Source organism: Bacillus rossius, chromosome 2, assembly GCF_032445375.1.
Source record: "Bacillus rossius redtenbacheri isolate Brsri chromosome 2, Brsri_v3, whole genome shotgun sequence".
NCBI lineage: Eukaryota > Metazoa > Arthropoda > Insecta > Phasmatodea > Bacillidae > Bacillus > Bacillus rossius.
The window spans coordinates 12,685,665-12,829,843 of NC_086331.1; the positions used below are offsets into that span (position 1 = coordinate 12,685,665).

Here is a 144,179-nt window from a genome sequence, read left to right on the forward strand (position 1 = left end):
TGGCTTGACATCTTGCCGAAACTAATAGGTGAGTATAATTCTACAGTGCATTCTACCACGAAAATGAAGCCAAAGGATGTAACGAACAATCGTCTGCTTCGAACAGTGTTTTCCAACACAAAGACGAAAGATCCAAGAAAGCGTAAAGCTTACGTCGGTGATATTGTGCGAATCTCCAAGCAGAAAGGCATCTTTGAGAATGGTTTCACTGCGAATTGGAGTCCCGAACATTTCCATGTGACGCACGTTCGTGAATCGGAGCCTAGGACCTACTACCTCGAAGATTTGGACCACAAACCTATTCGTGGCAGCTTCTATGCCGAAGAGATTCAGCCTACATTGTACCCCGATACGTACTTGATGGAGAAAATTATAAAACGTAGAAATAAACGATCCTACGTCAAGTGGTGGGGCTTTCCACCTCGCTTTAATTCGTAGGTAGCAGATGCAGAAATCTAAAATTGCTCAAGACTTTAGTAAATTGCCTGTGTTTGTTTGTACTTGTCGTAGTGTAGAATTTATGTAATAAAATTTATGTTTGTTAAGGAACTTGTGTTTTATATCACAAACCTATCACTTTTGTGGTATTTTAAATTAAATTACTTCATTTTTTGCATTGCCCAACCATCGATTCAATCACTTAATTAATGAGTGATTTCTTCGATGAATATTATAATTTTTTCCAAATGTATGGGTCAACAAATACAAATTTCCAAGATGGTGGTCATAACAGCTTACTGAAGTCTGGCAGTAGAGGATTTTAAGTCTCTTTAAGAATTTTGAACATGATTTATAGAAATTAATATTTTTTTACATAAAATTAAACATTATTGCATCGATCAAATATCGATACAATAACAGGAACTGATCGAATCAATTTGTAAATTGATTGTAAATTTTTTTGGTGAATTTTGGAATTTTCCCCGAATTTCTAGCTTAATAATTACACAATTCCAAGATGGGGCCAAAATGACAAGATGGCAGGTGTCACAGTAATAATAAATGATTAATGCACTCTAGCAGGTAAGAATTAAACTAACATGGCATCAGTGCACTCTAGCAGACGAAGACTTGATGGCGGATGTGATGTCATACTAGCTGGTGGCATATATACCTTGGTATTAGTGGTGGGTGGTTAGTCTGCCCAAGGCTGGGGGGGGGGGGGGGGACACTTCATAGGGCCAAGCAATCGCATTTTTCTAGTTGCTATACAGTTTTATCCAACATCTGAGCATAAAAATTATAATCAAAATACCACGTTGATTAAATAATTATTACATTTGTTTTAACATTTTATTAAATTTATGGCATAAATTGGTATTGTTGAAATGAAAATAATATATTTACTTAAAAGAAAATAAACAAGTTTTCGTTGGCATGTTGAACCACTTGTTTATCCAACAACACCATAATTAATGGCGTCGGCGTTGAATTAAGCAATATTAGGTTTAATAATAAAAATTCTAAGGAAATTTTGTTTCAGTCATGTTGAAATAGTAATCTCGTTAAATAATATCATTTCATGAACTACTTTATAAATCACTGTTATGAAACATGCCTGATTCGGCTACGTGTTGTGTTAATTACTGCTACAAGAGAAGAGATGATAATAATAATTAACTTTACTTTAAGTTTCCGCTTGACGAAACTAGGTACGTATGTGTAAATTATTAAAACGAAACAAAATAAAAGTTTTGTGTAATTAAAATAGTGATGAGCATTTTGTTTTCATGCCCTGCAGAATTTCCTCTTTTTAGGTAGTGTTAACTTTAGTCGCACATTGAGGACAAGCACACAATACATTAATACTTAGGTACTGTTCTAAATGTAAATGAGTCTCAAATTCTGCTCAAACTTGCTGCTTATGTACCTACTTTAATTAGTCTAAATGTTTTGTATGAATTTTATTTTTAGGTCGAGAGGTCGGTGTGGGTAAAAATTTTGTATTGCGTATACTGTATACGGTATATTGATACTAATGGCATGATCCTAGAGGTGGGTTGTGACAGCAATTTTCGGTATATGTTCCAACCTGATACTGATACAGCATTGTACCATGTTACAAGTCTCTGATACTTCTGTATCAGACGGTCCCAGGAGGCAACAAAGCTCCGCGTACGCAGACCGTGCGACCGGAAGGAGAATCTGATACATTATTTATCACGCCTGGTAATTCTCTAACTCTGATACTCTCATGCCCGCCTGATACAACCAGTATCAATCAGTTCAACATTCACTGCAGTTCGTCCTGGCCGTGTATCACCATGTTGCGGGCTGTCATGCTTTGTAGATAGTATCTTTATAGTGAAATAAGGAATGGATAAGTGCACGAAAAAGACTTCATTTTTGTGGAATTTTTTCACGGAAAATAATGAGTTTGCTAATTGTAATTTGTGTAAACAAAAACTTAGTTATAAATCATCGACTAATCTGAAGAAACATTTGAAAAAACATTGATATAGTATGCTCACTAATGTACCTATCTGTTTTTTTTATTTTTTATTTTTGATAAAATCGTGAATTTTTAATGTATAAAAACACTAGTTGCTAATTGTTTTCGAAAAAAGAAAGTCCATATGTTGATTACATCTGTTATTAGTGTCAACTGAGAATTTATTTGCATTTTCATAGCTGTTAGGTGCACAAATATAAATATGATATCTTGTATTAATGTACTTTTTAATATTAAAATTTCATTAGTTTTATTATTGAACGAGACGGTGCACGCACTGCGCACTGAGCATACTTTGAAGTAGGACAATAAACAAAACGACTTGTAACCAGGGCTGCCACTCTGATATTCATGAAAAACCTAGATAACCTACAAAAAACCCAGACACATGGGTAAAAAACCCAGATGCGTCTAAAATGCTATCGTTGAAAATGTTTGCGTACTAATTCAAAAATATAAACATAACTGGTTTTAATATAAAACAATTAATTACCTTACAAGACTGAAAACGGTTAAATACAACCAATACAAGAAAATTACACTGCAGCAAAATGGCTGTATAAGTAATTCTTGGACCAGCACATATCATAAAAAAACCTACAAATATATACATGACAAAACAAACACCATCACTGCATTCTTTAAACCGGTAATTGTTTTTATTAAACTGCATCATGTACGTTAGTCTTTATTCAGAGTCTGATTCTACAAGATTGGTTTGAAGGTTAATTGTTGCATTGGTTTTGTGTTCTGCAAGCCTCTTTGAAGAATGTGTCTAATTTAATATTCGACTTAGCTTCTTGAAAACTAGTTTTGTGTTTATATGTATTTTTGTGTGTGAAACATAGACTTGTTTGCATTTATCAAACAGATATTGCAACAGATACAGTAGCTACTACCTTTATTATTGTTTTAGGTATAAAAATAATTAAAATTATAAAAAACCTAGAATTGTTGGAATTCATTATTTAAAAACCCAGAAACCCAAACACCATTGGAAAAACCCAGATCTGGGTGGAAAAACCCATGAGTGGCAGCTCTGCTTGTAACAATATCGCTTTGCGCCTCTCCTTCAAGGCTTCAACGCCTTCCCCTGCGCTTCCTCCCCTACATTCTTTCCCTTCTTTATCCCTTATTCGTCGTTCCTGCTCCCATCCCTTTCACAAGCTCCGCCCAAGTGACCGTCATCTGCGATCGGGTACTGCGATCATTGGCCGTGGTGTTGTTCCAAGTGAATTCTGAACTGATACTAAAGTCTCTGATACTTTTCAAGTGTACTCGTTTGCCGTTCCTGATACAGGCGCGTATCAGTGCCAAAGTATCAGGTTGATACTTTTCGACCCACCTCTACATGATCCTGAATACATTGATCCTGTGGTAATGATGCTTGCTGTTTTAACATTAATTAAAACAGCAAGCATCATGTGCCACCGGATATATCAAACATGATCATGCCAACAGGATCAAGGGATAAACTTGGATACGTGATAGGGAACAATTACCGAGGTGAGGGTTGCGATAAAATGAAGTATCTTTTAAATTTTTATTTTGAAATGATTTTTATTCCCCTTAACAATTGCTATACGCCTGTCTTCAAGAAGTGAAGATACGAGAAAGATTTGTACTTTCACTTAATCCATAAAGAATTAGATGCCATTGGTAACAGCTTCATTTCAGTTTTTGTGGGAAAATTGTACATCTTGGGCAGTTAAATTTGCCATTAATACACATTGCCTGTGTTAATGATTAAATAATTCTGCACGTTTTTTTATGCATTAGTTTTGTTTGCGATTTGTAATGCAATTCGGTAGGTACCTACGAAAATCCTAACCTTAACTTCAATCAACGTGATTCTACTAGAACAGAAATTATTTCTTGGACATAAAAAAGGGCAGCAATTTATTATAATCCGAAAATATGTTACATGATATGCATTTTAACAAATGTTATGATACGTAAACAAAACATTTTTAACCGAAATGAGGTTAAAGCAAACACTGTCCCGAAGGTAAGAAATTTACTTATTGTTTTAAAAATATTGCTCTCCTAAATCATTATATGTTACGTTTACCGATATTTAGTAAAATGATTTGCTTATAAGGGGAAAAAATAAAATCAATATTTTTAAAAATATTAATGCATGCACGAAACAAGTAACAAGCTCGCCAACATTCAGTTGAAGCTGCAAATTTCCCTACTATTTAAATGAGTGTATTAAGCATATTAACTGCAAATTGTACTTTCTAGAATGCATGTTGTATTTAAATTAAAATATACTTATAATTTGAAACGTAAGTCTTACTACAGAAGGTACTTTATCTCGGTTTTAAGCCATTGCAACTTCGTTTTAATGTTTGTCAAGTTTGCGTTTATGTATAGCAACTAGGGCATTTCTGAATAAAAAAACGTAGAACTGCAATAGCATTGAGTGTCCACTCTGTACTAGTACTTTATTTACTCTATGAGTCTGCCGATGGCTACGGTGGAGGAAGGATCTGTCGACGAATTTTTTTATTTTGGCTCTTACCGGGTTCGAACTGAGGACTTCAAGGCGTAAGTGCGTTTTAAAATATTATTTTATTATATTTTAATAAAAAAATTCTTATTATATTTTTAAAAAATTTTCCAAATATCTAACATAAAAATTAGCAACATTATAGAATCTAATATGGCGGATGTAATGTAAAGTGTAATGATGACATTATAGTCATCCAAGATGGCGGGTATGACAAAACATGACAAGTTTTTAGAATTATGATGGTGGACATAACAATATGTGCTATGGTTAGGGCCCCCTGAATGTGGTAAATAAAATTTTCAGATTTCGTCATTAAAAATTAGCAAAAGCGGTGTTAAAATTCACTTAAAAACACTAAAGCGGTGCTAAAATTCACTTAAAAACACATGAGCTGTGCTAAAAACTTGAAAAAACCGTGTGTGGGTCACTGTAAATATATCTGAAATTATTTAATTTAAATAATTTTACTTAAACCTACTCATTTCTGAATACCCTAAACAAATAGGTTACATATATTTATATGATAAAATTTTGATTTAGACACTGATTATTAGTTCGTTCCCATAAACTAATCTGGAAAACAATTATTCCCTTTAACAAAATCGGGGACGCACCACAACGCCGAAATGCCAAATTTACTAAACGCTGAAATGCCAAATTGACCACAATGCCGACAGCTAGAAAACTTCTGTGTACCATAATGCCGAATTACCACAACGCCGAAATACACTAACGCCGAAAAATGTCATTGCAGGACTGCCACAAAGGTTAGGTTAGGTTAGACAAGGTTAGGTAAAGTTAGGATAGGTTAAGCTGGACTCCCAATCATCCGTTTCATTTGTCCGTCACCCGTCCGTCCGTTAATCACGTGACCTGCAGCCAATCAGATGGCCCGAAAAATTCCGTCCGTCCGTCAAAACCTTGCCAAGCTTTAGCTTTTGACGGACCAACGGATGGTCCACCGCCTTGTTAAGTCGATCGTCTTCAATACGACTTTCCAAAAACAGTGTTACGATTTTTTTTAATTTGCAATATATAGAAGGCTGTGTCATATTGACCGATTATTATTGTCATAATAACGGTAAAGATTGCTTATGAGAATGAGCTTTTCGGAAGAACTGCTGATAAATTACGTCCGGGAAAGGGAGCATTTGTATAATATATATAGCAAAGTCTATCGGGATAAGCAACTGAGGGAAAAAGCCTGGATAGAAATAGCTTCTTTCTTTTTCCTCTGATGCAGTAATAAAATAAGCATAATTTTATTTATTGCTGGCATGACTAATGATATTTTTAAGACAGCACCTGTTTAATCCACTTGTCAAAACACGGTTCCCACCTGTCAACTTATTATCACATTCATAAAAACAAAAGTTAATTATCCCAAGGAAATTAATTTCACCAAAAGTTTACATACAATTGAGAAAGTATGTGGCGGAAAGTTGTAGCACTGATATTTTAGAATAGTGACGGACAGACAGATGGCGGATGGTTGAGAGTCGGTAATAATTGCCGAGAGAAATAACGGACCGAAATTGACGGATGGACGGGTGACGGACGGATGAAACGGATGATTGGGAGTCTAGCTTTATACTACGCTAGGTTAGGTTAGGTAAGGTTAGGTTTGATTGTGGTATTTCGGCGTTAAGGTACATTTAAGAAACACACACAAATTCATTCAGTTGTTATTTCGGTGTTGTGGTAATTCGGCGTTGTGGTACACAGCAGTTTTCTAGCTGTCGGCGTTGTGGTCAATTTTGATATTCGGCGTTATGGTATTTCGGCGTTGTGGTAACGACCCAACAAAATCTATAAAACACTATTGACCAACTAATCATCATCGTCACACCATTCGAAAATGAATGTTTGTTTACATTTTTCCGCTTTTTGGCGCGATTTAAAATGCTTGTGCTGCCCCGTACGGCTGTGTGACGAAGTATTTCCAGGGCCTAGTTCGCCCGATAATTTGCTTGATACTACGATGCTGTTCCAAATATATGCCAGCGCCCCCAGCTGACGTGGTATGGCCACTCACGTAAGGCTGTTCCAAACACCGTTCGCCAAATCATATGCTTGCTTTTGTATTTATCTGGTGTTGCTGTTCCAAGCTGATGTCAGTGCCCCGAGCGGTGTGTGTAGGCTTTAAAACTTCGCCTGTTTGTCTGTAGCCTCTCGTGTTAAACACTCGAGGGGAACAAGGAGTAGGAATGGAACAGAGTGTGGCGAAAAGTCATCTAAAGCTATTACAACTGTAGGGTAACAACACATTTATTATTGATTATACATAAAATTATTCATTACAACTTCATTAATGACAAAAACGTAAACAGTTGATATTTGCGGCGTGGCTCTGATTAAAAAGTCTGCGAACAGAAAGGATTAAGAATTATTGCAACATGAGACACGTGAATGCAGCTTAACAAATCCACTTCACAATTGCCCGTGCTCTCATACTTGGCACGCCTGGCGCTGGGTACACCGTCAAAAGAAAAGCTAAGTTACAAACAATTTACGTACATAAATTCCCACAGTGCAAATGAAAATAACTAACAAAACCCCTCGACTTATGGAGTATTATTGACCTCTGTCAATGCGCAAGTTAGCAAACATCATTAACTAAAATACTACTATTTATACACAAGATGACTAATGCATAAAGCATGTTTTTACGAGGGTACGCAAACCTCTAATAATTAATATAACAGCTCGTCGACTTCGATTACTCTTGTCGACACCTATTTCTGCGGGCAAGTTCTTATTCGTCGATGCAGGGGTTACCATTGACTATCTCCCCAAACTATCATAGCGGGAGAAATGCTCGTCGGTGTGGGCACTGGCATTATTCTTAATGTGTCACTGCCGGGTTTCGCACCTAAGTGTTGTATGTCCAGTCAGTTGTCAAGTCTTTCATCGGGACTCACAAGCTCACACCGCCGTCTCCAAGCCTTGCCTCCGTCACCACTGCCCCTCTTCTCACTCTAAGTTTTCTACCCACTCGGTCTATAAGTGTCTACGACGAAACAGTACTTTACCAAGTGGTAGCTTCTTCAAACGGGCAGCGTGACGGCAGGCCGGCGAGACGTGTTGACGGTGTAGCTTCCTTCGGCAGTGAAGGCCAGCAGGGCCTCCGGCTGGTGTCGCTGGTGGTCGCGACGAGTCTCCCCCTTCAGCCGCCGATCCATCATATTGCCATCCGGGGCAGTTAGTGTGTGCGAGACCAGAAACCGAAGTTTCTATAACTCGCTTAGTGCATTGTAAATCAGGTGCACCCCACACTTTTGTAGAATCACTTGGATCAACGGGCGGGGCGCGTGTCTTGTGGGATAAGTTTGGCACACGGGCCTGTGTGTGCGCTGGTAGGTTGTGTAATGCTAGAAAAAATTACGTGTACCTAATTCGGCGGGGGAGAGAAGCTCCCCACCAGCTAGATCGGCTAACTGGCGTGATGTAGTGTCGTGTTGGTGTGCAATAGAGGCTTGTCGGTGTGCTGTAATTTCAAGTGACCTAGTTAAATTCGGGTGTGGCGTGTAGTGTAAAGCTGTGCAAGCCGCTCCTACGAACCCCTGGGAACACAGAAACATGCTAGGGTAGTTAGCCCATTATTGCATGTAACAAGGTAGTTCAGGCCGTCACTTCACACAGGCATATCATCGTGTGGTCGTGTTGGTGATACGGTAAAAGAAATTACATAGATTAGTAAACACCTGGCCGCCTTAAGGACCGAACTATTGCGTTCCAATATAGTTCGGTCAAAGTTAGGCTAAACCAGTATTGCTGTAGCTAGCCCCCTGGCTGTTGTCTTCTAAACCTGAAAAATAGAAAGTGAAATTAATAAATGAAGGTCGTCCTATTCTATTATTGTTCGAGCAGAGAGATGCCCTCGTCCAGTATTTTTTTTTTATTTATTTAATTTTTTTTTGTTTTTAATTTTTATATATATTTTTTATTTTATTTTATTATTTTATAATTTTTTTTTATTTTTATTTTTTTTTTATTTTTAAATCTAGACTTAAAGCTACTGTACAAGCCCCCAGAGCCCTGCCCTGACAGGCATGCATGCCTCTCGGCCCGGATCCCCAGCGAGGGCTGGGGCAGCTCCCTCTGCCAGTTCACCTGCATGATTCTGCCTTGACAAGGTGCTACGACATGTGTGTGGATTGTCGCGCGTGTTGTAGTGGTGTGGCTGTAAAATGTTACGTACCCCGGGGAAGGGAAAATTAATTAGGTGATGATGGATTTACGGAACTAGCTTTTTTTAATTCAAAATCCCATGCCTTTCCGAAACGCGGCCGGCACTGGAGGTGAAGCCTGCCAGGCGGGTCTCGCCCTTCAGACATAGGGAGTCAGCCCTAACAACACAGGCAGTGAATCTCCCGGGAGCCAAAACCTACACCTGCGTGCTTCGGACCATTTTGAATTAGCTAGGAGAGAGAAAAATGCAGAGAATGTAAGAAATTTAATTTGCTATTATTAAGTGGTGAGCTATAAGTGTATTTTATTGTTATGATTCAAAATCCCCTGCCTTTCCGAAACGCGGCCGGCATTGGAGGTGAAACCTACCAGGCGGACCGCGCCCTTCAGACACAAGGAGTCAGCCCTAACATCACAGGCAGTGAACCCGAGGGGGCCGCACATACCTGCGTGCTTTGAACCATTTTGAATCGAAAGAAGTGGAGTTAATGATGCTGAAGTTATTTTGTAGCTTGTATTTATTTATTTTTATTGTTGTTATTATATATAGAAATTATAATTGTTTCACAATTCAAAATCCCATGCCTTTCCGAAACGCGGCCGGCACTGGAGGTGAAGCCTGCCAGGCGGGTCTCGCCCTTCAGGCATAGGGAGTCAGCCCTAACAACACAGGCAGTGAATCTCCCGGGAGCCAAAACCTACACCTGCGTGCTTCGGACCATTTTGAATTGTATAGGCCGTGTAAACTTTAAACTTTAAACTGTAGGCTCTGCGCGGTGTGAACACGCCCGGAGCTGGAATGCGACTGCCTTGGTGTCGGGAGAAAAAAAACAGTTTTGTTTGGGGGCCCCCAGCGCCCCGACCAATCAGAGAGCTTCTAGGCCTGTGATTGGCCGGGGCCCCGAAAGCCCCCGCACGAGGTGTTCGGAGAGCTATTTTATGTAATTTAAAATTTATTGAAGACTTTTTTTAAAAACTGAATCCATGTCGCTTTCGTTTTGTAATAATTATTGTTTTAATTTAATCGAGGTTTTTTATGTTTTCGTTGCTCGGACGGGTCGTAAATCGCTATTGAATTTATCAGTGCGTTTTCGTGCTGTGGTAAATCTAGGTACATTTTATTATTATTCTTTGATATTATTTCGCGGATGTACGGAATTTTAAGTGCGTTGTGAATAGTTTCGTTACTCGTAAATCTGTTACAGTCTAAAATGGCCCTTAGGAAATTATTCTGTTTAACTTGTAGCCGATTTATATGGTGATTTGCAGCATAGCCCCAGACCTCGCAACCATATAGCAACTGCGGGCGTACAATTTGAGTGTAAAGTTGGAGTTTTTTCCTGCGTGGTAAATTAGGTGCTTTTAACATTGGGTACAGGCTTCTTAAGGATCCTGTTGCAATGTTTGTTGCTCGAGTAATGTGTTTGCTCCATAGTAATGTCCTGTCTAGCGTGAGTCCTAGATATTTTGCCTGTGAAACATTAGGAATAGGTTGGTGAAAAATTTCTAGTTCCCTGTCTGGTCTGCCTCTACGTTTTGAAATTACAAGCGTGGTTGATTTAGCTGCATTAATTTTAATTCGCCACCGAGTGTAGTATTGCTCAAGTGCAGTTAGCTGCCTTTGGACGCATACCATGGCATATCTTAGGTTACCAGATTGTTTAATTATGGCTGTATCATCCGCATACATCTGTACGTAGGCGTTTGCATGCGGTATGTCGGCTGTGTAAATATTATAGAAGAAAGGAGAGAGTGGGGAGCCTTGTGGCACTCCAGCTGTAAGTTCGCGAGTAGTCGATTTAGCCCCGTCCAGAGCAACATAAAAGTTACGACGCCATAGATAGTGGGCCACCAGGTATATATATGTGTCTGGAAAATTGAAGTTTATTAATTTTTGAATAAGACCCGGAATCCAGACTTTGTCGAATGCTTTTTCTGCGTCGAGCATTGTCATTACTGTGTAGGCTTTAGATGGGTTATTAAATCCGTCGGTAGCATCTTCAACGATTTTAATTAAGGGGTGGATTGTTGAGTGACCTTTCCTGAAACCAAACTGAATGTCTGGAATCACGTCGTGTTCCTCTGCGTGTGTTTGAAGGCGCGAGAGTAAGGCTTTTTCAAAAATTTTACTCATACTGTTTAGAAGACTTATAGGTCGCCTGTTTTCTGGGATGGCTGGGTTTTTCCCTGGTTTAGGAATTGTGATTATTTTTGCAAGTTTCCAGGAATCGGGGTAAGTTTTGTGTGTTAGTATTGCGTTGAATATCGCCAGTAAATATTCGAGTGCCTCTAGAGGGAGTTTTTTAAGTGTTTCGTAATTTATTGCGTCCGTGCCGCCTGATTTGTTGTTCGGACTGGCTTTAATTAGCTTTAAAAGTTCCCTTAACGTTATGGGTTCAGGAACAGACTGCGTGCCTGTTTGTAAAAAGTTATTTACCGCCTGTGTTGTTGTTAAAGTGAAGTTTCTGTCATTTACGTCTGTGTTCGGGGAGAATTGTTTCTCCAGTAGGTCTGCGACTGCGTTGGCCTTGTCTTCTGCGATGTATTTAGCCCCGGTGGCTGTTATAATAGCTGGGGTTGAAATAAATTTTTTGTTGCCGCGGAGCCTGCGAGATAGTTTCCACATTTCCTGCGGTTTTGTGGCTACTTCGTTTATTAAGTTTCCGAATTGATTTATTTTTTCCTGTTTTAATTTGCGCTGTACGAGATTATTCAGTCTGTTGTATTCGTTTCTGGCTTCTGTTGTGCGGAGCCTCTGTGCTCTGTTTCTGGCTTGCCGCCTAAGAGAAATGTAATAATCCAGATCGGGGTAGTGTGTTCGAGTGAACTGCCTTTTTGTTTCAAAGCGAGAGTGTTTTTTAATGGCATTTTTTACTGTGTCCGTGAAAAGTTTTACGTGTGGATTTATTTCCTCGGGTGAATTTATTTCGGGGGGCTGATTTAGGGTGTCTATAAGTTCTATCTTAAACCCGTCCCAATCTGTAATCTTTAGTTTATTATTAAAGAGTTGTATGTTGGATGTAGCATTAAAAGTTATTCGTGTTAGCACCGGTAAATGATCGGAGTTTAGTTCATCTAAGGTTTCTGTATTTATCTGAGCGTTTGGAATGTTGGTTAGGGCTATGTCTAAAATTTCTGGGGTGCCACCATTTACTGGATAGCATGTCGGGGAGTCAGGCGCAATAATGATGTAGTTTCCTGCAACCGCGTGGCCGTGTAGAATGTTCCCGTTGGCGTTTGTTTGGGTGCAGCCCCAGTCAGTGTGTTTGCTGTTTAAGTCTCCTGCTATAAAAAATTGATCTTCGACTTCCATTAATTTATTGAGGTCCTGTGGTGTGAGTGGGTCTTGTGGCGTCTTGTATACCGCGGACATGCAAACATGCGAATTATTATTACGGACGTTTATGCTGGTGGCCTCAATGTGTTGTAGTCCATTTATTGTTATCGGGTGGTGGTGAATTCCGTGTTTTATTAGTATGGCTGTACCGCCGCCGTGGAGTGCGGGGCGGTCTGTTCTGTATATTGTGTAGCCGCATATGTACGCTCGCATGTGTGATTTTAGAAAAGTTTCAGAGATGAAAGCGACATCGATTCCGTATACAAAAAGTAACTGTTCCAGTTCATATATTTTATTTTGGAGGCCGTGTGCATTGAAAATTAGGACCTGTAAAAGCTTCCCCGGGTTCTGTGCCATTTTAAGGTGTAGCGAGATTCAGGATTGCGGATAGTAAGATCATCTGTCGCTTCGATGCGTCTGTTTCAGCTCGGATGGCGGCGTAGTGTGGCGAGAGTGTAGCAATGAGCTGTGAGAAATTGCAGAGTTTCAGAATCTCAGCCAGCTCGAATAGATCACCGACGGTGTTACCTTCTACTCTGTTCTGCGCTGGAGTGTGTGTGGTGCGTGGTTCCTTCACGGCTTGCGAATATTTACGCTCCGATCGTGTCAGCTCGGTGGTTGTTGTTTGCGGCTGTGTCTGTGGCTTGTTGACCACCTGGGCGCGCGGCTGTGCGTGAGCGGGGCGGGTGGGGGGGAACTCCACCTGGCTGTGCGTGGCTGGCGGTTGTTGTTTTGTCTGCGCCTGTGTCTGCACGGATTGTCGCTGTGACCTACTCGTGACCATTTTCAAAAATACTGGACACTGCTTCCATGCTGCAGTGTGTCCCCGCACTTTACAGTTAAAGCAGAATTTATCTGCGTCGTCAGCTTTCGGGCAGTCCTTTCGGGTGTGATTTTCGCCACACCTGACGCATCGCGGTGGCTTACTGCAGCGAGTGTGGGTGTGATCAAATTCACCACAGCGCTTGCACTGGGCGATGTCTTGTGGGCGGGCCTGGTATTTTTGAATAGTCACTGTCGTATAGTGAAGTGTACGAACGGCGAGAATGTTGACGTCAGAGGCCGCGACTGTCGCGCAGAAAGTTCCCGACCTAAATCGTTGTTGCTGCCCTGTGGCGTCTGACCGGGTGACTTCGAAATTACGCACGTCATGAACTACGAATCCCTTCTCCGTCAGTTCCGCGGCAATGTCGGCCTCGACGACCTCCGGGTACAATCCCTTAATAACGACCTTTGTGTTGCGCTCGTCGGGATGCGCAAACGTGTGGTGGTAGATGTTGTGGCCTTTCAGGTATGAGAGAGCTTGAGAGTAGCCCTCTCTGTTCTCAAATGTCAGTCGCAGCTCTCTCCTGCGCGTGATCGTGTTCCTGAACGCGATTCTGTGTGTGTTCAGGAAAGTTGCGATCTCCTTGAGCTTCGCAACTTCCCTGACCATTATCGGTACACCCCTGTACCGTGTGCCGGCCGCGGTTGTGGTCTGTGGTTGTGCACTTGTCTGTGGTTGTGTGTCGGCAGGCAAATTTGCCAGCACGCCGTAGCTGTTCTGCAGCGGGATTGCGGATGTCGCTGCTGTGTGTTGTTGTGCGGAGCCGCGCCTCGAAATCCGCGCGTCCTCACTGTTCGCCAGTACCGTCTCCCGACGCCTACCGAGTGATGTGCTCCGGTTTCCCCTCAAGGCCTTTTTACCCGAGACCTGTTGGAAGTCGATCTCATCGTCAGCGCGTTCGCGTTTGGCGTTAGCCTGTTGGGTTTCCATGGCCTGTTCGTGTGTTGTTGTACTCGTGCTCGCCATGAGCCCTGTCCCTGTCGCGGTTCCGATTCGCGGGCTCTCCGACCCGCCGGGTCGCCTAATACCTGAAGCAGTGGTGGCTGACAAACACTGATATGAACAGCGAAGCTAGGCCTTAGAGAGGCTGTCCTCTCTGCACCACTGCCTGGTGCGAAGTGCCCCCTTCAGCGCAAAATGGGCCCCCTTTTATACTCTGCGAACTGATAGTATCAAACATGGCAGATTGTTCTCGGTCGGGGCAACCGGAACCGGCGCCTTCGGCGATGTCCGGTTGGCAGTCCCCCAAAACGAGCTTCCCCGAGGGCTCCGAGCGGCTCCGAACGTCATGCGCGCAGCGCGCGAACACTTGGCTTGTGCTGGTTGCATCGGCGCGCGGTTAGGCGCCGTGCGACATATCTTGATGTGCGTATGCGGAGCACACGCAACATGTCTTATCTATCCAAACATTATGCAAGAGAGGAAAATAAATGCTGTAGTTTTGCCTATTTTTAAAGTAATTTTTGTGTTTAACATTATAACGTGAGCAAGTGTAAGCTTTGGTTTGCTTTAGTGCATTTATGATTAATGTTCACTGGCGGCCATGTTGCGGTATTTTTTTACCAGTGACGAGACAAGTATTTTACACAGTACTTAAATTTCGCGTAAAAACACTGCGATTTCGTGTTTTAATACTAAATTTCGTGTAAAAACGCTGTGTTATGGCGATTTCGCATAAAAACTGTATTTTACGGTGATTTCGTATTTATCGTCGTTTAATCGCGAACGCGAAACGAACAGGCCCCGAGCTATGGTGTATTTTAAAGTTTATTATTAAAAATTAATTAATTAATTTTTTATAAATTTTAAAAATTATTTATTAAAATCGGATAGTAAATAAATATTTTCAAGATGGCGGACATGACGTCATACTAGCTGTCGATATATATACCTTAACATAAGTGGTGGGAGGTTAGTCTGATTACGGCTTCCGGGGGGAAGGTCCTGTCGCCATTTTTTTAACCTCGCTGGGTTCGAACCGAGGACTCCGAGCTCCATGACATAAGTGTACGTTTTTCTATAATTTTTTTAAATTAATTTTTTATTAAATTTTTAATATTCAATTTAATTGATTAATTTGTTTATGATTTTTAAATTTTTTCCCGATATTCTAACATAAAAATTACGGGTTTTCAAGATGGCGGCCGTAACGGAAATTGCAATGGTGACATCATTAAAAATGGCGGAATGTTTGAGAAAACAAAATGGTGGTGATGATGTCATCCAAGATGGCCACCAAGGTTAATGTCAAAGGTCAAGGTCATCCAATATGGCCGCTGTGACTTCTCTATACAAGATGGCAGTTTGTACCATGGCACTACACTCTGAACCCTGTGGCAGTAGCCCCCAAAATATACTTCTCAGCACAGATGCCATCAGGACTTTCAATGCTCACATCCCCATCACTACCTGATCCGACATCATCACACATGTCACAAATGTCACACATGTCCAATGAACTTTCTCAAATGCATACCATAGAAATTTAAAATGCACTTTCACAAAGTGTTGACAATTCTCATATGTAAAATCTTAAGTTAAGATTATTAATTATTATTTGTTTACACATTTTTTATATTTAATGTAATTTTAAAATGTCAATAAATTATTGCCAACCTTACCTTAGAGTGTTCAGTACTTTTTCCCATGCAGAAACACATTCCTTCATATTTGTGTCCATCTTCTCTAAAAACGGCCAAACAACCTTGTCAATTCTAGATAAGATTATTTGGACATTCAGTAAAAATCCATAAACTTTCTATCCGACTTAGACATTTCTTCTGCTACTATGAATAACCTGGAGTTCACATTATTCCTTAATATGTGTCGTGTCCTGCATTTGGCCTCGGCCCCCTTGTGCGAGTGCTACATGTTCATCCCTGAAACAAACATGGCTACCCCGACTCCATAGGGTATTTTTTACCTAATCTTTATGCCTAAGCTAGTTATCCTGTAAGATGGTGATGCACCCGGCGCCAATAGATGGCACCTGCTGCAGCATGTAAATAAGTGGGATTCATTGTGTCATTACTCAGGGAAGGAGCGGGCTTCCGCTCGTGTTGGGAGCATCCCGAGAGTCAGAAATTAGCATATGACCAGGACATGCTGCAAAGGCTAAATCTGTAAATATTGACTGTAATGATAATGTAACCGACTTGAATATAAGCTTGGCTTGTGCTGTACCTGTCAGTCGCTCACTTGGTAGTTCTAGTGGTGGACACATTACTTGAAACAAGATGACTGTTCTGCCTGGAAACTCATTGCCTCTGACAGCACGGCAAGTGCGTGTATTATGTTGTGTGCATAGCGAGTGCCGAGAGGCAGCGACTAACTGCAATCGAGTGTCTCCTGTCGGTGGCGAGTACAGGGGTCCAACAGTGATGAGCAGCTGGATTTGTTTGAAATACTAGAGGTGGGTTGTTACAGTAATTTTCGGTATCAGTATTAACATGATACTGATACAGTAATGTACTAGTTACAAGTATCTGAAACTTTTGTATCAGATAGAGCAGTAGCGGTCCCAGGAAGCAACGAGGTATCAGCATTCTCGTTACAGGTTACACATCCTCCGTGCCATCATCACCAGCGTATAAAGGTATCGGTGTCTCTGATACATTATTTATCACGCCCGGTAATTCTCTACTTCTGTTACTCTCATGCCCGCCTGATACAGCCAGTATCAATCAGTTCAACATTCACTGCAGTTCATCCTGGCCGTGTATTACCATGTACATTGTTGCGGGCTGTCATTCTTTGTAGTTAGTATCTTTATAATGAAATAAGGAATGGATAAGTGCAGGAAAAAGACTTCATTTGTGTGGAATTTTTTCACGGAAAATAATGAGTTTGCTAAGTGTAATTTGTGTAAACAAAAACTGAGTTATAAAGCAATACTATTTGTTAAATAGTGACTGAACTTGCAAAGTGTTTGTTTTTTTATCGATATTGGCACTGCTATCTGCCTGATGTACCTAACTCAAATGTCTGTTGATATAGCATGCTCACTAATGTACCTATCTGTTTTTTTATTTTTTTATTTTTGATAAAATCGTAATCTTTTAATGTATGAAAACACTAGTTACTAATTGTTTTCGAAAAAAGAAAGTCCATATGTTTATTACATCTGTTATTAGTGTCAACTTAGAATTTATTTGCATTTTCATAGCTATTAGGTGCACAAATATAAATATTATATCTTGTATTAATGTACTTTTTAATATTAAAATTTCATTATTTTTATTATTGAACGAGACGGTGTACGCACTGCACACTGAGCATACTTTGATGTGGGACAATAAACAAAACGACTCGTAACAATTTCGTTCTGTGCCTCTCCTTCAATGCCTTCCCCTGCGCTTCCACCCCTACATTTTTTCCCTTTATCCCTTATTCGTCGTGCCGCTCCCTCCCCTTTCACAAGCACCGCCCAAGTGACCGTCATCTGCGATCGGGTTCTGCGCACGCGCACATTGGCCGTGGTGTTGTTCCAGGCGAATTCAAAAACTGATACTAAAGTCCTTGATACTTTTAAAGTGTACTCGGTTGCAGTACCTGATACAGACGTGTATCAGTTACAAAATATCAGGTTGATACTTTTAGACCCACCTCTAGGAAATACAGGATGTATCAAAATTCATGTTACAACGCTTGAGGGTAGAAAGCTCTTATTAATTGCAACCATTTTTGCCAGTAAACATATTGCCTCAGAAAGCGACAGCGCAGGCAACCCGTTGTACAGTGTTATGTTGTGGATGTGCGGGCGTTCGAGTAGATAAATAACCTTTTTAATCGTGGCACAGATTTTAATTTCACTCTGAAATCAATCACAGCTTCGGCTTTGTTTCACAACATTGAAATTGTTGCATATGTTTTAACAACGTGACAGCCTAAAGCAATGGCTCAAAAACACGCCCACCTTGAGCGACACAGAGGTGGCAACGGCGCATCATGTATTCACGGATATGCTGGAGCATGTGTGGAGTCGACCTTATGATTTCGAACGCTTCAATGATTCGCTGTGTAAGCTCTTCTACCGTTTCTACTGGCGTAGCGTAGATAAGCCCTTTTATGTAACCCCACAGAAAGAAATCTAACGGGGTAAGGTCCAGTGACCTTGGCGGCCATGCGACAGGGCCCGCTTGTCCAATCCAACAGTTTGGAAATGTTTGGTTTAAATACTCTCGCACTTGCAGGGAAAAATGAGGTGGTGCCTGGTCATGTTGGTACCACATCACACGTCGGACATGCAATGGAACCTCTTCAAGAAGAAATGGTAGTTCGTTCTGAAGGAAGTGGAGGTATCCGGCGCCGGTAAGTCGTGGCGGAAGAAAAAAAGGCCTAATGAGTACGCCGTCTACAATACCGGCCCACAAATTAACTGAAAAACGTTCCTGGTGAGCTGTAACACACGTTGCATGCGGATTGACATCATTCCAAACATGACTGTTGTGCGAATTGAGAATAGCATCTTGAGTGAACTTGGCTTCATCGCTGAATAAAACCACTAACTCGGGGTTCCTCAATACTCTTCGAATGTACCAACGAGAAAAGGTCATGCGAAGAGGATAGTCCGCCGTACCCATGTTGTGCCGGATATTAGGCATTTCGTCACCCTTTTTAATTTTTTTCTATATTTTTAAAATTTTTGGGGTTTCTTTGTTTTTAATTTATCTGGTTGTTAATGGGGGTGATTTACTTTTTGTTAGGCCGGTGTACGCCACGGATTTAAACTTTGTGCCAGTGGACCGAAGCCCCTTCCCAGGGGGCCAATCTGATATTTTGCTGTCTAATGTGGACATGGTCAGCCCGGTTGAAATTTCTCTCGCCTGCAGTCACGTCCCGAGTTTGTAATTTTAATTCCCTGCATGACCAAAACTGCACAGAGTAGCTCCTGGGCTGCAAGCTGCTACCTTGTAGAGACCTGCTGAGAATAGCATGTCTGGTCACGAATGGGGATCCAGTGGAGCTGCGTTCCCACCTTAGTGGCTATTTCTGCCCCCCCTTCCTCTCTCTCCACCTCACTTTAGTTCTGAGAAATCAAGCTAGGAGCAGTGACCGGACGGGATGATGACCTGATGCAAAAACTTTCTCCCTGGTCCGACAGACACATCCCCGACATCTAGCGGAGGAAAAAGTAACCGCGGGCCTGGTCGCCAGCGTGCAGAGCTTACCCTCATGACACCTGGTGGCAAGTCAGCTCACCGCCTCAAGTAGTTCCCCCTTACGCCGCTAGAAAGCAGCGTCGCGGTGCCATAAGGCACTGTGCTTTCTTCTCGCGGCCTGTAGAAGTCGATTGTTCGTTGCTTTCGTTTCGGTCCGGTAGAGAGTGCGCATGTCGTGTTGTTGTCACGCCCGCCTCGGGCTCCTTCGGAAATTTTCGGCTTAGAACCGAACCTTCCCCCTCCTTCCTAGGGCTTGAGCGCCCGTTTTAATTAGAAGTCTCATCCGCCACCGCGGGACTTAGGGCGGGATTCATAGTCGAAGGCTTGTTTGGCGAATAAGTAATACTTTATAAAGTAGTGCTTATTCTTCAAGTAGTACTTATTCCAGCAATGAATTCATAAACCTATACTTGACGAAGTAATACTTGAACAAGCACTACTTATATTGGCCATGCTGTACTTGATGAAGTATCTCAAAAAGTAAAGGACGAATTTGATGTCAAAGTAACGCAAGCAAATATACCGCTGTAAATACATAGTTTACCTGTTTGAAAATAAAAATGCCCAAGTTTCAAACCATATATGCGTTTAAAATAATGAAATTAATACGTAAGATGATATTTATACTTTATTTGATAGTGAACATGAATAACATAAATATGAACATGTATTAAAAACGAAACTTACAACTACTTAAATATGTTTTGAATCTTTGTGTTGTTAAATTATGTTGGCCATATTGTGTTTGTGATCTATAAGCAGGTGAAGTTAACCACGTGGTAGCGAAACAACTTTCATGATTCGTGATGGCTAGTGGGAAAGAAAAGAGAGGAAAACATTATACTGATTCGGAAAGAATTTTGTTTAAGCAGTTGGTCTTAAAATACAAAGCAGTAGTTTCTTTCCTCAGTGCAGGTTCAATTAACGGCATGATAATTTGGATTTCTGTGTTCTTGCTGAACCTGAAACGTCGCTTGAACTCAGAATCACTATACCATTCGAAAGGGTTTAATGCATCTTGTACGTAGCGCTTTGGTGTCCGTACATTGACATGTTTCTCGTAAACTTCATCCGCAAATTGTTCAAAATCGTCCCAATCACCAAAATCCATCACGCTAGCTGCAGAAGAGGTTATGTATGTAGCCTGTATTGTTTACAAAACTAAGCGGCAACGATTTGTTTCGTTTCTTTCCCCAAATTGAATTTGTTTACTCTCTCAATTTTAATTAAATATATGGAAAAATTAACGGGAATTAATAACTTACATAACCTATTCCTTACAACAAACAAATCCTTAAGCCCACCCCACACGATGCCCATTTTCTGCTATAACTTCTGTTATACCCATGGGTAATTTGTATAGCAGAACCGCAGAAAGATTTCTTAACTCCATACACACGATACCTAGAATGCTAACAGAAAACCAGCCAACGCAGTTGCCGACCAAAGCAAACATATCAGGGGAGGATAAACCTGTCGAAGTCAACTTATCAAAATACTGGAAAAAAAAGTGAAAGTTACACCTGTTTGTGTTAAAAATTATGTAACTTGCAGAAATATTATTTGATATTTTATCTTATATTTTTCATTTGCAAATAAATAACAAAATTGGTTTAGTATTTAAAAACAAATTAAGAGCAATTTTGGAATTACAAATATATTTTTAAGTTGTAGGTTAATTTCAAAATCTAAAAATATATAAATTTAAATGATACAAGGGACATTGGGTTTACTAAATGTAGTTTATGTACGGTTTAAATTCTAATATTAATTTAATTATACAGTTAATCAAGCTAATTTCATTATAATAGTAAAAAATGCTACCGATTCATATAACTTATGTTATATTATAAGATTTATTGATTACTTATATATTTAACTACATAATTAGAGGAATTGTAACTAATATTTTTTGTAACCCAGTGAGACAAATAAACACGCACATACCGCGTAATAAATTTAAATTTTAGGTGAAGAAAAACATTTTGCATGTTTTTTTACCCTCACAGGTGTGTCGCTATGAAGTATCAGTTTATTCATTATTAATTTATGGACACTCGTTTCTTAATAAACGGCGTTTTAATTATAAAATTAACTTTTGGTTTAAATTATTTGTGAACATGTGATTTTACTTTACTTTTTTAAAAGTAAAAATAAATCTAGGTACGTAGTACTATGAATAAAATCAATGGACTGAGACACCTAAATGTAGTTAATAATATTATATCATAAATTAATTATAACAAATTATATTTGCAGAAAGCACAGTATGTACAATTTAATTATCTGTTATTTAAAAAAAACTAAAAAAAAAATTGGACTGGTGAGGATTCGAACCACATTCAAAATTACCCTTCTACCGCAGCCATCGTGCCCTTCGCCACTACACTACCGCAACTTCTACGTACGAGGTAGGAGATAATGGGTAATATAGAATTCAACGTATTTTCATAACGTATTTTAAAATTTCCGATTACTTCTTTCTGTGGCAATTTCAGCTTAACAAATATATTCCATAGTAGTTTTACTATTATAAAGTTTCATTTGGCATACCATTACATTTGTTACGTCCCTTAATGTTGACAATACAGACTATATATGGGGTTATATTGCAACACGTGGGTCCGCCATCTTGACGGCTCCAGCTCGTGGGTATAGCAGAAAAATAGAACACATTCTATTACGGTTTTGGCTAAGACTTCGGTTATGAAAACTTTTATACCCAGAGCCAGACCCCTTGGAAGGGTGCTGAAATGTTACCCACACGGGAGCAGGCGCGCTAGCATAAAAATTACATGAAAACTGCTAAGGAAATGGGTGTCGTGTGGGGCAGGCTGTACCAGTACTTGAGTCACCTAGATAGCCGACTTCATGAAGTATTACTTATATCAATGAATAAGCACGGCTTATTTAATTATGAATACTTGCGAAACAAGGCAAACTTATTTCATGGCTGTGAATTCGTATTGAGCAGTACTTATTTGACGTAGTGCTTCGTGAAGTATTACTTGAAGTAGTCCTAATAAGCAGTGCTCTTTTTGTTCGCTATGAATTTAATGCCATACTTAAGCATGCATATAAGCAGTACTTTTTTCAAGTATTGCTTATATCACCACTATGAATTCCGCCCTTAGTTCTCTGAGCTCGGCTACTGACCACGTGTTCTCGGTTTCCTCTGCGCTAAGAGGCTTTTCGCGGGAACGGCGATTTTCGGTTGCACAAAAGATGTAGTCAGTTACTTAAGGGATGTGATCCCATTTGTACAGTAGCCAGGCAGAGGTAGTTTTCAGAAAAGTCATGCGTAGTTTAATTTTTTTTATTTTTATTTAATTCCAAAAATTCTGGTTTCCTTCGCGCATCCGCGGATTCTCGGTGCGCGTCATCCTGATGTCGGCGCGAGACACCTCGCGAGCCCTGTTTCCACACCCTGTTTGGTGAGTAATCCGTTTTTTTTCTTTCTCTCCCCAAATTCCCGTTGTTGGCTTTCGCGCCAACTGTGTATGACTGTCTGGACGCAGGTCTAATTCGTTTTGAATTTGGGCTGTGTTTCAGACTGGGTCGAAGTTACGGAGGGAGAAATTGCCCCCGCATGATCTTCGGGACCTCCAGCTGATCCCCCCCCCCCCCCCCTTGTTAGAAGAGTTCGGCCCGCAGTCCGAGGTCATCCTGGAAAGACCCGGGTGATATGAGATATATATTTCTTTTTTCACTTAAATAGAAGGAACTAAAACAAAGATACCAGCGAGCAGTGCTTTAAGGATGTCATCCTCAAGAATCTGTAAAATCGAGGAAACTCATAAATATATGTAATTGTTGGGACATTCAAATTTGGTGCAATTTTTAAATTTTTGATTATGTAATAATTTTTCGTTAAGGTGTAATATGTATTATTTTAAATAATCCTGGGGCGCCCCCCTTTAACTTTGTTAATTACTAAGATTTTTATTGTCAGGTTTGAATAATACGAACACAAAAGTCCTTAATAATAAACCAGGGAACCTATAGACCAAGCTACTTGTGTAGTGTTAATTTATTAATGATATACCTTCTTCCCTTAAAAGATCCACCAGCTCCCAAGTTGCTTGTGTCAGGGAGATCCAAATTATCTTGTTCTCCACCTCGTGCCACCTCTGGTCAATAACTTAATTTTTCTTATTTTTCTTACCCAGCAAGTTTCCAAGGCTCTTTTTAATTAATTTAAAATAATTTAATTTTGAGGCACGAGGGGCGTTACAATGTGTTGCCCTTTTTGATGGTGGTACGGGTACAAGAGTTGCTCATGAAGAACTCACCAAACAGCCATTTTGTCAGCGTCCATATCGGAACCTTCTGCCCTTGTACTTGTATCCGGACTCTCCTTAAATCTCTGAAGTACATCTTCAAAACTGGGAGTACGAACCATGCGTGGAGCACCAGCATTTGGTCTTGTGATGGCACATGTACCAGTATCACGCATTCGCTGAGTAAGTCTTGCAAACATGGTATGAGCTGGAATCCTACGACCCGGATATCGTTCTCCATACAGACGATGGGCGGATCGTCCATTTTGTCTAGCTTCCCCATAAACAAGCAGCATGTCCGTGTACTCACTAAACGTGTACTCCATTGAGATCCAATAAAACGTCGCCCTTTTCAGAACCACAGCAAAAGAAATGACACCACGAGTTTGCTTGTACGACAGAACAGTCAATGACCGACCACCGGTGATATCAAAACACACTTCGACACTGCGATGTCACGCTGTGCAGTGCTATGGCACGGCACGAACGGAAGAAATGAGGTGAGGGCGCCACTAACGGAAGTAAAAAGGGGCGGGGGTCATCATTCGACATCGTACAGTCCTCTCGAGCGCTGCCCGGCGTCGTAAACACGTAATTCACCACAGCATCGTCTGTCTCGCCCAAAGCCCAACGGATTGCCTACGATGACTCTTTCTGGGGCTACAGGGGCTTAACTACGCGTTTCCGGCAACATGTTTATTGGCAAAAATGGTTGCAAATAATCAGAGCTTTCTACCCTCAAGCATTGTAACATGAATTTTCATACATCCTGTAAATAAATACCAACTCGTGGACCATCTGGCGGGAGGGGCAGTTGCTTTCGTGGCTCGCCGAGGATCAAGTGACGGCGGAATTTCCAAGTTGGACGGCGCGCTGGACCTGGAGTGTTGGCACTGCCGGCGATGCAGCAGCAATCGACGAGAGCCTGGCGTTACACACACTTCTAAAGCTGCACATCGTCGGCAGGAGGGGAAGAGGAGTAGTGACCCTCGGAACCTCGCGCCGTGCATGAAAGGTCCCGGTGCGTCGGCTGATGGAGAGAGAAACCTGAACGAGTGAATCGGTAAGTGACTGGAGCAACAGTCTGCTTCGGGGGCGGCGCATTCGCGCGGGGCACTGGCGGTCTGCGGCAGAAAGCTGACAGAATCCCGCGCGGTTGCCTGCTAACTAACCTCTTTCCCACAGAGGAACTCCACACGCTTCACGATTATATGCCTCCTCGGTGACTGGCCGGGCACATACCTGTTGGGGGGTCACTGTGCTGTCGCGTGCGGCCTTGGAGCTTAACACTACACTCACACAACGAGATTAACTAGGCCACTTTTGACGCAATACTTTACAAGCCTCTAAATACAGACATAACGACACTTCCATACATCAGTTAGCCACCTAACTTAGGGGGAAACGGTGACCTTCCCCCCGCCTGACATCTACACTAAATAAATTAAAGCCAAGCACCACAGCGACAGCTACTCAACTACTTGCAGGACCGTGAGCCACTATTAATCTTAAAAACGCACACTTCGCGCCCCGCCGTCGTTTCTAATGATTCGAATAAAGTGATGAGGTCGCAATCTTGAATTGACTTCCCACATAGCGAGTTATGGGAACATAATAGTTCCTGGTATCGCTGTCACGCGCTCCCGGCCGAGCATATGAAGAAACGGCGTACCAGTCAGAGATCCTTACCCGAAAGAAATCTGGGGAAATACAACAGGAAACTACAATCTAGTGTTTTGCTTTCTGCTCTCCTCTCTCCCTCCCCCTCTCTCTCTCCTCTTCCTCCGGAGCGGCCTTCGGGATTACGCTCTTGAATCCTTCGCTGGAGCGGCCTCCGGGATTTCGCTCTAGCATCCCTCTTCCCCTGGAGCAGCCTTTCGAGGATATCTCTCTAGGACTTTCCTCCTGGAGCGACCTTTTGAGGATTACGCTCTAGGGCCTTCCCCTTCCTCCTCTTCCTTGATCCCTGCCCAGCAAGAGGACCAGCCACAGCCCCTCTCTGCATGGCGGACTGCCGACTACAGGAGCTGTTCAAGTGACGACTGAGGACGTCACACTCCACATCAAGCCACCCCAGCACTGGACGCTGTTGCCGGGACACGTCATATGGATGGACCTATTGCTTCCTCTGTACCCTGTGTATCCTGTGGTATTGATGATAATAAACAATTTATTTTAATCTGAATCTGAATTTGACATAGCAAACACTGAAAAACCAAATGCACTACTAGAATAAACACTAAATGATCCACAATCAGTTTTGTATTTGTGCAGACAGAAGTTTCATTCTGGTTGTAAACTGGTTGCTAACTCAACTCGGCCCTTTAAATAGACTATTAATACACATTCTGGCTGCCCCTTGGAAAATAGGAAATGATAAAAGTATTTTGTTTTTATTAATTTACCATCCTGCTGTTCCCTGCTATGATGTTGGAGTGTCGGAAGGTCGCTGAGGGTACCAACTAGCATAACCTCTGAGCCCAGTGGGCCAGTTCGCAGGCGATCTGAGACTCAACTCAGAGCGATATGTAACCACGTTGCTGACAATGAGCAGGGGTAATCGATGGAGTTCCCTTTGGCTGTTACAGCCACTGGAGACATTGGTTTAATGTTTGACACACCGCTTACGAAATCACTATGAGGCCATTTTTGGTATGACAGCTTTTAATGACATGGGGTCACTGTATATGGAGTTAGCTATGGCAGGGCTTATTCTATGCCTGATGCCGGGGCTTGACTCAGTATGTGGCTGGAGTTACACTTACATAAATTACCAGCAGTGAACAACTGAAAAGTTGATGTTTGAGGGGCCTCTGACCTTTGGTCAAATGTTATTGGTATGTGTGTCTGCGACATCCCACCTTGACTTGGAATAGTGCACGTCCCTACGTCGTTACGCAAAGACGTATCTACGTACTGTTTTCCGGCACACTTATGTTACACTACCAATATGCTAAAGCGATGGCGGTATCCTTGGCAACACATTTTTTTTAAAACAAACACCCTAATTTACACGAAGCTGAAACAATAACACAAAAGCCACTCCAGCATGGATGCCGATTCCGCAATAAACATGACTATCATAATGGCACACAGCCCTAAATTAGTATTAATGACATGTGAGCTTGAAAAGGGGGTCCCAAACGTACTCGGACCATTTTGATTGCAAATAAATGTTTATGTACTTATCTCCAAACAAGGGGGGCAGTGCGGGTGAAACTGAAGGCAGCTGCATGACATTAGTTTAAACACGAGACCTGAAATGTAACCCACGCCCAAGTTATGTTAACGAATTACATAGAAATCTGTAAAGTCCCTGGCAGGGGCACACACAATTAAATTGTGTGGTCAATGAGTTCGGGCCTGCTGTAGGGCTGCCGTGGAGCCTGAAGGAATGCGATACGGAAACTTACTCTATTACTGCTTCATTCTAGTTGAAGACAAAGGTTGAAGGACTCCACGGCGCGACATGCAGCTTTCCCTGTCGAGGGGTGATGACGAATTAATTCGAGGCTGTGGTTTACGAATGCGACCACTGGCCCGTTTCCTGTGTAAACGTGCCATGTGCAAATGATAGCCCAAGCCATGATTTCAGCCCTCGTCACGCTTATCCAGGGAGTTGTCACTATTTATTATAGAACAAAAGCGATGAAGAAAATGTCTACTTGTTTCTGATTATAAGAAATAATACAAATAAGTACTGTTATGCTCTGGTGGATTGCCACTCAAGCAACAATCGATATGCCGGCAGCATTGCACACGGCTACACTCACACTGCACTACCCTTTTTCGAGGCATAAAGGTGGGATAACTACCTGTGCGATAGAATGGAGCACTTTAGACAGCGTCAATATGATGTTTGAAAATATTTTCAAAATATCATTTAAAAGACAATGTGTGAATCCACGTGGCGTATGACTACTCCCATAGGCTCATATGTTAGGGTCAACAGTAATGTAAGAGTTTTTGAATGTGTGTGTTCGAATTTTATTTATTTATTTTTTCAAAATTCCCTTCCCCATGCTCTGAATTTTTTTTCTTTATCCACCACTTATATTAGGGGCAAATACATATTTTGCTATTTCTTTACAGCAAAAGAAGGCTAACAGATTTCATCTCATTTAATAGTGCTTGCTCTCTAGTAATAATTCAAGCATTTGTACTTGTCTGTACCTATATATATATTTTTTAATATAGTATATAGTACTACATACAATTTTTGAAAACATTAACACTTTGTAGTGTTTATAATTTAATTGACAATAATAACCCATAACTTTTTTAATTTCTGATTTATTTGTCGTCACATTCTCAAGCTTAGAATACTTTCGGAGAGCCACTTCGTGTATGTAAGCTAAATGCAATATAGACATACGTACGTGATTCCATTTTCGGGCTTTAGACTTCTGTGAATATTAGATTAACCTGTATCTTTATGTCAGACGGTTCTTTTTTTTTCTTTTTTTATCTTTGGGCTAGTAAATGTCAAAATGTTTGTTACATTTGTTACTATTTGGAAAATGTAAATTGTAATAGTTATTTAGTTTAATGGCAGCTCCAAGGATGCCAAGTACAGTAACAAGTGGTTATTCTCCTTTTGAAGATGAACCTGTGGAATTTAATGATACTTTTAAACCGGGAGAAGTTAGTAAGTAGGAGTTTAACAAGTTTAGAATTTAAAAAAAAATATATTTATCAGTAATTGATAATAAGATTGTTGTTTTCATCAAAAATACTTATGTTTTTTCGATGCAATTTTTAAGTGACTTGCTCTTATCTGTAAAAAAAACTTTTCGGTGAGTTACTTTTTTGGTGTATAAGGATTCCAAAATGTTTTCAATTATTTTCTATTATGTTTTTAATCATTTTCTAAGAGGGCTTTTAGATACTTCAGGTAGTTTACTATTTTAATAAGTTGTTTTACTTTTAGTGTGACATTGGTCAATAGGGTTAGGTTAGCTACATTTAAATACTTTTAAATTGTGTGGATGGTTAGGTTAGCTACATGTTGATTTTGCGTTAAAGACAACACAAAAAACTTGCACCAAAGTGTCTTGACAGTGCTAGATAAGTACATTAATTCAAAATAATACAATATTATCTTGATTAACGGCTTCTGCATAAATAAGCAGACATTTAAACTTTATTATATTTTACTTTTACAAAAAACTTAGTGGTGGATGGTTTGAGACAGGAGTGCAATGTTGTGAGTTTTTAGTATTTGCAAAGGGATTGTGAAAGAGTGGTATTTTATTAAATATTGGAAATAGTTGTGTGCATTATTTTACGAGTGTGTATGCAATAGCAACTATAAATACAATTGATATAAGTTTTTTGCATTTGAATTAGTTTAAAATTGTTGCAAGTTTTGTGTTACTGCGGATTTTTGAATGGATTTTAAGAATTCCACGACAAATCAGCATACACATTCTACCTAACCCTTTTAGATTTCAATGATTTTTTTTGTGGTAAATATGTAGGGTAACGGTATATGCGAAAAAAAATGCTAAAAATCCGAAAATACTTTTATTCTATGCTCTTTCACTTCCTCTTTTCAAATCAACTGGCGGAGATAAGAAATTCCAAATACTTTAGGAGATATGGAATTTTTTAATTTTGAACATGTAGAGTAGCGGTATTTGCGAAAAATAATTCTAAAAATCTGAAATTACTTTTATTATATGCTCTTTCACTTCCTCTTTACATTAAAACCGGCGGAGATAAGAAATTCCAAATACTTTAGGAGATATCGAATTTTTAAAATTTCATCACAATACCTGTGAATTCAGGCGGCCACCATTGTTTCTTGTTTACGAGACTAGTATGATTTGTTTTTTTTCCGCGACGTAGGTGAACGACTACATCGTTGCTTGTTTAGGAGTATCTATTAAAATCTGAAAATACTTTTATTTTAGTTATGTTATGTTAGCTACATTAAACCCTTTAAAACACTATGGACGGTTGGTTAGGTTAGTATAGCTACATTAAAATAAACAGAGAAATATAAAAAATTTTTTTTTTTTTTTTCCTAACCTAACTAAAACTAAGTGTATTTTGGAGGGGTCCGGGTTAGGGAGGGACCTAGGTGCATCTCAGGCCGAAGCCTATACGCCTAGTCATGCTGGGATTAGCCATGCAGGGAGAGGGTCGCATGCATCATGTGCTAGGAGGGGATTGGCCAGCCATGGCAGCGATTGGAGCCATGACTAACTCCCCTCACTCTTAAATCTAGACTATAACTAGAGATAGGTTGGGCCCAGGTAAAACCTGCATAGACACAGGGAAAACCCTGGGCACATTCATGCGGGATGCAAATTGGCATGCATTACGTGTAGGAGAATACAGGATACAGAGGATGGTCTGGATGAAGTGTTGGACAGAGTAGAAAAGAGTCTACCATGCAGGGGTTGGGCACTTGGACTCGTGGTCCGCTTTTCCAATTGTCCAGTACTGGATTTAGTGACCAGGGACGCAAGCGCCCCTGGTGGTGAGTGGTTGCACTGACCACTCACTCTGCCGCCAGTCAGCACGAGATATATAAATATTAATAAATAAACCCGAGGTTGGCCGAAGGTAAATGGTTCGGGTATCGGGTGTAATCGGGAATGGCAGAACTTTATGTGCGTCTTGATTTACCGTTCGTGAATGCCTAATTAATTAAAATGGTCGATTAGGTCAGGTCAGTTACATTATTAATACTTTCAAACTAAGCAGACATTAAAAATAATATAAATTAATTTTAATGGTTGTTTAGTTTTAAAGTATTTATAATGTAGCTGACCTGACCTAACAAACTGGGACAAAGGATGAACAGTAGGAACTCACGTAATTTTTTTTTTTACTTATTACTTGCGCAACAAATAAAACATTAAAATTTGAAACGTTAAAAACTCATACGTTAGAGGCGGGTACAATTCCTTTGCCAATAGTAGAAAATGATGTAGTTCTACCTACGTCGCGAAAATAAAAAAATCATAAACGTAAACAAGCAACAATGGTCGGTATTGTGATGGAAAATAAAAATTTGATATCTCCTAAAGTATTTGGAATTTCTTATCTCCGCCGGGTTTATTGAAAAGAGGAAGTGAAAGAGCATAGAATAAAAGAATTTTCGGATTTTTAGCATTTTTTTTTCGCATATACCGCGACTCTACATATTTACCTGCGTGAAGTAGATGAAGTATAATTTTTTATTTTTTTGTTTAAATGGACTTTTAAAAATTAATTTACAAAATAACCCAAATTTTGCATGTTTCCGATCTAGAAAAATATTTGTCTGTCAGGAATGGTTGATGTTAGAAAGCTAAAATCGGCCCCATTTGAAAGCTTTTTTAATGGGGTTTCATATGACATACAACTTGTAAAGGGTTGCTTCACTAAAAAATGCCAAAAAACATTATGGAAAATTCCAAATTTGGTTTTCACAAAACGTGACAATTTTAAAAATTAAATAAATATTTTTTTAAAAAATTGGTCACACTATTCTTATTTTACCTATTAAATATCATTTTGGTATCATTATGTGTTCATGAGATATGAAGCAAAAATTTGTGCTATACGTTAAGAGCAGGTATTTAACAGTACCAATTTTTGTTCATTTATTTACTTTTGAACACTCTAAAGTACTAATATTGATGTTTTAAGTACATATGTGCATACAAAGTCATTTATAATATTTTAAATTTATACTATTTATTAGGCTGCTAACCAAATGTAACAGGTAGCATTTCTCTTTCACTTGATGAAAGATTTGAGTGGCTTTCAGTGCATCGTTACAAATATTTTATGTTCGACCTGTTGTAGTGACTAGGAGAACTATGCAGAGGATGTCTGCTGATGAAATCCAGAGAATATCAGATGCTGTGGGATAAGAGAAAGATGGGAGATAGTTTGGCAGAGAGTAGAAATATCAGTTTGACTTAATTTGCATTTGCATTTTTGGCCAAAAATTAAGCCAACCACCATCTATCACTGTAAATGGCTACGATGTAATCATATGTGTCACTTAGAACCAGTATGTCCTTAAATGCTATAGAACACTCAACCCAGGTTTCAGCAAAAGAAAAATATATTGTTAAAACTTTCATTTTACCCTCTACTGGTATTTAAGTATGTAGTTTCATTGTATCAGGAATGGTACATGAAGAGCTGAATCTATTTTATTTGTCAAGAATTATTCTTTCACAATGTACTCTTTTTGTGTAGCAAGGGTAAAGTTAATACCCAAAATGTTTTCTTTGGCCCATTCATGGAGTCTTCCTTTGCCCAATCGTAGTCTTCTTGGAGTCACTATTGGGTCTTCATATGGCTTTTAAAAACTTGCACGTGCTGCCATCTCTTAATGGTGCCTCCAATACCATCACATGGACCTTTTACATGTGCTCTTGCTGAAAATGCCATACTGCATCAATAAGAAAGTCTTTATTGGGGTGGCACAAGTTCAGAAAGTTCTTGTATTTATATTGTGCACTAGACTTTCTGAAAATTAGAACATCTTTGTGGGAGTTCTCTTTGATCTCTGCTTCAAAGAGTTTAAAAGTTTCTTCTGAAACAGGTGGACAGCAACTGTGTTATGTGTTAAGACAGTCACAAATCACAATAAAACTCAGGTGTTTGGTTTTCCCTTGGGACAAATGCTAGCAGCAGACTGAGCCAAATTCAGAATTTTGGTGGAGGTGATGACATACACATCTAGTGAGGTGCTTTCTAGAGGGAGTGACTCATATACCCATGGATATACTTTTCACAGTGTTGTGAGTTTGTCGGGAGATATAGTTTTCTATATCTGTTAACTTCCCTTCAAGCTTAGGAATTTTTAACTATCTGCATCCAGTCAGCTTAGCTGAAAAACTACCCACTCTGCCTATAAAGTGCCTCACTTATGTCACTTTTGACCGGTGTTGTTCACTTCATAACACTTCACATACCTGATAGATAAGTAGTCACTTCATTTGTGCTTCTTTTCCTTCTTCCAGTTTAAAAACACAAATTATGCAGTCAGGCACAAAACTGCTCTAAAGATATGATGATACACATGTAGATGGTTGCAGGTATTATTATTTTTCTCTTTCTTTTATTGCCAAAATCTCTGCCATAGCCAGTCATGTCTTTTAGTGAAAATGAACCATAATAGAGGCTATACATAGACATGAGTGGTACTTCCGATAACCGGTATAAACAATGGTTATGAAACAACAACCGTTTCATTACGTTGCTGGGTCCCAGATAACCGGATATTAAGAACGAAAGAATCTAATTTTCAACTGCGCGGTAGTACACATTGCCTGATTTAGTGAGCAAATAAAATACCGTACACCAATCTCTCACTTAGCATGACTAATGTGTTCCTAATAAGTTTATGTTATTAGAAATCATGTATTCTGAAGCATTAGTCTCTATACAAATAAGGCTAATTTATTTATTGTGTTCCAAAATGTGTAAGGACATATTCTATACATAATGTAAATGCGTAGAATAACACTTGACAATGAAAGTGTCACACCATTAAACTTTTTAAGCATACCACCGAATACTTTATATGAATACGACACTGCGTAACGGGAGATAGGTGGTTAGATAACTTACCTAGTCAGCTGATTGGCTTGCCCCCTAGGTGTCTGCCACCCAGGCGTGGGCGGGCGTGACCTTGAACACACGCGTGTGTGTCTGCCTGCTGTCACAGTACATAGGTGTTATTACAAAATTTGAGAAAATAAAACCACTTTTATGAAACTACGAACCGGTTTTATCTAACTTTAGAACACATGGTCATTGTAAACATTTAACTTATAACTCTTATAAAAGTGTGCTAAACAAAGCAGTAACAGATAAGAAGATTTTGATATCCCCCACAGAACAAACATAAAATGAAAGTTCATGTGTAACCGTAAACAGAATATAAAATTGCTTAGATATTTTCTTGAGTGAAATTGTCGGTGCTATCGTGCTCATTCTTGAAAAACGTGTCCAATTTCATCTGTTTTGGTGTCTGTTCTGTCAAAAAGGTTTTGTAAACTTTACATTGTTGTTTGATTCCTTTTATCACAGCACTTTTGCACCCTTCATTTGGATCATTTTTTTAGGACAAAAAATGCTTCGTTTATCAAACTGAAAAATTTGGCCACATCTTTCTTATTCAGTTCTCTTTCGGGTTTGCCATTTTCTTCTTTATCTGGCGCAAAATACTTTCTCACCACGTTCAATTGTTTTTTCAGCTGTGAGATTCTGAGAATGCTATTCCAGCAGTTTGTTCTCATCGTGCGACTTGAGATCTGAAATCCTAGATGATGGCCCGGGTCCACAATATCAACTGTCGCGTCTTTCAAATGATCTTTGGTAGATTTGAATCCCCAGAATTCTTCTGTGAAAGAAGGGCACAACTTTTTCCATACACCTTGAAGGCAGGACAGCAATATTTCCTTCCAGCTCTCCGCAATGTTCTCAGTGGCATTTTTAATGTTGTAAGATTTCCAGAATTCTTTGGTGGTTTGTTTATTATCCCTGTCCGTTGCAGCTATTAGCTGGCGGAACGTATGTCAAAGATAATAAGCTTTTAAAGTTGCAATAACATCCTGATCCATAGGATGCAACAGCGTAATGCTCTTGCGTTAATTGTTACAGCTTTACCGTTCTTGTTTTCCTTTCTTTTAGTTTATCAATAACACATCTTCAAAGTAACTTTTTATACCAGAGTTCTCTGCTCGCGATAAACATTTCTGTACTCGCATTCAACATAAAAAGTTATGTTCTCGTGATTGACGGAACTAATTCTGTGCTCGCGATCGACGGAAACAATTCTATGCTCACGATCAACTGAAACAGTTCTCTGTTCGCAATCAACATTTTAAACAATTCTCAGTTATTTGACAACCATTAGGAAGTGCCACTTATTCATTATTTCGTAATTTTATGGTTTTAACAGATTAACAGTTTAAGGTTGTTTCATGTGTGCATCAATAGGCTATAGCATTTGTACGTAAAAGTTTATTGGAATATGAGCTAAATTACATAAATTGTTTCATTCATTCAGTCAGTAGAAATTGCTTCATAATCAAGCAAATAAACAAGGTGGGTGAATCTAAATTATATATAATTACATCTACAACTGTGAAAACATTTCTTTTCTTTTGAATGAAAAAAGAAAAATTATAATACAAATATTATTATTGTTGTAATGATTTTTTTTACTCGCTCTTTGCAATTGGAATAGTGTATGATGGAAAACAGACAGCCATCCCCAATGGTAACGATAACCATCTGATTATTCCCTCAGAACCATAACTGCCATAACCGGTATTGAAAAGTAACCATTTCACTCATCCCTAACTATACATAGTCTCAGGTTATTCTACTACCATTATATATGTAAATGCTGCCTGTTCAAATTAAGTAGCGTAGTAAACAGTGCATATATAAATTATTATCAATTACTTTGTATGCTTATACTTAAAACATCAATATTTGTACTTCAGGTTGGTTAATATTTAATAATTGAAAAAAGTTTATATTAAATTAGGGAGCGTTCAAGTATTACGTAACAAATTTGGGGGGAGGGGGGGGTCTTGTAAAACGTTTCAATGCGTTACAGGGGAGGGAGAGGGGGTTTGACCTACGCGCTACGTCACATTGTTTTTTTTTTTTTTTTAACCCTTTCACACATTTTTTAAAACTTTTTTTTCTCAAAATTTCAAATGGCATGATCTTAATTTTTTTTTACTTTCATATAATTGCTTCTGCTTGCTTTACAGGATTAGTGAATAATGTTTTTTTTTAACTCCAAATGTAAAGCTATATATATATTTATTTATCAACAGCTGTGATAGTTTTTCTCGTCACTCCAGTAAAGTAGTTAAAACAAAAAAATACCGCTATTCGGATGGCTTCGTTATACTTCGGTTGTCAACGTAGACTCCAATCGCCATATTAGAAATTATATAGGTATTGATATTCAAAATACACTGTTTTCTATGTGTGAGATTTTCTCTCATCACAACAGTAATGTTGTGGTACGAAAGACGATTGGTCTGAAGGGTTAATAAAAAAAAACTAGTGAATTAAAATCTCCCAAGTTGGCAACCCTTTTCGTTAATTTTTTACGGGGGATTCCCGATTGAATTGTTCGTATTTTGTTCTCCCAAGATGGCAACCATTTTCGTTTATGTGCTCCAAGCACTCGACCGACTGTATGAAAATTGACAACTACGATGTTTCGGCGTAATATAGAAACCCTGAAGATAGCTTGCAGGATCCAGCAGAACCTAATATGGCGTGGTATAGCGCTCACGTCCGTGAATCGCAATATTTCTTGCAAGTTAATAAATGCGCGGATGAATCCTGCTGTTCCCGCTTGAGGAGTGCATTAAAATCTGTCTTTCCAGAAACTTTCCTGCCGCCAACCTGCCCAATCCTTCAAACCGCAAACAAGCTCGTGGTACCTAGTCAGATAGACAAAGGATCATGAAGTTTTCGCCACTTCTTGTGAGGTTGTCTGTTGATCTGTCGCTGCCTCTAGAAGGGTTTAGCAGATGCCTTACGATTTATTTTGCCCATCAGTACAATCCGACCTAAAGAATCGAGTATGTTCAACCTGTGGGATTTATTTTACATCCCACAAGAGTGTGCAAATGCACAATCGTTTCATGCATAGCAAGACTGCCCAAGACCTTCGTGAAAGTCGAGTACGGCCACAGCGACTTGCTGCAAGAAGGGCAAATGAGCTTCTCTGCATTGTGCGTCGCTGTAAAACATCGTCTGAGGATGCCGATTAGCTGGACGAAGACGAAGTTGATGCAAGCGGGTTAACAATTCCGGAACCCTCTTCGTCTGCTCTCCGGATGCCAGTAATGAAAGAATCTGAGTGGCTGGCAAACCCACGGACAGAGGAGCAGTAAAACTCCAATTGAATTGTTTTTTTTACAATCTACTTATTTTAATTATGGCTAATTTTATTTTTTGATTTTAATAGCTTTATTAGTAAAACGCTAAAATAGGAGAATGCATGAGAAGAACAATGGCGGATAAAGCAAAACGTGTGTAAGGACAGGGCCAAGTCAGGAAAAGACATAATTAAATGTATGATTGCTAAATGTATGATTGAGTAGTAAAAATTTATTAGGACAAAAAAATCATTAGAAAGCTCTTGCTTTTAAAAACAAGACATTTCAAAAGTTAATAAATAACATTAATGCGATTAAAACAATAACAAAGGTATTTTAGTGACTTATTCCGGTACGTTACGCCACATAATTGTGACTTTTAGGTTTAAATGGTCACTTGGGGTTACGTAACGTTTTACTAAGGGGTTACAGAAAAACGTTACGACGCGTTACATGGGGGGGAGGGGGGTCAAAAATATAAAAAAATTGCGTTACGTAATACTTGAACGCTCCCTTAATTGCTTTGAACTTATTACACAGATTCATGTCTCATACCTCATGAACCCATAATGACCCCAAAATGATTTTTAATAGTAAAATAAGAATAGTACAACCAATTTTTGGGAATTTTTAAAAAAATTTAAAATTTCAGTAAACCAAATTTTGAATTTGCCATAATTTTTTGGTGTATTTTTTTTAATGATCAACCACTATCAAGTTGCCATATGAAAGCCCATTTAAAAAGCTTTAAAATGTAACTAATTGGAGTTTAGTTTCATTGATTTTAATAATTTTCCAATCAATATTTTTCTAGTTTTTAGTGGCTTTTACCCCACAATTAGCCTCAACTTCGTGGCCCTACCCACTTCCAAGTTAACTCAGAACTACGTAGCAATTTGTAAATGCTGTTTGGATAAAAATAATGGAACATCTGCAGTGCGCAAAAATGCCATTTTATGAAAAATTTTTCCCCCTAAGTAAAAGCTTCGAATCAATGTAATTATCAACAGTTAGGGTTACATAGTTTGCATATTTACCAAGAAGGTTATTTTGATTCCAACCAAAATATTTTAGAAAACTTAAAAATAGGACGGCATATAATTACCAGGAGAAATGTGGTATATAATAAACTAAAGAAGTCTAAGAAAATTACAAAAGGAAGTAAATGAAAAATGTTGTAGATTAAAGGGTGGCTTACACGGTCAGGTAAAGAAACCTTAAGTAAAAATTGGTTGTCTGTAAAGTCGGTTTACGGACGATAGTTTAACGTGACATCATAACAAAACATTAATGAAATAATTGCATATTTTTATTAATAAAATAGAATAATTTTTACTGAATTATCACTATTTTGTATGGATACAAAGGAGTGAAATGAAATCTAAAATTTAATTGATAAATTTACTTTTATTTGCACTCATTAATTCAAATACAGTAGAATCCCGCTAATCCGAACTAATTGGGACCGAACCCTGTTTGGATTAGCGAAAATTCGGATTAGGTGGGATTTTGTCATACAATGCCATATATTGTCGTTTTGAGGCGTATTTAGTGTCTGATATTTCAAATATGTACCAGGTTGCGAAAATGCAGCAGAGTGCGTTGAAAAGTGGACGGCCATTAACGACTGTGCCCAGATGAAGATATCGTAGCAGCTGTGCAGGAACGTCGACTTATCTCGATGCAGACGACAGTGAGGAGGAAGGGGACGCGCCGACTAATATAATGTTTCTCACACTGCCACAGCTACTGCCCTTGATCTGGCGTTGCGCTACGTCGAGCAACATGCCGATACAACCCCAACAGATGTTATGTTTATGCGGCGTTGGCGAAACATTGCATCTTCAAGCCGATTTAGTGCATTGCGTCAAAGGAAGATTACTGATTTTGCCTCTTAGATAATGGTTTGCCTTTTTACGTTTTGTTTTGTGTCAATCCTGTACAGAACATGAATTCTACATATAGTATGTAAGTAAATTAAAAAATTTTCAATACGTACATATGTATTGAAGTACTATGTACGTAATCCTATTTTTCTATTTCAGTTAGACAATGAAATAGATAAATTATAAATTTCTTATGTACATATTAATAAACGTACAACATTACATGGAAAAACTTGTTTTTCTTTAATTTCCCTAGTTCTTAAATGTTATAAAAAAAATTTTTTGTCCTAGCCCTGTTCGGATTAGGCAGATTTTCGGATTAGCGGGACTCTACTGTATGTTTATTACTTTAACGAAGAGATTATTTTAACTATAACTTTTATACATGTTTGCTATTTAACTTCTTCCAATCTGTGTTATTCTGTTAAGGATAGGACGATGATAGGAAAAGTAGGAAACGAATGGGAGTGTTTCAAGTTTAATGTGCCTCGAAAAAGTCAAATCAATAGTTGTTCCAATCGAGTGGAAGAGAGATAGATGCGGCGCAAGCGTACAATGAGCGTAACGGGACAATGCACGTTATGGGACACTTTTTCGTGTGTGCAGCCGGCGTTCATCGATTTATTAGACGTTGTCACGTCATAAACTTGCATGTAAATCAAGTGGAGTCAAACTTTCCTTGCCTCGTCAGGACTGCCGGCCAGCGTGAGAGTCTTGTTCAGGAGAGAGGGAATGTTTGTCAAATGGCTAAAGGTGTAAAATGTAATAATCACAGTTCTGGACTGTACCTAATAAGACTTTTAGGTAGTTGTAGTGCTAATCAAGTCCTCTTCACAAAGTTATATTGCATCGTTGGTTTCTATGTACAGAAAAATCGCCACAGCCAACTGAAGATTTCCCAAATGAACTAGGAAGTACATCAAGTCTGAATCGAAGCCAGGTCGACAATGTTTTGGAGCTTACAGAGACTGGTGATTATGCTGATGCTGACCAACATTGGGAGATGAACTACCACGAGGCATCTATATTTTTAGAGGTAGGTGTTATCTTTATCCTATCCCTTAACCTTTAGCACATGGTCTAAGAAAAAAGTCAACCTAGTTCCGTCCACTTTAAGAAAAAAATTTTTTATGCAGCTAAATGTGTCATTACTATTGTGTTCCATTTACAAAAAAAAAAAAAATTACTTTTAGGGCATGGTCTCTGCTGCTTCAGTACTGTAGCACTTTTAATAATTTCACTGTATTTGATGGTTGGCTTCTCAGGTGTACAGTAAAAAGTATAAGATTTTCTGAAATGCCAAGACAAATCAATGAATTTATTGTATTTTAGTGAATATTCAGTAATGTGAAACAATTTAAATTCATTTGTTGGTTAATATAACACTAAACACTTGTTTGCAAATTTAAGATGAAGTGATTGTTAATTTGTCTAAGTGGTTGTATCTGAAAATTATAACTGCGACGCAGATACTCTTACCCCTAAGGCCCTTCTAAGGCTGTTATTAGCAAGCCCTCATCAGCTGTCCGGCATGCAATTCATGCGAAGCAGTGCATGAAAACAGAGTGCATTTAGTGTTTTTTGTATGTTTTCGTCTCTATGGTTTTTGTAAGCAGTTTTTTTCTATTTAAATGGATAAGTTTTCATGTCATGTGTTATGTCGTGTTATTCACATAGTAAGAGTAGCTTCGCTGTTTCCCGCGCTGAACCTCTCGTCTAGTGCCATTTTCGGTGCCAAGAGTCAGTCTGACTCGAGAGCCTGTGTTCTTCCTTGCTTCCCTGAAACCACGTGCAAGCAGTTTGTGTGTATTTTCTAGTTTTGTCAGACCAAGTGGTGATCCCCGTACGAACTGGCTACCAGCGCTGAGGCTTCCCACGTGTGCAGAAGCACCGTGTGCCTGATTAAACATGCGGAGAACTGAAACAGTGTCCACGCACGTGTGTTCGTAGCCCAGCCACCTTCACTCAAGACCAAACGCGTGCCCGCGTGGCTCGACTCCCCTCCCCTTCCCATCTCTCTCGCTGTACCAACTGTGTAGATTGGTGCTTTCCAAGCTGTATGGTGACATCTGGCTCTTGACATGTTTGCTGATGTTACAGGAAGGAGAAAACAACGAGAAGTTTGACTCTCACCCCCACAACCCGGCTGCGTTGCCGGCATATCTGCTGGTGCACAACCGCTGGTACTACGGTCTGGACATGGCCACCTCCATTGTGTTGTTGGTGCTCGCCTTTGTTGAGGATCCTGCGATACCCTACTTCAAAGTGAGTGTGCCCTTCAGCAACACACACCACACTTAATCACGTTTTGGTTTAGCTGATGATTATGTCAATTTTAGTTCTCTGTCCATCTTAAAAAATAGACGTTTATTTGTATCCATTAACTATCACAACTCCTCTTCGTTTAAAGCTAGTTATGGAGTCCCTCAGGGAGGTACGTTGTCACCTCTACTTTTCAGTATGTTTATTGATGACTCTACTGGTGTACTATTTTCTGTTCTCACACCAAATGATTGCTGGTAATTCAAAATGATATAAATTAAATTAATAATTGGTAGAGACCTGCAAAATTCGCGGTTTCGATGGCCTTCAGGATAGACTGCATATACCCCTGTACACTCGGGCAAATAATGCAAGTTCATTGGCTGCCGACTTGTAAGTCGTCTCAGCTGGTTTGCCTGTGATTCGATCCTTCTTTGGTTGAGGGTTTATAACTGGTTGAGATTCGTCCAGATGAACAGTAAGCCAATAGCAAAATTATCTAAGGTATATGTGTTTGAATTCTAGCCTATCACCGAATGAATCCGCGAATATTGCAGGTCTCTAATAATTGGTGCAGAATAAATTTGGTTACTGTCAATAATAAAAAAAAGTGGGCATGTGAGAATTGCATGCCAATAATTAATTACAATAAAATAATAAATGGGCTGGAAAAAAAGTCAACACAGTCAATAAAGTTCAGTTTAAATTTGAAAAATTAAATAAATAAAATTTAGAGAATAATAAATATATATGACATAATTTGTACTAAATATTATAAGATTCTAAATTTTAAATATTTATTATTGATTATTTAATATTTTAAAAGAAAATAAATAAATTTAATAATAAATTCAAAAATTTATTTTAAGTTTATTCATTTTTTAAATATTTATTATTTTCATAATTTAATATTCACTTTTCATTTTTATCAAAAAGTTTTCATTAAATTTGTTCATTTATTTTTATAAATATTTATTATTTATTCAATTAATAATAAATATTAAAAATTAATATTTTAATTTGATGTTAAATTTTAATTTTTATCACAAATGTTTTATTAAATTTATTTCTTTATTTTGTAAATATTAAATAACCAATATTTAACATTAATAATTTAATAATATATAGTATTAATTATATTAAATAATAACAGGGTGGCCACTCAACCGGGAAATCGGGAAATCCGTGAAATAACCGTGAATTTTCGTGAGCACCGGGAATACCTTGAAAAAGCCAGGAATTTTCGTAGAGAGTCGGGAACGTGTATGTGCGGGATTTTTCATCATGAAATGTATACGCATCAGCAGTAAATAACCTTAGCTTTCCAATACATTTGTTGTATAAACTCTTTAAATAATAATTATCTTATTAAATGTAAGTTAAAATAACGCATTATGATGGCGAGTAACCACAGTTTTCGATGTCTATTAAAAAAAATGTGTCGAGTCTGCTTGCGCAGGTACGCACGCGCACAGTGATCGATCGATATTTCTCCCAGCATGCATTCTAGCAGTCAAGTCACATGACTTGTTTGCTTCCTCGTTCGCACGCGCGCTTCGCCATCTTTGTTGTACAGTTTTAGTGCTCGGACAAGGTTATACGATTTTCTACGCAAGTGAAGTGTGTTAGATGTTGGAATATTACGTTTAGAAGTCCATACGCGTAGCATTTGAGGATTTATCAATTGAAGTATTTTTGTGCGTGGCTCAAGTCCGTCTTATGTTTACAGTAATTGTTTAATATAAATCGCCGCATTTGAGTTTGATTTTGCATATATTTGTTTTATGATGAATATATCCTATTTACGTGAACAACAGAAAGAGTTTGATGTAACAAATATTTGTTTTATGATGTAAATATAACTATTTTCTGTACAGTAAGGTTATGTGATCTGCAACAGTGTGTAATTAATATGCCGAAGTGTTCCGTTACCACGTACAGTGATAAGTACAAAGATGAATTTGAGTGGGTGGAAAGGGACCCCAAGTGTAGTACAAATGCATTGTGCAAATTGTGTAATGGAAAAATCAATATTAGTAGTATGGGTAGAACCGCCCTTGTTAGTCATGCTAAAGGTTCAAAGCACACATTTGCGGCAGCAAATAAGGCAAGATCTTTACCTATGGATGTGTTTGTTAAGAAAAAACAAGATTTAAAGCCTACATCTTCGGTTGTAACACTTACACCATCTTTAGATTTGCCTTGCTCAAGCAGTGTAGTTCCGGCATTAAAAACTTTTCTTGTTAACGAAGAAACGTCCAAGGCAGAGATTTTATGGTGTTTAGCAAGTGTTATGTTTCATTTGTCATTTAGGAATGCTGCTGGTTTGGCATCTTTGCTACCCATCATGTTTGCTGACAGTACCATAGCTAGTAAATTGCAGATACAGAGAACAAAGTTAGCTTACACAGTAGTACATGGAATAGCTCCTTATTTCACTGAAAAACTAAAAAAATAAGTTAAATAGTTGTCCTCATGTTGTTTTGGCATTTGATGAAAGCTTGAATAAAATCTCCCAACGTCAGCAAATGGACATTCATGTCAAATTTTGGGACAATGATAACAATGAGGTAACTAGTAGATACTTCACTTCTGCTTTCCTTAATAAGGCCTGTGCCAGTGACCTTCTGGGAGCTATTCAAGAATTAGTCCCTCCTCAGCTTCTTGAGAAAACCATTCAAATTTCTATGGATGGGCCAAATGTAAATCTTAAAGTAGTTAAAGACCTTGAATATGTTTTACATGAAGGGAATGTTGATGCTCCTTACTTTCTTCAATTAGGAACATGTGGTCTGCACACTGTGCATAATGCTTTTAAGACAGGTGTTACATCTACAGGCTGGAAGTTGGTTCAGTTTTTAAGGGCATTGTACAATTTGTTCAAAAATTCACCTTCTAGGAGAGGAGATTTTATAAGTTACACAAACTCATCCAGATTCCCCCACAAGTTCTGTTCAGTTAGATGGGTGGAAAATGCTAAAGTGGCATCCAGGGCTCAGGCTATGCTACCTGACTTACTTTTGTACACTAGCAATGTTACCAAACAAAAGAAAGTTCCAGATTGTGAAAGCTACAGAATTGTTTCTGAATTTTTAAATGACAAACTTCTTGGGCCTAAATTAGCTTTTTTTAGTGCCATGGCAGCAGAAGTGGAGCCTTTCCTTAAGGAATTTCAGAATGAAGCTCCAATGGCTCCTTTTCTGTATAGTGCTCTTCATTTGATGGTCAAATCTGTAATGGAAAGGTTTGTGAAAGAAGATATAATTGAGAACAAAGATATCACGAAGATAGATCTAACACTCAGTGACAATCTTATATTTGCAAAGAATGTTGACTTGGGATTTTCCACAAAAGATGCATTAAAGAACTCTAAATTACATGTGAAAGAAGTAGATATTCTTCATTTCAAACATGATTGTGTCAAATTCTACAAATCATTTGTACAAAAGATTCTTTCTAAGTCACCTCTCTCATTTAGGTTATCAAAGAATGTATCCTGCTTGGATCCAGCAGTAATTGGTGCTAGTCCCACATTAGCTCAACACAGGATGCAAAAACTTCTAGAAGCACTTGTTGAGAAGAGGTGGATGGCTGGTTTGTTAGCAGACAAAATAAAAAGTGAATTTAGGGAGCTATGCAAGTTACCATATCTGCTGGAATCTGTAAAATCTTACAGAAGAAATGAAGTAAGGTTGGATAAATTTTGGATGCAAGTGGTTGATGTTGATAAGCTTTCACCAAATCTCACATTGTTGGTTAAAATGATGCTGATTATGTCCCATGGAAATGCATCGGTGGAAAGGGGCTTCTCAGTAAATGCAGAATGCCTTGTTGAAAATCAACATGAAGAGAGCCTGATAGCATTAAGACAGGTGTATGATTCTGTATCAATTTTAGGGGGCATAGGAAAAGTTCTAATTGATAAAAGTCTTATCCATTCGTGCCGGAATGCTCATGCGAAATATGTGGAACTCTCAGAAATCAAGCGAAAACAAAAGCATGAAGAGTCAGTTGCTATCCAAGAAAAGAAAAGGAAAGCCTTAGAAATTAAGGAATTGGAAGCCAAGAAGGCTAAACTGCTAGCAGATGCAGCAAAAGCAGCTGCATTAATTGAAGATGAGATTTCAATGAAAAGAAAGTAACAAGTAAGTTGTCCATTTCCTGTTATCTTCTAAGTGTATATACCTAATTGTAATAATTCCTATGTAGTTCAATAATTTTACGGCGTTAAAAATATTTTACAGCCATTGTTTGTTGTGATTTATAATTTTCAAGTTTGTTGCCATGCAATTTCAGTGAGTTGAGAAAACCTGGAAAAAACCAGGAATTTCAAAATGTCAAATGGGTGGCCACCCTGAATAATATTTTAATTTATATCAATAAATAATACATACAGATAGTTAACCTCAATTATATTGGAGCACTTGAAAAAGTCTATAAGCACAATTTTTTTTTACTAATATTTACAAATAGTAAATAATATTAATCAAAATATTCAATTTAAGTCGCTACTGAATATAATTTATTAGCACATATATAATTTGCACTTGTATGAAACTAAAACACGTGTTGTGAATGTAGAAACTAGAAACATGTGGATAAATATTATAAATATGAAAACAGTGATCAGAGGTTCTATTTCTATTTTGTTGGTAGCTTTTTTTTTGAGACTTAATGAGCGGTTCAGCGGGCAGCTTCAACCTGTTAATTTTGTGTTACAGTGATGCGCGCGCATCTTAAAATTTCACTCTCATCATTTTTTCATATCGCGCCTAAAGAAGTATAACTCCAAAAAAAGTAGTTTGCATGAAGGCCAGGGATTAGTCTGCATAGCACAAAATAGAGGCGTAGGGACCTTAATTCAGTTGCCGAAGGGACCGAGAGATGGCATGCAGGACATGAAAGTAGGCATGGGGCAGGGAAAAGTAATTCCAGCTTGGGCCGACAGAGGCCGCATGATGGTCGTACGGGGCGCACCACACTCACATGCACACACGCCTGCCCGCCCATTTTTTGTAAGGTTTGATTAAAAAAAGTGTGAACGTACTTGATTTGAAGGTAATATGAAATTCACAACTGGAGATAACGATACTTAGATTCTACAACCAGTATTATAGCAGTACTGTTTTCTTAATCTGTAGGATTGTGTTTGTTAACTAATAATTTTTGTTTGCTGTTTGCACAAAAATTGTTGTATATAAATAATGAAGTTAGTCATTCAAACTATGTGTTAGTGAAGTGGTAAATGTTTATGCATTTCAGGTTCCAGTTGCAGCTGCAAGTTCTGTTGAATTGCTTGCGTTGTCCGTTATTACTATTGAGTTGGCAATGAAGCTGCGATGGATTGGGTGGAGGACAATATTGAAACACAAGAGAACAATGTTGAAGGTAGGTTTATTGTAAAAATTATATATACTATATGTGTAATTGATTATTTTTAGAATGCTGACTAGGAAAATATTGACATTCTTGTGAAAGGTAGTTTTTTTTGTAGCTTACTGTAAAACCAAATGTACCATATTTTTTTTAAAGCTTGTTCAAAATAGCCATCTAGATGTTTTAAGTTTAACAATTGGAACCACTTTTGTTTGTTCTAAACCTTTTGAGAGATTTTTACTAGTTTTGCTTGTAGCCCCAAGTATTAATGTTTTGAAAGCTATTAGGACTTATATTTCAATAGCATGACATGATACTGCTGCAGTTAAAAGGAGCAAAGATAGGTTATTAGCTTATTACATTGTACAAAAGTGTTTGGCTGCTAACATTATATATTTAGTTTGTGATTTTATTCCATGCAAGAATTTGGACAGTGTTAGAAAATAGATTGTAAATATTTCATGTGTTCGTATTATAACTAAATGTTCATTTGGAAACATAGTCTAAGAAGTATTGTTATTCATCCCTTACTGTAGTGGGGCATAGGTAAGAACTGTTGGAAATGCATATTTATTAATGCCATGGAACCACCAAACAGTGCACAGAAGGGCTAATTGATGAGAAAGTTGCACAAATTAACAGTGTTCACCCAAATTTTAGACAAAGATTTTTTCAAGCTTAAGGAATAAAAAATTCCAATTTGTCTGACTTCCAGGTATCAGTGTCCGAGGATATATGGGTGATGCGTTCAGTGTTTGAGGAAGAGGGAGGTTTACCTCATGACTTGACATCACAGGCTCTTTAAATTGCTATCGCACTGGGTTGCTGAATTATAAAGATGTTATGTTGTGGGCGCCACCACGTGGTTCGTGGGCACGTGGACCCGGCGAGACTCTTTCTCCTGGTCGTGACGTCGCCCGTGTGGGGCGAGACACGCAACCCTATTCACCTACGGTGGCCCTAACACCCGCTCTCAGCGTCGTGTACGCTATCACCATGAAACAATTATCCCAAGTGGGCTCTAGGCGTCCCACACGCCATACACTCCTTAAGGACACACGTGGTTAGAATGAAAAGATGGAGACTTCAATGCGCCCGAGTTTTATTCACTCCTTCCTCTTACATATTTACTTATTAAGCGGTTAAAAAGCCAACGACATGAATCAGCTTAGAGGAGGGCCAGGTCACCTCGTGGCCTGACCTACGATTCGCAACGCAGTCGATTTCAAAAGTCCGTCTGAGCGGAAAAAAATATTTATGTTAAAGAGTCTTCCACCCGGAGTAGGCCTCGAAGCGGTTAAAAGCGATTCAGAAAAATTATTACACGGCCGGATGCTAAATGATCAGTTCTTACCAAGTATTGAAGGCGACGAGGTACAGCACGCGTCCTACTCCGGGCGGTTCCAAGATTAGACTACCTGGCTAGGGGATGTCATGGCGCCTCCTTCCGCTCCCGTTACCGTTAGCTGTTCAATTTACGTTTTTACTTACAATGAAATATGAATAAACATTTAGTAAACCAGTATTAATTAAGTTACTGCCTCTGCTCCTTCCACCTAATTAACAAAGCTAAATAAAAGAATTACAATAATGAAAAGTTAATTTGGTAGTTCTCTTAGCGGTCGCTTGTGGCGCTATAACGTCTGTTTAGAAAAATGGACCTGCCAACATACGACCCTTGGGAATTAAAAGATAAAATAAAGGTTGACAATTCTTATTTAATAATTAGGATTTACGGGGAAGCCGCACCGACTCTAATTACTGGCCTCTTGTATGGCCGCAACACACACACTCACCTACACACGCTCGCCGTCGGCGGGACGTTTGAAATAGAGGGTGCTGGTGGGGGGAGAGGGGTGCTGCCGTGGACGGGTCACATCGGGCTTAGGAGGGGCGTAGCCCTGGACGACGTCAAAATCATTCTCAGTCAACTTTGATAAACTTTACACAATATTTTCATTATCACTTAAAAACATTGTCACGTATAAACAGTAAAAGAAAGCAAGGTAATTTGCAAATATTCCGTGTAGCTATGTTAAAAATATAGTAACATGCTTTTGGCCTTACTCTTAAGGTGTGGATAGGGGGAAAGTTTTTTTAACAAAAAATAATATATCTGAATCCAGATTCCATAGCAACCTGAAATGTGATATGTGTGGCAATTATGGTACATTAAATACTAGTACATACCTGGTAGACCGAGCTTTGCATTTTTAATTAATTCTTGGTTTTTCAGAGAAGAAATTTATTTAGATAAATTTTAAAAGCAAAACGTTAACTAAATATAAATTTTCATTCAAATCGGTAGAGCTATTTCCGAGATACGAGAGATTTAGGTTTTTATACATTTATACCAAATATTTGTTATGTATGTATTTATTTATACAAGGAATTTAAAGTTTAATGTTTTATGCAGTGATCGGAATAGGTAGAGTTTACCTATAACTCTACCTTTTCTGATCACTGGATATAAGATTAGATAGATTACGTATATAGTCATATATATGAATATTTTTCAATCCTCACTATACTTCATACCTACCTACTAAGAACTGCAGTCGGTTAAATAAAAGTCACAAACGCTCATAGTTCAACACTTTATTTTAAATAATCAGCTTTATTATGGTTTTTATTCATTTTCACTTCACTGTTATCATTAATTATAAGTTTTTGAACTAATCTAATCCTTCCTTCCATACTACGTTGTGGGTATGTAGAGGATTTTTTTTGGTAGGAGTACTTTTAATGTACTTGGTCACTTTACTTGGGAAAATGTCACATACAACATGCCATGCATAAAAACAGATGATCTTATGTCCACTCCAAAAAATTTAAAAATTTTGCTTTGAGATTTGTGTACTGTCATGGCAAATGTAGATCTTACTGGAAATTGGTGTTGATGTATGGTACATCCCAGTTGACCTTTTGGTGAGTCAAGAGTGATTCTAGGTGTATGTACTTCTTTGCCGGATTGTTCACCAGTAATGATTTTTGCCTTTATTATGTTATTACGTAGACTTGTCACAATGAGTCTTACACCGTTACATAGACCTGCTGATACATCCAAATTACGCAACAGCATTATTAATGAATTTTTCTAAAAATTTCAATTTGTGTGATGGCAAGTCTGAAATTAATTAGGGAACTCTGTTGTAAATTTGAGTGCTCCTTCAGGTTGGAATTTCATAGAGTCATTACTATAATAGATTTTGTACTCGCTGGGAAGTTTGGCAACTATGTCATCGTTAATTCTGTCAACATCTTTATTGAGGGGTGCGTGTATTGCTCTGTCTTTCAGACTCTCGTAATTTTCTCTGGCAAAGTAGTTACCAAACACTTCATCAATTAGATTGTGGTTTGAAATGATATTTTGTGGCAATTCGATTTCTTCCATTATAATTAATGCCTAACTGTAGTAAATAATCAGCAAATTGCTGTTGCTCTATATCAACGTGCAAGTTTTCTTCTAGTGTAAATGTCTTATAAAAGGACCATTAGGAACATCACTTAATAGAAAAATCTAATAATTCAGTTTTATTAGCTCGTGGCTGTACAGACAGACATTGGCGAAAATCTATTCCAAGTACTATAACTTTTCCACTGAAAGGGAGATCAGCATTTCCAATGGATCGCAAAAGTTGATCAGTGTTCTGCAATCCTATTTTGAAACATTGGAGCTTCATCTACGAGAAAAATATTTATTTGAGCTAATTTTATGGCTTTTGAAGAGTCAGGTTTTGATACTTGAGACTGAGTCTTGTGTTAGTGGTACTTTGTCTGAAGGTTTTTTGAGAAGTATAACCATTAGGCAGCAATATAGAAGCAATACTGGTAAAAGCCATACATTTCACTTTCCTCTGTTTTCCAGTAAGCATGTAGTATAGAGTTTTATAGACGAAGGTCTTTCCAGCACCCCCTGGACCATGAATGAAAAAGCATTTTGTATCACCATTTGTATAATATACAGTTTAAAGAATGATTAAAACTTATTTTGTTGTAATGATACACCAAAATGGTTGTTGCACTGACAGCTCACTAAAGCTTCTGCATGAATCTGTCGTTATGCTTACTTTGGCAATGAGAAAAGTTGTAGATGTCCTTCAAAAGTTTCAATTTTTTTGTTTAGAAGTTGTCCTGTTTTCAATAAATTAATCTTTCTTTAACAAATTATCCGACTTTTTGTAAGATGTCAGTCACTGAACTATTGTAGTTAAAATAATACCAATGTGAGTTCAATGCATTATTAAGCCTAAATTAAGCTCATATACTTTAACTAGTGGATTATGACAATGCCCCGCATCTCCAATTAGCACAGATAGTCACAAGTTTACTGTATGAGAAGAATTGGTCAATTACATTTGATAGAAACTAATGTTTAAATTCTAGAATGCATTAAAGTAACACTGCACATGTTGCATTTTCATATAAAGTAGATTAGAGTAGTGCAAAAAAAAATTGAGCATTTTACTTTCAAGCTCAACTAACAGGTAATAGTGGCACTAAAGTACATTCTGTACATGTCTCAGGATGAGTTTTTGAATCACTATCATAGTGTCAATTACATAATAACCTAGAGTACCCATCTACGATAATTAGATTTACAAAAAATGTACAACTTTTCTAGCAGTCATGCTTCATGTAAATCAGTTATTTGAATTTTCCTTAAAAATATTTTTAAGGAACTAGTTTTAACAAAAAAAATATAATTAACTCTTTCAAATCTAACATGGAATACAAGGAAACAAAAATATATTTGTGCAAAAGCACTTTTAATTCTGGTTGTTAATTTGTTACATTTAAATGAAAACTTTTTGACACAGATGCTTATCATTTTGTTGCTAATGTTTTTCATTGTCCTATACCATTATTCTACAATTTATATTCCCAGTACGAGAATTGTCAAACTTTTTGTACATTAATATGGGCTCATGGTCAGTGTATCAAGTGGCAGTGCGTAACATTTAACTTGCCCAATATATATGTGACCATTTACAGTGATTGTGGCACTTTGTCAGAGTTTGTCACACGCTGTTCATTTCTCACTTTACATGTGCTATTATTTTTGATAGGTAGACAGTAAATAATATATGTGTTTTATTCATTTGTTACTTTCTAATAATGCACAGTACAAATAATGTTTATATGGAAAATAATTTTTAAGCCCATTAAAAAAAAATTACTGCAGTGAATTCTACAAAATTTGAGTATAGCTCTTTTAAAGGAGTTCAACTTTTGTGTCCGTAGTTAAACCAAATTATGGCGACAATAAGTCTGATTATTTCAGTTAGATTTTACCGAACTTCTAGAACTACTGGACTAAAAGCTCCCCACTTTATTAGTATGTTAAAAGCAGGTTTTTTTTTTTTCTGTCATAGCTCACCAGAAACTCATTCGGGTACATCTTTCATTAAAATTTTTTTTAATTATAAAACTTTCAGGTACTTGTCTATGATTGAGCTGTTTCAAGTCTTGCCCTCATCACGATTAAATGTTTTACAGCTCGCGTTCACTGGTGTTTTTCTCTCGGCTTGATGTCTGGTCGGATAGGCGTTAATTTTGTTTTCTTCCCCCCCCCCCCCCCCCCCCCCCCCCCCTCAAGAAATAAGCTATCTCTTGAAGTGGAAAAGTAAGGGTGACAACTCCTTTCCCAAAATGATTTTTTTTGTACATATTCCATAAAACTGACATTTTGCAGACCATGCATGTATATTTATCGCTGATAATTACTGTTGCATTGTGGGTCCTTGGTAGTCGTGGCCACTTAAGGGGCCCGCCTCGTCAGGGGTGTATGTGTGTTAGTGAGGCGGGATGATAGGCGCGACGCTCGCTGGTGCTTCTAGCGCGGTGTCTCCTCTGGACTGGCGCGCAGTCTTCTCGTCGTGCATATGAGCGGTGACCGTAACATTACATGGCCGAGAAATGAAGATAAAGGTGTAATGTAAGTCCCTTAAGTGTTTTCAAGAATCTGTACCGGTTGTTTTACGCCTAAAAATTACTGTGAAAACATGCGTTTTAGCCATTTTAACTCCTCTAAAAATACAATTTAAAAACTTCATCCACAATCAAAAGTACTTTTCGGCCCTCGGGGAACTCTTAAATGCTTTTCGTAAGAAGACCCCACTCTGATACCTTGAGTAGTTTTGAAATCGCGTTGTTTTTCCTGAAGCTCTGCGCACCGTATGTGTGCCCGGGTAGGCGGAGCCCTTAAGTCATGCTCATGTGGCAGTGCTTCGGTGCTGCAGAGTCAAGTATAATCTCGGCAGACCCATCATCTCAAGCTCGTGCCTACCTGTGCCTGATTGGTTTACAATTGCATTGTCCGTACCTACACACTTTCAGGTGATGATAATTGTGAATGTTTTATTAAAAAAATAATACATAGTGATAGAAATATCAGTTGTGCATTTTAAAATCATTTGAAATTGAGTATTCTGAGTATGGTAGTGGTTTATTTTCACCATAAAGAAATTTGCGATGCTGCTGGTGTGTTGCACCTTTCTTCTCGGAAAAAAAGTGTTGGACCACAGAGTTGATTACTGTATATATTTCTAAGGACAGTGTCAATGATATAACATTAAGGTTACATGACTAATTTTAACGGAGTTACTAATTGCAAGTTTGTAATTATTAATAAATTTGGTATGCAAATTGGTGTTTTCTTATACGTTTGTATGAACATACTAGCAAGATGAGATGCATTATATGCTTGGTGGATTGCACCGTTTGGTAGTTGGTAGTTTGCTGTGATAGTAGTAGTATTATTTAGCTGGTATTAGAAGAATGCATAATGCATTGTTTTTGTATATGTTTATTCTCTGTGGGTATGATTGGCTGAGATTCAGGAATCAAGGAAATTTATTATTGGCAGTTTAATTTCACTTTCTGATAAATTTTGTAGCTCTACTTTTTTATGTATAATGTTTTACTTAATTTGTATCTTTATGTGTATTGGCAGAATTGTGTCCCTCCTGTCCTTCGTTCTAGTATTATTTTGTTGTGTCTATAAAATTGTAATTATTAATATTTGTTATGTACAGTGTTGTTCAGTCTGGGTCCTAACTACTGTCCACTCAAATTGTATAACTCTGTGAATTTAAAAACACAAATTAATGTTGGCAGTATATGATACTCATTTCATGTTTTTTTTTTTTGTTGCTTATATGATGTAAAATATGTTGGTAAGTCTATTTTTTTTCCTTTGGTGTAGTTCTATGCAATTGCAAACTTGAGTATAACATGACAGTGAACCTAGGGTGTGACATTTGGAAAGAGGGAGTTGAAGTGGGCCAGCGACTGGCAAGTGTGCGAAAGAATCGAGGACATGGCACATGCACTTGTTCACTCGTTGGTCTGTAGTCGAGGAGTTGTCTGTGGTCGGCTGGGACAGAGGGAGCGTTGGAACAGCATCAGCGACTATATTACACTAAGCGTCATCTCCACTTTCTGTGTTTAAGCAGTTTAAAGTCGTGCCCTCATCACAGTTTACATGTTTTACAGTTCACTTTCACTGGTGTTTTCTCTTGGCTTGTCGTCTTGTAAAACCACACAAAAGGCAGCCTTTTTAGGGGCATTTTAAAGACAGACCTCTGTCAGTTGACTGTAACTCTAAGCCAATACAAAAAAATAAATTTAAAAAGTTTTATCAATCTTCAAAGCTTTTTTTTTTTAAATTGGAATTTGTTTGACTAATGCAATCAATTTGATTTTTTTAGTTATTTTAGTGTTTTAAAATGTAATAATGTGGTGAGATGAAAATTTTATGGTCATAATATGAAATATATATCTTGTAAACTACTTGTTATATAGCTCGTGATATTTCAAGCATACTATGCACAGTTAATTAGAAATTTTGCACTGTATTATTGCTTTTTTGTGTTTGTAATTTATAATTAACAATTTAACTGGGATGGAATGGGGAGGGGAGTATGTATTTTATATAATTTTTCTAAAATTATTTTTAAATGCAAAGCATTTTTTGAGAAATTTTAGATTATATATAATAAAAATTAGTTTGAAATATTATTGCACAATATTCACTCATATGAGTGTGAAGTATAAAGATATTGAATGTGTATGAGAATTAGTACAGTACTGATTTTATTTTGTGATTTAAGATAATAAACAAAATGTCAAAATAAAATATTTTCCAAGTACCTGTTGCATAGACTCTGTTCTCTCATGAATATTTGAACCACAAATAAGTATACTTTTTACATATTTAAAAATTTTGATTTGTGTGTGGTTGTTCTAGCATAAATACATTCATGAAGTAGTTGCGAAAAAGAAAAATTGAAAGACACCATGTGGAGCAGAAGCAAATGTTCGGTGGAGTTCAAAAGTATAAATGCCAGATGTACCATCTTTAACATTAGTGTGAAAAGGTATGTTATTGGTTTGGTTTTTGACTTTTAAAGAAAATTTTTTGAAAACAGATCAAAATTTGAACATATAGGAATATGTACCTTAATGAAGTATTTTTTTGTAATTTAGGAAGGTATTCAAAATAAATGTGGAAAAAAATTTTTTAACTGCATCTTGAACATAAAGCAGTGACAGTAAAAAATATAATTTGATTTACCACTATTGATTTTGCCATATCTGTTTTTTAAAGTTTTTTTTAATTTGATGTGAAAGTTTTTTAAAAATTTTTCTCTTTGCACCATCAATCATAGTTGTTTTTAGACTATACATACGTATATATATATGTATATATATATATGTATGTATATGTATATTGATAAAGTTAGCTGGGCTAATTTTAAAATAATCTGACTAAATCAAGCTACCTGAATTTTTGTGGTTGCCGGAAACAAAAGTTTAGCTTTAAATATTACACAGAATGAACTCATTCAGTATCATCATTCACGTGCATATCTACACAAATTCCTTTGAATTTTTCTATTTAAAGAATGAATGTATTGATAGTAGATGACACATGAAAAGTTTCTTGTTTTTTGTTTTCCTTAAATTGGCTTATAAAAATATTTTAGTGATACACACAACTGTACATTATCGTTAGATGTGAATCACATTGCAGGTTAGTAAATTTTATGTGGCAATGAGAAAATTTAAGACAATGCATTTCATGATACTATTTAGTTTTAATGTGAAATTTGTTACTGTAATTATGTTATGCTTATGGCAGTCAGTGACTGTAAAATTCATTCTAGTACAGAAAATTTTTCAAATATGCTTTGCATTTAAATGCATTATAGTAATTGGTTAATAATGTTAGTCATGTAGCTATCTGTAATTGTGAAATAATATAACACTTTAAATATTTATGTATATATAATAGATAAAGCAATTTATATTATTTCTTTATTGCTTGGTTTTATTTTCCTATTTCTTTTTGACTTGCTTGTTTAGAAATTTGCATGAAAGATGTATTTAAAAGTGAAGTAAAATATTTTGAGACGATGCTGGTAACAATTCTGAAAAATTGTGTAGCATAATGTTTTATGCACACATAAGCATGTGTACTTTTTATTGCCTGAAGTACATTACAGTTGTAATTGAATGCATGTGTGTGTTTTCATTGTTGGTTTGATTTTCGTAAAATAATGGCTGTGTTTGTTGTGTGATGGCTTTTTTTTTATCATTAGAGTTCAAACATGAGTAAAAATTAAAATTTTGGTCATGGAACTAACCTGGAGCCATTATGACTATCCTTGTGCAGGTTTAACTCCTGATAGGATGAAATGTGTAAACTATGGATGTGTGTCAGCATTTTCTCTTACAGATTATTCTCCAAAGGAAAAAAAAAATGTCATGATACATTGGATCCACATAAAACTTTACCATTGGTATAAAATAGTCAGGATGCATGGGAAACTTAATAGTTGGCTGTCTATGGTTTTAGAGGATATCATCTCTCATAAAATTGTCATCAATGGTTTATTTTGAGATTTATTATCTGAATGTAGTGTAGGATGTGCGTGGGAAACATCAGACTGGAATGCTGCTTCTAGTTTGTATAGACAGCATTGGAGACTACTTGCAGTAACTTTCATTGCATCACTTAGGCCATTAGAAAGACTATACGTATGGCATTTGTCAGCGCAGCAAATAAATCACTTTTGCGGCTGTTTGGAGCATATGTTGTGTAGGAACCAGACTTGCAAGAGCATGTGCGTTATTGCCAATGGCTTCAGGTTCTGAGTTCTGACAGTCGAGGCAACATTACACAACATGGCTTACGGACGAACCTTGGTCCCACCTCTCAGTTACATCAAAACAACCAATATTGAGCTGTTGAAAATTCCCAAATTCGTCTTAATAATGTTGGGGTCAGTTGTGCAGTGACTGCATCTAGAATTGTTACCCCTGTTTTCTTCAGCACAATAATGAACAACCAGAGTTACAATCGCATCTTCATTGCATTTGTGGAGTAACTGTAGGATATTGAGTAAACTGAAAACCTTTTTTCAAGAAGATGGCGTAACCTCTAATGTGTCCATGGCTCTCATTAACAGTTCTTGAAGGACAGGTTGCCTTTTCTATCGCCAGTCCTAACTTGCCAGATTCCCACCTGCGGGGCTACTTAAAGAATCGTGTGAAATGAATAAGTGCACAATTGCTCAATTTCAAGAGAAAAGCACAAAGGAAATTGAAAAAATTGTGAGAACCTGTTACAGAAAACTCACAGAATGTGACGTGATGGTTACAATTGTGTTTCTATTCTGTTGGAAGCTATTTCCAACAGTTACTGTGTCACACATGACTCTCCCACAGTCACTAATCAGTTTAAAAGTGTTTAGACCTATGTAGTTATTTTTGAGGCATGTGTGATGCCTTGTATCTTTGTCTTTAATGGAGTCTTATTTTGTCAATACAATTGTCTTAAATTTGCCTTAGTATGGTTTTCCGCAGTAAATTAGTTTCTTTCGTCCAAGTAATATGCTGGACTCTGTGTGTGCTGTGGTACTAGCTGCGAGAAGTGTTGCTGTGCTTGTATCGGTTGGACCGGTGATGTCCGACTTTGCATCTCAGCATGCAGGATGTGGAGACTTGAAGAGTCTTATGGGAGCGACGGCGCAAGATGGTTGTCACAAGTCTCAACATGCAGAATTGGCAGGCGACGTAGTGCCCAAGCCAACAGAATGAATACCACAGTGCAGTAGGAGCTAGCTGCCTTAAGTACTTGGGTTGGTTTGGAACCGTGCCTTAGCAGGACATTGAGGATTTGCCATTATTCCTCATTTTGCTAGATTGTTGTCGCATGACTTGGTGTGCAGAATTGGCAGTCGTCGTAGTGCCCAAGCCAACAGAATGAATACCACAGTGCAGCAGGAGCTAGCTGCCTCAAGTACTTGGTTTAGTTTAGAACCGTGCCTCAGCAGGACAGTGAGGATTTGCCATTATTCCTCAGTTTGCTAGATTGTTGTCGCATGACTTGGTGTGCAGAATTAGCAGTCGTCGTAGTGCCCAAGCCAACAGAATGAACACCACAGTGCAGCAGGAGCTAGCTGCCTCAAGTACTTGGATTGGTTTAGAACCGTGCCTTTAGCAGGACAGTGAGGATGTGCCACGACTCCTCAATGTGCTAGATGATTGTTGTGCACATGAGCCATTGGTGAGCTTACTTGGGTGGTATGGGCTCGGTTTGTATGGTCGTGGAACCCAAAGTTCGCAGTCGGGTGTTGGCTCGAAAATAACTTTAATATTTGGGTTGTAGGAGAATTTTATAGCTATGGTCCTGGCTATGCCAATCCATAAACTTTTTTTAGATATTTTATTTTGAACTCATTGACCACAGTCGTCAGCAAAAGCCCATAACAAGGCAAACGTGTTGTTGTCATCGTTCCAAGGACGTAGTCCATGTGTTGTACTGTGCGTCTTAAGTAACCACAGGATTTTAATGTCAGTGATAACCTTTTCATCAGACTTTTCAAAACCATTTACTAGTAAATTATGTGGTAGCTGCGAATTGTGTTTAGTAATTTGAATTTGTAATGTCAATAGTATGTGGATTTTGTGTTTTTTGTTAGTCAGAATATTACCGCCTTAGTGCTGTGTTAATTTTATGAAAAACTAATTTTAAAAAAATTAATCCAGTATATGTTTGGAGATACTATTTCATTCAAGCATCATTAATAGTAATAAATCATGGAACTAACAGTATTTTTCGGAGCCCAATTAAAAATTTCTTCAGATGTTTATGTAACAGTCAGACCAATTAGAGCTAGCTAGAGGTCTGAACTGTTGCAACCTCTTGCATACACCTATTTCTTAGTAAGTGGTATTTTTTGAAGTGTACTTCCACTAAGTTGCCATTATCCAATTTTGTCTGTGTGCTGCATCTTTCTTTGTGCCTTGAGCACCAGGATAGTTTGGGCCATCCAGTGGGAAGGAGGGAGAGTCACTTGCCACATTTTGAGAGGAGCGTGTTTATGAATGAAGAACTACTTTATCATCACTAGAATCTTCCCAGGGAAGCAACTGCCCATCAGCAAATAATTCTTAAACATCGAGCGGTTAGGTGAGGTTGACTAGCACCCCAAAGGAAGCTTAAATAAACGTCCCTACCTTTGGTTTGTTCAGCAGTTAGGAAGGTTACTTCAGAGGTATATTTTTGAAAAGTTAATTAAAATTTTTTTATAATTAAAAGTAATTTGATTTTGGATTTTCTTGATTTTAAACATTTGTTTTTAGCATTTCATGTAGATTTTAATTTTTAATGTGTTTACAGCCCATAAGACAAGTAATTAATTTTTTGAATTAAATATTTTTTGAGACTTTCATAGTTTGTTTACATGTTGTTGTGGGAAGGTAGATCATAGGTTGATGGTTTGGAGGGGTCGGATAAGTTATTGGGATGCATACCAATGCATTGTTGGCCATCCAGTCAACTCAAACTGTGGAATACTGACCAATTCATTTGTATAATTTGCCATTTTTTAATAGTCTCACATTTTTGTTTTACTCTGAATCATCTATATGTTTTTTTGTGTTGTGTATTTCAAATAATATTATTGGGTTTTGAAGACCATTGATATTTTAAGAGTTTTGGGAATTTGAAATTCTACTGGAGTTGTGTTGGTGAAATTAAATAAATTTTTTTTAAAATATAAATTTAGTTTAGGGGGTAAAATATTTTAAGTTATGGTAGCTTGTAGTAGCAACAGTTTTTAAAGTTACAGTCACAAAGTTTGAAATACAAAACTACCTACTCTGAGGTTCAAATGAACTTGATTAATTTACTCGAATATTGATTCATGGATAATAAGCATATTAATAACAGCGTTTACTTCTTGCTTTCTTACAGGCAACAGCCATGCTGTGGTTACTTGGCAGTGTTTTTGTGGAATCTGTCTTTTCATGAAGTCAGTTTTACTTCTATTTTTTTTTTGTTACATTATAACTGTGATCAGGGGCGCAAAAATGGGGGGGGGGGGCAAGGGTATTTTGGCCCCCCCCCCCCCTTCTGAAACCTATAAGTGGGGGCAAACGGGGGCAAAGAAAGTCCAGTGTAATCAATTTTTAGATAATAAAACTGCTTAAATAGCACCATTTCCCACCTTGAAATACAAATTTTCCCGGGGGAGGGGATTGATGATTCTTTATAAAAAAGTATATTGCCCCCCCCTTTGGAAATGTAGTTGTTGCGCCCGTGACTGTGATATTATTGTTTAATTTAATCATAACAGCCTTCATCATTTAATGACCACTTCCACTTCCACTTCATTTTACAATAACATGGCTTTGTATGTATTTCAGCTTACAAGTGTGATTCATGCTGCTAAGACTTGCGATGTTGTAACGGTGCATTCATGATTGCTTCTCTTGCCTTTGCAGGGCTTGACGCTCGGAATCATGTTCATGGAAGCGATCACGGTGCTGATACGCCAGTCGTCTCACTTCCGAGTCACCCGCGCCTTACGCCCCATTTTCCTGGTGGACACGCGTCACTGTGGCCCCGTGCGACGCTTTATACGCCAGATCTTCCAATCGCTGCCTCCGATCCTCGACATGATGGGGCTGCTGCTGTTCTTCATCTGCATCTATTCCCTGCTGGGCTTCTACTTGTTCAGCAGCTACAAGCACACGCATCATTTTGACACGCTGCAAGACAGCTTTGTGTCCATGTTTGTCCTGCTGACAACTGCCAAGTAAGTAGTTTTATCATCCTGTGTGTAGTGTCTGTAAGGCTGTGAGGTGGAACCATGCTCCTCGATTCATAGCTAGGCACTTGACTTACACTCTGCAAGGGGAAGGTGATTCATTCATGATCACAATTTTTTGACAGTCTAACTCCTTTTATACAGGTATTAAATGTTGAACACTGTTCATACAAAAGCCTTTAAGCTCTGAAGTCAGCTAGGGCAACTTGCTATTTGTACATTAAACGTCTGCCAGCTGCTCGTTATCTTGTCTGGCATTATGTCAAGAACTAACACGAGATCTCTGTAAAGAACTTTTTATTTCCACATCCTGCTACACACACTCACATACGGTTAAAAACATAGCTGTTACAAACTACGGCAAAAACCATGTGTTAGTTTCAAAGTCTCTGAAAAGAGTTTAATATTATTAATCAAAGCAGTATGCCTTCCGAGGCAAGCTCCAAGTATATTAAGAAAGAGTTATTGTAATTTAATGAGTGAAAACAGAAATCCTAGTCAGTGATGGCAAGTGATGAAGTCCTCGAGGTGCTGATGCTTCCTCCCAGGGGTGGTGATGACTCTTCAGACTGGGCCAGAAGAGCGCGCTCTCCGAGGCTTGCTAGCATCCCCACGCCAAGACAAAAAAAAACTGTTACACAAGTATTTGTGTACGTTCCACAGGTGTTAAAAAGTTACTACATTAAAACACTCGTACTATTACGGCACGCCATCTCACGCCGTCATTATTAATAAAAACACTCGCTGCTCAAAGATAATTAATTTAAAAACTGTCCGTTTCGGGTCCATTCGGGTCCGCTCGGCTCCGGACTCCTGTAAGTTGTAAATAAACATAAATTAATTACTTGGGCGTTTTGGCCAGTCTGCTGGGGGACAAAAGTATGAACAAAAACAATTATTTTCTTGGGTGTCATTAAGTGTGCACGGCACTGAAGTGACCGAGCGTCCGTCTGTCTTCTCGGGGTTGTAGTGCTCTACAGAAACTCATGGCTCACATCTTAACATACTGTGGTGGAAACAAATACCGGCGAAGAAAAGAAAGGGTCAGGTTCTAGTGGACGAAGCACCTGGTCAATATCAACGTTTTTAATTTTTTCTTTCCTTATGTATTTGTTGTGAGATGTGAAATTTTTTTTAATGTGATTCCAATTCTTATTCTTACTATTCAAATTAAATATTGGTATTTGAGAAAGATTTTTATTCACATTTAATACCAAGTTTGACTGAAAGGGTTGTTTTAAGATACCGTGTTTTCTCGCATAATCGTCGCACATTTTACTCTAAAATAAAGTTTGAAAAGTAGGGGTGCGACGATTATGTGGGGAAAAAAATTTTGTTAGGTAAAGTTATTCGTAAAAACAAAACCTATCATGGAAAGTGTGTTTATTTAAAAAAAGGTGGAGTATACAAGAGCACGCCAAACAATTTATCTTAATTCATTAAACAAAAACCGTCCTTCCAACTTTAAATAGATAAACCAAACTCTGACGCGAACACAAGCCACTTGAATCTGTGACGTGAACTAACGCGTAACTTGCCACAAAAGAGTGCGGGCCGTCAAATGTAGTTAACTCGGCACCTGACGGAGATCGCGCGATGCATGCAATCGGCGAGATATCAATATTCGACTATGTGCACGCGCTCTATAGGGGAAACAACATAACCAAACACAAATGATGCCAACTAGCGCTGGCTATATGTTTACAAAGCGGTACACCGCGGCGACGCAGACGATCAGAAAAAGGAAACAACTTTTAAAAACGTCTTTAAAAGAAAATTTACACGTCAGACAACTTTGTATTTCTGTTAATTATATAAGTGGTAATGTCCAAATAAATATTAGATTTTTACTTTAAAATACATCGTTTTATACGGAAAAGATATCTACACCGGTACACCGCGGCGACGCAGACGATCAGATAAAGATAATAACGTTTAAAAACGTCTTTAAAAGAAAACTTACACGTCAAACAACTTCGTATTTCCGTTAATTAAATAAGTGGTAATTTCCGAATAAATATTAGATTTCTACTTTAAAATACATAGTTTTATATGGAAAAGATACCTTCACTAAGCGCTCAGCATCTAATAGCGGGACCAAAAACATCATTCGATGTTTATGCAAGAAGTTTTTTTTATCCCAATTTTGACGGCCAAAATTATAGGTGCGATGATTATGCGAGTGCGACATTTACGCGATAAAAGAGGGTATCTTGTTTTGGAAATAATGTTTTCAGCAATAGTTGGCGCGGAAACTGATCTCTTGATAGTTTTCCAGATGTGATGATGCCTTTATATTCCAAGAGCAAGTGGTACTCCATCTTCTTTATCTCCTATCTCTGCATTGTTCTCTATGTGCTGATGAATTTGGTGAGTGTTTACTTGTCACGTGCATGAGTTGATTTTTGTGATATTTTTTATTATTATGCTGCTGTTATGTTTAGGAAGGTTGGCTGGTTGTTCTACAACAAAGATGCTAAGTGAGAATAAGTGTTTAATTATATGAGATTCACAACTATTGCAAGTGGCAGGATGCCTCTTTTTGTTTATGTGACTGTGCCAAGTCATGTTCTGCTTTGTAGTTATGTCTACTTTCTGTGCTGCATTTATTTTTAACTTTAATTAAATTAATTAGTTTGTAAATAATTGACATCGTGGTAGCAAAAATTGTAATCATTAGTAACTTAACATTTTTCTTACACTGATAAGCATAAGTTTCCCAATAATTTTTAATCAAAAATAAATATTTTTAATCTTTGCAGAATAAAATATAATAAAATATTGTTTATCTGCAACAATTGTGTGGGAAACACCATATATAATTTAAAATCATCTACCTGTATAATTCACTCACAAAATTTGAATGCAAGAAAGACATAATATGCATTTAACTCAAATTGTGGTCATTTTACAGTTTTATTAGATATGATTTTTGGACTGTAATTATGGATAGGAAATTTTCTCGAACCACAAAATACTGGATGGAAATAACAAGAAATGAGTTTTATTTCACAGTATATGGAAAACATTTGAAAAACAGATGGCATTGTGAAATAGTGATGAAGTTAGCTCATATTTACATATTAAACTTAAGTTATTTACTTATATTTGTCATTAATGTTTGTCAGGTAAACTGATTTGAAGGTAAAAAGTTTAGCTATGTTACAAACACATTTGCAGCAAAATTCCGCTTGAATCTGATATTTTTAATGTGTAACTTTTTCGTCAGTTATTGAGGTTTCTTATGATATACAATGCACTCATCAGTAGCACATGTCCAAAACAATATCTTAAATCAATCAATCTCCTCCATTGCAAGAACCGTTTAAAGAACATATTGTAGAGCATGTAAGCTGCTATTGTCACAAGGTGGTAGATAAAGTGTGGAATTGATTAGCACACCTTTGCAACTATTATCATTGTTTTTAATTTCCATGATTTTGATAATTCAAAGTTATATAAGTCAGTCCAAAATTTTGGTCCCAAGTACTTTGAAACAATTTTACAATTTTTTTTTTGGTTTAGTTTTTCCATATTGATGTCAAAAAATATTTTACAGTTCGTGTTTTTGTTGGGTGTAAAATGAATATTGATTTAGCTGCCCAGAGAAAACTTGGACAAGACATAAATTCAGTAAACCTCGTTTTACTTATGTTTGACAAGTTCATAAAATCCTATTGAACATGATTATTATTTTTTCCTTTTAAAATTGTCTCACTAAACTTTTGTTTTAATTGCACGTAGCTGTGTAACAAGGTGCTATGTTAGAACGAAAATGCTTATTGTGCACAAACAACATGCATGTTGCTTTGCAATGTACATGTTTTGCATTTTTTTACTTGCATGTTCATAAAAAATAATAGGAAAATTACACATGGTGGTTTAAGGATACAGAGAACAGTCAAGGAATTTTGCATATGTGATTCTGTTGGCAGCATGAAGTGGGTCCCGTACTGTTATACCATTTTAAATTGTTTGATTGTTTTTATGTAATGGAAATTTTATTTTTAAATGTAACTCAACATTTGACTCCAGAGTTGAGGGTACTAAGTTTTTGAAATAAGCAGGTAATTTAATGTGTTTTTTGGTATTGAGCATCTGATGGAATTTTTAATATTTTTATACCATCAGCTGTGAGATAATATTATGTAAAAAAAAAAAGAAAACTAATTATGCAAAACACAACATAAAACAAAAGAGATGTTTCCAAGGATACTATTAATTAGCATATGCCGACTTAGCAGGACAGGCAATAATTGGTTATATATACTTATCTAAAATGTAAACTTTTTTTTTAGTAGTTATGAAAAAAAATCCAAAAAATTATTTGTTAAAAAAAGTGTATTGCTGTTAAAATGTCTTTGTTAAAAGCTGGCAAAAACTTTTATTTATGTTTTCAAAATAATTAAAAATTAAACATTTTAATTGTACAGACTTGTGATGTTGGCCAGTCAGCTAACTGATTCATGTTGCAATTATGTGTAAGTTATATACCAGTTAAAATGTTTTGCAGTTAAATTAAACTTACCTTAATTAAATTTTTTTTTGTTTCAGATGTTGGCTGTAGTTTATGAAACGTTCACTCGTATTGAACGTGACAAATTCCGCAAACTACTTCTTCACAAACGAAAAGCATGTCAACATGCTTTCAGATTGTTGGTATCAAAACAGAATCCAAACAAAGTTCGCTTCAAACAGTTTGAAGGGTTAATGAGATACTATGCACCAAAGAAGTGTGAGTATCTTTACAAGCTAGTTATTTTATTGCACTGCATTTGTTTTTGCTGTTTGAATTTATTGTTTATTTATTTATTTATTTATTTATTTATTTATTTATTTAAAATTTGTAACATGCCCACCAACAGTAAGAAACTTTTTAGGTGGGCACAACATACAAAAAAAAAGGTACACAGGACAGTGTAGACTCAAAAGGCATGTAAAATGCTGATCCTAGGTAGTCACTGAGTGCTGGTAGGCACCACCTGCAAGGAGAAAACCCCAACAGGTAGTCACTACCTGCAGATAGCCAACTGACACTAGCAGGCACTCCATACCTGCAGGGACTACGGCACACAACACAAACACAAAGAACAGTATAATTCAAGACAAGAACAAACAATTATAATTACAGATATCAACAAATAATATACCATCTGAATGTAATATACATAATAAAGGATATAAATCAGGAGGGGGGGGGGAAAGATGAACAAGGGTTAGAACAAAATAATAAGAGAAAATCGCAAGACGACTAGTTTAATATTCAGTACAATATGGATGTAAGTTGTAACATTTATATGAAAATAAGTGTATTTTTCAATTCAGACAAACATTTATTGGAGAAATGAAATTACTGTACACTAGCGCATAACCTTTTCATGTCTATTTTGCTGTCAAAAAGATGAGCATATTTATCTACATCTTTGAAATCGTTACCCAACCAATATGTATATTATATAATTAATATTGCTAAAGAGTACAGTCTGTGATCGACTTTTTATATTGAGGAATTCTTGAGTCCAGAGTTATCAAGTATATAATTAAAGCTTAGTTTGGAAATATAGCAGTTGCGAACTAAAAGTGAATCTAATATTTTCTGCGTTTGATTAAGGGCAGTAGAAAAGGTTTTAAAAGGTGCATTTGATTTATAATTTTGAGTTACAGACCTGTCGAATGGACACAGCAGTAAGCCCTTGCCAGGAACGTGAACCCTGCAAGAAACATGACAATACAGGTTGAAAATGAATACTGAAATTAAACATACCAAAATTCTGGGCGTCCGGGACACGCCCACACCCTGCATGGCCTCGTGGTCTTTAGCCGACTTAAAAAACATATTGTAACACTTAAGTATATGTTTCTATATATGTTAGTGGAATATTTAACAAAATATTTATTGTATTGCTGACTGGAAAATGTTTTGAAAAGTACAAATAATTTATCCTAATTATGAGACACTGTTTTATATAGGTTTATATGTGGCGTGAGCATCATCTGGGGGAAAATGAGTATAAATTCAGCTCGCTTCCAGACGTTACGAATGTCTCTTCAAAACTGTGGGACATGTAGTAGAGTGTGTTACTAGTAGGGTAAGTCTGCCTCGACAATCTCGCTACAGCACTCGCCGCTCTGTGCCGTACTGAACGCTTTGCCCGCTCACCTACTTGCAACGTAAGTGACCTCTTCTCTTGCCCACTGAACTAGTCAATACTCGGCTCTTGGCACAATAATTCTTATGTCGATCTTACGTTCTTACGTCTCCCTAACGTGATGTATCGTCCAAAAACTATCTTGACTATGATGCACATAACTGTGTCCTTTTCTGTGACGGCAGTGGTGTGAGCGGGGTAGTGATGGTGGCGTCTGGCAGCAGCGGAGTCGGGAGTGGTCTGTGGTCTCCCTCAGACTGACTGAATATACCCGGTGGCAGCAACTATTGACTAGGCCCAGAAAAATCTACACAAGGCTGGCCAGCAACGAACGATACTTCATGCCATGTGGCGCTCACCTAACCAGACTAGTCTATGGTTTTTTTATCTGTTGCTGAGCCGGTCACCTACCTTACCCGCTATGTATTTCAAGTCCCGTAACAGGGACTAAAGAAAAGCCATCATCTGTAAAAAAATACTTACTAAAAATCAGTGTTTACAGGTATAAATGTCCAATTATTGTTCCCAATCCTTGCCTAGTAAACAACACATTTAATTTTTTTTCATGTTAAGAACAAATTGGCTTTGGAGGGTTTTAAAAGTGTTTTTGGTACAGGTATGATTTAAACAAAGTAATTAATATTTAGTTTTGGGATGTGATGCTGACATAGGTTGCTGGTTTACCTATTTAGGCTGGAGTGCAGTTTTACAAAGTGACCTCGCAGCGCTGTTTTGTTGTAATTGCCTTTCAGTGGGAGTTTGATAGTAAAACTTTCTTTTTTGTCAAAACCACTTTTAGGCATAAAAAATTCAGTAAGAAGCTGTGAAATGTGACTAAAAATGATGGTATGTGTGCCTCATTACGGATGAGTACTGCGTATAGTATGTTCCATATATATTTCGCACATAGTTTTACTTTAAGAATTTATTAAATTTACACTTGAATCCTTTTTATGATTTACTTTGGTAGTAGGACCTTAGCAAATACATAATGTGGTTGTAGAGTATTGTGATGTGTTTTTGTCACATAACTTGACTGTTACAAAGTCAATTCTTGATTTGTTTCAGCGTTGCTCGACACAGTGCTGATGTTCAAAGAGCTGAATGTGTCGGGCAGTGGAAGCCTCTCTCTGGAAGAGTTCTACAGCGTGTACGATGCAGCTTTGCTGCGGTGGGAGCCCCAGTTCTCTCACATCCCGTGGTTCCACACCACCTGGCCGCCTCTGCAGAAGTTGTGTCAGTTGGCTCACGATGCTGTCAACTGGCAGTACTTCGAGCCTTGTGTCTGTAAGTTTTCATAAACATTCATGTTTCACATTTTCCACTTTATCTGCTTCAAAGATATCATTTTTTTTATTAAATCAATTTTACCTCATTTTTACCTCTAGTGTGATCAAATATAGTATAATAAAAAAAATTGGCCCTGCATAACTCTTCATGTACGTTATTCATGCTCATTTTCTTGTCTCCTGCTTTATTTGATTCAAAGATTCACCGTACTGCTTCCCTCGCTCTCTCATTCCACTATGATGTTTCCTTCCATTTCTTTTTATAGCTTGTTCTTGCACACACCACCTCTGCAGCTCCTACCAGGCATTTCGTAAATATCTCCCATTTATTTGTGACACCATGCATCTTATCTCTGGAAAGGTCATCCTTTACCTTCCCCACATCTTTCTGCCTCTCCTCATTCTTCAGTCTCCACACCCTTGTTCTCTTCTCTTGTTGGGTTACTTCCTTTCTGCACGTCCAGCCCTTTGTCTGCTAATAACAACCTCTGTTCCCCACCAAGGGCCACTTTACATTGTACTACTGGGATGGAAACATTGGACCTTGAAAAGAGTGAAATGAACAAGCTAAAAGCATTTGAAATGTGGACGTACAGGAGAATTCTGTATTTGAGCTGGAGGGCACTGGTAACCAATGATGATGTGAACAGAAGGTTTCAGAAGTACTGAATATGATTAAAATCTGGAAAATGCATTATTGTCTGCTGCAGCTCATAGTTCAAGAAAAGATAGAAGGAAGTAGAGAACAAGGCAGAATAAGTATTTCCTGGCTGGACAGTTTAAGGAGTTGGTTTAAATATACCACCACTGAATTATTTATGGCTGCAAGGTCTAAAGCCCAGATATCCATGATGGCTGCCGACCTTAGAGGAGATGGCACATGAAGAAGAAGAAGAAGAAGAAGAAGAATGAGTGTGTAGTAGCACTAGTTTACTTCTTAATAATTTAAAGGTTTTTTTTTTTAACTATGATATTGTTATACTAATAAAAACTTTGTTGATGAATACTCTTTATGAATATGTGAAGTGACCTAACTGATGCAAAAGTTGTGGTCAGTGAATGCAGAGCTGTGCACTTCACTTAGATACTTAATCAAAATGTTTGTTGTATTGTTTACAATACAGTAGAATCCCTCCCGAACGACCCCCCTCTGGAACGACCATTCCGTAAGAACGACCAGTTTTCGAGGAACCGTGAAAAAATTCGAAAAAAAATGAGTAAAATCGGATGAAAAACAAGTGCGCTACACACTATGTACGGTGCTGCGCGTCACGTTTTTCTTGGCGAGCGCTGTACTGTTGACAGGCGCACGCATGGCTAAAAATTGATACCACCCCTCCAGAGTCCAGACTGGCCACCCTAGCGATAACGGTAAACAGTGGTGCGCATGCGCATTTCTGTTGCCGTCTCGATCCCGTGTCTTTGTCTTGTGACTTGTTAGTGTGATCTTGCTCGCTGGTGGATATGCTTCTTTTGCTTGTTGATTCGGATATTTCTTGGTTTTTATTATTGTTGACGACTTATTACGCTTTGTTTCTTGGACGCCGATTTGGTTAGTGGTTTGATTTTGTGAATTTTGTATATTGTTGACGACACACGCATTTGTTTTTGGATTTTGATTTGGTAAAATTATTGGCTTGATTCTATAAACGATCGTTGACGACACACGCAGTTTTACACGGATTTTGATTTTTTTTTGGGATTTTCGTTTCGCATTTGTGAAAATGAGTGCCAAGCGAAATACACTTTCGCTAATGAAAAAATATGAGATCATCCAGCAAGTGGATAAGAAAACAATTTCCAAGACTAAGATAGCGCAGCAATACAACATTCCGAAGTCTACTCTCTTCACGATTCTCAAACGGAGAGAAGAAATTGTGAATGCAGTACAGAAGCAAGGCCGCAATGTGCAACTGAAAAATTTGAGGGGCGTGACGTACGAAAACTTGGACGAAGCTATGTTGGAGTGGTTTGGTGAGCTGAGAGCTCAAAATTTGCCTGTGAGTGGGCCAATGATGTTGGCAAAGGCGGACGAACTTGCTTTGAAGTTAGGTTTGACAGACTTCAAGCGTTCAGTCGGTTGGCTGAATCGTTTCAAGGCTCGGCATGGAATATCCAGCCACAAGATAGTCGGCGAAAGTGCGTCGGTTGATCCGAAGTCTGTAAGTGAGTGGTTGCCCTTGCTTCAGAACATCCTCAGCCGATACCAGCCTCGAGACGTTTACAACGCAGACGAGCTGGGGATGTTTTATAACCTCTTGCCAGACCGTACTCTTGCGGTGAAAGGGGACGTATGCAAGGGTGCGAAGAGGAGCAAGGAGCGCCTCACAGTCCTCCTTTGCTGCAACATGGACGGCAGCGACAAAATGAAGCCCCTAGTAATAGGAAAGTCAAAAAAACCGAGAGGTTTCAAGGGGAACATTCTTCATTGCGACTACGACTTCAACAAAAAAGCGTGGATGAATGCAGCAGTTTTCACGAAGTGGCTTCGCAGCTTTGATGCGAAAATGGGTGTGATGAATAGGAAAGTTGTCCTGTTCGTCGACAATTGCCCTGCGCATCCTCCGCTCGATAACCTCAGAAATATTGAGCTGGTGTTCTTGCCTAAGAACACCACCAGCGTGCTTCAGCCTCTGGACCAGGGGATAATCCAGCAGGTGAAGCTGAAGTACCGGGAAATGCTTGTGCGGAGCATGGTGTTGCAGCATAACATCGGGAAAGAGATGAAGAAGTGGGACGTGTATAGGGCAACGGAAGCGATTGTTACCAGCTGGAGGGCATTGAAACCAGAAGTAATCGCCAACTGTTTCCGACACGCCAACTTCGTCACACCAGTCGACGATGTGCCTCTCGCTGCCACCAACCCTGAAAACCCTGACGACCCTGACGACCCACCCACAGTGGACGCCGAGCCCCAGCCGGGCCCCTCGACGAAGCCGCAGCATCAGATTTTCACTCTGCCATGCGACGACGAATCGTGGCAGCAATTGGCCCCAGACTGCACGTTTGCAGAGTTCGTGACAGCGGATGACAACGTTGCAGTTTGGGGTACATAAGATGATGATTCCGATGACGTCAAGGGGCAGGAGCCGAGCGATGAAGAGGAGGAGGAGGAGGAGGAGGGGGGGGAGGGAGAAGCAGAAGAGCCAGAAGTTGTGCCGACGACGAGAGACGTCCTCAAAGCTGGGGATGTCTATGAATATCTTCTGAGGCGGCATGGTGCGAGTGATGCTGTGTGGTCCTGCTTAACGCAGTTGAAAGAGTTTGCGGAAAATGCCATCTTGAAAAAAAAGCAGACAACGATAAAGGACTTTTTTAAAAAGTAAGGCGATTAATAAAGTGTTAGGTGTTGTGTATTTATTTTTTTTATGTTCGTTTTTTTTTTTTTTTTTTTTTTTACGTCTCGTCGACGTGTCTAACATGTGTGACTTTGAAGAACAAAAATGCTTAAAAAAAAATTAATTAACAGCTGCCGCATATATCATGTTGGATAATACTGTAATCTGGTGAGTTTTTTTTTTTTCAATTGTTCTTTGTTGTTATTGTTACATATATGTATACACTGCTCCACTGCTTACAAGCATAGTTTATTGAACTAAAAGTGTATTTGGAATTAAATTTTTCGGGTTATCTTGAATATAGCTTAAATATATTTTTTGTTTATCATTGTCTGAAGCTGTAAAAAAAAACGTTGCCATCGCTTCGGCCCATTTTTGTGTTTCGGCCGCTCTATATTTCAAACCACCCAGTTACGTACCATGTAAAATAGCTTTTTGGCCCGACCCTTATTTATAACAACCTCAGCTGTCACACTTTTAAAACCCAGGGAAAATACTCTGACGTCCGCTTCCCTTCTCACGTCGGTTGGTTATTATGTCCGCCGCCCGTTAGCTCGCCTGGCGCCGAGAGACGTGTCTGGCAGGCATCCGGCGCGGCGGGACGAATGGTGACGCCGAAAGAGAGGGAAGGGGGGGGGGGGGGGGCAATAAATGGATAAAAAATAAACTACCCATGTTACATAACGTTAGCACGATGTTATTTTAAAGCTGCCCAAATAAAGGACGGTTCTTTCCGTGAAACGGCCGGGGGGGGGAATTGGCTAAAAATTGCCCAAATTCTCTGGAACGACCCTTCCGTAAGTACGACCGTTTTTTCGGGAACCGTGAGGGGTCGTTCCAGCGGGATTCTACTGTATGTAGTTTCTCCATTTTTTTTATTTAACTGAATCAATCAGAAAAAAAAGTTAGATGGGTGGCCTGCATTTTATACAATTCTAATCAGGTTTCTAAAACCATTACACATATCAATTTCATACCTGGGAGTCTATCCCATAACATGTGGGTTGAAAGTGGCATTAGTGACCTCAGTTTCTTACATAGAATATGAGTGCTATGATAAGCCTTTTGAGTGCAAAGTCGGGGTCTTGACACTGGTCTGGCCACTTGATTCAGCTAAAATTTTTTTGAGTTGCTTATGAGTGGTTCAGCCTCTTATAAATCACTTATTCTTGCCTGTTTTCAAAGAACCTTTATTGTATTTGTGTATTTTTATAGTTTTAATACTCATGATGGTTTCAGATATATTTATTGAGCTCAGTTAATTGATTTGTATTGAAAGATTTAAAATTTTGATCATACATTTAACATTTTTAATATTGATGCTGAGGCTTGTATCACTGCTATTTAGTGATTAAAGTAATATCTAAGGCATCTAGCCATAGGTAGGCATGTCACAATTAGAATAATATTTGTAATATGCTTAATTACTGTTTATAGATGTAATCACCTTATGCAATGGAGTTGCCATGGTCATCAGGTTATTCAATGAAAGCAGTAATTTAGAAGAAGCTGCCGTAGCATTTTGTGCATCGTGGGACACATTTACATTCATTGGCTGTAAGTAAATGCTCTAAGTTAAAACACTCTATGCAAATAATGCAACAAATATTTTCTTTGAATGGTTCTTGCAATTGGGAATATTGATTTATGATGATCTTTTCGACTTACGCCATTGCTGGTTACACTGTATGTCATAACAAACAAAAAAGATAAATGTACAAACATTCAGAAAACCAGCCAAATTCAGGCAATGTCAGAAAATTGTCTTGGGAAGCCTACAGTGTTCATGTTTGCTGTCATCATTTGGTGTCCAGAATATCTGTTTTGTCACATCACTAGGTTTCACCTGTGCATCTGTGTTGTCGCTGTGTTTATTGTCAATCGTCGTTGGGTTCTTCTTATGTCATGTTGACCAAGGTTGTTTTTTTGTCTTTATTTACTGTTCTTGTTGCTACTGCTCTTTGTTGTTTGCCCACTGTGTGTCCTTCTGTGCTGTAATAATTTTTTGACTAATTCCTTCCTTGGAATTTTCTGTTCAGTCATGTTTCTAATTTTTTGATATTGTCTGATTTTGGCTGGTTTTCTGTGTTTGCATATTAATTTTTTTATTTATTTATTGAGGTTTCTTATAACATACAGTATAATCAGCAGTAGCATTCATCAATGGCGTGTGTCCAAAACCACATCTTGAATCAACATTTATTTTGTTCTCAATATTGCTGAAAACATTTCATCGCTGCAGCTTCAGTATAAGTTGTGCAAATGAAAACTAGTGCTGTTGAATTACCAGGAGAATATGTGTTGTGCAGTGTTTGTTGTGAGAGTGTGGTTTCTTTACTTTATCTAGCTTTGGACTTGAAGCCAGCATATTTTAATGCTACCATCTTAAAAGATACTGATCTTACAAAGGGAGAGTGCCAACTTAGGGTCGCTGATTTTGACGTCTTTGCGAGAGTAAAGTACTTCCCAGTAGCAATCTATCCTGTAAAAGAGAAAATCCAACTCTCAATTGTTTTCCAGAAATAGCTGATCAAAAAATGAGGCACAGCTAATATACCCGTAACATTGCAGTTGAAACCACTAAGGCATTGTGTTCCAACAGTTACAGACTACCATGCTGGTGACTCAGGTTCTATCCCACTTTGGATTTTTTTTTACTAAAATCAAAGCAGTGCCATTCCTGGCACACGGCGAACCAAAGGCGTGCGACGTCAGGCACACACTCAAACCTACAACAAAGTCTTTAAAAACGTATCGGAGTGTGCCTTTCAACACTCGTCCGAAGTTCCGCCCGTATCCATGTTCCATCACGGACTGCACACTTATCGAACCACACACTAGTTGAAGGCCAAGCAGACTCTCCCTCGTCGCACAGCTGATACCACAGTGACGTCAGTTCCCTCTCTTCCCCACCTTTAGTGGCGATTCGCGGAACAAAGTCTTAAAGTCCCAATTATTCCTAACAGTTACATAGCCTTGATTTCACTTGGATATCTTAACCACAAATATTTAAAACTATACTTGCAATATAATAAAAACCAGTATAAAAATATAACTCGACCATTTACCAACTTCATTTCATTTGCCAACCAGTAAAAATCAAAACAGGTTGCTTATCATAATCTTAAAAATTTACTAGCTGTAGTTTTAACAAAAAAAAATGCTGCCAATTCTTAAAAAAAAAATTGAAAATCAAGTCTAAAATTAGTTTGGTTGAGCATGCGCTGCTAAGCAGGGATCAAAGTAATAAATGAAGAATTTATGTGGTGAGCGGTTTTCACGAGATGTTTTATCAGACAGGTGCTGGCGGGCCGGGTTTGGCCAGCAACCAAAGTGGCATCATGTAGCACGTTGGTCTTGTCTTCTCATTTATGTGTGCTCGACACTGTTTCAGTGTACGCAGTGGAAGCCATGTTGCGAGTGATGGGCTTCGGCGTTGGCCGCTACTTCAAGTCGGGCTGGAACGTGTACGACTTCCTGGTGAACGTGGCAGCGCTGCTGGGAGCAGTCGTGCTGTACATAGTGCCTAGTTTTGTATACGTGGTGGTGTTCCGACCTCTGCGGCTCCTGAGACTGTTCAAGCTGAAGAAGCGCTACAGAGACGTGTTTGGAACTCTGGTGCTGCTCACGCCTCTCATGTGCTCCACTGCCATAGTCATGTTAGTCCTGTATTACTTCTTTGCTATTGTCGGCATGGAGCTGTTTGCGGGTTATGACATGAAGAACTGCTGTAGGTAAGCCGAGAGAGACAAGTCCAAACTACCGCTTTATTAGTCTGCGTTGTAAGCATGTGCTCGTTTTCACACGTCTCGTTTGTGCATGAGGAACCTGTTGTCACCCTTCTTTCTGCTTTGGTAATATGCTTCAAATATGCTGTATTAACCATGGATGTTGCTTCCGTTTGTGTAACTAAAATAAAAACTCTCAAACACTTTGAATCTCTTATTATTAATGTCTATTTCATTACTGTATGGGTAGTGTACAAAAATATTAAATCTTTGTATCTGGCTAAGCAAACCTTTAAATTCTATTATTCAAGTTTATAACTGTTGCATGATACCATCCTAATAAAATGTACTAGTGAACTAATACAAGTCTTATCATTTCAGTGTGTGAATATTACCTGTCAGATTTTATGCAATCACAACAAAAAAAAATGCCAATTTTATAAAGAAAAATAGGTGATAAAAAAGTAATGACTTGTTTATGCACTCCATATTTCTAAATTTATATATTTTCTAATACGTCTTGTTAGCCGGAAGGATAAGTGGAATTGCAGAGGGCAACGAAAGTTCAACCCTTAGGAATGGGAGCTCTATGAAGGAGAGGGGAAGGGGGCTAGCAGTGGGGTGCATACTTGCACATTCACAGAGTTGTACACTCACATACTTGCACACGTTCTTATACATTCTTATACCTCTATCTGTGAAGTTTCACTTACAACACATGTGGTTGCCATGCACCCATGTTATTTTACGTTATAAATAACTAGGGGCATGCATATTTCGCGAAAAGATTCCGAGACTAGCTGAAAGTTAAAACACTGTAGCACCGTCTGTGTTCCATAATTGGGTGAATTTCTTTCAGGTACATGTCTATTGTTACAACACCAATCACATTAAGTCAGTGCGGAATCAAACGCGTCCTGAGTGGCTCGGTAAAACAAGGCGACGACTTCTCTCGCAGACAGCCGCCAATCACAAGGAAGAAACCGCTGGTGCGGGTATACCTTGTTGCAGTCTAGTAGACGTTCAGGTTTTTTTTCGCGAAAAATGCCTGCCCCTATGAATAACTTTAAATTAAATAAAATCATTCTTTTTGAAGTGTCACTTTTTGTTTTTATTACAGGATGTGACAGGATTATTAAACCATTATAGAGTGCACATAAATTGGAAAATCACAGTGATGCAAGATCATAATTTCTGTTTTTATTCTATGGTTGTGTTACTGCCCTTGTAGAATTGATTTCTGGGAATTTTCTTCTTTGGAGGGAAAGTAACAGCCAGAAATCTCGCTTTGTAAGGAATCTCTCTTCATAAATATCAGTTGTTTATTACTGCAAATGCTAATTCTGTTGAAATAGTTTATACAAATTACATGGTGCACATATCTGGAAAATAGGTGGCAGTAGGTATGTAGCATTTTCTCTTACACTGTTAAAAGCACAAGTAATGTTGGCTCTATCTGTACAGACCAGAATTTCTTTGCACTGCTTCAACTCCTTTGACCACCTAATAACTATGTTGCACTTAAATTTTAACCAAGATTGCTATATTTTTTTATGTGGTGTTTGTTGTGTAATAACAGTGTATTCTTAATGTATAAAATGATAATATAAAACTCAACTGTGGGATAATTTTGGACATACAGTAAAGCTTCAGCACTGCAAACTAGAGAACTAAGTTGTTACCACATTGCTTAAAAAAATTGCAATAATGTCAAACATAAAAGTGTTAATACAGCTACAATATCAACCAAATTATGTGTTACAAAATTAGTAGAAATATCAGCGTATTGGTTTCCAATAAAGCCAGTAAGTTGCAGTACCATACAGATGATACGAGCAAGCAAGTACTGATTACTAGAGGTGTGCGGGACCCCGACGCTTCGGGAAAAAAGTTGGGAAAATAGGCTTCCCGAAATACCGGGCGGAAATTTTATTACTCCCGAAATTTTCGGGAAATTGTTTAAAAATTTACAATTGTTTACTAATCATGTGAAAATGTTTTCTATCAATTCAAACTGTTTTTACAACAATATTTTTTATGGATTCGTACATTTTTGAAGGGTTTCCGTACTATTTAAACGCAAAACATCTTTTAAACGTATGCCGATCGTAGCGACAGCTGTAATGTGCAGTGAATTATGATAATTGTTTACACATGTTTAATTGGAATATAAAGAACGTACATGGAGTACCTTAAATATTGTATGCGTTCATAAATATATTTCTTCAAGGGTACAAATTTGCAAGATACGTGAATAGTCAGTTATATAACGTTATTGCCGTCACCATCGAATACTTAACCTAAAACCACTGTGTGTCCTTAGACACAAACAAAACACATGCGCAATCCAACCTTTTCACCAAAGATATAAGAAATACTTACTAGACTTGCGTTTAATAACGAAGCGTAACCGTGCTCATTACTTGATAGCAGTGGCGATGTAGAGAACTGTATTGGCACTTTGAAAAATATGAAATCACTTAGTTTTACACCACTTCTCACGAGTATCTAAACATCTATGATTTGGCTTTGGGAGAAAAAAATAGTTGTTTACTGTTTAGTTTGGCGGGCTTTGTCGGCTGACGTTACGTTATTAAGGCTTGTGCAAAGTATCTGTTCCTATTTTCGATGCCGTTGTATATTAAAACAAACTAGCAGCCTACATATAATGGAGGTCGCAACCGATCAGCCTGTTACTTGTAAACCTAAAGGTGTTTGGAAGTATTTTGAACGTCTGACAGACAGTAAATCCCTGGCAAAGTGTGTCTCGTGTGGAAAATTTTTCAGATGCGAGCATGGTAGCACGTCTGGATTACTAAAAAATCTCAATAAACATCCCTGTATAAAAAAAGAATTTGAGGATGCTAAAAAATATGAAGTCGCCGCTGAAAAAAGGGCATGTGAAGCAGACAAAAGAAATAGCAGCAAAAAACAACTAACTTTACAAGAAACTTTTAAATGGCCATCTTCTCATATTAGAATTAAAAATTTGCTTTTTTTTTTTAATTAGTCCCGATCCCGTCCCGTTTCCCGCGGGAATAATTTATTTTTCCCGAAATTTTCCCGCAGTACAAAAACCTATTCCCGCACACCCCTACGTGATTACACAAATAATAAACTAGCTCCGCTTTTAAAATTTGAGGGCCAAATTTACTGGTTGTTTCTTATAAACAAATACTTAAGGTAGTATTTTTACACATAAATTGGTAGAATATTTTGCGGCATAAGTATGCATTACTTCATTCAGTGCCATTTTACAAAAAAATTTTTGCTTCCTGTTTTAGCAGAAGTCCTGCTAAAAAAATGTATTGGTACTGACATTGAGTCATAAATTGGATGGATAAGCATAAAAATTTTAATAAATAAGAATAATTAAAATTTTTATCTTAAATATGTTTTTGATTAGTTTAATGAATATTAAAATTTGGAATTTATTTTGGCACCTACTTTGTTCAAAATATTTCTGCAGAAGTGTTGCTGCTGCTTTTTTTCAAAACCAAATATAATGCCTCTGTTTAGAATTTTTGACCCATCTTTCTAAAGCTTTAAATTCAAAATCTGAAATTGTCGTGTAGCATCTGCAGCCCTCTGTTGCAGTTTTCTAGTAGAATTTTTTTTTTTTATATTTCTCTCTGACTTCTATAAAATGATCATAAGTTCATGAATAACACTCATATTTTTCAAATTACTTTTCTCCACCTGTGATTTTTTTTATTCCCACTTGGATGAACGTTTTTTTAAGACTGCATCCTTTTGGGATGCGCTTTTGCAAAATTTACCACTTTTATCTTGCATACCAAAGAGATTATTCTCTATTTTTTTTCTGGTTCATATATATATATATATATATTTGGTGAAATATCATGTTCAGCCTGTTCAAAAAGTTTTCCCCCCACAACTTTCATTTACATCAATAAGTTCTTCGTCGCTTACCATATTTTTTCAGCCAGCTTGTCCTAGAGTTAAATTTCTTCACCTATGAGCATAACTTTGTGAGAAATTGTAGCAGAAGATTCCGATGCAATCAAATTATTTTTGGGTAGCAAGCTTTCACAGTATACTACTGCATCTCTTAATTTTAACTCTGAAACTTCCCTGTTGTAACCATCCCTCTTTAGTTTATTAAGTATTTATTATTAAATAAAAAAACTTTGATGCATACTGGAAAAACAACCACCAATATGACAAAAGCTGAGGTTGAGAGGGCGTTTATAATTCAGCATTAAAATAAGTTAGTTTCTTTTGAAACAACTTGTTAAAAGATTGAATTTACATTATCTGGTTTTAAGAAATAATAAAACAGAGTTCAAGATCCTTTTACTGGTCAAAGCATTTGAATTTTAACAGCATATTTATAAAGAAAGTATAATTGCTGCAGAAAATATATAGAATAAATGAAAATAAATGGGGCCCCTTACAGATTAATTTAATTAGCATTTTACATTTTATGTAGTTGACTCAAAATATTGAAGTCCGATCAGAATACTTACAGTGCTTGTCAATATGAATAAGATAAAATTATTTTTGACGTGATAACATCTTATAAATCGATGAACGCCGGCTCACGTACGAAAAATTGTCACGTTCCGCCTGAGCCGAGCGTGCAAGAACCGGCCAACCAGCGTGCGAGAAAATCTTCAATAATATCAAACAGGTTAAGACGGGCTTTTTAACTATTTGTTCGTGATTATATTTAAACAAATTTTTTAAATTAAATTTGCAAAATCTGTAAATAATATTTGAAAATTAAAAAGTATGCAATTTTCCATCAATGTTTTCTTATGACGTTATCACGTAAAATTATTGTCCGTAAACCGACTTTACAGATAACCCCCTTTTTTTCTTAGCTGTAGAACATAATGGTGGTAGATGGCATGGCGGCTATTGAAGTTAGTAGATGAGAAGCCATCTGGAAAAGCAGTTGAAACCTGGAGAGCCGGAGTATGGAGGATGATGGATGGTGGACCCATGCATCACCAAAATGCAGTGTTACTCACAAATGGCAATAACATAAAATAATGACACACAGTCATAAGATTAAAGGAACGGGGGTATAATTTAAATAAAAAAGGGATTTCACCTATGTCGTCAAGACATAAGAAGACAGAGATGAAGCACAGAAGAAAGCAAGGTAGCCATGTTGTTGTGGAGCGGTGAGAATTTGCTAGCTGACCAGAAAATTACTTACGTTGAAAAATAATGTCTTTTGGGAAAGATTCCCGTGTATGAGTGACATATTTAAACAAATTGTTCGGTGAACCACTGAAAACAAAACACTGAACGAGCACAGACAGGTTGACTGGCTGCAGCGGAGGAAGAAACAGCTCTACCAACCCGCATGCAAATTTCAAACAAGCACACACTTATTTTAACGCTTGTAACTTAATGCAAGAAAGCATTTGCAAACACATATCCTTTGACAACAACTTTTTGTCTCACCGTGCTCTACAACCCATTCAAGTTTGGCCAAATATTCCCCAAAAACCATATATATGAGGCATGTTCAGAAAGTACATGTACTAGATTTTTATAGTTTTTTTTTTTAGAAAAAGTGTATCTGAAAAAAATACGGGATATTGTTGATACACTTGTTGGCTATTTATGTACAGTCACCATCCCGTTCAATGCATGTGATGAGCCGTGGCACAAGTTTCTTTATGCCCTCCTCGAATAACTCTCTCGCCAGCTCATTCCCCCACTTCCAGAACCTCTTTCTGCGCTTGCTCGTCAGTTGAAAATTTAATTCCACCCATTTGTGCCTTCAGGGAGGCAAAAGATAATCTGAAGGTGCCAAGTCAGGGGAATATGGGTGGTTTGGTTGGTTCTGATCATCCCAACCAAATGAGTCCAAGAGTGCCTTGGTGGCTGAGGCTGTGTGAGGACGGGTGTTGTCGTGCAACAAGTGCAATAAGTGGACTCCTCTTGTCAGCATTCCCATCCTTTTGCTTTGAATACTCCTTTTGAGTTTTTTTAGGGTCTCTCAATATCTTTATGCATTGATGGTCTCCCCCCTCCCGAGGAGGCAGAAATTTAACCACAATGATGCCTTTTCGGTCCCAAAACACTGAGGCCATGATTTGTTTGCCCGAAATTGTGGTTTTGAATTTTTCGGCAGATGGGGAATTGGTGTGACGCCACTGTGACGACTGTCTTTTTGTCTCAGGCGTGTGATAAGCCACCCACGTTTCATCTCCAGCCACATATTTCTAAAATATGTTACATTTCTGTGTGCAGTTTAAAAATAAATAATAATACTAATAATTGTTTATTGGATTGATTTAAAAAATATTTCATTTAAACTTTTGTATACTTGTTCATCATAGATTTTTTAAAAGAAACCTATATTATTTTAATACTATACTTTTTTAAACTTCCAAAACATAGAAAGTTTAAAGTTAATAAACTCTTGCTCCTAACATGGACATGGCAATTTATCCTTTAAAATAATAAAAATATGGCTCTCATGAGATCAAAACACTGCAGGCCAGTAGCAGACTCGAGCTAGAGTGGAGAGTAGAAATATGGGTAAAGCTTCAACCCCACAGAGCGCTATGCTCGCGATGGTCGCTACACAAGTAAAATATAGCCAGCTGCATCTCGTGGGTCACTGGCCACATCAAGCTGTGTTCGCTATGTTTGCTGTGTTGGCGATCCTGGCAACATTGCCGGGTGTTTGGTTCTTGGCTATTTTTATAAACATTGCTGACTTCACGCATGCACATATAACCAAAAACATTTGTTTTCAAACATAATTGTAATGTACTTCTTAGTTTGCTTTTTAGGATGTTTAATTTTTATTCTGCTTTAAATATTGTAAACGGAAAAGTTTTTTGAACGATTACAAAAATATCCATGTTTATGGAATAAATTTATGGAAGAATATAGAAGGCAGGATATGCAGGAAAATGCCTGAGATTTTATTTCAAGGGAATTCTATCAAACTGTATTGTATTTATTTTGAAATGATCCCTAAATTTTGTTTTGTCCTCACAAATAACAGCATCAAATTGTGAAATTCTTCAAAATCTGTTTGCTTTAGATTAATTTCATGAACCCATTTCTTTTTACGTTTACATACTGTGAGAGCCAGTAGAATATTATCATCGGCGGAATGATCACTTGAATTCCATGGCATGCATCTCTCCAACATCATGAACAAGACTATCCTGTCTGGGCACCTGGCACAGCGAACACAGTGAACATTGCGAACATAGCGTAGCTTTCTGTGTGGCCTCAGCTTGAGATGGGACTTACCCTCCAGAAGCTGACAATTGAAACACAAACTGACGGCAGATGTCGCAACCGGAAGATCGAAGTTGTACAAATGGATCAAAAAGTTGATAGGATAAGATGCAACCCACTGCACAATGAACCATGTAGAGTTGACTACAAAAATTGTATTTCCATGGGCGAATTTACAGAGAATAGCTTCCACTTACCAATACTGTGTCTTTTGTCAAGCCATGCCCATTTTGATGAAAAAAAAAAAATTAATCAGGGAAGTTAGAGAATGATGCACTACACTACCTGATGAGAAAAGGTGCTGCTGTAGTAGCATGAAAAGATAAGGGTGGGGCATGCGGACAGCATTGGAACAGTAACAGGTATCAGGATGGGACACGTTACGTTATCTAAGCACTGTTATCTAAGTTGCAGTGCTCAGTGCAATAGTGGGCCTGCTATCGGTGGCTGCGGCTGATGTGAATGAGACAGGAGTTTGACTGGCTAAAGGTCGCGGAGGCTGGCATACTCAGAGGTGGCCAAGAGAAAATCTTTCAGGCTAGACAGCATGGACAAAACGAAATTGTAATTCCACAAAATATTAAAATTACCTTTAAATACATCCCAAGAAAATGATAACTCACTTGATGTCGACCAGTGACATGTTTGATGCAGCCACGAAGTTGGGATGCTAATGCTGAGCATTTAGGGTTTATTTCCAAGCAAATGTAGCATATAAGCAACATGCTGTTTTTGTTAGTGTTTGGTCCCTAAAACTTATTCGATTGTGAGGGTTTGGCATATCTAGGACGCCATTGTTTTGGGAGCTTTGGGTGTAAAGTTGACTGATGATGCCACTCTTCAAAGGGGTGTAAGACCATTTCAGAAGGGAGCTGAGGGGTATAAAAACTGTGACGCCAGCCTCCGAGGAGTGAAGTGAAGAGGGCGAGTAATCCCTTGGTGAGTGAAAGTGGCCAATGAGTGACTGGCTTCGTGTGCGAAGACTGGTGCATCGGGGACTGAAACATCCGAGACTTCGGTGATACGGCGGATGAGTGAGAAGTGGGAGGTAGTGTTGAGACAGTGCCGAGCGATAAGAAACAAGCAGTCTTGAGAGCCACTGTGGGGAGAGTACTTGTGAACCTTATGAAAGTGCGATACATTTTTTGGATATAAATTTTAATTGTTATATCTTAATAGTGTAAATATTAGGTAATTAATAAAACTGTAGTTGTTTAATTTGGTAATTATTTTTGAACCAGTTTTCCCACTTAACATTTGGTGTCAGAAGTGGGCTAGCCCTAATTAATATATTTAGGATTCAGTTTAAAATTAAAATAAATGAATAAACATATTAGAATTTAGCTATTCGAGAATAAAGTTAGTGTTAAGAACTGTAGTTAGTTTCAAGTGCAATAAAGTTAATGGTAGTTTTTATTAGAAGTCTAGGCTAGGTCATATATAAAATTGGAGTGTAGTTAATAGGACATAAGTGATAGGCTGATAGTGATTGTGGATGAGGAAGTTGGCTACAGAGAAACTTAAGAACGTAACGGCTTTCTTGGCTGAGATGAAGAATGAAGTGAAGAGTGAAATAAGGAACAGCTAAGAAGAGATGGAATAATTGCCAAGAAGAAATGCAAAACAAAATAGTTGCTGCACAAGAAGAAATGCGGAGTGAACTGTGGGTTGCTCAAGAAGAAATGAAAAAGAAGATAGACAAAACCAGAATTAAGTTTCAAGGTAAAGTATAGTGTTTGGAGCAGCATCTCGCACAACAGGAAAATCACTAATTCAGCTTGAACAGGTAACCAAATGGCGCGTAGAAGCTGTAACCAGGATGCTCCAGCTGCTGCAAACCGAAAGAGCGTCTCTTGGGATGTTAAGGTGGAAGGCTGTGCTAATGTCCACCCAAAATTCCAGCCACCCACATTTGATGGCGACAGTTCGAGGCAGCTGTGAAGGTGAATGTTTGGAGCGAGAAAAAAAAGGCTATAGCACACTTGTCTTGGCCCTGTGAGGACTCCGCTTGAGCTGCTTCAGACTATAGGCACCGTGCGCGCCACTCTGGCGGCCAACGGTGTAACTAACTGCGGGACGGCAAGAATTGAGTAACTGCGCATCGCTAGTGTGTCACTTCTAAACAGTTCAAAACGACTAGCAATATGAATGTATTTAAAAAGCGGAAAGGTAACACAAATTGCTGTGTGGTTGGGTGTAGTAATGCGTACAGAAACACATCACCTGATATAGTGTTTTATTCATTTCCAAAGCGGAAAACTGAAGAACAACGACGAAAGTTGTGGGTTCAAGCGGTACGCAGACAAAAGTAAGTAGGTGTACACTGCTTATAAACTATTATATGCCAAAGTTAAGCAATATGTAGGCATGTAATGCTATAAAAGCATTTAATTTCTGCACAAAGTATGCTAAAATTATGTTAAGTATCACGGTAATCACATGGTTTATTTACATTTATGCCTAGCATCTGTAGCTGCGACAGTAAATGTAAGCTCTGTGAAACACATTTGAAAATATTATTCCGAGTTTTGCATAAAAGTGGTCAAATTTATGTGCTTTAAACATTTTTTTCTAAATAAATAAACATTTATATAAAATAAAACAACAAAATAATGTTTGCTTTTACAGTTTTATATTTTTTTGCATACGATTCGTGAACTTGCGGAGGTTTTGAGAAAAATATTCGCCAGCACTATTCTATCATTTTACTTTTATTTTAGTACATTTACTAATTTGTTATTTATATAGACGCTATTAGTGTATTATTTGGTAAAAGTTACATTTTTATTTCAGTGTTGATAATTCACCTTGGGAACCAACAACCACCTCAAGAATATGCAGTGTTCACTTTATTGGAAACAAAAGGTCAGGACACCCTAAAAATCCTGCATTCGTCCCCAGTTTATTTCCAAAAAACTATAAAAAGACAGCTGCCTCATCACAAGCTTCCGAGAGGTATGAAAGATCCGCGAAAAGGTTAAAAAAAAGTAGCTATGTAGATATTATAGATTATGAATGTTCAACGAGTGCTGCTATTAAGAAACATGAAGTTGCAATACAGACGGATGTAAATGAAACAATTGTCTGCGATTTTGTTTTTTTTTGTACAACTGATGGGGATGAATTGTCGACTCAAGCATCTATTCCATTGCAAGTCTGCCTTAATTCGTATAAGAAACGTTATGACAAGAGCTCAGGAACAAGTGATATGTGTAATGAAATACAAGGTTTTCAAGGATACCCCTCAATAAGAGATGAGACAGAAATGCGAGACTTAACGGGCGTGACATTTGCTGTTTTTAATCTATTATTAACATTGTTACTTAATCAAACACAATCTTACAGCAAGATTAGTAAAGAAAATCGTTTGCTAATATTTTTAATGAAGATGAAAACTGGCTTGTCATATTCTGCTATGAGGGTACAACTATATCACGTATTTTCACCACTACTCTAATGTTGCTAGCATCTACAATGGCTAATTATGTGTTTTGGCCTAGCAGGGAAAGTATAATGGAAACAATGCCTGCAATTTTCAAAAGAAAGTACCCTAATTGCCGAGTAATAATTGATTGTACGGAAATTAAAGTAGAACAGCCACCTATTGTTGATCAAAGAATTTTTCTTTATTCTAATTACAAGGGTACTTACACAATAAAATTCCTGGTAGGCATTTCACCTAGTGGAATGGTGACCTTCAAATCAAAATGCTATGGTGGCAGATCGAGTGACACATTCATTACAAATGATTGTGGATTATTGATTCTATTAGAAGTTGGCGATGAGGTCATGGCCGACAAAGGTTTTCCAGGAATAAAAACAAGCCTCTCCGACAAAGGGGTCGTTGTTGTAACTCCGCCATACCTTCATGATGGAAAATTAACAGCTGAAGAAGTGGAAACTACTTACAGTATTGCCAGTGTTAGAATTCATGTTGAGAGGTGCATTCAACGAATTAAAATCTTTCACATTTTAGACAAACTATCAATTGAACTGCTCCCCTTTATTGACGATATTGTTCATATGTGTTGTGTTTTAGTCAATTTGCAGTCTCCTATCATTAAAAATAATACATAAAGACAGATTTTTAATATGTAAACATACTGAATGAGTACTTTAATGTATTAAATAAGTGTGACTACAAAGTTAATAAATTTAAGTTAGTCAAGACATGGAAAGTCTACACGAAAACAGATAAACAGATGAAATGCAATCTGCTATGAATAACATTTGTTATTATAATGTACATTTGTTTGATTACTAGATATTTACTGAAACAAGTTTAGGTAAATAGTGATTAAAATAGAATGTTTCTATTTTATCAATGCAGTTCTCAATGTACGTCAAGTTCTTTTCTAATGTTATGCAGATCTGTTGTTTTCTACTGTAAACATACAAGTCACATGTATCAACACCTGTTACATACATTAATATCTGACACTGAGTGTAATAAATATTATTTTTCTTTAATGTAATGTTTCCCCTTTCGTCTAGAAGTAAATATTTCAAAGAAACATTTCCTGCCTCATCAATTATGCACCTATCTTTACATGAAATTGGACATTTTACTTCTAATACTTTTTTTGCCTTGCCTTTACTAACGACGATGCCATCTGGGCTTCCACAAAGCCATGGTTTCAGTTTATGAATTATCAGTCCACAACGTAACACTTTCGTATCATATGTTCTTTGATAATGGCCTATGGCTTCAGATTCCATGTCTTTTCCGTATTTCACATTTCTAGCAGCTACACCAACTAGAATTTTGTTAGACTCTACCAAAAAAGTATTTGCTAACGAGTCAAAACTTTCTCTTCTTACTTTTATGCGATGAGCCTTGTTGCTCGCCGAGATGCGGAGTTTTCTTTCAGTGAACCATTCTGAACATTCTGCCTGCTTCCGTGTTGCTACAGAAATATTGAGTGCCTTCTCATTACTAACACTCACATAGTTTTCGTAGAATGACTGTTCGCCCTCATTCAATGGTCTAAACGCTAAATTTGTTGTCAAACTATTACACTGATTTTGTAGGATTTCTTTAGTTATATTTTTACACTCATCTAGCACTACTGAGCTTTCCACTGATTCTAATAAATAATTAATTACACTTTTACAGTCACGTTCCTTTTCTGTTCTATTTTCTGCTTGTAACATTTGATACAGAGGCCAAGCGATATTAACAAGAGTATCCACTTCTAAAGGAGAAGCGGCTACGGAATATTTTAGTTCTTTTTTAGGAAATATTTCACTTTTTCGCTTTCCCTTTGAATACTTTTCTTTCGCAGCCCTAGTGGAACATGGTTTTCCCCATGTTTGTGGAATGTCAGTCTTCGAAGTAATTTGTTCATTATTAACATAGTAAATAACTGCAGCAATGTGTTTACAGTCGCATCCAAGTCCTGCCGGGCATGGGCAGTTTCTGTTTATAATATTTCTTCCACCGTCAACCTACGAAAACAAATGGACGGTTAAATAAACATTAACATTTAAACAATAAGCACTGAAGTATAAACGTAAGGAAATAAAATACTTACTTCAAGAGTGACAAGGTACGGTGGAAGATTAACAGACGTTTGCCGAATCACTTCTGCTTTTAATAGAGAAACGTCACCTCTCTTTATTTCCTTTACATTATTCACATGGCCACTGATACAAATATTTTTCCCTTTCGATAATTTATTCTCACCGAGGTTACTATTTTTAATCGGTAGGAAACCACATGTAGTTTCTATATCACACATGATTACAAACTGATTGTCAGCGCGCTGCGTGTCTCGGAGAGAGGCAGGCAGGTCGCGCGCGGCAGTCCCTCAAGTTGTTTCGAAAAGAAACACTACGCAGCGCCACCAGTACGATTTTCAGACCCGTGCACGGTGCCTATATCAGTTCCGGACCAGAAGGACTATGCTGTATTAGTAGAAGCTCTTGAGCTGAGGTATGGTGACCAACACATGGGCGAGGTGTACAGGACTGCCCTGAAGATGTGTCAACAGCGATCCTCAGAGACAATTCAGGAGTTTGAGGCTGACAGAGAGGCTTGTGCACCTTGCTTACCCACAGGCTGCTGCATAGTTATGAAAGCAGCTAGCTACTAGCACATTTATAGATAGACTCAAGGATTCAGAGATTCAACAAGCCCTTCATTTTGCCCGCCACAAGAAAAGCTGTGGTGCTTTTGTTCACGCACTGGAAATTTAAGGTGCCTATGTTGGTTCAAGAAACATGAGCATCAAGGCCAGGCAAACTGTGATAAAACCTTGCCATGAAGTGAATGCCAGTTCCATTACTAACGAAAGAAATATCTTCAGAGTATTAAGAAAGCTGTTTAACGTACACAACTTAGGAGGCCTGGAGGTCGCCCATGGTGCTTCACATGTTGAGAACGAGGGCTGTCCAGTGTGACTGCCTGAATCATGGGAGGAAACCCAATACAGGACAATGCTGTGATAACAAGATTGAACAGGAAAAGAGAACTAGTTCTAAGAATCGGTTCGAAGACAAGAGGTCGCCCATGGTGCTTTGCATGCCGAGAATGGCGTGACTGCCTGAATCGAGGGAGGAAACTGGAGAAAGGAGGATGGCGATGTGATAATGGGCTTAAGGAGGAGGAAAATTTGTAGGCTCAAGGAGCAGGAAGTTGCCGATGGTGCTTTCCCTGCCAGGGACTAGGGCATATTCATTGGAGGTGCTGGGAACAGGAACGTACCCAGAGGGACTGGGTACAGGGATAGCACAGCAATAATAAATACAGGACAAGGTCTAGAATGATCTCAAAGCAGACCTATGGTTCCGAAGGGTCCTCACCTGCTTGAAGTGGTATAACTAGGATGCCATTGCTCTGGGTGCTTCGGTTATCAAGTCAGCCCTGATGGTGCGGCACTTCAAAGGGGTGCAAGGCCATTCCGGAAGGGAGCTGAGGGTAATGAAAATGGCGAAACCAGTCTCTGAAGAGTGAAGTGAAGAGGGCGAGTGACTCCTTGGTGAGTGAAGGTGGACAAAGAGTGACAGGCTTCGTGTGTGAAGACTGGTGCATTGGAGACTGAATCATCCGATACTTTGATGGTGCGGTGGATGAGTGAGTAGTACGAGGCAGAGTGTTGAGACAGAGGTGAGCGGTAAGAGACGAGCAGAAGTGAGAACCACTTTCGAGCTGAGCTCCAGTGGGGAGAGTACTTGTAAAAAAGTGCGATAAATTTCTTGGATAGAAAATTTGGTTGTTACAACTTAATACAAGTAGTGTAAATATAGGTAATAAATAAAACTGTTGTTAATAAATTGGGCTATCCTTTTTGAACCTGTTTTCCCACATACACATCTGTTTACAAATATAACACTGTCATTATTAACCATCTTCATCCAAGGGGCATTATATTTTTCCTTGCCCATATAGCTATGGATGAAATGAATTAAGGTTAAGCATTGGCCATTACACTAGCTGTCATTAGCAATAAACAATTGGCACACTTCTTTTGAAGAACAACACAACTTAAATTGCCAATAACAAATGACTTCAAAGTAGTATTATTAAAATGAACATGAAACATTTGTTTCTTTATTATATGTGATATTTCCAACATTTATGTTTGCTAAAATGCCTTTAGTTAAAAACTTTGGAAAGGCTTTTAGGGAACTGACTTCATTTTAATCTTCTATCTCTGCCTGTGGAAACCCATTTCCAGGAAGCGAGTAATTCACACACTTGTTTGTAGCCACTGCATCGCCCAACAGCCGTGATTTGTCGTTTATGGTGTTTATCAGCAGGGTAACTCACCCACCAATTAACCATGGCTTTCGACCATCCCCTGGTGCATCTGTTCGGCATCTCACGGATTGGATGCTGCAGTAGCGATGAACACTTGCGTGCAGCGAGTATTTCTTCCACTCATATGTCAGCAGCCAGGGCGAGTTACCTCTCCTGCAATGCTATTTTAGTATCTGGATATACCAGTGTAAAGTCCATTAAATCAAGAATTCTTTGTGAAATTTTAAGAGTTTTAGGTATTTTTAAATAATGCAACAAGGGTACAAAGTATTTCACACTTTGAATGTTTGAATTCTTCAAATGTTTGAACTGATGTTGGCCAATCTTTTAAGTGACTATGAAGATTGAAAATCAGATTGTCTGACTACAAACCTAGTAATCTTTCAAATGGTGTAATCAAATTTGTTGTACCCTAAGTATATATTAAATTATTTGCATTTTAATACAGTAAGGTTGTGAAAAGTTGTAAAAAAACACAAAATGTGAAATCTTGTGAATGAAGTTACTAAAATGCTTTTATTTTGCTTTTGGACCATACAATTTATTTCTAGAGTAATGCTGTAAGGAACCATGACAATCCTGTTTATATATTTATTGATTGGGAAGTTGTGGAATTTGCTGTTTGCTCTCAAGAAGACTTTTCTTTAATTCAAATCTCACCATGAAGATTATTCAATTTATCATTTTTTCACCAACATTGACCACCATGCATTGGAAATGATTTCTTCACATCAACTGCAGGGAATAACTTAATGTATTGCAGGCTTCTTATAAATAAATTAAGGTTTTTAGTTATTGGGAAACAAAAGTCATCAAATTTATTGAGTTAAAATATAGAGTGGTGAATGAATAGATGTTTGGAATCATATCAATTACATATTAATATGTTAAAGGTTTTAATAATATATTTATAGATTATGGTGTGATATGTAATTAAGTTTTGTTCTTTGAATGATTCTTGTACTGATGAAGATTAAATTTAAAAAAATTTTTTTTGGACATTCGCAATTTCTAATTACACTGTGTGTCATAGATAAACCTTAACAACAGACAAAAAAGATTGGTGTTTATCAATCACCCACAGTGTAACCGGCATTGGCATATATGTGTGTGTTTATGTGTGTATGTGTGTGTATGTATGTGTGCACGTGTGTGTACAAACACACTAAAGTAATAAAAATTTTTAAATAATTTTTTTATACAGAATTACAGTAAAAATGATTCCAAAATTTGTGCTAAAGGCAAAACTATTGTTCTGGATATTATATACATTCTACTTGTCAAACCTGGATTTTAAATAAATATAATAACTTAAATATTAGGATTATGATAGTATACATTAATTTATTGATGAAATAACTTATTTGAAGTTAATTGAGCAATGTACTGAATTTTGAAATAAATTAATTATGATTAAAACTATGCGATTTAATTACTGCATATTTTCTGAAGTAGTTTTATCAAGTTTTGAAAGTGAATTTTTTCAAATTTTAATATTTCCTGTTCCTGGTTCCAGCAACTCAAGTGTCGAGGACTTCTACAAATGGAGCAGTAATGGAACTACCGCTCTCGGCTATTATTACCTGAATACTTTTGACAACATAGCCACCAGTGGAATAACACTCTTTGAGCTGACCATCGTCAACAACTGGTTCATCTTGATGAATAGCTATGCCATTGTTGTGTCTCCGTTCAGCAGAGTTTACTTCATGCTGTTTTATCTGTTCACCATGGTCGTGCTGACCATAGTGGTAGCAAGCGTGCTGGAAGCCTTCCGGTTCCGCATCCAGTACAAGCGACAGACTTCCAAGAGAGAAGGTAATGATAAAAATGTACCCACGGTGAGATTATTTTGTGTTATTGTGAAGTATCACCACTGTCAGTAGTTTGAAAAAAAAAATATATTTTTAAATTTATAGCTGTAGATTTTTATTTAATTCAATTATATGTATCCTCACTGATAAAATAAATCACATACACATGTTGGCTGTAAGGTCATTTTCCCTGAAACAATATTTCAAAAGAATTTTATTATAATCAATTGGTTACTTCAAGTGTTAGTGGTTTATGACTGTGTGATGCCGAGGTGTTGGCCAGTCGACTTCTCAGCCGCGAGTATTCTTGCATGTATTTAAAATTCAAATATCACCCAGGATGGGCTTTGATGACACATCGTGGCACGTTTGTGCAGTGGAGGATAAAAAGTGACCATGATAATGGTAATAACAGCATTGGAAAAATCTAAAGACATTTACATTTTGATAATTTGTATGCCTATTACGGTAATTGGGCATTATAAGTCTGTGTGTCATGTAGCATTTTATTGAATCCTGAATGCCGATCCGAGGGGTGCTAAGAACCATCTCATGGTGTTAAGTTGCCCATCCAACATCCAGCACATGACCAGTGTGTACCAGTGTATCGAAGCATGTGTAACTGTAATGGCACGCGCAGTCGGAAATGCACCCGGCCAGATTCGTGTTTATATTTTTCTTCTACGTGGTTTTATAAAAAAATGTTTTTGGTCCGTTTAGATTGATAAGTTTTAAGGTTCCTTTAGTGTCATATGTATATATGTCATGTGTTTTGTACCGCAAGGGTATCTGCACTGTTTCGCACGTGGAACCTTTATGCCAGTGCCAGGACACAGTCTGACCAGAGCCGGCCCAGGCCAGTAGCGTTACTTCTCACTCAACAGGGCCCTTGTAAGGCATTATACACTCTTGAGATGAATTCCTGTTCATCATATCTGGCAACACATTGAAACCCCTTATGAAAGGCAGTACCTCAACCTTCCAGAACAAGAGGACAAATACCAATTGACGATTTTGTTCCAACAACGGTGTGGGAGAGTTGTGAGATTTACTTTGTTTTAAATGAACTGTATGACAGCAAATCATATGTTGCCATTGTCATAGCGTTTTTCCTACTCACTGCCAATGCCAAATGTGCTTGTATTTATCGTAATATGTCAAATGTGTTCGAGCAGTGGTGTTGTAACTTGTGGTCTACTGACATTGCAGAGGAAAAGCTGCTGCATGAAGAGGTTCACGTAGAATGGGAGGAAATGCAGTCTTGGGTTCAAGACTTCCAGTTGTTGGAGAAGCTAAGAGGGGACCTGGTTGTGGGGGTAAGCTGTTACAGTCGGCGCCCTGTAATCCCAACATTCCTTAGCTATGTGCAGTGCGAGATCCGGCACTGGAGTTGGCATTTGTTAACCTTGACCACCGGTCGCACTCACTGCCCTTGGATCTAAACAAAACAAATAAAGCGGTTTGGCATTCTTGTATTGCATGCAAAGTTTGTGCTTATGATGTTATGGAGTATTGTTGTATATACAAAAATTAAATAGGGCTTGACTTGATGTAAGCTTTTGGACATACGCCATTGCTAATCACATATATGTCTGTAGAAGAAAACTAAAAAATACCCAAAAGACAAAAACACAAATTAAGCAAAAAATTGCTTTTGTCAACATGATATAAACACCAAATAATATTCCATAACAGGAATATGGTCAACAAACAAAGAAAAACAAAGAAAAATGGACTAAGATAACGAAAAAACCACCACAAATGATGACAGCACAAAAAATATTGAATCCAAAAAATTCAGCACAACAGTTGTAACGAGACAAAAAACACGACAAAACGAAAAGATGAAACAAACACAATAGTTTTCCAGGGCTTGTGAATAAATAATTTTGCCAATGCTGTTCCAAATTGTACACTGGGAAATTTCAAACTGACACTCTTATTAACTGGGGGCTTCACTTAAAGCTAGCTAAGAAGACTTATCTCTTCTTAGACATTTGTAATTCCTTGTTAGAACATTACAATAACTTGTGTAAAAAAAATTTACACAAATTAATGCAAGAGGTGCTGCTAAAACCAATTCTTAACAATGCTTAGATAAAATTTATTGAAACTGAAATAACTGAATTATAAGTCCAATATTGAGTGTACTAAACGAGATTCCTATAGTAGCTTGAAGAACTACAGAATGGGAACCCTAGGTTACTTCGGAATTAATGTCAGAAATAACCAATTGTGTGCTTACTTACTACATTCTTACATCTAAAGGTGTATGGACCATAATATGACATAATACTGACCTTTTATACCCACCAAGTTTTTCACCTGGTCCAACTCTGACTGCCTTGTGGCGCAAAAGGAAAATGGGTTTTCATAATTCTTACATCACAACTGCTATTTATTACCTTGTGACTAATTTACTTTTACATAGTATCTTGGGCATTTTACAATAACAACAAATATTAAAATAAATATTTAGAATTCAAATTTATTGATGAAAAAATTGAGACTGAATGTCATTAAAGATAGAGTGAGAATTTGAAACATATGCAAGAACACAAAACTTGAAACACTTAAAAAACTTGAAAAACAGACAAACACACTTTAAAATTATTCAATATTTTAATGCATAAAAGAAACATTAAAACTAGTCCAAATTTTTCCTGTGAAACTGAATAGCCAGTATGATAGCACAAGCTAGTCAATAGTTCTTACTCGCCGAAAAATGTTCTCAATTCAAAAAATATATATTTACAATTTCTGTTAAAAAATATCTCCAGGTTATTTCAGATGAATTAGTTATTGCTCCACGAATTTCGTGTAATATTTAAATTGTAGGCCAGTAAACATGAATACAGAGGGAAGATAACTAGAAACAAAACAACATGTCCAGCAATCCATGAGGGATGGCTACAGGAGGTAGGCCTATAACAGAGGGGTAGGATAACAACTACGAAGGAAACATGTTCCAGGGGGCATGTCGATTGCAGGTTGCCACCATCAATGCTGAAATCCAGAGATTTGGTTGAAGATGCTTGAGGTTTAGTTTACCAGAATACCACCTTTGGGGTATTGTAAAACTGTGGAAACTAATTATATCCATAAGCATCTACCTATTAAACTGGAACTTTGGATTTGACATTTGGCCAGACAATATCTTCTATTAATGTTTTCACCATCATTATTCTTGTATGGTGTGACTTTCTGTTCATTGGTGCCTGATACACTTGAGCTTTACAAACTTTCAGAATTCTTGGTTGACATATTCTAGGTCTTCATCATTTTCCTAGCAGTCTGATTTTCAGACGTCACCAACCTTTGCCATGTTCTTTCGCCTCTCCCTTGGAACAGCAAGCACCTGGTGCAATGTGTGTGTGTTTATGTGCCCGGCCATTTGCGAGTGTCCTGTGCGTAGTGCTAGTAGTAATAACAAAGATAAGGTAAAGGGCTATGTTAGGGCTTTCAGAAGAACTAAGTTTTACTGATATAATAAGCTGTATAATTGACTAGTGAACATTTTTTAAAGCTTTTCACTGTTTTTCCTGATTTATTCTTCATGCTTATTTTTTTACTTCCTTGTTACATTCGAGATTGGCCCGGCTAGACAACCAAAAATAGTAACAAACACATTTAATACTTGAAAAGTTATTGTTATGAGTTGAGAATTTTGATAATTATTTTGAAGTGAGTCTTTTCACCAGAATTTTAGTTGCACTATATGGCTTTAAAAAAAAATATATATATATATATATATATATATTTTAGTTTTACTTAAAAGATAAAAACAATTGTTTGAACAATATTTTAATTTATTCTTTGTCACAAACAAAAGTTGGCTCCAAACTTACAGTTTCCATGTACAGATGGCTTCATTTCAATTGGTGCTTATCGCTCGATCCTGCATATAAAAAATAATGTCCCTCAATAAACCTTTTAACCAGAGGTACAAAAATTCCCGTAACTTTCCACGAGGGGAAGGGGGGGGGGGGTGGCTGACCAGCGTTCAATCTGGGCTGATACCGAACGTCTGAGGTCAGTTTAAAATCATAAAAAAAGTTCAAAAAGTTACCTAAAAATAAAAATGTTAAAACTCGGTCTGGGTCCCGACCAACAGGTGTGAAATTTGCAGTCTCACCGACTTAAATCATGATGATGTGAGTTGCCGACAACGCAACTGCACGTGGTGACAATCGAGTGACAACTAATTGGACAGCAAAGTTGTCTTCCCTTTCAAAGGTGAAAACAAAAGGAAGCAACCCCGTGGGCCAACCGACCAATCGTAGGACAGGATCGAGTACCTGAGCACATAAGGAAAATGGTGTTCTTAACAAATTTTTGTTCCGCGAAAAACCGGAAGGGCACATCACACCACAACTTGGGACGGTCCTGATTGGCTGCCGAAATAGCTTACATCGACAGTTCTAGTCTGCTGCTGCGCAGTTGTGCGCCTCCGTGACGGGTTTTCCCAACAGCACACTTCAAGGAGACAATAAAAAAAATTGGTTGTCTGTAAAGTCGGTTTACGGACGATAGTTTAACGTAACAACGTCATAACAAAATATTGATGAAATGATTGCATACTTTTATGAATAAAATTGAATCATTTTTATTGAATTATTACTATTTTGTATGGATACAAAGAAGGAGTGAGATGAAATCTACATTTTAATTGATAAATTTACTTTTATTTGCACTAATTAATTCAAATATGTTTATTACTTTAACGAACAGATTATTTTAACTAGTTATAACTTTTATACATGTTTGCTATTTAACTTCTTCCAATCTGTGTTATTCTGTTAAGGATAGGACGATGATACGAAAAGTAGGAAACGAATGGGAGTGTTTTAAGTTTAATGTGCCTCGAAAAAGTCAAATTGATGGTTGTTCCAATCGAGTGGAAGAGAGATAGATGCGGCGCAAGCGTACAATGAGTGTAATGGGACACAGCGTAACGGGACAATGTGCATTACGGGACACTTTTTCGTGCGTGCAGCCGGTGTTCATCGATTTATTAGACTTTGTCACGTCAATAACTTACTGGCACCACTGTCTTTCTTTCCTTTCACAGAGTTCTAGAGACATTGACTATGTGACCCATCAAAAAATTCAGTTATAAAATGATATAAAATATTATAATGCAATAAAATTTAACATTAAAATATAACAATTTCACACTTTCCTAAACTGTAAACCAGACAATCTTGTCACATTCCTGTAAAAAAAAAAAAGTATTTAAAAGATTTTTCTGAACAAGATAATTACCTAAATTCATTACCAAATATATATTAACTACACACCATTCTGAAAAACCAAACCACTATAACCTTAAATCATTATCAGCCGTTTTGCTTCATTACAGAAAAAAAACAGTATGACCCCTACATTATGATACAAAACAATAAATTACCATGAAAATCGGGGAATGGCATTTGTCTGTAATATATAAGCGCATGCTGTTCAAATACAGTTACTAAGTTTGTTTATTGAATACTCCCTTCAACTGGCAATGGCAAAATAAAACCAAAATACATTAAAACTTGAGGTAGAATTTAACTAAAATAATTTGTAACATTTCTTAGCACAACTAAACTATTGTAACTAATAATTTTTTTCATTAAACATAAATAATTATGAACTAATTTGGGATGCATTAATTTGTTAAGTGTTTACATAAATTAAATTCCATATAACTAGCTTCCACTGCTAACGCTTGTGTCTAATAAAGTGGCTATGTCTTTGATTCTGAGAACTATATTTTCTTGCCTAAAGTAATTTGTGTGAACAGGAGTTTAGGTATTAAGGATATCAACTTGAGTGAAGTGTGACTACTGCAAAATATTTCTACTGTTCTGAAATACTTGGTTATTGAAAAACAAAATTAATATGTATACAGATACTTGTTGAAAATAGTCACATAAAAATCATGTTTGACCACTCCTCCAGTTGCCTGTGAAATCTTTTTCAGTTTAAAACATTAAAAATTACAGTAAAACCCTCCTAAAAAAACCACTAAGAAAATTTCCTGCAAATAAGTTTAAAAAATTTAGCACTTTACCCATAAATACATACATTTATATCCTGTTAATAAGTCTACTTTGTTGGTACATAAAAAATTTTTTTTAACAGTTATGTATTGCTGTAATTTGAAGCAGTATCAACAGTTTCAACAGCGAACTGATTGTATTGTACTTGTCTGTAAATTCTAGGGCACTGCTACATTCATTGGCTGTCGACCAAGAAATCGGGAAGTGCTGCAGCAGCGGATGTACCGTGCTGAGATTGACGAGTGGATGAAAGATGCAGAGATGACAGAGCAGCTGGCTGAAAGCATCCCAAACCCAAGGGAAGACGAACATCTCATCACTCCCGGGCAGCCAGTGCTGACATATCAACAACCTATTTCCATCAACTCCTAGCTTCGAGCTATCCAGATATTTACAGTAAAATAGTTACTGTTGTCGGTGTGGGGACACATGTAGCACGTAAATAGTATTGTGACAAGAGCTTTATTTCATACTTATTGACAACCATATATACATATTTATATGTACAAAAAATTATTTATTTTATCATTTTAATGGATAACAATGACAGTATTACTTTTAAACTGCTTTATTTAATTTTAGCTATTAATTTTTTTAATTTAATGTGTTACTATTGTGTTAATTTATTTATCATACCAAAATAAATGGAAATCAAATTTCCAAGATGGTTAAACCATAAGCAGAATATTAGGTAATTATATGCTAGATGCAATGTTATGAAGATTTTTTTTTACATTGCTTACCTTTACTTTTAATAATTGGAAGTGCAAATGAAGAGGAGTTAGTTGAACTGAAGCCACTTTGCATATAAGCAGTCTGAACCTTGAAAATGTGTATAATCAATTTTTATAGGATGTGCCGTCAAATCCTTGTACCATCAATATCCTTCTGATGTTACCAAGACCAGAAAACAAGCAGTAATTTTGATGTTTAACCAGTTTAACAGTTGTTAATTTTAGTAGGTGCGATGAAATCAAAATAAGAGTGCTATTTATTAAATCAATGATTATCAATTTCTTTTAATACTTATATCTCAATCACAATCATAAATAAACAGCATCACAAATGTTTTCGATGTACTTAAATATACAAAGTATATTTTTTGTTAATTCCTCCTTAATTCTCTCTGTAACAATTCATATCAAAACAAGAGAGAGCTAGACGAAATTTAAAATATACTTGTTTTGGCATAGCTACAGTCTATAGTAAGGCTACTTGATGAATTTCAACCCTTTTAAAATAAATCTTACCTAATAGGAATACTAAAGAACAGTTACACCACTGTTATTTAGTTATTTATTTTATACTTCCTTCAGTAAAGTAAATACCTACTTGAGCAACTTTTGGAAAAAATTAAATACAGTAGACTCCCGATTATTCAAGGTAATGACTGGCAAGGGGTCCACGGATAACTGAAAAACATGGTTAAAGCAATGTCAAAAAAAAATTAATTTTTTTTTATCCTGACTATCTAGACAAACACTGTAACACCCGTCCCTCAAAGTAACGCCCTAATTTGTTTCAGTAAAACTTAGTGCTAATCAAAACAGCGCTAGTCACAAACCTTTTTTCCATTAGGGAGTATTTTAATCAAAATAATTTGTTCACCAAATAGAATAGTGTGATTGCTGACTACCATTTTAATCAAAACACTACTCCTGTTAAAATTAATTTACAGTACTAATACGTATCTAAATACATTTGAAGTAAATTTAAATAAATGTTGAATAATATTTAGAGATTAAACAAACTAAAATTGAATTTAAAAATTCACTAACGGCATTGTTTACATATTAGGGCTTGGGCATACATTTTTTCCTATGTAGGCACTACCAACATTATTGAGTTACAAAATAATAATATTATTGATATTATTTAAGTTCTAATAAGAATTTAAAAAGCATAAACTTAACATTTTCTATTATTTGAAAGATTATTTAACCTCTAAACGTAATTCCCGACTCTGCTGTTCACTAAATGTGTGTCTGCCATGATTTGCCACTAGAAATCCTAGTGGTACGAGGTAAACTAACCCGAAAGCTTCTGGCTTTTCTCTCCAGAGCTGCTGACATGTAGGATGGCGGAATATAAACGTTTGCTGAACACTTGGGCATCGTCAGCAATAATTATGCAATGAAGGATGTGAATAGCTACTAAAGAAAAGCAAAATATTGTTTGTTGATTTGTCATATTAATTTGTTGCATTACTAATTCATTGCATTTTATTTAATGCTACTCAAGTGCCATTGCTATTGTGCATTTATGGAAATTTAAAAAAATTATTTTTGTTTTTATGGTTTATGATAGTGAAATATGGCACAGTTAACCCGCAAACCGGATAACCCGCATCCAAATAATCAGGAGTCTACTGTAGTAATGGTAAGAAATCAATTTAACAATATCAAACTACTATAAATATATTAAAATATATTTAATCCTATTTGATTTTTATACTATGCATAAAATTAGGATATAAGTTTAGCATAAATGTTTTTTGCTTCATTTAAAATTAAAATAAGTTAAATTTAACAGTTTGTGCAATACTCATGCTTCCTCACATATTTAATAAAACCTCCAAAAAAAGGCTACAGTTAACAATGGTTAAAATGTAAAAAACGGACTGACACCATTTTAAACAAGTTGATTCTCAAGCAGAAGACTAATCATCCATTTCTGCACATATTTATTTTCCAGCACTTTATAGAAATCAGAGAAAATATAAAAATATGTCACTACACAATTATTTAATTTGCATTATGGCTACTAAATTGGGGCCTTTTACACATATCTCAATTTGCTGCACACATTTTGCATAGGGATCCACTGAACACATCAGGGCAGTAAGCAGTAACCTTCTATGCACTTTTTGTTAAACGTTAGTATTTTTAAAACATGATAATCCACCAGGTGCGCCACAACAAAAAAATCTGCACCCAAATTATAAACAAGTTATTTCAGCTAGCTAAATATTATTGCATCCATCATCACTTCAATAGGATGTTTCTATCTCCTTAGGTAAATGCATGGGATACTGCCCACTCGTACTTCACTATTTATAATAGAAACGAAACAACTTGCAGTTCATTGCATTTTGCGTCCAAGGCCACTGGGATCTGTTCTGCTACCTGAGCCGTGCGAAACCAACCTCTTGTGCAAGTGGTTTTACTAAATTTCAATGGAGCTCACGACAACTCTAAGCTCCACTTATTTTCCTGGAACTCCAGCTGTCGTAATTTACACAAAGTCACGCAAAGCCTCCGACTTCCGTAGGCACACATCATAACTCTCCACACGACCTAGTTTTCCTCTTCTCCCGACACACACTTGTTTCGGCATTTTCCCATCGCAAAGTCGACGATCGCAAAACTCCAGTGTAGGACTCGTCCCTCGCGAGAGCTTCTTGCGGTGATGCCACGCCACCCAGAAGCCCCCTGAGAAGTGGCGCAGTGGCGTCCCTGAGCAGCAAGACGGGCACTGACACAGCTGATGGCACACCCAGTGGTCGCCCCAGAGTCATCCAAGTAAACTTAAGGCCGTCGCCTTCCGAGCGCCACGTACTGACTACAGGGCACACAGCCACCAAACACAACATATACAATAGCTCACACACTTTTGTGGCACACAACAGAGGAACCAGGTTTAGAATACAAACCACACAGATGCCTACGAGAAACACATCATATTTTATCTGTTACAAAAAAAAATCCACATATTCTTCATAGAAGGTTTAAAAAACAATTTTATGGCCTGCCATTAAATAAACATGTAAAAAAATTTGAGGAGGTTGCATCCTGCTTTTAATTTATTAAATTCTTATTTGATGTGTTTAATTAGATTGTGAGTAGAAACAGTAGGCTGGGTTGGAGTTGGGTATTAAATATTTCATCTTACTACTAAACAGTTTAATTTAGTACGAGACTTTTGTTCAGTTTTTTAGATTATCATGGCTGTCATATGAGTTTAATACCTGTGACTGAAAACTACTTAACTTTATTTACTTAGCTCAAGGATATCACAACATAATTATAAGTTATAAATGAACATTTGGTCTTTGACTATTAACATAAATGCAGGAAGGGTAAATTAATTGATGCGTTACATCATTAGGGTAAAATAAAATTTACACCCCTTACACAATGGAAACCTCACTAAGGTAAAAATAGCACATGGGCAAAGATTTACTTTTTAAAATATACCTAATTATGGAAACTAACATTATAACCTATTTTTGGTTTCACTTTATATTTTTTCTGTTTACAAAAATACAGGCATGTAATAAATAACTAAAAGTTTTAAAATCCACAAAACCTAGTAATTTAGGTCAGTTCCTGTTCTTGTTTCCTTTAATTTTATAACTAACAAATTGCATGAGACCTCCTGAAACTAGATTGTGACTAAGAGAATTAACATTATATGTTACCATAAAATTCGATAAAGTACATAATTTAAATTTTTAAGAGTCAGCTGGGACTATAACTTTGAAACTGACTTAATGTCGGACTTAATGGAGGATTGGCACTTTGATTATGAAGGCAGCCCGAGATTATTGTACAAATCATTCCAGTTCATCATTTTAAATTCTAAAATAATGTTTGACCCACACAGTACATTTGTTATAAACAGTTTACTGTCAGTGTGCAAGTGTTAAAATGTGTCCCTTGAAATTTTAACAAATTAATTTTATTTATTAGTTTCATAAGAGATAAATTGATTTAGTGTTTATTGTGAGTCAGAAATGTGCTTTATTTATTTTACTGGTGATTTGTGTTAACTGCATTTAGTACTGCATTTTTTACTTAAGGTTCATTTCCATTTTTGTGATTTGATTTTAATTACAGCATGTATGTTGTTTTATTGATACATCAGTGTAAGTTTTAAATTTTTTACTATATAATTTTGTAGATTTATTTGCTGTAATTTACTGTCACAATTTATGATCATGAAGTAGCTTGGTTTCTGGGTTGTAGCCGTGTCCTAGGCGAATAATTCACCGACGTTTCGGTCAACATTGCAGTCGCCATCATCAGGGAGCATTTACCTACTGTTCTTACAAGTTATCCTGCCTTTATATACTCTTGCCTGAAGGGAAGGTGCTTCCTGATTGGCTGCAGCTGTGGGCCAATCAGAGCCTTCTTTCTTCTGGTTGGCTGGGCTGTTTTGATTTCGACCAATTCCACACCATATCCAACATCCGACAATACAAGAAAAGATACATTCGAGAATCAGTAGAAATATTCAAACACCCAGCAAACATTAACAGAGAAGATGGCTACAAATTAAGCAAAATATGGAACCCTCTCTTTAGAAATCCTCAAAACATAGCTCCGCATCCAACTTCAGACAGATCGCCCCTGATTGGCTAAACAGCCCAGCCAACCAGAAGAAAGGAAGGCTCTGATTGGCCCACAGCAGCAGCCAATCAGAAAGCACCTTTCCCTCAGGCAAGAGTATATAAAGGCAGGATAACTTGTAAGATCCTCAGTAGGTAACTGCTCCCTGATGATGGCGACTGCAATGTCGACCGAAACGTCGGTGAATTATTTGCCTAGGACACGGCTACAACCCAGAAGCCAAGCTACTTCAGACAATGGCAGTGAAAGCCTGCGAACATTATTCATTTGTGATCATGGTTGGCAGCTCAGTGTGTGTGTGTGTGTGTTACCATTTATTTTGTTCCTTTATGAATGAAGCTTATTAATATTTATATATTTTAATTCAACTGATCTGTTTCCATTTGTGCTTGCTGTTATAAAGCTAACACTTTTAGATATATTATTTTCTAAAATACATCAATATATATGTGAGGATGTTTAGCTTATATTTTCATCCAAAATTTAAAAAGTTTTTTATTTCTCATGTTAAAGTTTTTATGTCTTTAATTATTATATGTGTAACTTTGTTAAAATGAAGGCTGCAAATGTAATTACTTCATTAAACTATTAATTTTTAAATGAAATGCTTGTTTCAAGAGAATTATTGGAGTATTGATTTATTTATGTTTAATGTTTCAGTAATTAATTAAATAATTTTAAAATGGCTGCGACATTATTTGCTCCACAGTGTAAAATATACCCTAATAGAATTACATACCACTGTGAAAATTTTTTCTGAGGGGAATGTGAATGTTTTTAAATGAAAATGAATGTTTGTTGTATGCGAGAGCATGCACAGGAGGTTTTTGGGGGGGAGGGGGGGGGGGGGTGTTTCTATTCTCCCCTCCACTAAATCCTTAAAAAAAAATTGGTTGTCTGTAAAGTCGGTTTACGGACGATAGTTTAACGTGACGTCATAACAAAACATTGATGAAATGATTGCATACTTTTATGACTAAAATTGAATCATTTTTATTTTAATAATAAAAGAATAAATACTTGAAATTAACCTAGTAATCCGATTTTTTAAAATGCAAGAATAATGAACCTTTATTGCCGAAATTGTTGTTGTAATAAGCAATGAAAACCACATTAACTTTTCACTTCACTTTATAAACAGTCGACGAAACAGTTCACGTGTAGATGACTTGTAATTAATTTTAAAAACTGGCGTTTAGCTATAAAGTTTAAATATAATTATGAACAAGTTTTCATATAAATAAACTGTAATCAAATATCTAACATAACCTATTATTACTGCACTCGCAGACAGATGCTACTTTTTTTAATAATAAAAGAATGAATACTTGAAATTATACTAGTAATCAGATTCATTTTCTTACGTACATTTGACGTAGAAATTATTTCATATTACACATTTATAAACAAAGTTTTAAGTTTTCACTTCTGTCGGTGCGGCGCAAGCGTACAATGAGCGCAACGGGACACAGCATAACGGAACAATGTGCGTAACGGGACACTTTTTCATGCGTGTAGCCGGCGTTCATCGATTTATTAGACGTTGTCACGTCAAAAACCATTCCCACGAACAAAAAGAAAGAATTTGAAAGCAAACTGGACAAACTATTCCCTCACTCCCCCTCCCCAGAGAAATGAAATTCTGAGTACGTTGCTGGTGGTGTGTGTAACTACTGTGTCTTACTGAATAGAGGCCGACCTTGAGGCCATGACGGGACGTGATGTTGTTCCACTGAAAAACAATAATTTGATTTTCTTCTTATTCCACCTCAGAATCTCTTTCACCCACTCGTTTTCCACATCCTTCACCGCTGCACATTCTTCTCGCAGAACCTGTGTTTGCACGCTGCTGCACAGTTCTCAGTTGGTTCAGCAATCAGAGGAGTTTCTTTCTTGTTTTGGAACTTGAGATGCAGATGTGCCATTTTTTCAACTTGGTCTGCCATAGCAGGCAGGTAATTGCAAATCTTCCGGGGAAAAAAAAGGGAAACAGGAAAACTCAGATTAATGCAATATATTTTCCATACAATCTAGGTAAACGTTACATTAAGCAAGGAAAATATTTTGATATGTATAATAATTACCAACATAAGAAAAAAATATATATATAGGATACATTTCTTTTTGGTAGGTACCAAATTAAGAATACTTGTGCTTCAACTTGTGTTTCTTTCATACTTATAGGCAGTTGGAATTTATGGAAAATACCCTAATTTATTCACTATATTTTCTATGTATATTGGTATTCCTGCAACCAAATATACTTTTACCTGGTTTTTACAATTTTTTGATGGAGAAACAACATTCACATGTGGAAATTTATTCTACTGCAATTTATTAAATAAAGGTGACTCAAGACATATTGAAAATTACATAATAACTTAAATTAATGTTGTGTTATGGGGGGTCAAGCATATTTACACAATTTTGCTTCTTTTTTTCCCATTGTAAGTCTACTTGGATTTTTTAAATTTTGGTAAAACAAAATAGTTATAATTTCAAATTCATGTGGTGCTGGGTTCATACAATTTAAATTCATATATTTCAAACTGTTAGTTGGGAGATGAGTATTTTTAAAAATTTAATACATTTTCAGACATTTCTGCGATAGGCCTTATAATCTATCAAATCACAAAATTAAGAACTAAGCAGTTTGACTTCTTAAGTTATTTTGTGTAGATTATAAAATAAAGCTAATTAAATGGTACATTTAATTTGGTATGCATTTTAGTAGTTTAAATATCAAGTTTTTAATTTCCTATGTTATTTTTGTATGTAGTATGACAAAAGTATTAACTCATCACTACAACTATCTCACCACCTCTATTTTTTATGTCGAGATAGACGTTAAGCTGTAACCTACGATCACCAATAAATAACTGTGGCCTATTTATTTCTTCTTTAAACATAGCAAGTATATTAATGGGGTAGAAGAGATTTTGTTATTTGTTCAAAATCATTGATAATTTTTAATTGAACTTGAACTGTTCATTAACAAAATTCATTCAATTCAACTCGTTTATTCTTGTTAATGTTGAATTAGCCATTCCAATGGTACAGTCATAATTCCTTTAATTTAATAATTATATATATCAATATATATGTGTATTTATGTATATATATGTGTGTGTGTATATATAATATATATACATACATACATACATATATACATATATATATATTGATATATATAATTATTAAATTAAAGGAATTATGACTGTACCATTGGAATGGCTAATTCAACATTAACAAGAATAAACGAGTTGAATTGAATGAATTTTGTTTTATATATATATATATATATATATATATATATATATATATATATATATTGGTATCCACAGATTGTTTGGTTCCACTTTAAAACAACAGGGTTTTTCTCAGTGTAGGTAACCAATATATTTTGGCTTTTTCACTTTATGGGTCTTAAGTTCACGCTTCTAACTTTGTGCTGCCATTGGTCGCTGAGAAAATCCCAGTTATTTTGTTTTTCTAGGTCATAAATGAACTTGATGGAAGGTTTTAAACATCTGTGTCCACCTGAATCAACCACAATTGTACACAAAAAAAAACTTTTTATAAGTCTAGGTCACATCAGAACTGCTTCATTAATTTTTTATAAATCATGTCCCAAAAACAGGAATTGCCATGACTTCAAAAATTTTTTTGAAAAGCAGTTATAGGAGAACATTAAACATAGGGTACAAGGTCGTGCCCCAAAAGGACATCATAAAAGAAAATATGCTCACATGTTACATCATCATTCCGTACCCATTAAAAAGACTTTACAAAGAGTAGTGTTAGTTTGCTCTTTATAAAAGATACTACGTATTTCCATGATCAAAGCAAAGTTCACATTTAAACCAATATTATAAATTAATACAGAACAGAGATTGGTAAAGCCAGAAATTTTATTTTGACTTGGTAATTATTCAAATCCATGTCAAGCATTTAAAATTTTAACATATGCTTGCATATTTAATATAATAACTTGCTAAGCAGTAGTATGTGAATGGGCATAATGGGACTGGCGCTGGCGCGTGGAGCCAGAGCCGGTGTCCGCCATCTTGGATTGTGACGTCACGGCGGCCATCTTGGAGGAGTGTAACGGGACATAGCGTAACGGGACAAGTTTGACCTTGACCTTTGACCCTCAAAATTCGCCAAAATTGGGCAAAATTTGCCCAAAATTCCTCAAAAATCGCCAAAATTTCCATTTCTGTGGAAAAAAGTTCCGCCAAAAATTCGCAAAAAATTCCTCAATTCGAAAATCAGGATTTCGAAAATCCTCAAAAGTCGTTTTGCCCTAGAAAGAACCCTAATTCCTAAAACTGGCTTAAAACTCCTAAGAGATAGCCGCTTATAAGCCATTTCTAGGAATAAGGATACCATGACCGCCATCTTGGATTATGTCGTCACCGATGCATTTTTCGTTACGGCCGCCATCTTTAACTTTTTTATTTATTATCCGATTTTAATAAAAAAATTTTTTTAAAAATTATAAAAAAAATTAAATAATAAAATTTTAATAAAACATTTATAAAAAACAAACATTAACGACACGGAGTTCAGAGTCCTCGGTTCGAACCCGGTGAGGGCAAATAAAAATTAAAAATGGCGACAGGCTCCTTCCTTAATGGTGGCTGCAGGCAGACTGACTCCCACCACTTTTCTTAAAGCAGATATATCGTCACCTAGTATGACGTCATGTCCGCCATCTTGTCTCCGTTGCTGGAGACCACCATCTTGTTTTCGTCGGCGAGAGTGCGCTGACGCCATGTTAGTTTAGTTCTTATCCGCTAGAGTGCAGTAATCATTTATTACTAAGGTGCCCGCCATCTTGAAATTTGAACGCCATATTGAAAATCCGTAATTATTTAGCTAGAAATTCGGGAAAAATTTCTAAATTCGTTAAATAAATCACTCATTAATTTACATATTGATTCGATCCGCTCCTGTCCTTGGTTCGATACTTGATCGATGCAATAATGTTTAATTTTATGTAAAAAATAATAATTTCAATAAACCATGTTCAACATTCGTAAAGAGACTCTAAATCCTCTACGACCACCATCCTATCAGACATCAAGACCACCATATTGGAAATGCGTAATTTTAATGCTAGAGATCCGGGAAAAAGTTCAGAAATCATTAAATAAATTTCCGATCAATAAACTGATTAATTAGATCGACTAAGGTCCTTGGTACGATCCCAGGCCGATACAAAACAACTTTAATATTTTAAAAAAGCACCACTAAAGTGTAAGGTTCGAGGAATTAAACACCGCAAGTTCTTTTACAAACATAATATTTATTACATAATTTCTATTCTACTACAGGATCACTTACGAAAGCCAGCAATCTTATAATCATTTAGTTCCGCAGCGGTGTGAAATGACTAATTCTTAGCTCCAATCGGTTTATACTAGACAGAGTCCAGCCAGAACCTTTACAGACATAGTCCACCTCTTCTTGACAGAGTTTCTGGATACCGTTTTTAACAGTTTGCTTCACATCGTTAGAACTGTAAATTACTGCAGCCGATGTCTTGAATGCACACTTCTTCACTTTGTCATCGAACGGATATGGCTTTCCATATATACAGTCCAACCACAAGTTATATTTCAAAGGTCCGTTTGTTGCTACATCATCAGTAAGCTGATTGATTATCTTCTGTCTGATATCGTCAAGAAAATTACAAATGTCCTTCGACTCACCGAACGTATTTAGATAATAGTAGTCTTTCAAAGTTCCACGAAATGCAGACTGCGCCAAGTAGAAGCCATTATCGTTCACTTGTAATGCTCCGAACACAGTCTTAGGTTTAGTTCCATGTTCAGACGTCATAACAATCGGTTGCTGGGCATCTGTTTTTTTGGTTGTACGCTTTCGTGTCTCCAATCTAAAGCGAGGAGCCGAAATGTCGGCAGGTAGTTCAGCAGTAGGAGCACAGACTCCACCTTTACATTTTTTCGCATGATGTCGCAAACTGTCAATTCGAGTAAACCATTTAAGGCACTCATCACATCGAAACTTCATGCGAGAAGGATTCTTCGTGCATTTGCTCCGCTCATGTCTTCGTGCATCATGGGAAAATGCGAACGACGTATCACAGTAGCTGCAAGGATACCGTGGTGATGAAGACGATCCTTTCAGACCCGATCCAGATACAGACATTGCAACAGTAGTACCATTTCCAGGCATTCTCTTATGCACATCGATGCATCGTTGTTGCGCCGAAACCTTTACTTTCTGTCGCACAGCAGGACCTTTGCATGCCTTCATGTGCGTTTTCATATTATCTTTTCTGGCAAACTGCTTATGACATTTCTCACAAACAAACATTTTACGATATAGGTTCTTGGCACATTCGCTCCTCTCGTGTCGCCGGGCATTGCTGTTGTTTGAGAAAATCTTGTCGCAGTAACAGCACCGATGTTCGCTAGTTGTCAAATCAGCATCCATTGAAGTCTCCATCGAGGTCGTATCGTCGATCGTCGTGGTTTCCTGCACATCCAGCTCAGTAGTCATTAAGCTATCTTCTGGTGGTGGTATCACATCTGTTGAAATCTCCTCCAATGTCGACGTCGTCGTCGTTGCCAACGGGATCTGCTCCACCATTGTCGTCGCTGACGTCAAGGTTCCCGTAGACGATGGTACAACGTCCATCGAGTTCGGCGTTAAAGTCGGTAAAGATGTCATCGAGTTCTCAAGAACAGGTAATTACACGACTTATGCACCAGATGAAATAATCTAGGTGATCCTTACACCGTCGACGACAGTAACAAACTGAGCGACCTGCTGTCTAGGACTAGCTTATATACATGCACCGGATGGAATAATACGCAAGTCAAATCAAGAACCATTTACTATAATACTAGAGTCAAAACAACATTAAAAATAGAAGGACCATCAACGAAAAGGCAGCACATTTGGAAGCACCGACAACGAAAAGGCAGCACATTTGGAAGCACCGACTACGAAAAGGCAGCACATTTGGAAGCACCGACTACGAAAAGGCAGCACATTTGGAAGCACCGACTACGAAAAGGCAGCACATTTGGAAACACCAACAACGAAAAGGCAGCACATTTGGAAGCACCGACAACGAAAAGGCAGCACATTTGGAAGCACCGACAACGAAAAGGCAGCACATTTGGAAGCACCGACAACGAAAAGGCAGCACATTTGGAAGCTCCATCAACAAAAAAAAAAAAAGGCAAAAAGGAAGCACAAGTTACGAGATCTATGTCTTAGTTAGAAATCAGAATACAAGAAATAAAAACATTAAATTCTTATAATTTAAATAATTTATTTTATTGCTTTACACTATACAAATGCAAGTAAAACAAGCCATTATTGTACGTAGCCAGCATTCCTCAGTTCCTTGAGTATGAAGGATATTTCTTTGATGCACGAATAGTTTCCTGCACAAAGCGAACCATGTAGAAGTCTTAGCCGGTCAACCAATATGTTTGGATCTTTCCATGATGTGTAATCATTCTCTTCTACCACCATCTTCCTTGCACCTTTATAATTATTATGATCTCTGGTGATTTCCGTTTTACCACCAACCGCAGGGTAACTTTCATGTTTGAGACGGTGATCATCACAAGCTTGATCAGATTTATTTAATATATCACGTCGTTTCCATCGTTTCGGTCTCAGGACACCGCCACATTCTTCAATCTTGGCAGCTTTAGGTGCTTCATCATAGTCTATGTCTTTGTAAACAGCCTCAGAGTCACTGTAACAATCACCGTAGAAGGAATCGTCTTCACCCAATTTACCGTAATAATTCGATGTTGATGATGTTGAAGTGTCTTCATCGTCTTCATGCTTCCTTTTTAGGAGTCCATCATTTTTACAAAGTAGGAAAGATCTACTTGAATTCGGCTGGAATATATTCTCACTTTTCACGTTAAGGATTCTTCCATTGTCTTCATTCTTCCGTAAATCATCAACCTCCTTCAATTTAAGTTCGTTGTCGAGATCGGAAGAGCCAAGAAAATTATTGGCGTAATGCAGATCACTCTTCCTTAGGCTAGTAGATTCATCATTGTCCTCTAGCCTGTACGCAGGCTTGGCGCTACAAGTTCTGCCATGTCTTTTTAGGCTCTCTCTCCGCGTAAACTACTTGCTACATCTAACACAACTTATCATATTGCGCAGTGGATTTTTAACACAGTCATTCTTCTCGTGTTGTCTTTTATTCTTTCTCAAGATAAACTATTTACTGCAAAACTTACACCTATGTTCTTTCGATACAGCGTCAGATCCCAGATCGGAATTCATATTAGTTACTGAGACTAACGTCAGATACCAATTGAGTGTTTTAAATTAGATCCAATACTTAAATAGAAATATTTTCATATTTCATCAGCGAGAATTAATATATCTCATGCAAAAGTACTTTATGCATGTAGTTCTGCTTTTCAACAACAGATGTCGCCACATGTTGCTTGCAGGTAAATAATATTTAGTTCTTTTATGCGGGATGCGGGATGCTCACTAACGATCGCAAAAGAAGGATGGCTTCGCTAGACTCCAAGGAAAAGGAAGTTCGTCTTGCATGTTGGTGCTCCACAGATGTCTCATGGCGTAATATTAATTTGACTGAGTAATGATATTTTTTAATTCCACCTGATAAAAATATTGCAAGTTTTGATTTAGTAGCAGAAATTATCGAATTAAATGTAACTCCAAATAAAATGACATGTCTCATTAGTCAAAAAAAAAAAATCCATGCAGACAGCGGTTTTTCAGAATAGTCAGAAACACTTGAAGAAACCACAGGAATGATTGCAAGAACACGGGAAAAACCATCAAAATACTGACAAGAAAGTAGTATGTGAATGTATGTCCGAGATCAGGCCTCAGGCGGTGGAGCCGAGAGCCGGCTCCGCCATCTTGGATTGTGACGTCACGGTGGCCATCTTGGATTGTGATGTCACGGCGGCCATCTTGGATAAGCGTAACGTGACACTTTTTCGTGCGTGCAGCCGCAGTAACGGGACACAGCGTAACGGGACACAGCGTAACGGGACATAACGTAATGGGACAAGTAGATCACGGCATCCATCTTGAATCCGCCATTTTGTATGACGTCAATGTGTGTTCTCGAAAAATCCGGTGATGTGTTTTCCGCCATTTTGAATTATGACGTCACCGTTGCAATTTTCGTTACGGCCGCCATCTTTAACTTTTTTATTTATTATCCGATTTTAACAATTTTTTTAAATTTATAAAAAAATTCACTTAATATAAAGTTAATAAATTATTTATAAAAAAATTACATAAACGACATGGAGTTCGGTGTCCTCAGTTCGAACCCGACAGAGGCAAAAAAAAATAAAAATGGCGACCGATCCAACCCTCACAGTGGACGCAGGCAGACTGACCCCCACCACTTATGTTAATGCACATATACCATCAGGTAGTATGACATCATGTCCGCCATCTTGAAATTCGGACGCCATCTTGAAAATCTTTATTTATTATCTGATTTTAATGAAAAAAATTCCAAAATTCATCAAAAAATTAACGTATTTGAATTCTGTTTGATTATATCGATGCACGTCCTTGGTTCGATTCCCGACGAGAGTAAACAGTCGATCCTTCCTCCATGAAAGCTACCTAGACTGATCTACCACCACCAATACCAAAGTATATACCGTCAACTGGTATGACATCATGTCCGCCATCTTGTCTTCATCCGCTGGAGACCACCATCTTGTTTTCGTATGCTAGAGTGTGACGATACCATGTAGTATAATAATCTGGTCACCACACCTTTGACCTTGACCTTGAAATTTGACCTTGACCTTGAAATTTGACCTTGACCTTGAAATTTGACATTGACCTTGACCTTGAAATTTGACCTTGACCTTGAAATTTGACCTTGACCTTGAAATTTGACCTTGAACATGAAATTTGACCTTGACCTTGAAATTTAACCTTGACCTTGAAATTTGACCTTGACCTTGAAATTTGACCTTGACCTTGAAATTTGACCTTGACCTTGAAATTTGACCTTGACCTTGAAATTTGACCTTGAAATTTGACCTTGACCTTGAAATTTGACCTTGACCTTGAAATTTGACCTTGACCTTAAAATTTGACCTTGACCTTGAAATTTGACATTGACCTTGAAATTTGACCTTGACCTTGAAATTTGACTTTGACCTTGAAATTTTACTTTGTCCTTGTCGACCATCATGGACCCGACATTTAATGTTCAGTACATGCTACCAGGAGCGACCAACTGCTGGAGTACGTCATCTTGTGTGTGTACTCATATTATAGAGTACATTTACATCTGGTTAATTTTATTTTAACCTGCTACAGTGCAGTAATCATTTATTACCGAGGTGCCCCCCGCCATCTTGAAATTCGGACGCCATCTTGAATTCATGTAATAATGTAGCTAGAAAAGCGGGAAAAAATCCAAAATTCATCAAAAAAATCACTCATTAACTTACAAATCGAATCGATGGATCCCTGTCCACGGTTCGATTCTTGACCAGAGACAGTTGTAACTAATTATTAAATAAATGTTAGGTTCTGTTTTCCATTACCTTTCGCGGAGTTTATTAATCATTCACTCTACGAAAATCAACTCAAGTCAATATACCGGACCAACGAATTAAATCAGTGCCGATTAGCCTATTATGAAAGTCTAATTTTCAATAATCTGAATAACATATAAGCCGTTCATGTACAAAGCCACACATATAGATCAATTGCCTTCAGTCCATGAGACCGAGTCATGTCATTATCAGACGTATAGGCTAGTCATTTCAGGACCACATGACCTTCGTAATCCATCGTGACATTTTTATACATTCTAAAGGACCAAGTAACCTTGTAAAATATTTTAGTAACACAAAGAGGTGATAAACTAGTAAATATTCAATCACTACATTTTGTACTACGCGCAATCAACAAAAAAGGAAGCACCAACAACGAAAAGACAGCACCACCAACGAAAAGGCAGCACATTTGGAAGCACCGACAACGAAAAGGCAGCACATTTGGAAGCACCGTCATCGAAAAGGCAGCACATTTGGAAGCACTGACAACGTAAAGGCAGCACATTTGGAAGCACCGACAACGAAAAGGCAGCACATTTGGAAGCACCGACAACGAAAAGGCAGCACATTTGGAAGCACCGACAACGAAAAGGCAGCACATTTGGAAGCGCCGACAACAAAAAGGCAGCACATTTGGAAGCACCGACAACGAAAAGGCAGCACATTTGGAAGCACCGTCATCAAAAAAGGCAGCACATTTGGAAGCACCGGCAACGGAAAGGCAGGACATTTGGAAGCACCGACAACGAAAAGGCAGCACATTTGGAAGCACCGTCATCGAAAAGGCAGCACATTTGGAAGCACCGACAACGAAAAGGCAGCACATTTGGAAGCACCGACAACGAAAAGGCAGCACATTTGGAAGCACCGTCATCGAAAAGGCAGCACATTTGGAAGCACCGGCAACGAAAAGGCAGCACATTTGGAAGCACCGACAACGAAAAGGCAGCACATTTGGAAGCACCGACAACGAAAAGGCAGCACATTTGGAAGCACCGACAACGAAAAGGCAGCACATTTGGAAGCACCGACAACGAAAAGGCAGCACATTTGGAAGCACCGACTACGAAAAGGCAGCACATTTGGAAGCACCGTCATCGAAAAGGCAGCACATTTGGAAGCACCGACAACGAAAAGGCAGCACATTTGGAAGCACCGACAACGAAAAGGCAGCACATTTGGAAGCACCGACAACAAAAAGGCAACACATTTGGAAGCACCGACAACGAAAAGGCAGCACATTTGGAAGCACCGACAACGAAAAGGCAGCACATTTGGAAGCACCGACTACGAAAAGGCAGCACATTTGGAAGCACCGACTACGAAAAGGCAGCACATTTGGAAGCACCGACAACGAAAAGGCAGCACATTTGGAAGCACCGACAACGAAAAGGCAGCACATTTGGAAGCACCGACAACGAAAAGGCAGCACATTTGGAAGCACCGACAACGAAAAGGCAGCACATTTGGAAGCACCGACAACGAAAAGGCAGCACATTGGAAGCACCGACAACGAAAAGGCAGCACATTTGGAAGCACCGCCAACGAAAAGGCAGCACATTTTGGATGCATCATCGAATAAGGAAGCACATTTGGAAGCTCCATCAACTAAAAAAGGCAAAAAGGAAGCACAAGTTACGAGATCTAAGTCTTAGTAAGAAATCATAATACAAGAAATAAAAACATTACATTCTTATAATTTAAATTATTTATTTTATTTCTTTACATTATACAAATGCAAGTAAAACAAGTCAATATTGTATGTAGCCAACATTCCTCAGTTCCTTGAGTATGAAGGATATTTCTTTGATGCACGAATAGTTTCCTGCACAAAGCGAGTCATGTAGAAGTCTTAGCCGGTCAACCAATATGTTTGGATCTTTTCATGATGTGTAATCATTCTCTTCTACCACCATCTTCCTTGCACCTTTATAATAAATATTATGATCTCTGGTGTCTTCCGTTTTACCACCAACCTCAGGGTAACTTTCATGTTTGAGACGGTGATCATCACAAGCTTGATCAGATTTATTTAATATATCACGTCGTTTCCATCGTTTCGGTCTCAGGACACCGCCACATTCTTCGATCTTGGCAGCTTTAGGTGCTTCATCATAGTCTATGTCTTTGTCAACAGCCTCAGAGTCACTGTAACAATCACCGTAGAAGGAATCGTCTTCACCCAATTTACCGTAATAATTCGATGTTGATGATGTTGAAGTGTCTTCAGCGTCTTCGTGCTTCCTTTTTAGGAGTCCATCATTTTTACAAAGTAGGAAAGATCTACTTGAATTCGGCTGGAATATATTCTCACTTTTCACGTTAGGGATTCTTCCATTGTCTTCATTCTTCCGTAAATCATCAACCTTCTTCAATTTAAGTTCTTTGTCGAGATCGGAAGAGCCAAGAAAATTATTGTCGTAATGCAGATCACTCTTCCTTAGGCTAGTAGATTCATCGTTGTCCTCTAGCTTGTACGCAGGCTTGGCGCTACAAGTTCTGCCATGTCTTTTTAGGCTCTCTCTCCGTGTAAACGACTTGCTACATCGAACACAACTTATCATATTGCGCAGTGAATTTTTAACACAGTCATTCTTCTCGTGTTGTCTTTTATTCTTTCTCAAGATAAACTCTTTACTGCAAAACTTACACCTATGTTCTTTCGAAACAGCGTCAGATCCCAAATCGGAATTCATATTAGTTACTGAGACTAATGCTAGATACCAATTGAGTGTTTTAAATTAGATTCAATACTTAAATAGAAATTTTTTCATATTTCATCAGCGAGAATTAATATATCTCATGCAAAAGTACTTTATGCATGTAGTTCTGCTTTTCAACAACAGATATCGCCACATGTTGCTTGCAGGTAAATAATATTTAGTTATTTTATGCGGGATGCGGGATGCTCACTAACGATCGCAAAAGAAGGATGGCTTCGTTAGACTCCAAGGAAAAGGAAGTTCGTCTTGCATGTTGGTGCTCCACAGATGTCTCATGGCGTAATATTAATTTGACTGAGTAATGATATTTGTTAATTCCACCTGATAAAAATATTGCAAGTTTTGATTTAGTAGCAGAAATTATCGAATTAAATGTAACTCCAAATAAAATGACTTGTCTCATTAGAACAAAAAAAAACCATGCAGAGAGCGGTTTCTCAGAATAGTCAGAAACACTTGAAGAAACCACAGGAATGATTGCAAGAACACGGGAAAAACCATCAAAATATTGTCAAGAATAATCAGGAGCACACTGAGAAAACCACTATAATATTAACAATAATAATCGGAAGCACACGGAGAAAACCATCATAATATTGGCAAGAATAATCAGGAGCACACGAAGAAAACCGCCACAAGTTTTCTTTGATATCATTAAAATACAAAAAAAAAATTAATAAAAAATAAAAACGAAAAAAAAAATTCAAACATTCTGGCTTGTACTAGAACTCTATCTTTGCTCAACAATGAGAAGTTCACAAGCTAGCAGAATGTTTGAATTTTTTTTCGTTTTTATTTTTTATTAATTTTTTTTTTTGTATTTTAATGATATCAAAGAAAACTTGTGGCGGTTTTCTTCGTGTGCTCCTGATTATTCTTGCCAATATTATGATGGTTTTCTCCGTGTGCTTCCGATTATTATTGTTAATATTATAGTGGTTTTCTCAGTGTGCTCCTGATTATTCTTGACAATATTTTGATGGTTTTTCCCGTGTTCTTGCAATCATTCCTGTGGTTTCTTCAAGTGTTTCTGACTATTCTGAGAAACCGCTCTCTGCATGGTTTTTTTTTTGTTCTAATGAGACAAGTCATTTTATTTGGAGTTACATTTAATTCGATAATTTCTGCTACTAAATCAAAACTTGCAATATTTTTATCAGGTGGAATTAACAAATATCATTACTCAGTCAAATTAATATTACGCCATGAGACATATGTGGAGCACCAACATGCAAGACGAACTTCCTTTTCCTTGGAGTCTAACGAAGCCATCCTTCTTTTGCGATCGTTAGTGAGCATCCCGCATCCCGCATAAAATAACTAAATATTATTTACCTGCAAGCAACATGTGGCGATATCTGTTGTTGAAAAGCAGAACTACATGCATAAAATACTTTTGCATGAGATATATTAATTCTCGCTGATGAAATATGAAAAAAATTCTATTTAAGTATTGAATCTAATTTAAAACACTCAATTGGTATCTAGCATTAGTCTCAGTAACTAATATGAATTCCGATTTGGGATCTGACGCTGTTTCGAAAGAACATAGGTGTAAGTTTTGCAGTAAAGAGTTTATCTTGAGAAAGAATAAAAGACAACACGAGAAGAATGACTGTGTTAAAAATTCACTGCGCAATATGATAAGTTGTGTTCGATGTAGCAAGTCGTTTACACGGAGAGAGAGCCTAAAAAGACATGGCAGAACTTGTAGCGCCAAGCCTGCGTACAAGCTAGAGGACAACGATGAATCTACTAGCCTAAGGAAGAGTGATCTGCATTACGACAATAATTTTCTTGGCTCTTCCGATCTCGACAAAGAACTTAAATTGAAGAAGGTTGATGATTTACGGAAGAATGAAGAAAATGGAAGAATCCCTAACGTGAAAAGTGAGAATATATTCCAGCCGAATTCAAGTAGATCTTTCCTACTTTGTAAAAATGATGGACTCCTAAAAAGGAAGCACGAAGACGATGAAGACACTTCAACATCATCAACATCGGATTATTACGGTAAATTGGGTGAAGACGATTCCTTCTACGGTGATTGTTACAGTGACTCTGAGGCTGTTGACAAAGACATAGACTATGATGAAGCACCTAAAGCTGCCAAGATCGAAGAATGTGGCGGTGTCCTGAGACCGAAACGATGGAAACGACGTGATATATTAAATAAATCTGATCAAGCTTGTGATGATCACCGTCTCAAACATGAAAGTTACCCTGAGGTTGGTGGTAAAACGGAAGACACCAGAGATCATAATATTTATTATAAAGGTGCAAGGAAGATGGTGGTAGAAGAGAATGATTACACATCATGGAAAGATCCAAACATATTGGTTGACCGGCTAAGACTACTACATGGTTCGCTTTGTGCAGGAAACTATTCGTGCATCAAAGAAATATCCTTCATACTCAAGGAACTGAGGAATGTTGGCTACATACAATATTGACTTGTTTTACTTGCATTTGTATAATGTAAAGAAATAAAATAAATAATTTAAATTATAAGAATGTAATGTTTTTATTTCTTGTATTATGATTTCTTACTAAGACTTAGATCTCGTAACTTGTGCTTCCTTTTTGCCTTTTTTAGTTGATGGAGCTTCCAAATGTGCTTCCTTATTCGATGATGCATCCAAAATGTGCTGCCTTTTCGTTGGCGGTGCTTCCAAATGTGCTGCCTTTTCGTTGTCGGTGCTTCCAATGTGCTGCCTTTTCGTTGTCGGTGCTTCCAAATGTGCTGCCTTTTCGTTGTCGGTGCTTCCAAATGTGCTGCCTTTTCGTAGTCGGTGCTTCCAAATGTGCTGCCTTTTCGTTGTCGGTGCTTCCAAATGTGCTGCCTTTTCGTTGTCGGTGCTTCCAAATGTGCTGCCTTTTCGTAGTCGGTGCTTCCAAATGTGCTGCCTTTTCGTAGTCGGTGCTTCCAAATGTGCTGCCTTTTCGTTGTCGGTGCTTCCAAATGTGCTGCCTTTTCGTTGTCGGTGCTTCCAAATGTGCTGCCTTTTTGTTGTCGGTGCTTCCAAATGTGCTGCCTTTTCGTTGTCGGTGCTTCCAAATGTGCTGCCTTTTCGTTGTCGGTGCTTCCAAATGTGCTGCCTTTTCGTTGTCGGTGCTTCCAAATGTGCTGCCTTTTCGTTGTCGGTGCTTCCAAATGTGCTGCCTTTTCGATGACGGTGCTTCCAAATGTGCTGCCTTTTCGTAGTCGGTGCTTCCAAATGTGTTGCCTTTTCGTTGTCGGTGCTTCCAAATGTGCTGCCTTTTCGTTGTCGGTGCTTCTAAATGTGCTGCCTTTTCGTTGTCGGTGCTTCCAAATGTGCTGCCTTTTCGTTGTCGGTGCTTCCAAATGTGCTGCCTTTTCGTTGTCGGTGCTTCCAAATGTGCTGCCTTTTCGATAACGGTGCTTCCAAATGTGCTGCCTTTTCGTTGTCGGTGCTTCCAAATGTGCTGCCTTTTCGTTGTCGGTGCTTCCAAATGTGCTGCCTTTTCGATGACGGTGCTTCCAAATGTGCTGCCTTTTCGTTGTCGGTGCTTCCAAATGTGCTGCCTTTTCGTTGTCGGTGCTTCCAAATGTGCTGCCTTTTCGTTGTCGGTGCTTCCAAATGTGCTGCCTTTTCGTTGTCGGTGCTTCCAAATGTGCTGCCTTTTCGTTGTCGGTGCTTCCAAATGTGCTGCCTTTTTGTTGTCAGCGCTTCCAAATGTGCTGCCTTTTCGTTGTCGGCGCTTCCAAATGTGCTGCCTTTTCGTTGTCGGTGCTTCCAAATGTGCTGCCTTTACATTGTCAGTGCTTCTAAATGTGCTGCCTTTTCGTTGTCGGTGCTTCCAAATGTGCTGCCTTTTCGTTGGTGGTGCTGTCTTTTCGTTGTTGGTGCTTCCTTTTTTGTTGATTGCGCGTAGTACAAAATGTAGTGATTGAATATTTACTAGTTTATCACCTCTTGGTGTTACTAAAATATTTTACAAGGTTACTTGGTCCTTTAGAATGTATAAAAATGTCACGATGGATTACGAAGGTCATGTGGTCCTGAAATGACTAGCCTATACGTCTGATAATGACATGACTCGGTCTCATGGACTGAAGGCAATTGATCTATATGTGTGGCTTTGTACATGAACGGCTTATATGTTATTCAGATTATTGAAAAATTAGACTTTCATAATAGGCTAATCGGCACTGATTTAATTCGTTGGTCCGGTATATTGACTTGAGTTGATTTTCGTAGAGTGAATGATTAATAAACTCCGCGAAAGGTAATGGAAAACAGAACCTAACATTTATTTAATAATTAGTTACAACTGTCTCTGGTCAAGAATCGAACCGTGGACAGGGATCCATCGATTCGATTTGTAAGTTAATGAGTGATTTTTTTGATGAATTTTGGATTTTTTCCCGCTTTTCTAGCTACATTATTACATGAATTCAAGATGGCGTCCGAATTTCAAGATGGCGGGGGGCACCTCGGTAATAAATGATTACTGCACTGTAGCAGGTTAAAATAAAATTAACCAGATGTAAATGTACTCTATAATATGAGTACACACACAAGATGACGTACTCCAGCAGTTGGTCGCTCCTGGTAGCATGTACTGAACATTAAATGTCGGGTCCATGATGTTCGACAAGGACAAAGTAAAATTTCAAGGTCAAAGTCAAATTTCAAGGTCAAGGTCAAATTTCAAGGTCAATGTCAAATTTCAAGGTCAAGGTCAAATTTTAAGGTCAAGGTTAAATTTCAAGGTCAAATTTCAAGGTCAAGGTCAAATTTCAAGGTCAAGGTCAAATTTCAAGGTCAAGGTCAAATTTTAAGGTCAAGGTCAAATTTCAAGGTCAAGGTCAAATTTCAAGGTCAAGGTAAAATTTCAAGGTCAAGGTCAAATTTCAAGGTCAAGGTTAAATTTCAAGGTCAAGGTCAAATTTCAAGTTCAAGGTCAAATTTCAAGGTCAAGGTCAAATTTCAAGGTCAAGGTCAAATTTCAAGGTCAAGGTCAAATTTCAAGGTCAATGTCAAATTTCAAGGTCAAGGTCAAATTTCAAGGTCAAGGTCAAAGGTGTGGTGACCAGATTATTATACTACATGGTATCGTCACACTCTAGCATACGAAAACAAGATGGTGGTCTCCAGCGGATGAAGACAAGATGGCGGACATGATGTCATACCAGTTGACGGTATATACTTTGGTATTGGTGGTGGTAGATCAGTCTAGGTAGCTTTCATGGAGGAAGGATCGACTGTTTACTCTCGTCGGGAATCGAACCAAGGACGTGCATCGATATAATCAAACAGAATTCAAATACGTTAATTTTTCGATGAATTTTGGAATTTTTTTCATTAAAATCGGATAATAAATAAAGATTTTCAAGATGGCGTCCGAATTTCAAGATAGCGGACATGATGTCATACTACCTGATGGTATATGTGCATTGACATAAGTGGTGGGGGTCAGTCTGCCTGCGTCCACTGTGAGGGTTGGATCGGTCGCAATTTTATTTTTTTTTGCCTCTGTCGGGTTCGAACTGTGGACTCCGAACTCCGTGTCGTTTATGTAATTTTTTTATAAATAATTTATTAAATTTATATTAAGTGAATTTTTTTATAAATTTAAAAAAAAATCGTTAAAATCGGATAATAAATAAAAAAGTTAAAGATGGCGGCCGTAACGAAAATTGCAACGGTGACGTCATAATTCAAAATGGCGGAAAACACATCACCGGAATTTTCGAGAACACACATTGACGTCATACAAAATGGCGGATTCAAGATGGACGCCGTGATCTACTTGTCCCATTACGTTATGTCCCGTTACGCTGTGTCCCGTTACGCTGTGTCCCGTTACGGCGGCTGCACGCACGAAAAAGTGTCACGTTACGCTTATCCAAGATGGCCGCCGTGACGTCACAATCCAAGATGGCCACCGTGACGTCACAATCCAAGATGGTGGAGCCGGCTCTCGGCTCCACCGCCTGAGGCCTGATCTCGGACATACATTCACATACTACTCAAGAATAATCAGGAGCACACGGGAAAAACCATCAAAATACTGACAAGAATAATCAGGAGCACACGGAGAAAACCATCATAATATTAACAAGAATAATCAGGAGCACACGGAGAAAACCACCGCAAGTTTTCTTTGATATCATAAAATTTCAGGAAAAAAATAATAAAAAATAAAAATAAATTAATAAAAAATTAAAAAAAAATAAAATAAAAAAATACATAAATATATTCTGCTAGCTTGTGAACTTCTCATTGTTGAACAAAGATAGAGTTCTAGTACAAGCCAGAATTTTATGTATTTTTTTATTTTATTTTTTTTTTAATTTTTTATTAATTTATTTTTATTTTTTATTATTTTTTTCCTGAAATTTTATGATATCAAAGAAAACTTGCGGTGGTTTTCTCCGTGTGCTCCTGATTATTATTGTTAATATTATGATGGTTTTCTCCGTGTGCTCCTGATTATTCTTGTCAGTATTTTGATGGTTTTTCCCGTGTGCTCCTGATTATTCTTGTCAGTATTTTGATGGTTTTTCCCGTGTTCTTGCAATCATTCCTGTGGTTTCTTCAAGTGTTTCTGACTATTCTGAGAAACCGCTGTCTGCATGGATTTTTTTTTTTTGACTAATGAGACATGTCATTTTATTTGGAGTTACATTTAATTCGATAATTTCTGCTACTAAATCAAAACTTGCAATATTTTTATCAGGTGGAATTAAAAAATATCATTACTCAGTCAAATTAATATTACGCCATGAGACATATGTGGAGCACCAACATGCAAGACGAACTTCCTTTTCCTTGGAGTCTAGCGAAGCCATCCTTCTTTTGCGATCGTTAGTGAGCATCCCGCATCCCGCATAAAAGAACTAAATATTATTTACCTGCAAGCAACATGTGGCGACATCTGTTGTTGAAAAGCAGAACTACATGCATAAAGTACTTTTGCATGAGATATATTAATTCTCGCTGATGAAATATGAAAATATTTCTATTTAAGTATTGGATCTAATTTAAAACACTCAATTGGTATCTGACGTTAGTCTCAGTAACTAATATGAATTCCGATTTGGGATCTGACGCTGTATCGAAAGAACATAGGTGTAAGTTTTGCAGTAAATAGTTTATCTTGAGAAAGAATAAAAGACAACACGAGAAGAATGACTGTGTTAAAAATCCACTGCGCAATATGATAAGTTGTGTTAGATGTAGCAAGTAGTTTACGCGGAGAGAGAGCCTAAAAAGACATGGCAGAACTTGTAGCGCCAAGCCTGCGTACAGGCTAGAGGACAATGATGAATCTACTAGCCTAAGGAAGAGTGATCTGCATTACGCCAATAATTTTCTTGGCTCTTCCGATCTCGACAACGAACTTAAATTGAAGGAGGTTGATGATTTACGGAAGAATGAAGACAATGGAAGAATCCTTAACGTGAAAAGTGAGAATATATTCCAGCCGAATTCAAGTAGATCTTTCCTACTTTGTAAAAATGATGGACTCCTAAAAAGGAAGCATGAAGACGATGAAGACACTTCAACATCATCAACATCGAATTATTACGGTAAATTGGGTGAAGACGATTCCTTCTACGGTGATTGTTACAGTGACTCTGAGGCTGTTTACAAAGACATAGACTATGATGAAGCACCTAAAGCTGCCAAGATTGAAGAATGTGGCGGTGTCCTGAGACCGAAACGATGGAAACGACGTGATATATTAAATAAATCTGATCAAGCTTGTGATGATCACCGTCTCAAACATGAAAGTTACCCTGCGGTTGGTGGTAAAACGGAAATCACCAGAGATCATAATAATTATAAAGGTGCAAGGAAGATGGTGGTAGAAGAGAATGATTACACATCATGGAAAGATCCAAACATATTGGTTGACCGGCTAAGACTTCTACATGGTTCGCTTTGTGCAGGAAACTATTCGTGCATCAAAGAAATATCCTTCATACTCAAGGAACTGAGGAATGCTGGCTACATACAATAATGGCTTGTTTTACTTGCATTTGTATAGTGTAAAGCAATAAAATAAATAATTTAAATTATAAGAATTTAATGTTTTTATTTCTTGTATTTTGATTTCTAACTAAGACATAGATCTCGTAACTTGTGCTTCCTTTTTGCCTTTTTTTGTTGTTGATGGAGCTTCCAAATGTGCTGCCTTTTCGTTGTCGGTGCTTCCAAATGTGCTGCCTTTTCGTTGTCGGTGCTTCCAAATGTGCTGCCTTTTCGTTGTCGGTGCTTCCAAATGTGCTGCCTTTTCGTTGTCGGTGCTTCCAAATGTGCTGCCTTTTCGTTGTTGGTGCTTCCAAATGTGCTGCCTTTTCGTAGTCGGTGCTTCCAAATGTGCTGCCTTTTCGTAGTCGGTGCTTCCAAATGTGCTGCCTTTTCTTAGTCGGTGCATCCAAATGTGCTGCCTTTTCGTTGTCGGTACTTCCAAATGTGCTGCCTTTTCGTTGATGGTCCTTCTATTTTTAATGTTGTTTTGACTCTAGTATTATAGTAAATGGTTCTTGATTTGACTTGCGTATTATTCCATCCGGTGCATGTATATAAGCGAGTCCTAGACAGCAGGTCGCTCAGTTTGTTACTGTCGTCGACGGTGTAAGGATCACCTAGATTATTTCATCTGGTGCATAAGTCGTGTAATTACCTGTTCTTGAGAACTCGATGACATCTTTACCGACTTTAACGCCGAACTCGATGGACGTTGTACCATCGTCTACGGGAACCTTGACGTCAGCGACGACAATGGTGGAGCAGATCCCGTTGGCAACGACGACGACGTCGACATTGGAGGAGATTTCAACAGATGTGATACCACCACCAGAAGATAGCTTAATGACTACTGAGCTGGATGTGCAGGAAACCACGACGATCGACGATACGACCTCGATGGAGACTTCAATGGATGCTGATTTGACAACTAGCGAACATCGGTGCTGTTACTGCGACAAGATTTTCTCAAACAACAGCAATGCCCGGCGACACGAGAGGAGCGAATGTGCCAAGAACCTATATCGTAAAATGTTTGTTTGTGAGAAATGTCATAAGCAGTTTGCCAGAAAAGATAATATGAAAACGCACATGAAGGCATGCAAAGGTCCTGCTGTGCGACAGAAAGTAAAGGTTTCGGCGCAACAACGATGCATCGATGTGCATAAGAGAATGCCTGGAAATGGTACTACTGTTGCAATGTCTGTATCTGGATCGGGTCTGAAAGGATCGTCTTCATCACCACGGTATCCTTGCAGCTACTGTGATACGTCGTTCGCATTTTCCCATGATGCACGAAGACATGAGCGGAGCAAATGCACGAAGAATCCTTCTCGCATGAAGTTTCGATGTGATGAGTGCCTTAAATGGTTTACTCGAATTGACAGTTTGCGACATCATGCGAAAAAATGTAAAGGTGGAGTCTGTGCTCCTACTGCTGAACTACCTGCCGACATTTCGGCTCCTCGCTTTAGATTGGAGACACTAAAGCGTACAACTAAAAAAACAGATGCCCAGCAACCGATTGTTATGACGTCTGAACATGGAACTAAACCTAAGACTGTGTTCGGAGCATTACAAGTGAACGATAATGGCTTCTACTTGGCGCAGTCTGCATTTCGTGGAACTTTGAAAGACTACTATTATCTAAATACGTTCGGTGAGTCGAAGGACATTTGTAATTTTCTTGACGATATCAGACAGAAGATAATCAATCAGCTTACTGATGATGTAGCAACAAACGGACCTTTGAAATATAACTTGTGGTTGGACTGTATATATGGAAAGCCATATCCGTTCGATGACAAAGTGAAGAAGTGTGCATTCAAGACATCGGCTGCAGTAATTTACAGTTCTAACGATGTGAAGCAAACTGTTAAAAACGGTATCCAGAAACTCTGTCAAGAAGAGGTGGACTATGTCTGTAAAGGTTCTGGCTGGACTCTGTCTAGTATAAACCGATTGGAGCTAAGAATTAGTCATTTCACACCGCTGCGGAACTAAATGATTATAAGATTGCTGGCTTTCGTAAGTGATCCTGTAGTAGAATAGAAATTATGTAATAAATATTATGTTTGTAAAAGAACTTGCGGTGTTTAATTCCTCGAACCTTACACTTTAGTGGTGCTTTTTTAAAATATTAAAGTTGTTTTGTATCGGCCTGGGATCGTACCAAGGACCTTAGTCGATCTAATTAATCAGTTTATTGATCGGAAATTTATTTAATGATTTCTGAACTTTTTCCCGGATCTCTAGCATTAAAATTACGCATTTCCAATATGGTGGTCTTGATGTCTGATAGGATGGTGGTCGTAGAGGATTTAGAGTCTCTTTACGAATGTTGAACATGGTTTATTGAAATTATTATTTTTTACATAAAATTAAACATTATTGCATCGATCAAGTATCGAACCAAGGACAGGAGCGGATCGAATCAATATGTAAATTAATGAGTGATTTATTTAACGAATTTAGAAATTTTTCCCGAATTTCTAGCTAAATAATTACGGATTTTCAATATGGCGTTCAAATTTCAAGATGGCGGGCACCTTAGTAATAAATGATTACTGCACTCTAGCGGATAAGAACTAAACTAACATGGCGTCAGCGCACTCTCGCCGACGAAAACAAGATGGTGGTCTCCAGCAACGGAGACAAGATGGCGGACATGACGTCATACTAGGTGACGATATATCTGCTTTAAGAAAAGTGGTGGGAGTCAGTCTGCCTGCAGCCACCATTAAGGAAGGAGCCTGTCGCCATTTTTAATTTTTTTTGCCCTCACCGGGTTCGAACCGAGGACTCTGAACTCCGTGTCGTTAATGTTTGTTTTTTATAAATGTTTTATTAAAATTTTATTATTTAATTTTTTTTATAATTTTTAAAAAAATATTTTATTAAAATCGGATAATAAATAAAAAAGTTAAAGATGGCGGCCGTAACGAAAAATGCATCGGTGACGACATAATCCAAGATGGCGGTCATGGTATCCTTATTCCTAGAAATGGCTTATAAGCGGCTATCTCTTAGGAGTTTTAAGCCAGTTTTAGGAATTAGGGTTCTTTCTAGGGCAAAACGACTTTTGAGGATTTTCGAAATCCTGATTTTCGAATTGAGGAATTTTTTGCGAATTTTTGGCGGAACTTTTTTCCACAGAAATGGAAATTTTGGCGATTTTTGAGGAATTTTGGGCAAATTTTGCCCAATTTTGGCGAATTTTGAGGGTCAAAGGTCAAGGTCAAACTTGTCCCGTTACGCTATGTCCCGTTACACTCCTCCAAGATGGCCGCCGTGACGTCACAATCCAAGATGGCGGACACCGGCTCTGGCTCCACGCGCCAGCGCCAGTCCCAGTATGCCCATTCACATACTACTCTAAGCATATTAAATGTATAATGCTGTCGTCCCCAGGCCGTGGCTCCTTCCCGATCCCCGACGTGCGACTATGAAATTAGGTTGTAATTATTTCGGCCGACTAACTCAGTGAGAGGTGGGGTTCGTGCCTACTGTGGCCGGGACCGGGAGCTGGGGAGAGGGGGAGGTGATGAACAGGGCAGGAGTACGGCAGTGGAGATCGAACCAGGAAACGTCAGCTGTTAGTCTACAAGATGTTTTATTTAGCCCTTTTCCCTGAGCGCGCCTGACCCACAACGATGTTACGGGACACGTCCCCCGCCGCGCCGTGAACGAACGCAAATTGCAGGTCATCCACGAAGGTGCACTACCCCGCGACTGAAGATGTCGAACGTGGGGGCTAGCCGAAACGACGGTAGCGACGGTAGCGACGCTAGCAGCGCGCGTGGCAGAGGGCCTACGGACTCGTGGAGCGCAGCGATACAGAACCTCCCTCGACGGCAGCCAAGCGGCGACTGTCGACTAGAGATGGGCCGATGGTTCACGAACCACTCAAATGAAACGGTTCGTGTCCAAGAACACTCAGGAACTAGTTCCCAGAAAAAGAACCGTGGTTCACCAGCTCAGCAATCGCGGACAGTGGGAAGAACACTGAAGGAGAGGTTCGCTAGTTGTTCTTTGTTCCTTCTCCTCCACAACTCTCGGCTATCGCGTCCGGCGCGGACTCGTGGTTCTTGGTTCATCCTTCTTTCTTCTTGTCATCGCTGGACGCTGATTCGCTCCCCACGATTCTTTGCCCCCCCCCCCCCCCCTACCACCCGGAGGTCGCCAGGATACTATTTCACTGTTTTTAGCTATCTCTCTCTCTCTCTCTGTTTCCCCCAGATATCTGCTTACACTTCTCTCGACTCTCGCTCGTGATGTATACCGATTAATCAACTCGAGCGATAACTGTGACCAACTTCACAGAAGAGCGTGGAGATAAATAACTCTAGTGTCGTTAGTATTATTTCTTCAGCGTGTTTCTGTGCATTGTGTTACAGATCAAAGTAATGTATAATTAATACGCTTTCCTCTGGTTAAGTACATACTTATACATTAATATATTTTTTATAAAATTTACTGTTATGGTAATTTGTTTCAATTAATGAATATTGCCAAAATGATTTTTGCAAATGCGAATTTCAGTTATAATGTTAATTAATTTTAACACTGCAGAATTGATATCAACAATTTTTTTCAGAGTTTCATTTTAAATTTAAATGGTTCTAATATATATATTTTTAATTACTGTGCTTACGATATGTTGTAAGCCTTTGGTTTTTTTTTAACGTTTCTGAAACCGTTCCTCAATCTTTCGCTTATGAAATAGTTAACTTTTTCTCCATGCTGTTGAAAGCAATATTTTTTGCATAAAATTAAAATTAATTTTACTAAGTCGAACCATAACGACAGTCATTTCAATTTTCAAACAACAGCCGGAATCGATGAGTCAGTATAGTACAGAGGAATATGAGAAAAGAAAGACTTGAGCGTTGAGCATGAGAAAGAACCGACTCGGTGAGGCGAGTGCCGAAGCCGAATATCAAGAGAAAACGAACGATTCCTTCGAGTTGTACGAGACTTTTTTTAATGAACCACTGAACCATTTAAAAGAACTGGTTCACTTTGAAGAACGAATTGGTTCCGAACCACTCACTGGAATGAACCGTACTGCCCATCCCTACAGCGCCGCGCGAGAGGAGGAGGGGGGAAGGGGGGAAAGCGGCACGGAGGGTCGCGTGTCCACTGCGGGCCAGGCGCGGCCCCTGTACAAAGCTACACGATTCAAACAAAACACATAACTACCCTATTTGAATACACAATTACAAGTTAAGTTATTTACAGATAATTATACAAAGATGTCCGTCCTTGAGCGGTCCAGAAGCGAAGTTAGGGCGCACGCGGGTGCGTCCCTAGCACGGAGCACTCACTGCACTGCACAGAGGTACCCGGCGGTGGGCAGAAACGGCCTCTAAGTCTATGAGGGCACGACGACTGTCGTCAATGCATACCGGTACCTACTATATATTAATCTTCTATTGTAACATTCATCAAACTGTACTTGCAAGAGTTCCATTGGTTTTCTCAGTGTGCTCCTGATTATTCGTGAAAATATTTTGTTGGTCTTCATGTTTTCCTGGTTATTCCTGGCAAAACATTCTTTGTTGTATTTTTTTTTTGTAATAACATATGCAATTGTATTCAGAGTTTCTTTTAGTTGGTAAATTCCTGTTACTAATTAAAACTTATAATATTTTAATAGGGTTAAATTCAAACAAAAATATTTATTACTCAGTCATTTACTATGCCTTAAAGCAGCTGAGAAACACTATCATGCAAGATGATTTCTCTTCCCCTTGAGGTCTAGTGAAGCCATCCTTCTCTTGCGATCATGAGAGAGCATATTCCACATAAAAAGTGACTGCTTTTACAACACAGCGAATATTGAATTTTTGATACTTATTATTTATTTTCCAAGGTAAGTTATGCTAGGTGGATAGATATTTTTATTTTTTAAACCACGAAAACTCTCTTAAGTCAATGCAGAATTTAACCCCACCAGGAATCAAACATTTGTAGCCAGACCACACAACTACATTTGTAACCACGCTACAATGCTACATGACTACATTTCTAGCCAGGCTACACTGATACATTTGTAGGTAGCCTACAAGACTCCACATCAACATCTGGCTAAGGGATTTGAATATATATGTAGTTAGGCTACATTTGTAGCCATGCTACACAGCCTTCCTTCACGTTCGTTCGTGAGGGAGCATCCTGCACCCATATAAAAAATAAATAATATGTACCTCAACACAAAATGTGGTGAAACCTGTTGGTCATGACTCTTTCAAAATGGAAAATTAACTCTCGCTGATGGATTACTGAAATTCATATTTAATTATTTGTTTCTATTTAAAACTCTCAGCAGGCATCTGGTATTAGTCGCAGAAGCTGATATGCATTCAGAATTGTTGCCTTCAGTTGTATCAAAAGGTCACTGGTTGTAGTTACTGCTGCAAGGAGTTTACCTGGAGAAGAATTGCTAAGCGCCATGAGATTAGCGAGTGCATTTTGGGTCCTTACCAAAAACAAAAATCATTTAGTTGCAGCCAGAGCCTGACATTGTTTAGTCGAAGAAATATCTTGACTAAATATCACAAGATCTGTACAACCTAGTTGACTAATGATAACAATGATGAGGCTTCAACACCAAGGAAATAAATTAATAAATATTATATGACTACAATGGCTATGAATAAAGTAAAAAATGCTGATTCTAAAAATACCACCCCTGAGATTGTTAATGATTTGGCATTGAAAGCTAAAGAAGCAAATTCTAGACGTCTCCACAAAATTGAGAACAATGTAGAAGCACTTGAAGCTGACGAGATCGAATACTGACGAAGCACCTGAAGCTCTAAGACCAAAAGAAGGAAAAGATGTGTTACAATAAATTATTCTGGCAAATATAATGATAATGACAATTACTAGCATTATGGGGATTTAAAGGTTGATGAGGCTGGCGTTAAAACAGAAGACTATTGTGATTTTCAGAAAATCAACAGTAAAGGTGCAAAGAAGATGGTGGCATCAGACAAAATTGATCATTTTTTGTGGAAAGATCCAAACATATTGGTGGACAGTTTAGACTACTTGCTTCGCAAGCTGACGAAAATGTATCAGTTATAAAAGAAACATGGACTATGTACTTATACAGAATGTCCATAAAAGATCGTCCCAGATTTAATGGTATATTATAACAGTTAAATTAGACTATTTACAAACAATCATACATCGAATTGAAGGTAAACTAACCTAGTTTTTCTTATAAATGTTCAATATGTGCACCTACAGTTATACGGCACACATCCAATCCAATCTAAAGTGACTTATTCCCACACTTTGTTTAACAAGTTCAGAGTAATGGAAGCAATAGCCCCGTCAATTCCGTGTCTCAACTCTGGCAAATCATTAGGTAGCGGCGGAACATAGACACGATCTTTTACAAAGTCCCAAAGGAAAAAAAATCACACGGCATTATGTCAGGCGAATTTGGAGGCGAGCGAAAAAGAGCTCTGTCGTCTCGACCATTATGGCCAATCCAAAGGTCAATGGCTTCGACGTTAACCCACAATTGTACAAAGAGATTCAAATGGGGAAGGGCTCCATCCCGTTACCAAAATAAAGTGTACAGGTTCACCCTCTACTAATCACCATCTTGCATAGGTGGTGGTGGTGCTGCAAGCTAGAAAACAACAAAGCATTACTTGTGCACGCACTTATCTAAAACTGTTTGAGTTAATCTAATTGTGACCTTGAACCAAAACTCTACAATGCTTACAGTTGATACTATTACAATTTATAACTGGGACATTCTTTTGTAGAAATACTGTACTTCGTGAACTAAGATGTGCGGGCTACACACAATGACTTGTATAGGGCCTAACTAACTGCATTTGTTTAAAACCAGTCATTTGGACCAGGGTGTTTTGGCTAGAGTTGTAGGTGGTTAGAACAACATTCGAATATGATTTGTGAATATTGTTTACTTAACATTTGTACAAAAAAGTCTGCAACCATAAAAAGATTAATACAAAATTAGCGAAAATGTTCCATGTTTTGACTCACATATTATACAAGCGACCTTGAGTAGCAATATAAGCATGGCCAAGAAGATGGTGGTCTCCTGATTATGGTGGTGTAAGGATCGTCTAGTTGTATCGTCTGACATACTTATAAGTATAGTATTATTGTAAATTTGATGGCATATTTACCATCTTTAACGTAGAACTTGATGGAAGTTGTACCATCAGCAATTGAAGGTTCTTCATCTCAGTCTGACCTATCACCTGCAACAACAGTAATGTCAACTCCATCGTCGCCGGGGATCCTGATGGCAGTGCCTATGAGGGTGATGCAGATCCCGATGACAACAGCTGCAGAGATCCTGGTAGTGGCGACATCGACAATGCTAGGGGAGACTTTAATGTGTGCAGTGTCTCCTGCAGCAGTGAAATCGATATTCGAGGAAGCAACAACTGCTAGTGTTCCATTCCCCAACTGTGCCTACTGTGACAGCATCAAAAACTTGAAGATTTGCGAGTAGGCAAAGGTGTAAATATGAGCACCCTCTTATTTTATTGTCTTTAAATTTCTTTTGGAAAAAAATTATAGATATTTGACTTTCATTAACAACTATAACAAGTTTACCAAATGATAGGAGGCAGAAGAATGATTAATATCAATTATTTCTATTCGAAAACAAATAATTACAGAAAGCATTTTTAAAAAGCCTCTGAAAAAGTGGGGTACAAAATTAAACCCTCTAAAAAAAAAGTCACAAAAAATATTTTTAAATCTTTTAAAACTGGATTCAAAATACAGAATGGTACAAAGAACAACTTGTGTAATTGACAATTTTGAATGAACATCAAACCCAAAATTATTTACAGAAATCGCAAACATTAATGGCTCTTTCAGCCCCGGCACAATCTAAGTGTGCCCATCTTTGTCACATAACTCATTTAACCCACACTTCTCCGCAAGTGCCTTCAGAGAACTTTTCTCACAAAAGTTGCACATTGCATCGCTCGAGTCTGGTGTATCCCCATAGTTAATATCCAAGTCATCACCACTGTCGACAAGGGGAGGGTCGCAAGAGTCTGTTGAGTCCGATGGTGAAACATATCGTTTCGTGGGTGGAATTTTCTTTGGTCTTTCCACCCCTACCTCCTGGCTGGTCTTTAACTCCAGGAAAACTCAAAGACCATCTTGAAATCACTTTTGTCAAGCGATGTGGTCAACTGATCCTTAGGGGAAAGTCGCCGAAATTGGACCGTTGCCTAAATTGGACCACCCTTGTTTCTCACCACGTACGAACATTTGAAACTGTCGAGTTGGCTCTACTGATAGTCTATAGCGCCCAGGTCACGCCACACAACGAGCAGTGAGGTTCAGCCATTGAGAGCAGTAGGATCGTCGCATTAGTGTTTCCATAGTTCGTGTTGCAGAGGTGCCGCCCCCCCCCCCCCCCCAAACACTATGACTCACTCCCCCTAACCTAATGATGCCCCCCCCCCCCCCCCCGAAATTTTTTATGCCATTTTCTCAATGATTTACTCAATTATTTTATAATATTATACTTTTTTAGTATTATATTTTATCACATTTTGCATTAATTAAAACTGATTTTCTAATAATAATTTTGGTCATATCAGGTAATATTTCCATCCTGAACCGACAGATGCCAAACTGCTTTTGTTGAGGAAAGTGCGGGGTTGCCAATTTGATTTACACGATCCCTTTCAATTATCAAAGCACCAGAAACGTATTTTCACATTAGAAGCTATAATTATGTAAATAATATATACATTTTTCTCGTCTTTTAACCACCCCCCCCCCCCTGAAATTTTAATGACGCAGTCTGCGTCGTAACCCCTCCTTGTGGGCACCCCTGCTACGGAACATAAGCTACTGTAGCAAATAAGAGAACGTAAGTAAAGTTTCTGTAATATATTTTAAAAGTGTGTTTCATTATCTACAAAGAGCACAGTGTAAAGTTATTCATTAAATTCCTTTATTCTTTTAACGCCATTTTTTCACTTACGGCGACCAGTTGCCAAAGTTGGGCCGATCAGTGACTCTTAAATTGGACTGGTCCAATTTAGGCAACATGAATTGTAACATTTAAGATAAGCTAATATTTTTAGTCAATATAATTCGGTTATAATATTTTTTTTCGTTTTGTATAGGTTTATGTTTCACAGAGGATTCGTTTTAGGCAAGTATGACTAAATTCGCGTATGTGTTAAAACATTTATTGTTGGCGTTGTGTCTGTTTAGGTTCCTAAGATGGCCAAATATTACGAGACAATTAAGAAGACTCTAAAAGAAATATCACCGCTACCAAAAGTATCAAAAGTTGGTATACTGTCTATTCGTGGAAAGGTAAAAAGAGGGGGAAAGGCTCAATGTGCAGTCGTAACCACAATCAGCCCCTACAAACGAGAATTGGAGTATGCGAAAGGTAAACCTCAGTTGAAAAAGTTGAAGACAGGTTCACTTGTCAAGGAACACGGTGAGAATAACGCAGAAGATTGTGCAAACTGGTTATGTGTTTTTTATGAGGAGGTAAAGGAAGAAGACATGATACAGTGCATGGGCTGTAAGTCTTGGGTACACACACGATGTGCCAAAGTGTGGCCTAGCATCAAAAGGTATTACTGTGCAAACTGCAAATAGACTTTAGAAACATTTTGTTTACTTTACTGTGCCATTATTGTACTATTATCAATGCTATTTATATATGTAATTTTGAAGTCCAATTAAGGCAACCATCGGTCCAACTTAGGCACCAGGTTTCCAAATTTGGACCGTTTACATACTTCTAGTTTTCTCCATTTAATACATATAAGCAGGGGCGCAACAACAAGGATGGGGGGGGGGGGGGCAAGGGTAACCTGAAACCTTGAAGTGGGGGCAAACGGGGGCAAAGAAAGTGCTGTGTAATCAATTTTTAGATAGTAAAACTGCTTAAATAGCACCATTTTCCATCTTGAAATACAAATTTTCCCGGATCGATGATTCTTTATAAAAAAGTATATTGCCCCCCCCCCCCCTTTGGAAATTAAGTTGTTGCGCCCCTGCATATAAGGGGTCATATATTTGAGTAGTTCGACATATCTGGTGAAAAAGAATTAATTGATGAATATTTTGCGTACTGTTTTGTTCAAATTGCTTACTTAATAAAAAAAATGGTTAAAGAAAACAAAAAAGTGGTCCAGGATAGGCAACCTTCCCCTATATGGTGTTCCAGTGATGAGTAGAGACCTGCAAAATTCGCGGTTTCGATGGCATTCAGGATATACTGCACATACCCCTGTACACGTGGGCAAATAACGCAAGTTCATTGGCTGCCGACTTGTAAGTCGTCTCAGCTGGTTTGTCTGTGATTCGATCCTTCTTTGGTTGAGGGTTTATAACTGGTTGAGATTCGTCCAGAAGAACAGTAAGCCAATAGCAAAATTATCTAAGAGGTATATGTGTTTGAATTATAGCCTATCACCGAATGAATCCGCGAATTTTGCAGGTCTCTAGTGATGAGGCTGGCCCTTGCTGCTTTGCGCCCCCGACTGGCGGTTCTCCTCTTAATGTTGGGGACAGGAGATATGTCGAATTGTAACCCGCCTTCCGTCCAACATGAAAGGGGGGATGCGTTCCTGACACACTCAGGGTAAATACAATTAAAAATAGGAAATACCCAAAAAAATTTAAGAGCTCAAAAAAATCAACCCCTCTATTTACCCAAGTTTTCGAGCCAAAAATAGAAATGTTATCAAACAAATTATAGGCTAGTCTTTGGCTAATAGTAATAAAAATGCAGAGTACAAATATTCAGAGTTTTAGTGAATCATACTTCATCACGATACTTCAGATGGTAATACAGTTATGGATATAGGGCAGTTACTTGATTTTAGTATGAACATAACCATAAATTACAAAGATAATACCTGGTATGCAAAATCTAAATAAAATTTACCCTTTTAAATTGCCGTATAAACAACCACACTGAAACATTATAAGTCAGCGCTGATTAATATAAAAAATACAGTAATAACATATAATGATATAAAAAGGATAAATTATATAAAATGTCTATATATAAAGTTTACAAGTCCTACTGGGGCCGTATTTAATCATCGCCTCACGCAAATACGCGATTTCTCGCCTTCCTGGTATATGACGAACAGCGGTTCCCTGACCTTCACCAAAATAACACTGTCCAGTCAAAAGCGCCGTGTGCCGCCACAGTATATGCAGGGGGCCGAGACAAAAATATTGAGTTCCGTTGACAAACTTATTTCCAAAGACAAAGTTCAAATTTTAAAGATTCTTGACGTAAATTTAAACTTTGTACGAAATTGCGGGACTGCTTAACTTTGCTCAACGTAATTTTATATAGCATAGACACAGTTATATTTTGCATACAAAATGAGTATGTTTAATTAACACACGCGCGTGAACTAATAGTGCTTCCAAGATGGTAGTTTGTTCAAACATTTTGCACCAAACTTTTACTTATCATGAAAATTAGTTTTGTGCCAAATCCAAACAATACTACGTGTCGCCTCTTTACCTTATCGAAGTATTCTCTTGCGAGGCACTTCCTTTTGTACCAGCTCAAGGTACGGCCCCATCCATGCCAACCCAGGCACGGACTGCATCATGGCGCTGTGTCGAAGCATTATACACCTCTGCCCGCGGCGGAGTTCCTCCGCACGTCCGTCGGCGGCGACTCGCAGTCCATCGCTCCTTGAGGCTAAACGTTCACTCCCACATCCGCACTATGGCGCTGGTGACGTCAGACTTGAAAGCGACGATACCGCGCCGAGTAGCCGCCCATAGAACCAATATCAATATAGAGTATTAAAAAAACTGAATCAAACCAAATAAATGAATAATAAATAAAATAACTAATCACAAAAATTAAATAATTAAAAAAATACTGCGACTGACTTTTAAAGGTTAAAACGGTAATTTAAAATTGAAATAATTAAAAAAAAAACAGAATAGCCAAAAATAAAAATTTTAATGTGGCCTGGTGGCCACAGAATGGTGAAACTGCATCTGAAGTTCCCGGGAAACATTCCTGTGTTTCAGTAGCCTCATCAATTGGCATAGCATGAATGTGTAGTGCCTGTATATCAGGATAACTTGAAGGAGTGACATATGATAATGATGGTCAAGAGAAAGCAAGCAGAGGAGCACGTGATTATAATATTATGAAACATTATTTGCCTCTATGGAGCAAGTTTTCCCTGCAACAAACTCAGAAGCTATAAAAACAGCATCGGTGAAGATGTACTTGTTCATAGGGTACAATCCAGTTACTTTGAACCTGTTTATTGCTATCTCAGCCATTTGGGCACGAACGTAGGCTTGGCCAAAAACCTCCATAACATCATAGAATGTGAGAGGATGCCCATTCTGTTGCAACCAAACTCTCAATGCCCTGCTGTAGTACATTTTCAGAGGTCCCATAAAAGTCTTGAGCAAGGGCTTTAATTTTTCTATGGAATGAGGTTAGATAATATTCACATGATTCTTTCTTGTCAAGTCCATAACATATGGGTTACAAACATGGCTATAATGACCATCCAAGATTAGTAGAACAAGCCTTTGTTCTGTAGGGAATGTTTTCAATGAAGTGAACGAACCATTCGGTGAACAAATAGTTTTGAACCCATTCTGAAGGATGGGCTCTACCAATTGCACCATCAGGGCAGCCTCTCATTAGAACATAGGTCATGTTTATTCTAGGGAAAATTATCATTGGTGTGACATAATGACCCGAAGCACTCATGCTTGCGATAATTGTGATTGCAGCCCCTATTTCTGCAGATGTTATAGCTGCAATTTGTTTTTTCCCTTTCATCCCTATCACTTTGGGAATTTTGCTCTGGAAAGTGGACAGGCCCATCTCGTTCACGTTATAAACTTGGTCTGCTGGAAAAGTGTGTTAGTTGAAAGCGTCTGCCAATAGATCAAAGAAAGATGCTACATTATCTTTATTGAAACCGAAAGCTATAGCATAGGATGTTCCACAAGGTTTGTGAATTGACAGCTGACCCTTGTGTCTCTCAATAAAAAGGTCTGCCCAAGATCGTCTTGCGTCTCCATTTTTGAAAGGTGTTCGCAAGCCATTTCTCTGTGCAAGTAAATATGCCATTCTTCTCAGATCTGCCAAAGTGTACCCAAATGACTCTTTGCTCCATCACTACGAGGTAAGAAACTAACTGCTTTTCGAGCTCTACATTTAAAAATGGTTTCCTTCCAAGCCTTGGCTCTTAAACCTCTTGCTCGGGGTTTGTATCAAGTTTAAGAAATATCTGCACAGTAATACGAGGTACTCCGAACCTTTTTGCAGCATCTTTCATGAAAAACCTTTGCTTTCACAGTTGCGATGGCATGTACAATCTGAGATTTATCCCACTGATTCCTCTCGTTCTTGCATTCATAATGCTTGTTCGTCCTCGGCATTCTGCAACATTAGCACATTTTGAAGGGGGGAAAAATGCTACGATGTCCTGACACGTAATTTATTTTTAGCACTTTCCAAGTGAATAACAGTATGTATAGAAGGTTGTATTATGCACATTACCTAATATAAAAAAAATAAAACTAATAAATGCTTTTAGGTAAAAGAACTTTAAAATGTCCTTATAATTATCTCATAAAGGAATCAGCACATCTAAGAAAATTTTAAAGTAGTCTTGTCTCAAAACATTGGTAAGGTTTATCTTAAGTATAATATAGTTGGTAATGTGCATAATGTAATATTTTATACATCCAGTTATCCATTTTAAAAAAAACTAAAACTAGGTATAGCCATACCTCATTATAAGAACATTGCAGAGTTTTTAAACCTATTTTTTAGCCTCAAGGGGGAGGTGAACTGGGTCAACAAAATCTAAATATTTTTGTTGCTATGTCGGTTGTGCATATCAAAATCCATCACAATCTGAATAGTTGTTTTCCTGTGAAAAAATATTGAAAAGTTTTATGTTGTTTAAAAGAACAAATGGTGTAAATATGGGCCCTCTTTAAATGGGGACCCATATTTACACTAATAAAGAGTGCCGGGGACCATACGTACACCAATAAAGGATTCCCATATGTACACCGACACCACCTAAGAAAGATGACCATTATCTCACACAACCTAGAGGCGTGTTTCTAAAAGTAGCTTAGGATCTCAGATTTCCAGATATAGCTGTGAAATTATTTTTAACTAACCACAAGGACATGAAAAGAAAACGATTTCATATACCTGTCAAAGGTTTGCAATCCAGAAGAAACACCAATTCGCACAATAACTGAAACTGCATTTAAACTAAGTACTTGAAAGAAAGGTTCCGATTGAAATTAATTTATATTTAGAAATAAATAAAAAAAATGGTTGTCTGTAAAGTCGGTTTACGGACGATAGTTTAACGTGACGTCATAACAAAACATTGATGAAATGATTGATCCAGAAGAATAGGAAATATCATATTCGGCCTGAGACTGAGCCGTAATAGGCTTCTGCAACCAAACCATTTAGGCATTAAAAATATTATATTCTTTGAGAAAGAATTTTTTTTAAATTTGAATCATATTTATTGAATTATCACTATTTTGTATGGATACAAAGGAGTGAAATGAAATGTACAATTTAATTAATAAATTTACTTTTAGTTGCATTCATTCATTAATTCAAATATATTTATTACTACTGAAATGTTGCGTGCGCCGTATTTATTTTTAGAAGTACAAAAAAACTTTTACACCTGGTAGGATTTCAACCGACATTCTTTGAACTGTAAGTTTGCGACGCTGACCACAAAACCACGAGGCCATTCATTAAAGTAAATTGTTTCAAATGATATATATATATATATATATATATATGTTTATAAACTTTTTCAGGGTAGGGGAACAATATTATTACGTTTTTATAACACGATTTGATAACAAATACGTATCCCAAATACACCAAACTTATTTATAATGTGTTACAATATTTTTTAAAACATTGTGCAAAAGATCCCGGGTGTAATTTGAATTATTATGTGTAACTGTAAAACTCCATTGTTGGTTCAAAACGTATTTGAATATTCAAAATTACTTTTAAATAACCGTACCAATTGTGCTGAAAATCGGTGGACGATCGTTAAATTACATAATATTAAAAATTCAAACGACGAAAATATGATTGAAAAGTCAAATCGATGGTTGTTCCAATCGAGTGGATGAGAGATGCCGCGCATGCGTACAATGAGCATGAAGAGATGCCACACATGCGTATAATGAGCAAACAGGGCACATCCGTAGTGGGACATCCGTAGTGGGACACTTTTTCGTGCGTGCAGCCGGCGTTCATCGATTTATTAGACGTTGTCACGTCAAAAAATCCTCTGGCATGGCCACATCATACAAAGACGACCTAGTTATCACGAATTTAAAGAACTTGAATATCAACTTGTCGTCGTCCCGCTAGCCCTCCCTCGTGGTTCGACGCCCGGCTGCTCAGTTGTCCTGGGAAGAGTGGGGTTCGGCCAGTGTGGCCCGGGAGGAACAAGCTCAGACATATAATTATCCACCACCAGTCTGTGACGAACACCCGGTTTATTAACACAGGACTCTGTGCATGGGGCTGTCCCAGCCCCGCCTGCGACAGTCTAGTCTCACTCACGGCAACACCACAGTTCTTCTCCTGACAGGATACTCAGCGTTACTTTCAGGATAGTCTGCACCGTATTATATATGCGTTTAGGCCTGTGTTATGTTGGGGGGGGGGGGGGGGTTTGTCCCTGCGCGCAATACATGTCCTAGCGCCCTTCAGGTTTCTGTGACTCTACGTCGCGTGGCCCGGCAAATGTCCGGAGATGCGGCACGATGCGCACACTAGGTTGCAAACCACCGTGTACAAATGCGGATATCCCAATCCGATACGCCCATATACACACTGAACAGGCCTCGCGCCACTGGTGCCTTCTAGCGCTATGCCATATGGTTCGGCGACGTCCGGAAGTGTGGCGCAACACTGACACGCTATGCCACAAGCTATTATGCACAAACATAAATGCCCCCGCAAGCTACTGTGTACAAACGTAAATGCCCCAGTCCTGGCCACATGTATGCGAACAAGATGAGACTCGTGCTGTGACTGTATGACTGTATGCTGTTCGCTATGCTCGCGTCGCGACGCCGACGTCCACTTACTGACTCGTCGACCCACTGCTCGGCGACCGTCTTGAGGCACGACTGCCTCTCGTCATGTGACCACTTCTCGTGCCCGCCCGGCGACGACTAAAGCTCGTCGCCAGAAGAGTCTAGCGACAGCTGGCTCAGTATATGTGCTTAATGAAGCACCCCCTCAGCAGACTCTCGTCTGACTGATAAAGGGATAACATCATCGCCGATGAGGGCCGCGGGGCCCGAATGCCGCATCTTGGCATCGAACTCCGCGACCCTTTAGGAGTACCAGGTGGCTTACTGCCGACCCATAACCTCCTGTTTTGCCTAATGTGTTTTCGGTTTTGACTTTTTGTGTGACTGACTTTTAAATAAGCTGCGAAGCTGTGTTTTGTTGCAAGTGACCTGGTATAATCTACTTTAATTTCGTGTGGTGACTCTACTTTAAACTCGTGTGTTGTCCAGCCCTCCCTTTAAGTTTAAAATTTAAATTCAAAGGGGGGGAAGGGGGGTGAATATTAATTTAATCTGAGCAGTTGGCCTTAGCTGCTCAGTTTGTTTTGATTTTTATTTACTTGCTTGAAGAGCGTGTTGATTTATTTATTTGCGTGTGGGCAAAGGCTGGACTGATTTACTGTGTTAGCTAGTGTGTTGTGTGTGTGGCGAGGTTCCTAGACCGTGGGCTGCTGACCCCCTCCCTTTAACGGGAAGAGGGGCTAGGCCGGCGGAGGGGACAAGTCCCCTCTGCCCACGGCTGGCTCGGTGTGTACCTAGCGCGGCTCAGCACCGCAGTTAACATTTCTGCCAACTGCAGCACTGCGCCGCGCGGAGTAGACTGCAGCTCGGTGCGGCCCCAGGCCCTGGGGAGCTGCGGTCTGGTGTGAGCTGGTTCAGCTGCGAGCTGTGCGCCCTTGGTGGCTAGGCCGGCCTCCAGGAGTCGAGTGGCTTCCTCAGGTGTTGCAAAAGCCACTCGGTGAAGGCCGGTGGGGCGCCCTGTTGCCTTGCTGCGTATGCGCCAACACTTGGTCGGTTTGTGGCCGGCCTCGTGCAGTGCAGACTCCACTTCTTCGGTCGGTACCCCAGCCCCTCCGCCGCCCCGCAGGACGACAAAGTGCCAGGGCACTCTCTTTAGTTGCGGAGGCCGCTGGCGATGTTCTGCAGCAGGCTGCAGTCTTGGTTCCCGCGCATCAGTGGCGGCCGCCTCCCTCTTCTTGGCTGGAGGGGCCGGCGTCACTGGGCGGTCTCGAGGCGTGCGCAGCTGTTGTTGACTTGGTGCTGGTGCTGTGGCTGCAGTGCTGGTACCTTTCTCTGCCGTAAAAACGGCGGTTTGGGTGCCAGAGTGTTTCCACTTGGCTGCGGCGGGCGTCTGACACGAGGTGTGTCGGAGCCCTGCTGGTTTGTCCGTCTGTGTGCTGCAGTCCTGCAGCTCTGGAGTGAGCTCAGGCGTCTGGAATGAGCTGTCGTTGCTGTGGTTATTCTTGTTTTGCCTTGCTTGCTCCTCGCATTGCACCACATCCCAGTAGGTGCCCCATCCGAGGTAATCCGGCGGGTCTGATGCAATGCGGACGACCGCATTTGTTGTACGAATGCGGTACCTTGAGTCCCGCACTCTCTTGAGACGGTCTAGGCAGGCCGAATCACGCAGGTACACCAACGCCTCTGTGGTGCCTGCTGTGCTGCGTATCGGCACTACATCTACTTCTGGCTGGTACTCTTCATCGTCGTAGTCCTCCACGTATCCAGTGACCAGCTCGCTCAGCTTCCCCGGCTCAATGGCTGGATCCCACTTGATCGTGCAGCAGAAAGCCGGGCAGCCGATGCCAGCAGGCATGTGTTCCTCGTAGATCGTCTCGAAGAAGCCGATATATCGACCACTCTCAGAGCGCATCGGCGACAAGTCATTGTCGCAGTCTGCCTCTAGGCTAGGTTCGCACTGCTCGGTTCGCTTGTGGCCGCGGTGGTTTCCCCTCCTCTTTCGGTGCGGGTTTGGCATCTTGCTGCTAGTGAGGAGAGAAGAGAGAGCTCGACCGACCAGGCTGGCTGCTAGAGTGCGAATGTCTAGCGACAGCAATGCTACATTCCTGCAACTGGCAACTGGCAACTGGCTCGTTCCGGGGCCGGCTGCCGCACTGCTCACGCTCGTTCCGGGGCCGGCGGCACGATCATTTATGTCATCTGAAACTTCTATTTGTCAAATATGGCCTCGTGGCTGGGCGCTTAGCGGCGCTATCATCTAATCGTAAGGTTGCCGGTTCGTATCCCGGGAGGTGCGAATTTTTTTTTGTACTTGTAAAAATAAATACGAGCACGTATAATTTCAAAAGTAATAAATATATTTGAATAATGAATGCAAATAAAAGTAAATTTATTAATTAAATTGTAATTTTCAAATAAGGACATGATAACTAATGGTCAATTAGGTTAGGTTAGCTACATTATAAATACTTTAAAACTTTGTGGACGGTTGATTTGGTTAGGATAGTTACATTAAAGATACTTGGAAATCATGTAAACGGTTTCCTAGCGCTGGATAGCTACATATAAAAAAGTTATTTGCTAAGCAACCATAAAATGATTTTAGAGTATTTTTAATGTAGCTATACTTACCTAATATAACCAACCATCCACTAAACAGTCTATGTGGCATTTTTATACTGGAGAGAAAAAACGCGCGCGTAAAAATAAAAAACATCCAGGGGGTAGGCGCTCCCGATC

General features: G+C 38.1%; 1 protein-coding gene across 3 annotated transcripts; it reads left to right on the top strand.

The window, feature by feature from the left end:
* Positions 1-28,045: 28,045 nt before the first annotated feature.
* Positions 28,046-99,009, top strand: LOC134529107 (two pore calcium channel protein 1-like). 3 transcript variants are annotated; one of them, XM_063362845.1, is made up of 13 exons: positions 28,142-28,413; positions 39,396-39,562; positions 40,627-40,791; positions 46,051-46,176; positions 59,962-60,275; positions 62,558-62,657; positions 64,842-65,022; positions 67,505-67,723; positions 72,501-72,620; positions 74,458-74,797; positions 91,312-91,613; positions 92,819-92,925; positions 97,819-99,009. In XM_063362845.1, the coding sequence occupies exons 1-13, from the start codon at positions 28,314-28,316 to the stop codon at positions 98,026-98,028; spliced, it is 2,451 nt and encodes an 816-aa protein (XP_063218915.1). In that variant the 5' UTR covers positions 28,142-28,313; the 3' UTR covers positions 98,029-99,009. The 3 variants fall into 3 exon arrangements, with proteins under 3 accessions (XP_063218916.1, XP_063218915.1, XP_063218914.1); XM_063362846.1 differs by lacking the exons at positions 28,142-28,413; positions 91,312-91,613; positions 92,819-92,925; positions 97,819-99,009 and adding exons at positions 28,046-28,114; positions 84,827-86,167; XM_063362844.1 differs by lacking the exons at positions 91,312-91,613; positions 92,819-92,925; positions 97,819-99,009 and adding an exon at positions 84,827-86,167.
* Positions 99,010-144,179: the final 45,170 nt, after the last annotated feature.

Bases quoted from the DNA above. Each gene is read 5' to 3' on its own strand.
- LOC134529107 (XM_063362844.1), top strand. From the start codon at position 28,314: ATGGCAGCTCCAAGGATGCCAAGTACAGTAACAAGTGGTTATTCTCCT. The intron at 60,276-62,557 runs GTAAGTAGTTTT...ATCTCTTGATAG, and splicing joins GTCCTGCTGACAACTGCCAA to TTTTCCAGATGTGATGATGC. The intron at 72,621-74,457 runs GTAAGTAAATGC...ACACTGTTTCAG, and splicing joins CACATTTACATTCATTGGCT to TGTACGCAGTGGAAGCCATG.